Here is a 144179-nt window from a genome sequence, read left to right on the forward strand (position 1 = left end):
ACAACCTTATAATACTAGAAAATGATTTTAAAAGCATAGACCTCTTCTGTTCTGAATACTTAATAGATTTCTTGCAATACCAAGATCCTTAGATGAAGGGTTTCTATATACTGCCTTTTCTTAGATGAGATGCAAATTCTTTGAATACTCCTATATGGGTCCTGGCTTACTCCTATCAAACACTATTTAACATCATCCAGCACCTTGAAGAGAGGGAGGAAGTCTCTGAGTCTGATGACCAGATAACACATGCTGTGGCTGACCCAGAGGACCAACCGACTATGGTATCAGTTGCTCCCATAGTCAAGTTAAAACAATGGAAACGGAAGTCAGCTCATTTAGTAAGGAAAGAAGCTCCTCCTAAGGATGAGGGAGAAGAGGAAAAGGCAGGCAGCTCTAAAGCAGCGTCATCATGGCAACATCAGGGAGAAGAGACTGAAATCATAAATCAATCAGAAACTACTCGATCTCTATCCTTGAGTGAGTTGTGAGAAATACGAAAGGATTATGGTCATCATCCAGGTGAGCACATCCTCACCTGGCTGCTTCGATGCTGGGATGCAGGGGCCAATAGCCAACAATTAGAAGGCAATGAAGCCAAGCAGCTGGGATGCCTCTCTAGAGAAATGGTAATTGACAAAGTAACTGGGAAGGAGGCACAAGTTCTCAGCCTCTGGAGGCGACTCCTGGCAGCTGTGAAAGAAAGATATCCCCATAAGGAAGATATGTATATCAAGTAGGCAAGTGGACCACTATGGATAAAGGTCTCCAGCATCTGCAGGAATTAGCTGTGCTGGAGATGATTTATACTGATTTGGACAATGCCCAGACACCTCAAGACCCCGATGAAGTCCAGTGCACAACATCCATGTGACATAAATTTGTGCGGAGTGCACCATCAGCACGTGCCAGTACGCTGGCAGTAATTAACTGGGAGGAGAGGATGGGACCAACAGTGTATAATCTGTCCTGCCAGCTTCAAAAATATGAAGACAATCTCTCTGCTCCGCTACAGTCCTGTGTCTCAGCTGTGGAGAAACTGTCCGAAAGACTTGACCAACTTGTAGAACGAGCATATCCATCCTCATCTAGACGGAGTGATATTTCAGCCACTAAGAATCAGCATTTTGCTTTCACTTGGAGGGGCATCCAATACACCTGGAATTGACTGCCCCAGGGGTGGAAAAAAAGCCCTACTATTTGCCACGGACTGATCCAGTCTGCACTGGAACAAGGGGGAGCTCCTGAACAACTGCAGTCTGTTGATGACATCTTCGTGTGGGACAACACAGCAGAAGAAGTTTTTGAGAAAGGGAAGAAAATAATCCAAATTCTCCTGAAAGCTAGCTTTGCTATTAAAGAGAATAAGGTCAAGGGACCTGCACAGGAAGTCCAGTTCTTGGGGGTAAAAAGGCAGGATGGACATCGCCATATTCTGATGGATGTGATCAATAAAATAACAGCAATGTCTCCGCCAACTAGAAAAAAGAAACACAAGCTTTCCTAGGCCTCGTGGGATTCTGAAGGCATGTTCCAGGCTATAGTCAGCTTGTGAGTACTCTATATCGAGTGACTCGAAAGAGAAACTATTTTGAGTGGGGCCCCGAGCAACAACAGGCCTTTGAACAAATCAAACAAGAAATAGCTCGTGCAGTAGCCCTTGGGCCTGTCCGGACTGGACCAGCTGTGCAAAACATACTGTACACTGCAGCTGGGGAGCATGGGCTCACCTGGAGCCTCTGGCAGAAAACCCCAGAAGAAACTCGAGGTCTACCCCTGTGGTTCTGGAGCTGGGGCTATCGAGGATCAGAAGCCAATTACACCCCAACTGAAAAGGAAATATTAACAGCATATGATTCAAAGTTGTTTGACCAATGAAAAGTTGTTTTGAAAAGAACTGCTGTGGAGAGAAGGGTATAAGAGGGGAGCCTGCCCTCAAGAAAGGAGAAGAAAAAAAGAAAAAAGGCAACACGATGAAGTTACATCAATAAAGAAGCAGGAAAAAGAAGTGAAGAGGAACAGGCTGGCAGAATGGAGACCAGGACGGGAACAGGCACTTTGATTGCCTCATGAAGATAGGTTCGGCCAGACTTAGCAAACCGCTCAGAGAAGCTCATACAGAAAGTCGCTGGAAATAGGCGCACTGGAGCTGGAGAGAAGCTCGAGCTGAGAGAAGCGGACCTGTGCACACAACTGCCTCTCGCTGGTAAGCAGTTGCGCATTATGGGGAATCATACGTCCTTAGGAACAAAGGCTGTCCTGGTAACCTTACAGCTTATTCTCCTTATTAACAATTGGACAGTTTATGAGCCTGAAATATGGGACCAATCTGAGGTCAAGGTGTGGGACTCTGCAACTAAAAATGGCAGGGTTGCAGTGGGATTGCTCGGCACCTGGCGAGCAGTCTCTGAGGCCTTAAAGAGTCACGTGGTGTTGAGGGATTTCTTGAAACAGCAAAAATCCCATGGCTTGCTGTAGCTGAGCAAACCAAGCTACCAGGGCAACTATGAGAAGTTCCCATGACAGTGTTCCCACATCGCCCAATTGAGGAATTCAGGAAAATATTGTTACCAGTAGCTGGCCTCAAGGACAAGGTCTATGTGACTGCTAATCACAAGGGGGTTGTTTTCTTGCAGGTGGGGTTGTTTTCTTGTAGCTGTTTGTCTGGGTGCTTTTGACCAATAATCTTGTGTGAAACACTGTCCACCCCTCTTAAGTTCTCTATAAAAGTTAGGCTATTCGGGCAATAAAATGGAGCATGATCTGACTCTGCTGGTGTCTGTCGTGCTTTCGGCCATGCTTCCTACAACATATGGCGCCCGAACAGGCTGAGACCCTAACAGGCTGAGGCCGGGACATCGGAGCGGCGCCGGGACATCGGAGCGGCGCCGTGAGGTCCGAGGCACACGGCAAGCCGACCACCGCACAGAGAGAAGCATTGAAACACCCTACTAACCGACGTGGGCAACGGCCTCGGGGTGAGAAACGGGACGCGGAGAGACGCGGAAAAAGGAATCGCGGTGAGACGCGGAATCGCGGAGAGACGCGGAAAAGGGAATCGCGGAGAGACGCGGAATCGTGGGGGGACGCGGAAAAAGGAATCGCGGTGAGACGCGGAAAAGGGAATCGCGGAGAGACGCGGAATCGCGGAGAGACGCGGAAAAGGGAATCACGGAGAGACGCGGAATCACGGAGAGACGCGGAAAAAGGAATCGCGGTGAGACGCGGAATCGCGGGGGGACGCGGAAAAGGGAATCGCGAAGAGACGCGGAATCGCATGAAATTGAAGTAATCGCGGTGCGATACGGGCCATCCGAGATCGAGTTGCTACAGGAGACCAGAGGCGTCAGTGGACAACGGCAGCCGACCCTCACCCTGTGGCGAGTCGGCACAGAGCAGAGGGACGGACATCAGGACCCTGCAGCCTGTCTGACGGAACCATGGAGGCAGCGGCAGCAGGGGCTGTGCTGCTTCTCTCTGGCATTCTTTTTATAAGAAGTTATCTTGCAATGCAAAAAAGACTATTCGTCCCCAGGTGGGTGTTATAACTATGTTTCTGGATAACATTCCGTGGGGTTGCCACATTCTACAGACTATTAATGATGATTTAGCTCTATTGCAGGGCAGGAGTGCAGAGACGCAGATTACACCGCCAAATGACCACCGTCAGTCAGGCTCGTTCACAAACAGCTTCTAGGGTTGCAGCTGGCACTGCCTGCAGCCGTATAGCAGACGTTACACTCTCTTTCCTAACTAGTAATCATGTGTCTCATCCATTTGTGGTGAATGGTCAGTGGCAAAAAAAAGAAAAGGGGGAGAGTAAGGGGCGACAAAGACAGAAACGGTACCAGGAGGATGCCACTGACACTAACAGCATGGGTAATAGGAGCAGTATAAGTGACACAGGTGCAGGGCGGCGGTGGGTGCTGCCGCGCTGCGGGGCACTCTGCCTGCTGCTCGCCCTCGCCAGCCTGTGCACTGCTGCCAATGGTGCTAGAGCAAAATGTGAAGACTGCTTAGATGGCAGTGATGAGAGTGCTTGTGTGAAGAAGACGTGTGCTGAATCTGACTTTGTGTGCAACAGTGGTCAGTGTGTGCCAAATAGATGGCAGTGTGATGGGGATCCGGACTGTGAAGATGGGTCTGATGAGAGTGCTGAGCTGTGTCATACGAGAACATGCCGGGTAAATGAAATCAGCTATGGTCCTCAGTCAACCCAGCGTATCCCAGTGTCCTGGAAATGTGATGGTGAAAAGGACTGTGACAGTGGAGAAGATGAAGAGAATTGTGGCATTGTGACTTGTAGTGCAGCAGAATTCACATGCAGTAGTGGGCCATGTATTTCCAAAAGCTTTGTCTCCAATGTTCAAGATGACTGCAGTGATGGTAGCGATGAGCTGGAGTGTGCACCTCCTACCTGTGGTGTTCATGAGTTTCAGTGCAAGAGTTCTACCTGCATCCCTATCAGCTGGGTGTGTGTTGATGATGCTGACTGCTCCGACCACTCGGATGAATCTTTGGAGCAGTGTGGCCACCAGCCTGCACCTCCAGTGAAGTGTTCTACGAGTGAGGTGCAGTGCGGCTCAGGTGAATGTATCCACAAGAAGTGGCGATGTGATGGAGATCCTGATTGCAAGGATGGAAGTGATGAAATTAACTGCCCTTCCTGGACCTGCAGGCCAGACCAGTTCAGATGTGAAGATGGGAACTGTGTCCATAGGAGTAGGCAGTGCAGTGGTGTGAGAGACTGTCTGGATGGCACTGATGAAGCAAACTGTAACAATGTTATTCAGTGCTCTGGACCTGGCAAATTCAAGTGCAGAAGTGGAGAATGCATAGATATCAATAAAGTGTGTAACCAGCAGAGAGACTGCAAGGACTGGGGTGATGAGCCCCTGAAGGAATGCATCATAAATGAATGTGACTGTCCAGCTGGGTTTGAGTTTATAGACAAGAGAAACTGTGGAGACATTGATGAATGTCAAAACCTTGGTATCTGTAGTCAAATGTGTATCAACCTGAAAGGTGGCTACAAAAGTGAACGTAGCCGTGGATATCAGATGATTCCTGCTACAGGAACCTGGAAAAGGCCATACTGGTACAAAGACACAAATAACACCTGTGATTGCAATGACGCTGCTAAGCAGGGTTTAGGGGTTTATAGCATGGAGACAAGGGGTAACAACTACAGTGTTTGGAACAATTGTACAGCTTTGGCCTTACCTCCTGATGTGCTTCTGATTTGTGGGAATGGGGCCTGGCAAGGTATCCCTGCAAATGCTATCAGATGTCCATGTTACTTAGATAAACTCATTGTATTTGCTCCTAGCTTGTTACAGTTGTGTGAGATCACCAGACATAAATGGACATTGCTTGCATTGGATTGCAATGATAATGTTGAATTGTGTGGGGTTGCAGCTAGAGCGGCATTAGCAATTTCAGTGCCTGGAGTGGCATCTGCGGCCGCACGTAACAACTTAGAAAAATTGGTATGCTGGGCTGAGAGGCAAGCCTATGCCACAACAGAGATACTTGAGGAGATGTTACCAGATCAAAATAGTCTGCGACATCTGCTTTTACAGGATCAAGCTGCTATTGACATCTTGCTTTTGGCTCAAAGGAATGGGTGTGAGGACTTTAAGGGAATGTACTGTTTAAACCTTTCTGATCATAATGAGTCAATTCACAAATCCATTAGTTTCCTGAAAGAGCACATGAGAAAGATTCAATATGGTATCAATTCTTTCAATCAATGGTTCACTGACTTGTTTGAAACAAAGTGTAGATGGTTGCTGGGTTTAATCACAAGGGGATTAAGGATTTGGTTTATGGTGGTGGTAATCATCGTTGTGTGTTGTAAATATAGCTAAAGAGTTACTTGTAAAACTGTTGTGTCGGGCTTGGTTTGCTCAAAAGAAGAAGGGGGAATTGTTGAGGGATTTCTTGAAACAGCAAAAATCCCATGGCTTGCTGTAGCTGAGCAAACCAAGCTACCAGGGCAACTATGAGAAGTTCCCATGACAGTGTTCCCACATCGCCCAATTGAGGAATTCAGGAAAATATTGTTACCAGTAGCTGGCCTCAAGGACAAGGTCTATGTGACTGCTAATCACAAGGGGGTTGTTTTCTTGCAGGTGGGGTTGTTTTCTTGTAGCTGTTTGTCTGGGTGCTTTTGACCAATAATCTTGTGTGAAACACTGTCCACCCCTCTTAAGTTCTCTATAAAAGTTAGGCTATTCGGGCAATAAAATGGAGCATGATCTGACTCTGCTGGTGTCTGTAGTGCTTTCGGCCGTGCTTCCTGCAACAACGTGGAGCCACAGTCACAAACGTGTGGCTTGCCAGATAGTGAGGGAGCTACGGGCTCCTTTACTGATCCGACTGCTACGCCATGGGCCCCTCTGCTGCCACAGCCATCGAAGGCTTTTGCTGTTACACCCCCTGTTGACCTGAACGTGCCTTTTGACCCAGGCCTATTGGCCTTGAAAAGGAGATGGATGTGCTTTTCTTCGATCTGGGAAGAACGGGATACATAAGGCCTGAAGACTGAGTTGCTTGACAACTTAAAGCGAGACATATTGTTCAAAAGGAATGGAAAATGGAGACTTGTATGTAATCAAGAAAAGGAATGGAAAATGGAGACTGTTAAGTCATGGAACTTAAGGGATTGTTTGTTACCTTTTCTGATCGTGAATATGTATAGGCATACTCGATTTTCGTAAGTCATGGAACTTAAAGAATTGTTTGTTACCTTTCCTGATTGTACATATGTATAGGCATACTTGGGTTTAGTATGTAAAGCAATGTTTTGTATATTTAGTATGTTTAATGTTCGTGTGTGCGTGTTGGTGGAGCGTAGACTCCCCGTACACCCAGCGCTGTTTACTTGCCTTTTATACCTTTTATACCTTTTATGCCTTTTATACCTTTTATAGGTATAAATATTACAAAATTCAGATTGAGTTGAGACTTCATTTATAACACAAACAATCCTTTAAGTTCCATGACTTACTAAACTCGAGTACTCCTATACATACATGTATGTACAATCAGAAAAGGTAACAAACAATCCTTCCCAGTTCCATGACTTAACGGTCTCCATTTTCCATTCCTTTTGAACGATATGTCTTGCTTATTGTTGTACCTGTATTTTTTGTACCAGGGTGTCCAGAACTGGACACTGTATTCCAGGTGAGTAGAGGGGGAGGATCACCTCCCTTGACCTGCTGGCTATGCTCCTTTTAATGCATGCCAGGATCCCATTGGCCCTCTTGGCCACAAGGGCACAGTGCTGGCTCATGGTCAACCTGTCGTCCACCAGGAACCCCAGGTCCTTCTCCTCAGAGCTCCTCTCCAGCAGGTCATCCCCCAGCCTGTACTGATACGTGTGGTTGTCCCTTCCCAGGTGCAGGACTCTACACTTGCTCTTATTAAACCTCATTTGGTTTCTTCCTACTCATCTCTCTAGCCTGTCCAGGTCTTGCTGAATGGTAGCACAGCCTTCTGGCGTGTCAGCCACTCCTCCCAGCTTTGTGTCATCAGCGTTCTTGCTGAGGGCAGACTCTATTCCTTCATCAAGGTTGTCGATGAAGATGTTGAACAAGACCGGAACCAGCACCGACCCCTGGGGAACACCGCTAGTCACAGGTCTCCAGCCGGACTCTGCGCCACCAATCACTACCCTCTGAACTTGACCAGTCAGCCAGTTCTCAACCCACCTTACTGTCCATTCATCTATCCCACACTTTCTCAGCTTTGCTATCAGGATGTCATGGGAGACAGTACCAAAAGCCTTGCTAAAGTCAAGGTAGATGACATCCACTGCTCTCCCCCCATCTACCCAGCTGGTGATGCCATCATAGAAGGCAACGAGGTTGGTTGAGCACGATTTCCCCTTGGTGAATCCATGCTGACTACTCCTCATAACCTTCTTCTCTTCCAATTGCTTGCATCCAGAACAAGCTGTTCCAACACCTTTCCAGGGACAGAGGTGAGACTGAATGGCCTGTAGTTTCCCAGATCCTCCTTCTTCCCCTTCTTGAAGACTGGAGTGACATCGGCTATCCTCCAATCTTCAGGCACCTCTCCTGTTCTCCAGGACCTTTCAAAGTTGATAGAGAGCGGTTCGGCAATCACCTCTGCTAACTCCCTTAGCACACGTGGATGCATCCCATTGGGACCCATGGATTTGTGTGCGATTTCTGTAGCCCAAACTCAGGGACACTTGATTCATAATTACATCCATTCAGGGAGTCCTGCCTGGAGCTTTCTCTGGACTCAACAGGGATAATATGTAACTTTTATTTCCATTTCCCTTGTTTGAAAGAAATTTTGCATCCCATTTTTCCAGCAAGTCCCTTCTCAATAAGGGTCTTGGTGAATTGGGCAAGTATAAAAATTGATGTGTTTCAATCATTTTCCCCCAATTTAAATTTCAAGCATTAAAAAACAAACAAACAAACAAAACAAAACAAAAAAAAAAACAAACACCTTTTCTTGTTGGCCAGTTTCTCCTATTACATTTACAGACTCAGCACTTTTCCAGAATCAATTTTTGGATTAACACAGAGAAAGAGACTCCCATAACCAACAAAAAATCCAAAAAAATCTAAGCCTCTCTCTTCGTTCTCTAGCTTTATTTCAACCAGTAGACCTGCTACAGTAGATGACCCAGGTCCCTGTCATTCCTGCTCTGACTGTTGCAAGTTTATCCTGCAACCTAAGGCAATCCTTTTTTTTTTCTTTTTTTTTCTTTTTTCTTTTTTCTTTTTCTTTTCCTCAGTGTCCTTCCTTCTTCTTTCTTTCTGTTCTAGTGCAGACACTGTTTGCCGTGGCTATTTTTCTGCCATTTTGCAAACCCTTAGTGCTTTATATAACATGATTGCTTCTTTAGCTGGAAAAGCTTCTAAAAATGTCACCCCCCTAACAGAATCACACGTTAGAAGGAGGGAAAAATCACAAAATTGCAAGTCTTTTGAAAATTCTGCAATGTGAAGTTTACTGCTCTCTGATATTGCTCTTTCATGAATTTCAGTAGATAATGTCAGAAGAAAAAGTGTGTGTATATATATATTACTCTCTTGAGGATTCCTTTCTGTCTTTTGCAACTTAACATATTCTGGCTTCATTTAAAGTAAAAAATTATAAGTACCTGCCTTTCTACCCTATGTCCAAACTGTATTTCTGCAAAAACATTTGTTTTCTCCAAGGAAAGCATAAATCAGGGTATTTGATGTTTAACAAAAGGGGCCAGAAAGTCGTAGGGGATGCAGTGCTTGGCTGGGGCTGCTGGTAAACCACGCAGAGACGTCTGGCGTACGGCATAGTCCCCATAAGGGAGGAGGGTACCCTACAGGCTGATCGATATAGTGGTCAAGGGGATTTGCTGACCAATAGAGTGGTCGCTAATGATCTTGTGAGCAGATCGAGCAAATCTGAGGTTACCGCTGCATCCCAGTATTGGGAGCCAGGACGAACCTGCTAATGACTGTATAAGAAGCAGGAGAAGGGTAAACTGGCCCCTCACAATTGTGACAAGGTTACTTGGGTAATATTTGCAGCTGCTGGAAGGATATTAACTGGAGTGGTAATAAGTGTATGTCTTATTTTTAAATGTCTGGGTATCTCATGTTGAAAGCATTTGTGTAAGCATCTTTGAGACAAGGTATTGTTGTGAAGTGAGTTACTCCATGAAGAACATGGCCAGAGACAATACAAACAAGTTTGGTTATTGTTTTAAGTGATATACTCTTGTGGTATGAATGAGAAGGTCAAGGCAGCCCCTTTTTTCTGATTGCATGATTGTGCTGTGTGAGTGAGATGCTATGGGAGTGTAGCCATTGGGGTCGACAAGCCCCATTGTTGGTGATAACATTAGACTCTTAAAGATGAGGCCATCAGGAATGTAGAGTTTAGAAGGAACAAAGAAGGGTAATTCAGGAGACGCCTTGCTGTCTTGGACTGCTTGCTCTCCAGCTGTTGAGTCATGGAAGTTGCTGGGTGTTAGCTGTTGCCGAGCAAAGTTGTTGACCAATGAATAGTTCATAGAAAAGTACTGATGTGGGGCAAATGGTATAAGAAGGGAGTCTGTCCTCAATATGGATGAAGTTATGTCCTCAATAAGAGAACGTTGAAGTTATGTCATCAGTAAAGTGGTAGCAGTTACTGATCCTGAAAGAACCCTGGTGTCCGTGTGGTCCTTACGCCACAAATGGCGCCCGAACAGGGACATGAAGAAAAGGAACAGGGACATAAAGAAAATGAACAGGGACTACCTGAAGAGCAGGGACAAGCTAATAGAACAGGGACAAAAACAACAAAAAAAAATGAATAAACAGGGACAGGCTAACAGAACAGGGACCAGGAAAGGAATGGGGACATTGATTGCCTCCTGAAGATAGGTTTGGCTGAACTCAGCAAACTGCTCAAAGAAGCTCGTACAGAAAGTCGCTGGAAAGAACCACACCCAAGTTGGAAAGAAGCTCATACTGAAATTCGCTGAATGGAAGTGCACCGGAGCTGGAAAGAAACTCGTATTGAAAGCCGCTGGAAAGAAGCGCACCCGAGCTGGAAGGAAGCAGAAGCTGAGAGAAGCGGACCCGCGCACACAACTGCCCCTCACTGGCTGAAGGTAAGCACTTGCACACTATGGGGAATCATATGGCCCTAGAAACAAAAAATGTCCTGATAACCTTCCAGCTTAGTCCCTTTATTATGAATCAGACAGTTTATGATCCTGAAACATGGGATCAAACTGAGGTCAAGGTGTGGGACTCTGCTACTAAAAACGACAAGGTTGCGGTGGGATTGCTCAGCACCTGGCAAGCAGTCTCTGAGGCCTTAAAGAGCCATGTGGGACCACAATCAGAAACCTGTGGTTTTCCAGATAGTGAGGGAGCTGCGGGCTCGTCCACCGATCCTTCTGCTATGCCATCGGCCCTGCCGCCGCTACTGCCATTGCAGGCTTTTGCTGTTGCACCCCCTGATGACCTGAACTTTCCTTTTGGTCCAGGCCCTATAGAGCCAGAAAAGGATCCGGATCTGTTTCCCTTCAATCCAGGAGGAATAGGATACATAAGGTCCGAAGGCTGAGTTGCTTAAGAACATAAAGCAAGACATATTGTTTCCACAACTGGCCCTCGAATTCTCCAGTGTTTGTAATAAAGAAAAGGAATGGAAAATGGAGACCATTATCTGAGAAAATTAATGAATTCGTGGAAGATATGGGAGCACTTCAACCAGGATTACCAACTCCAACTATGCTCCTCCGGTCATGGACATTAATACTAACAGACTTAAACAATTGTTTTTTTATGTTTATGTTTCAATTGATACCTTTTCTGATTGTATTTTTGCATCTGTCCATGCAGGAGAAAAGGCAAAGGATGTGTGTAAATCCTTTCACCCAGCTGGTGATGCCATCATAGAAGGCAACGAGGTTGGTCGAGCACGACTTCCCCTTGGTGAATCCATGTTGACTACTCCTCATAACCTTCATCTCTTACAGTTGCTTAGAGATGGCATCCAGAACAAGCTGTTAAGATGGTATTCCTTCCTGTATATTCTTAGCAATATACTTTTTTCCCCCCCTTATTTTTCAGGTAGTAAAAAGTAGACCCATTAAAGAAGAACAGAACAATGCCAATGCCAATTCATTGGACTAGTGCAGTCCACTATAAGCAGAAACCAATTTTTATATTTGTTTGCTTATGTAAAAATTACATTCAGACCTTCTGAAGTCTGAACAGTGTGTATCACTATGCCAGGCAGAGACCTGCTTGCTGAACAGGACACTGAAATAGGTCATTGCTGCAGTGTCCCAGACATTGAATATATTAGTGCAGTGCAGACACCCATTTCAGCTATACAAGTTATATACTACCAAAGGAACTCTTAGATGTGTGGAAACCCTGTGATAACAGCTTAAAATTTAAGCTAATGTAAGCTACCATTCATTTTCACTGAGAGATCTTGAGTAAACAGAATTTGAAAACTTAACCTAGAATGACAATAAGGAAAAACATAAGTCCTTGAGTGGGTGTCAATGCCAGTACTACCACCAAACAGCAGGAAAAATAACACTCACTTTAGCTTAAGATAAATATTTGCAATGTAGATATGACTAAATCTGAGCCTGGTCACTCTGCATTTTCCTATTGGCAATTAAGAGAAATGGGAACTTTGTGGTATCTCATCTGAGCTATCTTAAATGTCTACTTTAGAATGAGATGAGTCCTGCACTAGAAATGCCTATATGTATAAGTTTTAACAATAAGGGGAATCTATAACATCTTCATTTTCATTTTCTGTGATTCTGTGATTTCAGCAATAGAAATCCACAGTACAGACAGGTGTCACTTGTATGTTAATGCTTGTATTTATTTAAAGGAATCAAAGAATCCTCCAGAGTGAGACCATAATGACAGGCAAGTGATGCTTAAGCAAACAGCCCTGGTGATGTCAATCCAACTTCTGTTTTTTATCAGGTAAAGGCTACTGTGGCAATGAATGAGTCACTTCTGTCTTTCTATTAGACCGCTGACTAGTAACAACTTGTTGAGTAGCTTCAACTAAAGTATCTTGTCCTGGCTATCTTCTTAGATCTTATACTTCATACTTCCTGGAGGTTTCTTGATGCATATCATGAGACAGACTTATACACTCTGCCTGCTGTTTCTTTAGGATAAGAAGTCAAAAGGTATCTTCCATGATATATTCCTCCTGTAGGAAAAAAATATTCTGTAGTCTAAAACTTGTCTGTCATGCTAGAATAAGATAAGTAATGTGATGGAGAAAAGAAGCTCTCCTACATGGTTTGTCTCCACTTCTTTATTTATTTACTGCTCTTTTCAGTTTTCTTTTTAATATATTGTGGCCACTATCATTCTGTTGCTTTAATAATAAATTCTCAGAATTGTATTCTGCCTGCAACCAGGTAGTGCTAGATGTACCATACATACATTTACCCTGTACTACCTCTGATATACCCTGGTTTATACTCTAGCTATTTGTGTCTAAAGAATAGGAAAACCTAACTAGATCTAAACTAGATCTAAAAAATCGGAAAATCTAACTATTTTGAATATATTTGATACCAGCTATATTCTTTTGATCTTGTGTATTTTATTATTATTATTGTACTCACACACAGAGACAAAGAAGAAAAATAATACACAGGAAGGCAAGATAGTGATGTGTGCTAGAAATTGTTAGAAGTTCACAAAAAGTATGGGAAATAATATATTGATCCCCTACACTTAGTTTGTAACAATTCTCCGGATCGTGTATGGGTTTCATTCTCTGCAATCATACCCACTCTGAGAACATCCCTAAGCAATATTTGCTTCACAAGAGACAGGCATTTCAGTGCTTTAGGTGAAGAACTCACTGTAGCCTTATGTGCAATAATTAGATCATTAACACAAATTGTATTTTTTTTGTATTTAAAACCTTCTCTTCTGTGTCCTTTATTTTTCCTAACAAATGCAATATTTTTAAGTCTTTTATGTAATATTTCTTTATTAAGCATGAATCTTTGTGGTTTTTATTTTATAAACACAGTACAGGAAATTCATTACAGTTGTACCTTGATATTCTGCATCAAATAAGCGTCCTGACTTATGAAAAGTTAAATATGTTAGAACAGTGAGTTTTAGTTTGTCTCCAAGGTCACAGTGAACCAATTCTAGAACTAGAAAAAGCACATAGGAGGTTTAAGTAGTGCCTCCTTTTCTTAGCAGAATATATGTCAAGATTCCTCAGTCAGATGGAATTTTCTGATGAAATGAGGCTTATGCTGAAGATACTAACTGCTAAAAGAAAAATATGTCTTTTACAAAGCCTTTTGTCAAAGAATGAATGGATTCCTGTACTTCCCTTTTCTGCTGCCTGGTGACCTGTCCAGGAACTCCAACTTCCCATTTTTGTAACTTATCATCACCCTTTCATCCCAAAGGTTTTCAGACGCATAACGGACAATCAACCTTTCAGAAAGATACTTGAATGTGTAGGTAACAGCAGTAAAATATTTGGAAGTTCAGAGAAGTATAGTCTGAAGGCAGTAAACCAGTAAGAAACATTGCAGGAAATAAATATCAGCCAATGAGGAAGCAGCGTATGAAATTTCACATAAGTAAAGATGCATTTGCAAATTGAAAGGAAAAAAAATCTTCCTTATGCCCATTAAGGGCAGGACAAGAAATGAGGAGATGGAAGGGATATAAGTTACAATTTTCTTTCTCTACTTCATTACCTGAATTTAAGGATACTGGAAATTTAGAACACATTACTTAAAAGGCATTGGATCCCCATTACTGAAGGAGTTTTAAAATAAGTTATACAAACACCTGGTTTGAGTCTTGAGAGTGGAGTACTTGGAACAGACTTCCAAAGATCACTTCCAAGCCTGGTAGTTTACAGTCTAATTCTATAAAAATTAATTTATATATATATTAATTTATATCTATAAAAAAATAATTATTTGTAGTTTTGAAAAAAAGAGTCATTACTGTGACCTTCCATATTCTTGGTAGATGCTCGGGCAGCCAAAAGAAACAACCATTCTTTAAGTTTTGTTCCTATACTTGATGTCATTACAAATTTATTTGTTTTGTTGCTGGAATCTCATTGACTACAAAATGTTTAGCCCAATTACCCCAGTATAGAGTCTAATCTTATATTTAATTAGATCCTTGAATCTTATGTTTAATTATCTCCTTGCATGCAGAAATGACTTAGAAAGACAGATGGTCTAAAAACATAACAACCCACATAGAGAAATTACAATTATGTTGTTGTCTACTACTGTATATCAGGCTGCCTATAAATGTAAACATAATGCAAAGCTCACTGCTTATTGTCTGATCTTGACCTACTTTTCTGTCTATTCTTATTTCCAGCAAATATTTGATCTTTCATATGATTAAATGGTGAACATGAGGATGATAATATGTTTATCTGGAGCAAATGAATGGAAGTATACTATATTGCTGTTGGTATATAATCTAAGCTGAAATACAAAAATAAATACCAAAAAGCCATATTTGATGTTGTTTTGATACAGAGGACTCCATTACTGTGCTATCTCCTAAGCACATTAAGTTTTCTTATGCCAAATAAATCAGAACATTGTAATTTAAGAATCTTGTTTTGTAAATTGAAGATTCATGATGCAGTTGTACTCACAGGAGTATAATAATGTTGCAGTCCACGTAAGGTGTTTCTGAATAAGTTTTTACCTCAACTTGAAGTGTTGATATGGATGCCAGAAAACATAAGATTGCTGCTTATAAAATAGATCTTCCTTTATTAATTGATGTTTTAATAATCATTTTCCAATGTTGCCTTTAGGAAAAAAAATAGGAATTATGTTGAAGGAAATTCAACAATTTCCAAACTTAATACAACATAATTCTCTGAAAGAGAAAGGGAGAGTGAACAGGTAGGAAAAAATATCTTCCCCGTCCACTCCACAGACTGGCTCCCTGACAAAAAAAGGCAATAGGTGCAATTGTTAATGGTTTCCGAGATACGGTTTCCAAAGTATAGAGTCGAGTACAAATACCAGGTTAGAGTCATGACCAGAAATTTCATTGTATCATAAGCCGTTGTTACACCACACAGTACCATAATGATCTTAAACCAGGGCCCGGAAAGGATAAACAGCATGACAGGGAGCACATAAAGTAACGTGCTATACAACTCAATTTGGAAAACAGGCACAGCAGACTTGAGATTAAAGCAATCAACATTGTGACTAACCACTATTAAGCAGGTCTAATACTTACACCAATTTTAGTTTAACACACTGTGGTCAGATATGCCGTTATCTCAACCCTTTGAGCCACACGTTGGGCACCAAAAAGGACTGTTGTGGTTTAACCCGGCCGGCAGCTAAACACCACACAGCCATTTGCTCCACCCTCCCTCTCTGGGATGGGGGAGAGAAATGGGAAAGTGAAGCCCGTGAGTTGAGGTAAAGACAGTTTATTAAGACAGGAAAGTAATAATAATAATAGTAGTAATAATGATAATAGTACTACTAATAATAATGTGTACAAACAAGTGATGCACAATGCAATTGCAGCACCCCCCCCCCCCCCCCCCCCGCTAACCACCCCTATATTGTTTAGCATGACGTCAGATGGTATGGAATACCCCTTTGGCCGGTTTGAGTCAGATGTCCTGGGTCTGTCCCATCCCAGCTCCTGCTGCACCCCTAGCCTGCCCGCTGGCAGGACAGAGTGAGAAAGCTGAACAGTCCTTGGCTTGGTGTAAGCACTGCTCTGCAACAATTAAAACATTGGTGTGTTATCAACACTCTTTTCATCCTAATCCAAAACATAGTACCCTACCAGCTACTAGGAGGAAAATTAACTCTATCCCAACTGAAACCAGGACACCAAGATACATATACAAACTTAGCCTAGAAGACCAGTACAGAGACATAAGTATTATACAATGCTGTCTTAATTTATGCAGTTTGTCTTCATGTGTTTTTAGCTTTTCATAAAGTCGTGCAGCATCTTTAATATGCAAATAGCATTTTTCCCCCTTATTTCCCATTCTTTCGAATGGAGTTGTGAACCTTTTTGACATTTAAATTAGAGCATCATAATTATGTTTTTGCTGAGTAAATGGCAGGTGATGAACTGCAAACAGGTGTACATTAGAAGCAGCAGAAGATAAATCTCAACTGTGCTATTATTTTTAGTTGCATACATTGTATAAGTATGTGCAGGAGAGAAGGAATGAACATTATTAAACAAAAACATTGGCCCTTCTTGGTCCAAGTTCTGTAAGTTACTAAACAATCTTTTTTTCCATTAATGTCAATGTGAGGAAAAAGAATGCTTTGCACTTTGTAGGACTTAAAATGTATATAAAAAAAATAGTTTTGAATTTGAAAGTTGTCTTCCCTAATCAAGTTTTGTCTAAATCCCCCAGCTGATTGGATTTCCTACATACTTATTACAAAGCAAGATTAACAGGTCCACAGATGTTCTGGAATCCCCAGATACCCAAAGAATAAGAATTCTTTTTTCCCAGTTCTTATTTGCTTTGTTGTAGTTTGGAGAATTTCAATAGCTTTTTGTTGTTGTTATTTTTGCTAGTTTTAAAGAATAGGCAGAAATTTCAGTAACAATGTAGCAGGTTCATAAATTCCAATGAAAATGTTTTAAAGATTCCACTTCTGACTATGTCTGTAAACTTCTGTCTATATTTTCAAGATTCTGAGGAGTCAGTAGTGCATGCTGACTTCATAAGCCATTTGGGAGTATAGCTTCTTCCACAGAATTTTAATCCAAAGTACCTTTATGGAGTTAAACAATAGAAGACCACATATGTCATAAATCACAGAAAGCAGTAGTGTGTAGACATGAGATGGGGAATAAATTCAGGCATTCAGTTGTAAAGGCAATAATTTATGGAGAGAGAAATTAAGAAACAGTCAATAGGTTTCAAAATGAGATGAGGAATAAAATGAAGTCAATGAGGTAGGATGCTCAATTAAGCCTCTTTTAGGTGATGAGAACTCAGCAAAACGCTCAGAGAAGCTCGTAAAGAAAGAGAAAAAAGAAAAAAAAGGCACAACAATGAAGTTATATCAATAAAGAAGCAGGAAAAAGAAGTGAAGAGGAACAGGCTGGCAGAATGGAGACCAGGACGGGAACAGGCATTCTGATTGCCTCACGAAGACAGGTTCGGCCAAACTCAGCAAACGGCTCAGAGAAGCTCGTACAGAAAGTCACTGGAAATAGGCGCACTGGAGCTGAAGAGAAGCTCGATCTGAGAGAAGCGGACCTGTGCACACAACTGCCTCTCGCTGGTAAGCAGTTGCGCATTATGGGGAATCATACGTCCTTAGGAACAAAGGCTGTCCTGATAACCTTACAGCTTATTCTCCTTATTAATAATTGGACAGTTTATGAGCCTGAAATATGGGACCAATCTGAGGTCAAAGTGTGGGACTCTGCAACTAAAAATGGCAGGGTTGCAGTGGGATTGCTCGGAACCTGGCGAGCAGTCTCTGAGGCCTTAAAGAGCCATGTGGGACCACAGTCAGAAACGTGTGGCTTTCCAGACAGTGAGGGAGCTGCAGGCTCCTTTACTGATCCGACTGCTACGCCATGGGCCCCTCTGCTGCCACAGCCATCAAAGGCTTTTGCTGTTACACCCCCTGGTGACCTGAACGTACCTTTTGACCCAGGCCTATGTGGTGGTTTTACCGTGCTGGGCAGCTAAACCCCACAACCGCTCTCTCACTCCCCCTCCTTTAGATGAGGAGGGGGAGAAGTAAAGCAAAGAACAACTCACGGGTTGAGATAAGGATAATTTAATTAAAGGGAAATAATTACACAGCCTTCCCCATCCACTTTCCTACATGCACTAATGGGGACTTTAGCTCCTTTCACTATGTGTAGGGGTTTTGTTTTGGCAGGACCAGCACGGCTGTCAGACCCCCTATTGTTTACTAGCCAAGTGGCTTCTGGTAGATTTGTGTCCCATTGTTTCCACGTCCCAGCACCTAATGCTCGTAACATAGTCTTTAACAGTCCATTGTACCTCTCAACCTTCCCAGAGGCTTGTGGGTGATAAGGGATGTGGTACACCCACTCAATACCATGCCTCTTGGCCCAGGAGGTAACAAGATTGTTTCAGAAATGACTCCCATTGTCAGACTCAATTCTCTCTGGTGTACCATGACGCCACAATACTTGTCTTTCCAGGCCCAAGATAGTGTTTCGGGCCGTGGCATGGTTTACAGGGTATGTTTCCAGCCACCCAGGAGTTGCTTCTACCATGGTGAGTATGTACCGTTTGCCTTGGCGAGTTTTTGGGAGTGGTCCGATATAGTCAATTTGCCAGGCCTCACCATATTGAAACCCTAGCCATCTCCCCCTGTTCCAGGGAGATTTTACCTTCATGGCTCGTTTGATTGCAGCACAGGTCTCACACTCATGGGTAACCTGTGTGATGGCCTCAATGGTCAAGTCCACCCCTCGATCACGAGCCCATCTGTAAGTGGCATCCCTCCCCAGATGTCCTGATGTTTCATGGGCCCATCGAGCTACAAACAGCTCACCCTTACGTTCCCAGTCTAGGTCCACCTGAGCTACTTCAATTTTCGAAGCTCGATCCACTTCTTTGTTGTTCTGATGTTCTTCAGTAGCGCGACTCTTGGGCATGTGGGCATCTACATGACGTACTTTTACATCCAGGTTTTCTACCCGGGCAGCAATATCTTGCCACAGGGTAGCAGCCCAGATAGGTTTACCTCTGCGCTGCCAGTTGCTCTCTTTCCATTGCTGCAGCCACCCCCACAGAGCATTTGCCACCATCCATGAGTCAGTGTAGAGATACAATACTGGCCAATTTTCTCTTTCGGCGATATCTAGGGCTAATTGTATGGCTTTTACTTCTGCATACTGACTCGACTCACCTTCCCCTTCCATGGCTTCCACAACTCGTCGTATGGGATTCAACACAGCAGCTTTCCATTTCCGATGGCTCCCTATCAGACGGCAGGATCCGTCAGTAAACAACGCATACTGCTTTCTGTCTTCTGGCAACTTATTTTATGGTGGTGCCTCTTCAGCACGGGTTACCTCTTCTGTTGGCACTCCAAAATCTCTGCCTTCCGGCCAGTCCATAACCTCTTCCAGGATTCCTGGGCGATTGGGTTTTCCCATTCAAGCCCGCTGTGTAATTAACGCTATCCACTTACTCCATGTAGCATCAGTTGCATGGTGTGTAGTGGGAATTTTCTCTTTGAACATCCAGTGTAACACAGGTAGCCGCGGTGCCAAGAGGAGCTGTGCCTCTGTACCCACAACTTCTGAAGCAGTTCGAACACCCTCATATGCTGTGAGTATTTCTTTTTCAGTTGGGGTGTAATTGGCTTCTGATCCTCGATAGCCCTGACTCCAGAAGCCCAGAGGTCGACCTCGAGTTTCTTCTGGGGTTTTCTGCCAGAGGCTCCAGGTGAGCCCATGCTCCCCAGCTGCAGTGTACAGTATATTTTGCACAGCTGGTCCAGTCCGGACAGGCCCAAGGGCTACTGCACGAGCTATTTCTTGTTTGATTTGTTCAAAGGCCTGTTGTTGCTCAGGGCCCCACTCAAAATAGTTTCTCTTTTGAGTCACTCGATATAGAGGACTCACAAGCTGACTATAGCCTGGCACATGCATTCTCCAGAATCCCACGAGGCCTAGGAAAGCTTGCGTTTCCTTTTTGCTAGTTGGCGGAGACATTGCTGTTATTTTATTGATCACATCCATCAGAATATGGCGATGTCCATCCTGCCTTTTTACCCCCAAGAACTGGATTTCCTGTGTAGGCCCCTTGACCTTGCTCTTTTTAATGGCAAAACAAGCTTTCAGGAGAATTTGGATTATTTTCTTCCCTTTCTCAAAAACTTCTTCTGCTGTGTTGCCCCACACGAGGATGTCGTCAATGTACTGAAGGTGCTCAGGAGCTCCCCCTTGCTCCAGTGCACACTGGATCAGTCCATGTCAAATGGTAGGGCTGTGTTTCCACCCCTGGGGCAGCCGATTCCAGGTGTATTGGATGCCCCTCCAAGTGAAGGCAAACTGCAGCCTGCATGCTGCTGCCAAAGGGATGGAGAAAAATGCATTAGCAGTATTGATTGTGGCCTACCACTTGGCTGCCTTTGACTCTAGTTCGTACTGAAGTTCTAGCATGTCCGGCACTGCAGCACTCAGTGGTGGCGTGACTTCATTCAGGCCTCGATAGTCCACTGTTAGCCTCCACTCGCCATTAGACTTTCGTACTGGCCATATAGGACTATTAAAGGGTGAGCGAGTCTTGCTGATTACTCCCTGACTCTCCAGTCGGTGAACCAACTCATGGATGGGAATCAGGGAGTCTCGGTTGGTGCGATATTGCCGTCGGTGCACCGTTGTGGTAGCAATTGGTACCTGTTGTTCTTCAACCTTCAGCAATCCTACAACAGAAGGGTCTTCTGAAAGGCCAGGCAGGGTAGACAGCTGCCTAATCTTCTCTGTGCTCAAAGCAGCTATGCCAAAAGCCCACCGGTATCCTTTTGGATCCTTGAAGTACCCTCTCTTGAGATAGTCTATGCCAAGGATACACGGAGCCTCTGGGCCAGTCACAATGGGATGCTTTTGTCACTCATTCCCAGTTAGACTCACTTCAGCTTCCAGTACAGATAGTTGTTGGGATCCCCCTGTCACTCCAGAGATACAGGTGAGTTCTGTCCCTTGGTAGCCTGATGGCATTAAGGTGCATTGTGCCCCAGTGTCCACTAGAGCATTGTATTCTTGTGGTTCTGATGTGCCAGGCCATCGGATCCACACAGTCCAATAAATCCGGTTATCCCTCTCCTCTACCTGGCCAGAGGCAGGGCCCCTCTAGTCCTGGCTGGAGCATCTGCCACTTAATTCTTGCAAATGAGAGGTAGAGGTCCCTTCATCGTGGTCAAGAATAACATCAGCTCTTCTACTGCCTCTGGGGTACTGCCCAATAGAAACTGGAGCAGCATTTCTCTTAGGAGCCCCTCTTCTTGCTGCTGTATTTCCTTTCAGTTCATGTACCCGAGCAGCTAGGTTTGAAGTAGGTACACCATCCCATTTCCTCATATCTTCCCCATGGTCACGCAGATAAAACCACAAGGTGCCACTTGGTGTCCGTCTTGGGTACTCTCTCTCTTGAGCAGGTGAATGCTGATTCTTAGTGGCTCAAGTATCACTCTGTCTAAATGAGGGGGAATATACTTGTTCCATGAGCTTGTCAAGTCCTTTAGACAGTTTCTCCACAGCTGAGACACAGGACTGTAGCGGAGCAGAGAGATTGTCTTCATATTGTTGAAGCTGGCAGGAGACATCATACATTGTTGGTCCCATCCCCTCGTCCCAGTTAATTACTGCCAGCGTACTGGCACGTGCTGATGGTGCACTCCGCACAAATTTACGCCACATGGATGTTGTGCACTGGACTTCATCGGGGTCTTGAGGTGTCTGGGCATTGTCCAAATCACTATAAATCATCTCCTGCACAGCTAATTCCCGCAGATGCTGGAGACCTTTATCCACAGTGGTCCACTTGCCTATGTGATATACAATATCTTCCTTATGGGGATATCTTTCTTTGATAGCTGCCAGGAGTCGTCTCCAGAGGCTGAGGGCCTGTGCTCCTCTCCCGATTACTTTGTCGATTACCCTTTCTCTAGAGAGGGATCCCAGCTGCTTGGCTTCATTGCCTTCTAATTGTAGGCTACTGGCCCCAGCATCCCAGCATCGGAGCAGCCAAGTGAGGATGTGTTCACCTGGGCGTCGACCATAATCCTTTCGTATTTCTCGCATCTCACTCAGGGATAAGGATCGAGTGATTTCTGATTCCTTTATGATTTCCGTCTCGTCTTCCTGCTGTTTTTGTGATGGCTCTGCTTTAGAGGTGCCTGCCAATTCCCCTTCTCCCTCCTTCTTAGGAGAGCCTTCTTCCCTTACTAAACGAGCTGACCTCCATTTCCATTGTTTTGACTTGACTATGGGGGCGACTGATACCATAGTCGGTTGGTCCTCTGGGTCAGCCACAGCGTGTGTTACTTGGTCATCAGATTCAGAGACTTCCTCCCTCTCTTCAAATTGCTGGATGATGTTAAACAGTGTTTGATAGGAATAAGCCAGGACCCAGCACAATGCTGCAAGCTGTTGTTCTCCGGCATTATCAGGGTCAGGACATACAACTCAAACATTCTACCAAGTTTTTAGGATTTAGCACTTGCTCAGGGGTGAAGTTCAAAACTATTGGAGGAGACACTCGTGACAGGTATCTGCTAACATCATCCCACACACCGTGCCACTCACCACAAGACTGTTTCGGGACAGATTCCCAAGTAAGTTTTCTAAACAATCGACTAATCTTAGAGAGAAAATGAAACCTGTTATTCAGAATTAGAAATAGCAATACATGGGTTACAGATGGATCTTCAAAATACTCCCAAACTGTTGTAATTAGCCCACTGTGAAAGAAGGGAAAGGTACCATTCCTGATATTATTAATAAACTGGTGTCCAGATGAGAAAAGGAAGGCAGTGTAGTTCTGAATATTCTCTGAAAGATAGTTTCCATGGGACCCAAATGATAACAGCGCAGAGCCTGAATTCCAGATTAAACTCAAGGTCAGTGCTTGGCAGCACAGCGAATTAAAAAAAGTGAACACAGATTGTAGCACTTTGTCGGATCGGATATATAGGAGAAAGGAGAATATGACACGGATTGCATGACATATGAACAAAGCTATTATTAACAGGACAATGTACATGGTTACTAGCAAGCAAGTGTGTTAGTTGTATGCGTTTAATCAATTCTATTGTTATCTCAACCCTTCGAGCCCCACGTTGGGCGCCAAAAAGGACTGTGGTGGTTTTACCGTGCTGGGCAGCTAAACCCCACAACCGCTCTCTCACTCCCCCTCCTTTAGATGAGGAGGGGGAGAAGTAAAGCAAAGAACAACTCACGGGTTGAGATAAGGATAATTTAATTAAAGGGAAATAATAATAATAATGAAATAAAGACTACCATGAACTAAACAATTTAACTAAGGGGAAATAAAAGGGAAAGGGGAAAAAGGGAGGAAAACAAACAAACAAAATAAATGAAAGCTATATGGAAGTGCAGAGGAAAGAAATTACTCTCTACTTCCCACAAATGAGCGATGATTGACCACGTCCTTGAAGCAAGGCCTCAACGCACACAGCCGGTGTTCGAGAGGAGGACCGACGTCTTCTCAACGAGAGCCCACCCCTCCCCTCTTCTTCCTGTTTCCACCTTTTATTGCTGAGTGTGACACCACATGGTATGGAATATCCCTTTGATTGGTTTAGGTCAGCTGCCCTAGTGATGTTTCTCTCCTCACTTTTTGCCCACCCCCTAGGAGGGTTAGAAAAAGGCCCAATGCTGTGCCACTGCTGCTCAGCAGTAGACACAACACTGGTGTGATAACACTGCTGTTCCAGCTACAAGTGCAGAGTACGGCACTGTATGGGCTGCTGCCGGGAAAGTTAACATTCCAGCCAGACCCAGTACAACCTATTGGCCTTGAAAAGGAGGTGTATATGCTTTTCTTCGATCCGGGAAGAACGGGATACATAAGGCCTGAAGACCGAGTTGCTTGACAACTTAAAGCGAGACATATTGTTCAAAAGGAATGGAAAATGGAGACTTGTTAGTAATCAAGAAAAGGAATGGAAAATGGAGACTGTTGAGTCGTGGAACTTAAAGGATTGTTTGTTAACTTTTCTGATTGTATAGGCATACTCGGGTTTAGTATGTAAAACCAATGTTCTGTATATTTAGAAACTTTGATGTTTGTGTGTGCTTGTTGGTGGAGCGTACACTCCCCATACACCCAGTGCTGTTTACTTGCCTTTTACACCTTTTATACCTTTTATAGCTTTTATTTGTTTTATAACTATAAATATTACAAAATTCAGATTGAGTTGAGACTTCATTTATAACAACACTATCTGTCCTGGTTTCAGTTAGAACAGAATTAAATTTCTTCCTAGTAGCTGGTGGAATGCTGTGTTTTGGCTTAGGATGAGAAGAGTGCTGATAACACCCCGATGTTTTAATTGTTGCAGAGCAGTGCTTATACTAAGCCAAGGACATCTCAGCTTCTCGCTCTGTCCTGCCAACGGGCAGACTGGGGGTGCAGCAAGAGCTGGGAGGGGGTAGACCCAGGACAGGTGACCCAAACTAGCCAAAGGGGTATTCCATACCATCTGACGTCATGCTAAACAATATATAGGGGTGGCTAGCCGGGGGAGGGGGGCAGACTGCTCGGGGTTAGGCTGGGCATCTGTCAGCGGGTGGTGAGCAATTGCATTGTGCATCACTTGTTTGTATATATTATTAGTAGTAGTACTACTATCACCATTGTATTATTATTATTATTATTATTATTATTATTATTTTATTGTTTTATTGTTTTATTGTTTTATTATTTTATTATTTTATTATTATTGTTATTATTATTTTCCTGTCTTATTAAACTGTCTTTATCTCAACTCACGGGCTTCACTTTCCATTTCTCTCCCCCGTCCCAGAGAGGGAGGGGGAGGGTGAGCGAACGGCTGCGTGGTGTTTAGCTGCCGGCCGGGTTAAACCACGACACTATCTTGCAATTAATTTTGATTTTGAGGAGAGAAGGAAAATAGGATTAAATGTAGTATACTGATATGTTGTTTCAGCATCTTAGAGAGAAAAGGAGTGGAATTAATTTGCCCTTGACTGAACCTTTGGTGTTGGCATGAGAAAAGTACAGGCTGGAGAAAGATAAAGGAAGGGTTAAAAGGGTTGTTGAAGGTGTTAAAGGTTGTGTGGCATGTAGTATTTGACAGAGCTGTTTGAAGTTGAATGAGCAGGGAAACATGTTGTAGGAATGTTAATAGTTCTGCCTCAACAGGAGGCTGTGATCTCAAAATCACCGGTGTGAGACCTTTGCTTGGTGTGAGCCCTTTGCTTGCGGCACAGGGACCATGATGTGTCCGAGAGAGTTGTCATGGAAACAGAAAAGCAGCTAACTCTTAAAACAACCTGAGTTTATGAGTGAACTCAGATTGCCAATGGGACCGCTCAGGGAACTGTTGACAATTGCTTTCCCCTGACCGACCCCACACTGAGATTATAGTCACCCCGGAAATAATGAATGGTAAATACCAAAATCTGGTTAAATTGGGAATGGAGAATCTGTTCTAACAAGGTCCAAAAGAAACCCCTATGGAATTTTTGGACCAACTTTGAAATGCAATGCTTTTCCAAAAGTGGTGATGAATATTAGCCTAGGAGCATAAAAACCAGTCGCCTGATGTAGCTGGTGTGTGTATTGGTGGAGCAGAGACTCCCGGCGCACCCAGCGCTGTTTGCTTACCTCTATTCCTTTAATAAATTGTAAACTTGGATTGTAACCCTATTTGGGACTCAGTCATTTATAACATTTGTGTCACTCTCAGATCCCACATACTTTAGCGTATATGTATTCTCATCAGCATTATTCCTTGTCCTTTAACAGGACAAGGATTTAACAGGACAGGATTAATAGGCAGGGATATCTTTTCATTCTATAGGTCTTTCTCAGAAAATGTTCATAAGAACTGTTGACGATTTGGTCTTCATCGGCCAAAATGGTCACTCAGGGCAGGCAAAGTTGGATGTCTGGATGCCAGCACCAGCTTAGCTCAAGTCCTTGCACTTCCCGGTTCCTTGCTGTCCTGGTTTCAGTTAGAACAGAATTAATTTTCTTCTTAGTAGCTGGTGGAATGCTGTGTTTTGGCTTAGGATGAGAAGAGTGCTGATAACACCCCGATGTTTTAATTGTTGCAGAGCAGTGCTTATACCAAGCCAAGGACACCTCAGCCTTTTGCTCTGTCCTGCCAACAGGCAGGCTGGGGGTGCAGTAAGAGCTGGGAGGGGACAGACCCAGAACAGGTGACCCAAACTAGCCAAAGGGGTATTCCATACCATCTGACGTCATGCTAAACAATATATAGGGGTGGCTAGCCGGGGGGAGGGGGCCGGACTGCTCGGGGTTAGGCTGGGCATCGGTCAGCGGGTGGTGAGCAATTGCATTGTGCATCACTTGTTTGTACATATTATTATTATTTTCCTATTATCACCATTGTAACATTATTGTTATTATTGTTATTATTATTTTGTTATTATTATTTTCCTGTCTTATTAAACTGTCTTTATCTCAACTCACGGGCTTCACTTTCCATTTCTCTCCCCCGTCCCAGAGAGGGAGGGGGGAGGGTGAGCGAACGGCTGCGTGGTATTTAGCTGCCAGCCGGATTAAACCACGACAGTCTTTTTGGCGCCCAACGTGGGGCCCGAAAGGTTGAGATAACGGCATATCTGACCACAGTGTGTTAAACTAAAATTTGTGTAAGTATTAGACCTGCTTAATAGTCACTTGTCATAATGCTAATTGCTTTAATCTCAACTCTGCTGCGCCTGTTTTCCAAATTGAGTATTATAGTACATTATTTTCTGTATGTGCTCTCTGTCATGCTGTTTATCCTCTCCGGGCCCTGGTTTCAGATCATTATGGTACTGAGTGTTGTAGCAATGGCTTATGAGACGATGAGATATCTGGTCATGACTCTAACTTGGTATTTATACTCAGTAACATCGTCGACTCTGTATTTTGGAAACTGTATCTTGGAAACTATTAGCAATTATACCTATTGATTTTTTCCATTAGGGAGTCAATCTGTGGAGGGGAAAGGGGAAGATATTTTTTCTTACTTGATTACTCTCCCTTTCTCCTTCACCACCCCTGTATCCTCCTGGATCACTATGCCTTCCTCCTTCACCACCCTCTTACCCTCCGAGCTTGCTACAATAGCTCTCCAAGATATTGAATGTCCTTGGGATACTCAGACCAGCATAGTCTTGTTGTTCTGCCTCCTGAATGCACTTCAGGTTCTGCTTAAAGTTAAACAACTACTTAGGAAGCTCATCCGGAGATCTGCCCGGAGGCAGTATAGTTGTGGGTGGCAGGGAGTATGGGAGGATATGGGCAGGCATCTAGAGCAGTTGGCACCCCCAGTGTTTTGGAAATTCACCCCTGAACAACTGCAAAATCCTCAAAAACTGGCAGAATGCTTGAGAAAAAGGTGTCATGATTCTGGCAGTTCCAAAGTAACACAAATCATTGTAACATGCTGGGGCCTGGCTCATGCCTATCGAGCTGCCATTGATACTGCTATCAACTTAGTGACAGACCCTGCGGCCACGCCAAGCCCTGTGACAGATCCAACGGCCACTGTGACCCCTACGGTGGACTCTGCAGCTACTCCAGTCCCAGCTTCTGCAGATGCTCCAGTCCCAGCTCCTGCAGATGCTCCAGTTCCAGCTCCTGCAGCCGCTCCAGTCCCAGCTCCTGCAGCCGCTCCAGCCCCAGCTCCTGCAGCTGCTCCAGTCCCAGCTCCTGCAGCTGCTCCAGTTCCAGCTCCTGCAGCCGCTCCAGTTCCAGCTCCTGCTGCTACTCCAGTCCCAGCTCCTGCAAGTGCTCCAACTCCAGTTCCTGCAGCCACTCCAGCTCCGGTTCCTGCAGCTGCTCCAGCTCCTGCAGCCGCTCCAGATCCTGTGGCTGGGTCAGAGAAAAGAGCTGTAGCAGTGCAAGTTGACCCTGCAGAGGGTATTCTAACCTCTGTGGCAGACCCTGTAACAAGGTCAGAGAAACGAGCTGTAGCAGTGCAAGTTGACCCTGCAGAGGGTATTCCAACCTCTGTGGCAGACCCTGTAACAAGGTCAGAGAAACGAGCAGTAGCAGTGCAAGTTGACCCTGCGGAGAGTATTCCAACCTCTGTGGCAGACCCTGTAACAAGGTCAGAGAAACGAGCAGTAGCAGTGCAAGCTGCCCCTGTAGAGAAGGTGAAAAAATGGTATAGAGATTCAGGTCGTTTAGAACGCAGAGAGTCTTCTGCCAAATCTAGGTATAGAGACAACGGAGACGACGACGACGCTGGGCCATCAAGGGTTCAGGAGGAGGAAGATGAGGATGCCGAAAAATCAACAGTAACTACCCGAAGCCTAAACGAGCGTGAGTTACGAGATGTGCGAAAAGATTTTGGTCGCTGTATAGGTGAGCAGCTTGTCACCTGGCTGCTCCGATGCTGGGACACTGGAGCCAATTGTGTGGAATTAGACGGCAGGGAAGCCAAGCGACTGGGATCCCTTGCTAGAGACGCAGGCATTGACAAAGCAATTGCAGATGGAGCACAATCTCACAGCCTCTGGAGGCGTCTCCTCTCAGCTGTGAGGGAAAGGTATCCCTTCAAGGAAGAACTTGTATGTCTACCAGGCAAGTGGACCACTATGGAGAAGGGAATCCAGTACCTGAGGGAATTAGCCGTACGGGAAGTGATTTACGAGGATCCAGACCTCAGACAAACATCCAAAGATCCAGATGAAGTCAGGTGTACACGACCCATGTGGCGGAAGTTTGTACGGAGTGCACCATCATCATATGCCAGCTCATTGGCAATAATGGCCTGGAAAGAGGATGAGGAACCCACAGTGGATGAAGTGGCTAAACAACTCCGGCAGTACGAAGAAAGTCTCTCCTCTTCCTTACAGGCCTGCGTCTCAGCTGTGGAGAAACTTTCTGAAGAGTTCCACCAACTTAAAGAGAATCTATCTTCATCCCCACCTGAACCAACCAGTGTCCACCGACCAAAAGAGAACACTGTGGAGAAACTTTCTGAAAAGGTTCACCAACTTGAAGAGAGATTATTCTCCTCCGTACCTGTACAGAGCAGTGTCTCAGCTATCAGGGGTAGGCGTTCATCCACACAAGGAAGACGATATGGTGGGTACTCACCCCGTGCCACCCTGTGGTTTTACTTACGAGACCATGGAGAGGACATGAGAAAATAGGATGGAAAATCTACTGCGACCCTAGAGGCACGGGTACGTGAGTTGCAAAAGAAAACAATCAAGAAAAAGGGATTCTCTGAAAAGTTTGCTGCTCCAACATCCAGCAGACAGTCCTTCAAACATAGAAATGAAGAAGATTCTGACCAGGATTAGGGGAGCCCTGCCTCCAGCCAGGGGGAGGAAAGGGACAATCGAGTTTATTGGACTGTGTGGATTCGATGGCCTGGCACGTCAGACGCACAGAAGTATAAGGCTTTAGTAGACACCGGTGCACAATGTACTATAATGCCATCGAGCTATAAAGGACCAGAGCCCATCTATATTTGTGGAGTGACAGGCGGATCTCAGCAGTTGACTGTATTGGAGGCTGAAGTGAGTCTGACTGGGAATGAGTGGGAAAAGCACCGCATTGTGACTGGCCCGGATGCTCCATGTATCCTTGGCATAGACTATCTTAGAAGAGGATATTGCAAGGACCCAAAAGGGTTCCGGTGGGCTTTTGGTATAGCTGCCTTAGAGACAGAAGGCATTAAACAATTATCTACCTTGCCTGGTCTCTCAGAGGACCCCTCTGTTGTGGGGTTGCTGAGGGTCGAAGAACAGCAAGTGCCAATCGCTACCACAACTGTGCACCGGCGGCAATATCGCACTAACCGAGACTCCCTGATTCCCATCCATAAGCTAATTCGTCAATTGGAGAGCCAAGGAGTGATCAGCAAGACTCATTCACCTTTCAATAGTCCCATATGGCCAGTGCGAAAGTCTAATGGCGAGTGGAGACTAACAGTGGACTATCGTGGCCTGAACGAAGTGACGCCACCACTGAGTGCTGCAGTGCCGGACATGCTGGAACTTCAGTACGAACTTGAATCGAAGGCAGCCAAGTGGTACGCCACAATTGATATCGCTAATGCATTTTTCTCCATCCCTCTAGCAGCAGAGTGCAGGCCACAATTTGCCTTCACTTGGAGGGGAGTCCAATATACTTGGAATCGGCTGCCCCAGGGGTGGAAACACAGCCCTACCATTTGCCATGGGCTGATCCAGTCTGCGCTAGAGCAGGGGGAAGCTCCTGAACACCTGCAGTACATCGATGACATTATTGTGTGGGGTGACACAGCAGAGGAAGTTTTCGAGAAAGGGAAGAAAATAGTCCAAATCCTTCTGAAAGCCAGTTTTGCCATAAAACAAAATAAAGTCAAAGGACCTGCACGAGAGATCCAGTTTTTAGGAATAAAATGGCAAGATGGACGTCGTCAAATCCCAATGGATGTGATCAACAAAATAACAGCTATGTCTCCACCAACTAACAAAAAAGAAACACAGACTTTCCTAGGTGTTGTGGGGTTTTGGAGAATGCACATCCCAAATTACAGTCTGATTGTAAACCCGCTCTACCAAGTAACCCGTAAGAAGAATGAGTTTGAATGGGGCCCTGAGCAACGACAAGCCTTTGAACAAATCAAGCAGGAAATAGTCCATGCAGTAGCCCTTGGGCCAGTTCGAACAGGACCAGATGTAAAGAATGTGCTCTACACTGCAGCCGGGGAGAACGGCCCCACCTGGAGCCTCTGGCAGAAAGAACCTGGGGAAACTCGAGGTCGGCCCCTGGGGTTTTGGAGTCGGGGATACAGAGGATCTGAGGCCCGCTATACTCCAACTGAAAAGGAGATATTGGCAGCATATGAAGGAGTTCGATCTGCTTCGGAGGTGGTCGGTACTGAAGCGCAGCTCCTCCTAGCACCCCGATTGCCAGTACTAGGCTGGATGTTCAAGGAAAGAGTCTCTTCTACGCATCATGCAACTGATGCTACATGGAGCAAGTGGGTTGCACTGATTACTCAACGGGCTCGAATAGGAAACCCCAGTCGCCCAAGAATCTTGGAAGTGATTATGGACTGGCCAGAAGGCAAATACTTTGGGATGTCATCCGAGGAGGAGGTGGGTCGTGCTGAAGAAGCCCCACTGTACAACCAGTTACCAGAGAATGAAAAGAAATATGCCCTGTTCACTGATGGGTCTTGTCGTATTGTGGGGAAGCATCGGAGATGGAAGGCTGCTGTATGGAGCCCTACACGACGAGTTGCAGAAGCTGCTGAGGGAGAAGGTGAATCGAGTCAGTTTGCAGAAGTGAAAGCCATTCAGCTGGCTTTAGACATTGCTGAACGAGAAAAATGGCCAGTTCTCTATCTCTACACCGATTCATGGATGGTAGCAAATGCCCTGTGGGGATGGTTACAGCAATGGAAGCAAAACAACTGGCAGAGTAGGGGCAAACCCATCTGGGCTGCTGTTTTGTGGCAAGTCATTACTGCTCGGGTAGAGAACCTGGCTGTGAAAGTACGTCACGTAGATGCTCATGTGCCCAAGAATCGGGCTACTGAAGAACATCAAAACAACCAGCAGGTGGATCAGGCTGCTAAGATTGAAGTAGCTCAGGTGGACCTGGATTGGCAGCATAAAGGTGAATTATTTATAGCCCGATGGGCCCATGACACCTCAGGCCATCAAGGTAGAGATGCAACATACAGATGGGCTCGTGATCGAGGGGTGGACCTGACCATGGACGCTATAGCACAGGTTATTCATGACTGTGAAACATGCGCTGCAATCAAGCAAGCCAAACGGTCAAAGCCTCTTTGGTATGGAGGACGATGGCTGAAATATAAATATGGAGAGGCCTGGCAGATTGATTACATCACACTCCCTCAAACTCGCAATGGCAAGCGCCATGTACTTACAATGGTGGAAGCAACCACCGGATGGCTGGAAACATATCCTGTGCCTCATGCCACCGCCCGGAACACTATCCTGGGCCTTGAAAAGCAAGTCCTATGGCGACATGGTACCCCAGAAAGAATAGAGTCAGACAATGGAACTCATTTCCGAAACAACCTTATAGACACTTGGGCCAAAGAACATGGTATTGAGTGGGTGTATCACATCCCCTATCATGCACCACCCTCCGGGAAAGTTGAACGATACAACGGACTGTTAAAGACTACATTGAAAGCAATGGGCGCTGGAACATTCAAAAATTGGGATACGCATTTGGCAAAGGCCACCTGGTTAGTCAATACTAGGGGATCTGCCAACCGAGCTGGACCTGCCCAATCAAACCTGTTACGTACTGTAGATGGGGATAAAGTTCTTGTAGTGCATGTAAAAAATATGCTGGGTAAAACAGTCTGGGCTACTCCTGCCTCAGGAAAAGGCAAACCTATTCGTGGAATTGTTTTCGCTCAGGGACCTGGATACACTTGTTGGGTGATGCAAAAGAACGGAGAGGTCCAGTGTGTACCTCAAGGAGATTTAATACTGGGTGAGAATAGCCCATGAACTGAATTGTACCATGTTAATTACTATATAATACTGTATGTTATCTCTACTATGACTACTGTAGGTGACTAATTAGTATGTATGGAAAAGAGCGTAACCTGAGCATGATATAAATGGTATGGAATAAGGGGTGGATAGATGTCCTGGTTTCAGTTAGAACAGAATTAATTTTCTTCTTAGTAGCTGGTGGAATGCTGTGTTTTGGCTTAGGATGAGAAGAGTGCTGATAACACCCCGATGTTTTAATTGTTGCAGAGCAGTGCTTATACCAAGCCAAGGACACCTCAGACTTTTGCTCTGTCCTGCCAACAGGCAGGCTGGGGGTGCAGTAAGAGCTGGGAGGGGACAGACCCAGGACAGGTGACCCAAACTAGCCAAAGGGGTATTCCATACCATCTGACGTCATGCTAAACAATATATAGGGGTGGCTAGCCGGGGGGAGGGGGCCGGACTGCTCGGGGTTAAGCTGGGCATCGGTCAGCGGGTGGTGAGCAATTGCATTGTGCATCACTTGTTTGTACATACTATTATTATTTTCCTATTATCACCATTGTAACCTTATTGTTATTATTGTTATTATTATTTTGTTATTATTATTTTCCTGTCTTATTAAACTGTCTTTATCTCAACTCACGGGCTTCACTTTCCATTTCTCTCCCCCGTCCCAGAGAGGGAGGGGGGAGGGTGAGCGAACGGCTGCGTGGTGTTTAGCTGCCAGCTGGGTTAAACCACGACACTTGCAAAGTTGACCTGTAGTTGATCCTGCAGCATCTTCCTACAACATATAACTTAGATTACAGATTAGTTTTCTCTCAAGGTTAAATCTCTTTGAGGCACGCACCTGATATCCCCATTCTTTTGCATGACCCACCAGGTATACCCTGGTCCTTGGGCGAAGACAATCCCACAAGTGGTTTTGCCTTTTCCCATGGCAGGGGCAACCCACACAGCCTTCCCCATCCACTTTCCTACATGCACTTGTTATAATTGGCTCAGGATTCATATTAGGATTAAATAAAAAAAATAGGATTTATTGAAAGAATATAAAGGAATAGAGGTAAGCAAACAGCGCTGGGTGCACCGGGAGTCTCCGCTCCACCAGGACGCACACCAGTTACATCAAGCAGCTGATTTTTATGCTCCTAGACCAATACATATTCATTACTACTTCTAAAAAAATAGATTATTAAAATTAGCTTCCGGGGTTCAGTCCCTCCTACTGGAGCATGCGCAGTCTCCTCTGGGGTCTCTTCTGGGGGTCTCTAGGGGTCTTTCATGCTGAAGGCTCGCAGTCTTCCTCTCCCCCTTTGTACTTACTGGGCACCATCCCAAGTTTACGGAACATCTTCTTCAAGTCTTGTCTCCCAGCCGCCCTTCAGCTTCTTTCTCCTTCCTCTTTATCTCTCGGCCCCCCCTAACCAGATACCAAAGATCCACATAGTATCCCATAACAGTCACTAGTTGTTATCAGTTGTTCTGAAACTCCCAGACACACGAGTAATTAAAACATTCTTCCCCAGCCATTCACAGACACATCTATAGCAGTGTTAGAAATAGAAGTCCGGAATAACAAAAGCAAACAGGTTCATAAATTTAAGAAGTGATAAATTGACTAGAATGAGGGGGAGACTGGGACACACTGCATCTGTGGTTCAAGAATTAAATTGCCAGTGCAGGGCCCAGAGGCAGACAGGATTCAAACAGAATTGTTCTTTATGGACACGAATTGTTAAAACATTCCTCACACACTAATGGGGACTTTAGCTCCTTTCACTATGTGTAGGGTTTTGTTTCGGCAGGACTAGCACGGCTGTCATGCCCCCTGTTGTTAACTAGCCAAGTGGCTTCTGGTAGATTTATGTCCCAATGTTTCCACGTCCCAGCACCCAATGCTCCTAACATGTTCTTTAATAATCCTTTGCACCTCTCAGACTTCCCAGAGGCTCGTTTATGATAAGGGAGGTGATACACCCACTCAATACCATGCCTCTTGGCCCAGGAGGTAACAAGATTGTTTCAGAAATGACTCCCATTGTCAGACTCAATTCTCTCTGGTGTAGCACGTCACCTTTCCAGCACTTGCCTTTCCAGGCCCAAGATAGTGTTTCGGGCCGTGGCATGGTTTACTGGATATGTTTCCAGCCACCCAGTAGTTGCTTCTACCATGGTGAGTATGTACCGTTTGCCTTGGCGAGTTTTTGGGAGTGGTCCGATATAGTCAATTTGCCAGGCCTCACCATATTGAAACCCTAGCCATCTCCCCCTGTTCCAGGGAGATTTTACCCTCATGGCTCATTTGATTGCAGCACAGGTCTCACACTCATGGGTAACCTGTGTGATGGCCTCAATGGTCAAGTCCACCCCTCGATCACGAGCCCATCTGTAAGTGGCATCCCTCCCCAGATGTCCTGATGTTTCATGGGCCCATCGAGCTACAAACAGCTCACCCTTACGTTCCCAGTCTAGGTCCACCTGAGCCACTTCAATTTTCGAAGCTCGATCCACTTCTTTGTTGTTCTGATGTTCTTCAGTAGCGAGACTCTTGGGCATGTGGGCATCTACATGATGTACTTTAACATCCAGGTTTTCTACCCGGGCAGCAATATCTTGCCACAGGGTAGCAGTCCAGATAGGTTTACCTCTGTGCTGCCAGTTGCTCTGTTTCTATTGCTGCAGACACCCCCACCGAGCATTTGCCACCATCCATGAGTCAGTGTAGAGATACAGTACTGGCCATTTTTCTCTTTAGGCAATCTCTAAGGCTAATTGTATGGCTTTTACTTCTGCATACTGACTCGACTCACCTTCCCCTTCCATGGCCTCCACAGCTTATCGTGTGGGACTCCACACAGCAGCTTTCCATTTCCAATGTCTCCCTACTGCACGGCAGGATCCGTCAGTAAACAATGCATACTGCTTTCTGTCTTCTGGCAACTCATTGTATGGTGGTGCCTCTTCAGCACGGGTTACCTCCTCTGTTGGCACTCCAAAATCTCTTCCTTTCAGCCAGTCCATAACCTCTTCCAGGATTCTTGGGCAATTAGGTTTTCCCATTTGAGCCCGCTGTGTAATTAACGCTATCCACTTACTCCATGTAGCGTCGGTTGCATGATGTGTAGTGGGAATTTTCCTTTTGAACATCCAGTGTAACACAGGTAGCCGCGGTGCCAGGAGGAGCTGTGCCTCTGTACCCAAAACTTCTGAGGCAGCTCAAACACCCTCTTATGCTGTATCTCTTTTTCATTTGGGGTGTAATTGGCTTCTGATCCTTGATAGCCCCAGCTCCAGAACCCCAGGGGTTGACCTCGAGTTTCTTGCTAACACCCAGCAACTTCCATGACTCAACAGCTGGAGAGCAAGCAGTCCAAGACAGCAAGGCGTCTCCTGAATTACCCTTCTTTGTTCCTTCTAAACTCTACATTCCTGATGGCCTCATCTTTAAGAGTCTAATGTTATCACCAACAATGGGGCTTGTCGACCCCAATGGCTACACTCCCATAGCATCTCACTCACACAGCACAATCATGCAATCAGAAAAAAGGGGCTGCCTTGACCTTCTCATTCATACCACAAGAGTATATCACTTAAAACAATAACCAAACTTGTTTGTATTGTCTCTGGCCATGTTCTTCATGGAGTAACTCACTTCACAACAATACCTTGTCTCAAAGATGCTTACACAAATGCTTTCAACATGAGATACCCAGACATTTAAAAATAAGACATACACTTATTACCACTCCAGTTAATATCCTTCCAGCAGCTGCAAATATTACCCAAGTAACCTTGTCACAATTGTGAGGGGCCAGTTTACCCTTCTCCTGCTTCTTATACAGTCATTAGCAGGTTCGTCCTGGCTCCCAATACTGGGATGCAGCGGTAACCTCAGATTTGCTCGATCTGCTCACAAGATCATTAGCGACCACTCTATTGGTCAGCAAATCCCCTTGACCACTATATCGATCAGCCTGTAGGGTACCCTCCTCCCTTATGGGGACTATGCCGTACGCCAGACGTCTCTGCGCGGTTTACCAGCAGCCCCAGCCAAGCACTGCATCCCCTACGACTTTCTGGCCCCTTTTGTTAAACATCAAATACCCTGATTTATGCTTTCCTTGGAGAAAACAAATGTTTTTGCAGAAATACAGTTTGGACATAGGGTAGAAAGGCAGGTACTTATAATTTTTTACTTTAAATGAAGCCAGAATATGTTAAGTTGCAAAAGACAGAAAGGAATCCTCAAGAGAGTAATATATATATACACACACTTTTTCTTCTGACATTATCTACTGAAATTCATGAAAGAGCAATATCAGAGAGCAGTAAACTTCACATTGCAGAATTTTCAAAAGACTTGCAATTTTGTGATTTTTCCCTCCTTCTAACGTGTGATTCTGTTAGGGGGGTGACATTTTTAGAAGCTTTTCCAGCTAAAGAAGCAATCATGTTATATAAAGCACTAAGGGTTTGCAAAATGGCAGAAAAATAGCCACGGCAAACAGTGTCTGCACTAGAACAGAAAGAAAGAAGAAGGAAGGACACTGAGGAAAAGAAAAAGAAAAAAGAAAAAAGAAAAAAAAAGAAAAAAAAAAGGATTGCCTTAGGTTGCAGGATAAACTTGCAACAGTCAGAGCAGGAATGACAGGGACCTGGGTCATCTACTGTAGCAGGTCTACTGGTTGAAATAAAGCTAGAGAACGAAGAGAGAGGCTTAGATTTTTTTGGATTTTTTGTTGGTTATGGGAGTCTCTTTCTCTGTGTTAATCCAAAAATTGATTCTGGAAAAGTGCTGAGTCTGTAAATGTAATAGGAGAAACTGGCCAACAAGAAAAGGTGTTTGTTTTTTTTTTGTTTTGTTTTGTTTGTTTGTTTGTTTTTTAATGCTTGAAATTTAAATTGGGGGAAAATGATTGAAACACATCAATTTTTATACTTGCCCAATTCACCAAGACCCTTATTGAGAAGGGACTTGCTGGAAAAATGGGATGCAAAATTTCTTTCAAACAAGGGAAAATGGAAATAAAAGTTACATATTATCCCTGTTGAGTCCAGAGAAAGCTCCAGGCAGGACTCCCTGAATGGATGTAATTATGAATCAAGTGTCCCTGAGTTTGGGCTACAGAAATCGCACACAAATCCATGGGTCCCAATGGGATGCATCCACGTGTGCTAAGGGAGTTAGCAGAGGTGATTGCCGAACCGCTCTCTATCAACTTTGAAAGGTCCTGGAGAACAGGAGAGGTGCCTGAAGATTGGAGGATAGCCGATGTCACTCCAGTCTTCAAGAAGGGGAAGAAGGAGGATCTGGGAAACTACAGGCCATTCAGTCTCACCTCTGTCCCTGGAAAGGTGTTGGAACAGCTTGTTCTGGATGCAAGCAATTGGAAGAGAAGAAGGTTATGAGGAGTAGTCAGCATGGATTCACCAAGGGGAAATCGTGCTCAACCAACCTCGTTGCCTTCTATGATGGCATCACCAGCTGGGTAGATGGGGGGAGAGCAGTGGATGTCATCTACCTTGACTTTAGCAAGGCTTTTGGTACTGTCTCCCATGACATCCTGATAGCAAAGCTGAGAAAGTGTGGGATAGATGAATGGACAGTAAGGTGGGTTGAGAACTGGCTGACTGGTCAAGTTCAGAGGGTAGTGATTGGTGGCGCAGAGTCCGGCTGGAGACCTGTGACTAGCGGTGTTCCCCAGGGGTCGGTGCTGGTTCCGGTCTTGTTCAACATCTTCATCGACAACCTTGATGAAGGAATAGAGTCTGCCCTCAGCAAGAACGCTGATGACACAAAGCTGGGAGGAGTGGCTGACACGCCAGAAGGCTGTGCTACCATTCAGCAAGACCTGGACAGGCTAGAGAGATGAGTAGGAAGAAACCAAATGAGGTTTAATAAGAGCAAGTGTAGAGTCCTGCACCTGGGAAGGGACAACCACACGTATCAGTACAGGCTGGGGGATGACCTGCTGGAGAGGAGCTCTGAGGAGAAGGACCTGGGGTTCCTGGTGGACGACAGGTTGACCATGAGCCAGCACTGTGCCCTTGTGGCCAAGAGGGCCAATGGGATCCTGGCATGCATTAAAAGGAGCATAGCCAGCAGGTCAAGGGAGGTGATCCTCCCCCTCTACTCACCTGGAATACAGTGTCCAGTTCTGGACACCCTGGTACAAAAAATACAGGTACAACAATAAGCAAGACATATCGTTCAAAAGGAATGGAAAATGGAGACCGTTAAGTCATGGAACTGGGAAGGATTGTTTGTTACCTTTTCTGATTGTACATACATGTATGTATAGGAGTACTCGAGTTTAGTAAGTCATGGAACTTAAAGGATTGTTTGTGTTATAAATGAAGTCTCAACTCAATCTGAATTTTGTAATATTTATACCTATAAAAGGTATAAAAGGCATAAAAGGTATAAAAGGTATAAAAGGCAAGTAAACAGCGCTGGGTGTACGGGGAGTCTACGCTCCACCAACACGCACACACGAACATTAAACATACTAAATATACAAAACATTGCTTTACATACTAAACCCAAGTATGCCTATACATATGTACAATCAGGAAAGGTAACAAACAATTCTTTAAGTTCCATGACTTACGAAAATCGAGTATGCCTATACATATTCACGATCAGAAAAGGTAACAAACAATCCCTTAAGTTCCATGACTTAACAGTCTCCATTTTCCATTCCTTTTCTTGATTACATACAAGTCTCCATTTTCCATTCCTTTTGAACAATATGTCTCGCTTTAAGTTGTCAAGCAACTCAGTCTTCAGGCCTTATGTATCCCGTTCTTCCCAGATCGAAGAAAAGCACATCCATCTCCTTTTCAAGGCCAATAGGCCTGGGTCAAAAGGCACGTTCAGGTCAACAGGGGGTGTAACAGCAAAAGCCTTCGATGGCTGTGGCAGCAGAGGGGCCCATGGCGTAGCAGTCGGATCAGTAAAGGAGCCCGTAGCTCCCTCACTATCTGGCAAGCCACACGTTTGTGACTGTGGCTCCACGTTGTTGCAGGAAGCACGGCCGAAAGCACTACAGACACCAGCAGAGTCAGATCATGCTCCATTTTATTGCCCGAATAGCCTAACTTTTATAGAGAACTTAAGAGGGGTGGACAGTGTTTCACACAAGATTATTGGTCAAAAGCACCCAGACAAACAGCTACAAGAAAACAACCCCACCTGCAAGAAAACAACCCCCTTGTGATTAGCAGTCACATAGACCTTGTCCTTGAGGCCAGCTACTGGTAACAATATTTTCCTGAATTCCTCAATTGGGCGATGTGGGAACACTGTCATGGGAACTTCTCATAGTTGCCCTGGTAGCTTGGTTTGCTCAGCTACAGCAAGCCATGGGATTTTTGCTGTTTCAAGAAATCCCTCAACAATTCCCCCTTCTTCTTTTGAGCAAACCAAGCCCGACACAACAGTTTTACAAGTAACTCTTTAGCTATATTTACAACACACAACGATGATTACCACCACCATAAACCAAATCCTTAATCCCCTTGTGATTAAACCCAGCAACCATCTACACTTTGTTTCAAACAAGTCAGTGAACCATTGATTGAAAGAATTGATACCATATTGAATCTTTCTCATGTGCTCTTTCAGGAAACTAATGGATTTGTGAATTGACTCATTATGATCAGAAAGGTTTAAACAGTACATTCCCTTAAAGTCCTCACACCCATTCCTTTGAGCCAAAAGCAAGATGTCAATAGCAGCTTGATCCTGTAAAAGCAGATGTCGCAGACTATTTTGATCTGGTAACATCTCCTCAAGTATCTCTGTCGTGGCATAGGCTTGCCTCTCGGCCCAGCATACCAATTTTTCTAAGTTGTTACGTGCGGCCGCAGATGCCACTCCAGGCACTGAAATTGCTAATGCCGCTCTAGCTGCAACCCCACACAATTCAACATTATCATTGCAATCCAATGCAAGCAATGTCCATTTATGTCTGGTGATCTCACGCAACTGTAACAAGCTAGGAGCAAATACAATGAGTTTATCTAAGTAACATGGACATCTGATAGCATTTGCAGGGATACCTTGCCAGGCCCCATTCCCACAAATCAGAAGCACATCAGGAGGTAAGGCCAAAGCTGTACAATTGTTCCAAACACTGTAGTTGTTACCCCTTGTCTCCATGCTATAAACCCCTAAACCCTGCTTAGCAGCGTCATTGCAATCACAGGTGTTATTTGTGTCTTTGTACCAGTATGGCCTTTTCCAGGTTCCTGTAGCAGGAATCATCTGATATCCACGGCTACGTTCACTTTTGTAGCCACCTTTCAGGTTGATACACATTTGACTACAGATACCAAGGTTTTGACATTCATCAATGTCTCCACAGTTTCTCTTGTCTATAAACTCAAACCCAGCTGGACAGTCACATTCATTTATGATGCATTCCTCCAGGGGCTCATCACCCCAGTCCTTGCAGTCTCTCTGCTGGTTACACACTTTATTGATATCTATGCATTCTCCACTTCTGCACTTGAATTTGCCAGGTCCAGAGCACTGAATAACATTGTTACAGTTTGCTTCATCAGTGCCATCCAGACAGTCTCTCACACCACTGCACTGCCTACTCCTATGGACACAGTTCCCATCTTCACATCTGAACTGGTCTGGCCTGCAGGTCCAGGAAGGGCAGTTAATTTCATCACTTCCATCCTTGCAATCAGGATCTCCATCACATCGCCACTTCTTGTGGATACATTCACCTGAGCCGCACTGCACCTCACTCGTAGAACACTTCACTGGAGGTGCAGGCTGGTGGCCACACTGCTCCAAAGATTCATCCGAGTGGTCGGAGCAGTCAGCATCATCAACACACACCCAGCTGATAGGGATGCAGGTAGAACTCTTGCACTGAAACTCATGAACACCACAGGTAGGAGGTGCACACTCCAGCTCATCGCTACCATCACTGCAGTCATCTTGAACATTGGAGACAAAGCTTTTGGAAATACATGGCCCACTACTGCATGTGAATTCTGCTGCACTACAAGTCACAATGCCACAATTCTCTTCATCTTCTCCACTGTCACAGTCCTTTTCACCATCACATTTCCAGGACACTGGGATACGCTGGGTTGACTGAGGACCATAGCTGATTTCATTTACCCGGCATGTTCTCGTATGACACAGCTCAGCACTCTCATCAGACCCATCTTCACAGTCCGGATCCCCATCACACTGCCATCTATTTGGCACACACTGACCACTGTTGCACACAAAGTCAGATTCAGCACACGTCTTCTTCACACAAGCACTCTCATCACTGCCATCTAAGCAGTCTTCACATTTTGCTCTAGCACCATTGGCAGCAGTGCACAGGCTGGCGAGGGCGAGCAGCAGGCAGAGTGCCCCGCAGCGCGGCAGCACCCACCGCCGCCCTGCACCTGTGTCACTTATACTGCTCCTATTACCCATGCTGTTAGTGTCAGTGGCATCCTCCTGGTACCGTTTCTGTCTTTGTCGCCCCTTACTCTCCCCCTTTTCTTTTTTTTGCCACTGACCATTCACCACAAATGGATGAGACACATGATTACTAGTTAGGAAAGAGAGTGTAACGTCTGCTATACGGCTGCAGGCAGTGCCAGCTGCAACCCTAGAAGCTGTTTGTGAACGAGCCTGACTGACGGTGGTCATTTGGCGGTGTAATCTGCGTCTCTGCACTCCTGCCCTGCAATAGAGCTAAATCATCATTAATAGTCTGTAGAATGTGGCAACCCCACGGAATGTTATCCAGAAACATAGTTATAACACCCACCTGGGGACGAATAGTCTTTTTTGCATTGCAAGATAACTTCTTATAAAAAGAATGCCAGAGAGAAGCAGCACAGCCCCTGCTGCCGCTGCCTCCATGGTTCCGTCAGACAGGCTGCAGGGTCCTGATGTCCGTCCCTCTGCTCTGTGCCGACTCGCCACAGGGTGAGGGTCGGCTGCCGTTGTCCACTGACGCCTCTGGTCTCCTGTAGCAACTCGATCTCGGATGGCCCGTATCGCACCGCGATTACTTCAATTTCATGCGATTCCGCGTCTCTTCGCGATTCCCTTTTCCGCGTCCCCCCGCGATTCCGCGTCTCACCGCGATTCCTTTTTCCGCGTCTCTCCGTGATTCCGCGTCTCTCCGTGATTCCCTTTTCCGCGTCTCTCCGCGATTCCGCGTCTCTCCGCGATTCCCTTTTCCGCGTCTCACCGCGATTCCTTTTTCCGCGTCCCCCCACGATTCCGCGTCTCTCCGCGATTCCCTTTTCCGCGTCTCTCCGCGATTCCGCGTCTCACCGCGATTCCTTTTTCCGCGTCTCTCCGCGTCCCGTTTCTCACCCCGAGGCCGTTGCCCACGTCGGTTAGTAGGGTGTTTCAATGCTTCTCTCTGTGCGGTGGTCGGCTTGCCGTGTGCCTCGGACCTCACGGCGCCGCTCCGATGTCCCGGCGCCGCTCCGATGTCCCGGCCTCAGCCTGTTAGGGTCTCAGCCTGTTCGGGCGCCATATGTTGTAGGAAGCATGGCCGAAAGCACGACAGACACCAGCAGAGTCAGATCATGCTCCATTTTATTGCCCGAATAGCCTAACTTTTATAGAGAACTTAAGAGGGGTGGACAGTGTTTCACACAAGATTATTGGTCAAAAGCACCCAGACAAACAGCTACAAGAAAACAACCCCACCTGCAAGAAAACAACCCCCTTGTGATTAGCAGTCACATAGACCTTGTCCTTGAGGCCAGCTACTGGTAACAATATTTTCCTGAATTCCTCAATTGGGCGATGTGGGAACACTGTCATGGGAACTTCTCATAGTTGCCCTGGTAGCTTGGTTTGCTCAGCTACAGCAAGCCATGGGATTTTTGCTGTTTCAAGAAATCCCTCAACACCACGTGACTCTTTAAGGCCTCAGAGACTGCTCGCCAGGTGCCGAGCAATCCCACTGCAACCCTGCCATTTTTAGTTGCAGAGTCCCACACCTTGACCTCAGATTGGTCCCATATTTCAGGCTCATAAACTGTCCAATTGTTAATAAGGAGAATAAGCTGTAAGGTTACCAGGACAGCCTTTGTTCCTAAGGACGTATGATTCCCCATAATGCGCAACTGCTTACCAGCGAGAGGCAGTTGTGTGCACAGGTCCGCTTCTCTCAGCTCGAGCTTCTCTCCAGCTCCAGTGCGCCTATTTCCAGCGACTTTCTGTATGAGCTTCTCTGAGCGGTTTGCTAAGTCTGGCCGAACCTATCTTCATGAGGCAATCAAAGTGCCTGTTCCCGTCCTGGTCTCCATTCTGCCAGCCTGTTCCTCTTCACTTCTTTTTCCTGCTTCTTTATTGATGTAACTTCATCGTGTTGCCTTTTTTCTTTTTTTCTTCTCCTTTCTTGAGGGCAGGCTCCCCTCTTATACCCTTCTCTCCACAGCAGTTCTTTTCAAAACAACTTTTCATTGGTCAAACAACTTTGAATCATATGCTGTTAATATTTCCTTTTCAGTTGGGGTGTAATTGGCTTCTGATCCTCGATAGCCCCAGCTCCAGAACCACAGGGGTAGACCTCGAGTTTCTTCTGGGGTTTTCTGCCAGAGGCTCCAGGTGAGCCCATGCTCCCCAGCTGCAGTGTACAGTATGTTTTGCACAGCTGGTCCAGTCCGGACAGGCCCAAGGGCTACTGCACGAGCTATTTCTTGTTTGATTTGTTCAAAGGCCTGTTGTTGCTCGGGGCCCCACTCAAAATAGTTTCTCTTTCGAGTCACTCGATATAGAGTACTCACAAGCTGACTATAGCCTGGAACATGCCTTCAGAATCCCACGAGGCCTAGGAAAGCTTGTGTTTCTTTTTTCTAGTTGGCGGAGACATTGCTGTTATTTTATTGATCACATCCATCAGAATATGGCGATGTCCATCCTGCCTTTTTACCCCCAAGAACTGGACTTCCTGTGCAGGTCCCTTGACCTTATTCTCTTTAATAGCAAAGCTAGCTTTCAGGAGAATTTGGATTATTTTCTTCCCTTTCTCAAAAACTTCTTCTGCTGTGTTGTCCCACACGAAGATGTCATCAACAGACTGCAGTTGTTCAGGAGCTCCCCCTTGTTCCAGTGCAGACTGGATCAGTCCGTGGCAAATAGTAGGGCTTTTTTTCCACCCCTGGGGCAGTCAATTCCAGGTGTATTGGATGCCCCTCCAAGTGAAAGCAAAATGCTGATTCTTAGTGGCTGAAATATCACTCCGTCTAGATGAGGATGGATATGCTCGTTCTACAAGTTGGTCAAGTCTTTCGGACAGTTTCTCCACAGCTGAGACACAGGACTGTAGCGGAGCAGAGAGATTGTCTTCATATTTTTGAAGCTGGCAGGACAGATTATACACTGTTGGTCCCATCCTCTCCTCCCAGTTAATTACTGCCAGCGTACTGGCACGTGCTGATGGTGCACTCCGCACAAATTTATGTCACATGGATGTTGTGCACTGGACTTCATCGGGGTCTTGAGGTGTCTGGGCATTGTCCAAATCAGTATAAATCATCTCCAGCACAGCTAATTCCTGCAGATGCTGGAGACCTTTATCCATAGTGGTCCACTTGCCTACTTGATATACATATCTTCCTTATGGGGATGTCTTTCTTTCACAGCTGCCAGGAGTCGCCTCCAGAGGCTGAGAACTTGTGCCTCCTTCCCAGTTACTTTGTCAATTACCATTTCTCTAGAGAGGCATCCCAGCTGCTTGGCTTCATTGCCTTCTAATTGTTGGCTATTGGCCCCTGCATCCCAGCATCGAAGCAGCCAGGTGAGGATGTGCTCACCTGGATGATGACCATAATCCTTTCGTATTTCTCACAACTCACTCAAGGATAGAGATCGAGTAGTTTCTGATTGATTTATGATTTCAGTCTCTTCTCCCTGATGTTGCCATGATGACGCTGCTTTAGAGCTGCCTGCCTTTTCCTCTTCTCCCTCATCCTTAGGAGGAGCTTCTTTCCTTACTAAATGAGCTGACTTCCGTTTCCATTGTTTTAACTTGACTATGGGAGCAACTGATACCATAGTCGGTTGGTCCTCTGGGTCAGCCACAGCATGTGTTATCTGGTCATCAGACTCAGAGACTTCCTCCCTCTCTTCAAGGTGCTGGATGATGTTAAATAGTGTTTGATAGGAGTAAGCCAGGACCCATATAGGAGTATTCAAAGAATTTGCATCTCATCTAAGAAAAGGCAGTATATAGAAACCCTTCATCTAAGGATCTTGGTATTGCAAGAAATCTATTAAGTATTCAGAACAGAAGAGGTCTATGCTTTTAAAATCATTTTCTAGTATTATAAGGTTGTCTTTCATTTGTAAGATTACTTTAGTGGGCCTGGAAACTGTTTTTTATACATCATTAATGTAGACTGCTTATATTCCTAGAGGCTGTTATAGGTAAAGCAAATATCTTTTAAATTGGATATTAGGAAGAACTTCTTTGCTGAGGGGGTTGTTAGGCATTGGAATGGGCTGCCCAGGGAAGTAGTTGAGTCACCATCTCTGGAGGTCTTTGGTCTTTAAAAGATATTTAGATGTAGAGCTTAGTGATATGATTTAGTGGAGGGCTGGTTAGTGTTAGGTCAGAGGTTGGACTAGGTGATCTTGGAGGTCTCTTCCAACCTAGATGATTCTTTGATTCTGTGATTCTGTGATCTTTTTTTTTGTTGATGTTGTTGATATAGAAAGAGCACAAAAATTCAAAATACACACAGGCCTAAAAAAAGCAGACAAGAACAACACTCCTATTTCTTTCTATGAGGCCATGATTTCATCTCAAATGTATGCAAAGAGCTTCCTTCATTTTATTTTTTTCCTCATGTTTGACGTATTTTGATTAAAAAAAAAACCTTTAATTAATACTGTAGCAAATTGATAAGTAACTAATTGCATTAAAGTGGTATAAGCATTAATTCTGAGTTACATGCAAGCACTGCTATGCTTCTGGTATCAGCTCAGTGATTTTACAATTACTGTTAGCCATGGATGATAAGAAAGAGTACTAGGCATGATTCTTATTTGTTAAAACAGTAAAAGGGCTTGTTTAAAGAGACAAGTAGTTCAGTAAATTTGAGAGACATTCTGAACCTAATTTTGATGCTCTAACCAATCTTTTGTCACTGTTTCAATTTCTTTCACTTACCTGCCAGAAATTCTGGCAATAATTAAAGCCAATAAGTGTAATAAATATGAAAAAAAAAATAATATTTGGTTATATTGATACTTTGGTATTAAGCTTAATACCATAGAGAACATTTAGAAGGTAGCAACTAAAAGTTTGATGGATACAAAGTCACATTCCCCAGTATCACTTACCAGGTATAGCTGTAAAAAGAATACGCAGTTTCCTAAAGACAGAAAGAAAAGTAGTGAAGCATAGATGCTACTCAGCCTCCCTTGCAAAGAAAAAAAGAAAAAAAAATAAAAAAAAAAATAAGAGGAACACTTGGTGACTTGAATTTTATACTTCTGTAAAGCAATTGGTTTGAATAAATTCTTATTTATTAATTATTCATTAAAACATTTGCACTTCTTCAGACATATTAACAAAGTTAATTAATGATTCATGGCTAGAAATGGACCCCTGTAAAAGGGATATATGATGGACATCTGCCCTCATTTTGAAGCTGTTTTTTTTTTGTTGTTGTTAATTTTGTCTGTAACTCCAGCCAGCATGATCAGCTGGTATATGTATTAGTCTTGTGAGGAATGTTTTAACAATTCGTGTCCATAAAGAACAATTCTGTTTGAATCCTGTCTGCCTCTGGGCCCTGCACTGGCAATTTAATTCTTGAACCACAGATGCAGTGTGTCCCAGTCTCCCCCTCATTCTAGTCAATTTATCACGTCTTCAGAAAACACTCCTTAAATTTATGAACCTGTTTGCTTTTGTTATTCCGGACTTCTATTTCTAACAGTTACAGCCTTTTTTTTCCTGTCTTCTTCGAGATTAACTTAACACTGCTATAGATGTGTCTGTGAATGGCTGGGGAAGAATGTTTTAATTACTCATGAAGCGTCAAATAAGAAAGCTGTTTGTGTTTGATGTCTGGGAGTTTCAGAACAACTGATAACAACTAGTGACTGTTATGGGATACTATGTGGATCTTTGGTATCTGGTTAGGGGGGGCAAGAGATTAAGAGGAAGGAAAATGAAGCTGAAGGACGGCTGGGAGACAAGACTTGCAGAGAATGTTCTATAAACTTGGGATGGTGCCCAGTAAGTACAAAGGGGGAGAGGAAGACTGCGAGCCTTCAGCATGAAAGACCCCTAGAGACCCCCAGAAGAGACCCCAGAGGAGACTGCGCATGCTCCAGTAGGAGGGACTGGACCCCGGAAGCTAATTATAATAATCTATTTTTTTAGAAGTAGTAATGAATATGTATTAGTCTAGGAGCATAAAAATCAGCTGCTTGATGTAACTGGTGTGCGTCCTGGTGGAGCGGAGACTCCCGGTGCACCCAGCGCTGTTTGCTTACCTCTATTCCTTTATATTCTTTCAATAAATCCTATTTTTTTATTTAATCCTAATTTGAATCCTGAGCCATTTATAACAATTTGGGGGCTCGTCCGGGATGGCTATAGTTCCTGAATTCTGATTTAATCTAGGAGAGGCGCCCCACCATTTGGTGGCTCCTGTTTGAGTCGGATCGGGACTAATGCCATCCTGAACCTGAATAAAGGTAAGCAAAGAATTTGATTTTTTTTTGAGCTCCCTTGCCGGCTGTTTTTTGCCCGTAATTCTGCGTGCGAAGATCCGGACGAAGACGACAGGGTCGTTTGGATACCGTTCGGTTGGATTCCGGTGTCCGGAATCGAACCGGATGAAGACGACAGTCATTTGTGGATACCGTCTGGTTCGATCCCAGACGAAGACAGCAGAGATGCTTGTGGATACCGTCCAGTTGGACTCTGGATGAAGACGACTGATTCGTAAGATACCGTCCGGTTGGGTAAAGGTGCGGTTGCCAGTGTTTGTGTGTGAGAGTGTAACTGAGACTTGTAAAGTCAGAGTGGAGGTCTTTTTTGTTTTCTCACTGGTTCTAATCTCCTGTCGGGGGGGCTGGGCTGGTGAAGGGAGTGATACGTGGGTGGGTGATAGGTCCTAAACCCCCTGCAAGACACTCTCACTGGGGGCAACCAAGGGCTGTGGGAATTGCCACTAGTAAAATTCCCGGATGGGTCAGATAAAATCAAAGACCAAGGACCAGAAAGGGAGCAAATTACCAGATATATGACCAAAAAGTCCATTATGAATAATGATTAGAAATTGGAACAATAGGGGCCCCAGAAAATTAAAGAGTAAATTAAAAATGATCCAGTATTTTATGACAGAATGACCAAAAGAACCCTTAAGACCCCATGTATTTTGATCCACGGAGGACGGGGTCTGTCAGGCTTTGAACATTAATAGTAGAATACCTGTGGATCCGGAAAAGAGCAAGCTGAAACATTGGAATTAGAAATTAGAGAGCAATTGATTAAGAATGAATATGTGCTACTGTGCTGTGCTGCACTTATACCTCCAGATAACAGGAGCCTCTCGGACCCCGAGAACCAGATCAAAAACAACCTCATGGTTCAGACTTTAATCAAGGGGTCTGAGATAAGGAGGACTGTTCACAAAGGGACAGGTTAGGAATATGTATAGGAATGTTCATGTATATGTAACTCTTTACTAAAGCAATTTGCCACATTAGGCGTGTACGACTTTAGCGGGACTACCCGCCCTGTGCTGCATAGAATTGAGTAAACATACCTACTTTACAATCTTACTGATTGTGGAGTCAGCTTTCTGTGAGTCATTTTGGAGAGCCAGGCAGAAGACACTCTGCTCAGCTGTGGGATCTGCTGCAGCGTGGACACCCCTAGGTGCACCCTGAGTGTTTTGCTCGGAGGGGACTCCACTCTCAGCTGCTCACCGCAGGAGCAAAGATCTCCTGAAACTGCAGACAAACGGTATGTTTTCGGCTGCTGGAGGGATATTAACTGGAGTGTTAATAATTGTATGTGTTTTTATGTATGTATTTTGTGTTGACATTTTGTATATTGTAATATTTGCATATTGTATGTATTTTGTGTTGAAAGTATTTGTGTAAATGTAAGGGTTTGAAACAAAGTGTTACAAGTCACTTCACGAAGAACACAGTCAGAGACAATACTTGTTTGGTTGGTTATCGTTCTAAATTATATTCCTGTGGTATGAATGAGATGTGCTGGAGGCCTCCGTGTGCGATTGTGCTGTGTGAGTGAGACGCAGCGTTGCTGCAAAGCGAGTGCAGAGTTCCGATCCATGGTTCCGTACTCTCCACAAGGGCAGAGACGAACGAAGTGCTTGACAGACTGAAAAGAAGTGCTGTTTTATCCAAGTTTTGAGTGGTGGTGCCTAATATATGGGCCCGGTGTATCTTGTGTATCCTGTGTATCCTATTTTTGCTCTTAAATGTTTTGACTGTGACAAGAAAAAGGCAGGAGCATGATCTGACTCTACTGGTGCTTTCGGCCGTGCTTCCTGCAACATATGAGGCCCGCACAGGCCGAGACCTGGACTCGCTGAGACCTGAACAGGCCGAGAGACCGGAGCGGCGCCGAGAGACTGGAGCGGCGCTGGGAGACCAGAGAAACTACGGAGGGACTACCGCTGGACGGAGAGAGCCCTGAGAGACGCTGCAGAGCCACGGACGGCTCTGAGAGACACAGAATAGACCTGACAGAAGCTGCAAAACGCGGGGAAATTGAAGTAATTTCGGGACATCCGAGATCGAGTTGCTACGGGAGATCAGAGGCGTCAGTGGAGACCGGCAGTCGACTCTCACCGTGAGGCGAGTCGGCACAGAGCAGAGGGGCGGACATCAGGACCCTGCAGCCTGTCTGACGTAACCATGGAGGCAGCGGCAGCAGCGGCTTCACTCTAGCATTCTTTTTATAAAAGGTTTATCTTGCAATGCAAAAAAGACTGTTAGTCCCCAGATTGGTGTTATAACCATTACTAATGACGACTTAGCTCTATTGAAGGGCAGGAGTGCAGAGATGCAGATTACACTGCCAAATGACCACCGGCAGGCTCTTTCACAAACCTAAGGTTGCAGCTGGCACTGCCTGCAGCCGTATAGCAGACGGTAACACTCTCTTTCCTAACTAGTAATCATGTGTCTCATCCAGTTGTGGTGAATGGTCAGTGGCAAAAAGAAAAGGAGGATGCCACTGACACTAACAGCATGGGTAATAGGAGTAGTATAAGTGACACAGGTGACGGTGCGGGGCGCTCTGCCTGCTGCTCGCCTTCGCCTGACTGTGCACTGCTGACGACGGTGCTAGAGCAAAATGTGAAGACTGCTCACATGGCAGTGATGAGAGTGCTTGTGTGAAGAAGATGTGTGCTGAATCTGACTTTGTGTGCAACAGTGGTCAGTGTGTGCCAAACAGATGGCAGTGTGATGGGGATCCGGATTGTGAAGATGGGTCTGACGAAAGTGCTGAGCTGTGTCATATGAGAACAGTGTCATGGAAATGTGATGGTGAAAAAGACTGTGACAGTGGAGAAGATGAAGAGAATTGTGGCAATGTGACAGAGATCCTTATTGTAAGGATGGAAGTGATGAAATTAACTGCCCTTCCTGGACCTGCAGGCCAGACCAGTTCAGATGTGAAGATGGGAACTGTGTCCATAGGAGTAGGCAGTGCAGTGGTGTGAGAGACTGTCTGGATGGCACTGATGAAGCAAACTGTAACAATGTTATTCAGTGCTCTGGACCTGGCAAATTCAACTGCAGAAGTGGAGAATGCATAGATATCAATAAAGTGTGTAATCAGCAGAGAGACTGCAAGGACTGGGGTGATGAGCCCCTGAAGGAATGCAACATAAATGAATGTGACTGTCCAGCTGGGAAACTGCGGAGATAGTGATAAATGCCAAAACCCTGGTATCTGTAGTCAAATGTGTATCAACCTGAAAGGTAGCTACAAATGTGAATGTAGCCATGGCTATCAGATGAATCCTGCTACGGCAAAGCAAATTACATAACCGTTGCTTAACTTGTCAGAAGATAAAAAAGAAAGTGTTTCAACAAGCAGCCATGGGAGGGAAGAATCACTGAATCCCTGATGTGAGGGATTGTACCTTGTTTTACTGACTACTGAAACAGCTGTGAGAACTGCAGAAAGGGACCCATGCATCCAGAATAAAAGGACCATTAACTACTGAAACTTGGAGGGTTGAGTCCGCTCCTGGGAAACTGAAACTCAAGCTAAGGGAGAACTAATATTCTGGCAACGAGGCTCTGCATGAATTAAGGATGCCAAATAAAGGGGACAAGCCTAAAGGGAGAAAAGGGAGAAGGCAAGACCGGGGCAGGACCCTCCACTGCGGTGTGTATGGTCTACCGAGGGAGGCAACCCCTATGGGTATTGACTGCCGAGTGAGAGGGCCTCGACCGGACTTCTCCCACACTAAGATCAGGTTGTCCCGAGAAAATAACATAAAAAACCTCTTTTTTAAACCTATATAAAATTGTGATCATTTTACAGGAGCTGGATCACCCTGACAGGCTGAACGGTAACACAAGCCTGAATTGACCCTGAAAGCGGGCCTAACTCCTTGACTGAAGGCGTTTGCCTATTATGATCCAGCTACGTGGGCAGAAGACAGATCCTGGGACTATAGGACCCCAGTATATATACTTAATAGAATAATTAGGTTATTAGCTGTAATAGAAATAGTTATAAATGATGAGAACTGCTTTGTATCAAAATTGCCTAGCTTTGGATTATTTACTAGCACAAGAAGGAGAATTCTGTGGAAAATTTAGCTTTAGTAATTGCTGTTTAAAGATTGATAAAAAGGGTGTTTCTTCCTAGTAGCTGATAGAATGTTATGTTCTGGTTTAGGATGAGAAGAATGTTAATAATATGATGATGTTTTAATTGTTTTAATTGTTACAGAGCAGTGCTTACACCAAGCCAAGGACCAAACCAAATTCAGCTTCTCACTGTCCTGCCAGCAGGCAGGCTGGGAGGAGGGCCGGACTGCTCGGGGTTAGGTTGGGCATCGGACAGCAGGTGGTGAGCAATTGCATTGTGCATCACTTGTTTCGTACACATTATTACTAGTAGTACTATTATCATCATTATTGTTATTATTGTTATTATCTTCTTGTTTTTATCTCAACTCACAGGCTTCACTTTCCCATTTCTCTCTCCCATCCCAGAGAAGGAGGGGGGGCAGGTGAGCAAGCAAACACAAACCTGGAAGGATATGGAGTGGGATTTATTTTCATGGCTGCCTGCTGGACCATGGGTTAAAAGAGTGTTATTTTTATTGTTATGTGGTGTAATGATGTTATTGTTTATACCTTGTATGATACCTTGTCTTACATTATTAATACACCAGGTGATAAATAGTACATTTGTAATAACTTCATTAAAAAAGGAAGGGGATATGTCAATTATGATGTTTAAGAATTGGACCCTCCAAGAACGGACTGATGAAATCCAGTTATTAACAACAGAAGTGACACGAATTGTTGATATTAAAAAGAAGATAAGGGATTGTGAGGAATGTTTTAACAATTCGTGTCCATAAAGAACAATTCTGTTTGAATCCTGTCTGCCTCTGGGCCCTGCACTGGCAATTTAATTCTTGAACCACAGATGCAGTGTGTCCCAGTCTCCCCCTCATTCTAGTCAATTTATCACGTCTTCAGAAAACACTCCTTAAATTTATGAACCTGTTTGCTTTTGTTATTCCGGACTTCTATTTCTAACAGTTACAGCCTTTTTTTTTCCTGTCTTCTTCGAGATTAACTTAACACTGCTATAGATGTGTCTGTGAATGGCTGGGGAAGAATGTTTTAATTACTCGTGAAGCGTCAAATAAGAAAGCTGTTTGTGTTTGATGTCTGGGAGTTTCAGAACAACTGATAACAACTAGTGACTGTTATGGGATACTATGCGGATCTTTGGTATCTGGTTAGGGGGGGCGAGAGATTAAGAGGAAGGAAAAAGAAGCTGAAGGACGGCTGGGAGACAAGACTTGCAGAGAATGTTCTATAAACTTGGGATGGTGCCCAGTAAGTACAAAGGGGGAGAGGAAGACTACGAGCCTTCAGCATGAAAGACCCCTAGAGACCCCCAGAAGAGACCCCCAGAAGAGACTGCGCATGTTCCAGTAGGAGGGACTGGACCCCGGAAGCTAATTATAATAATCTATTTTTTTAGAAGTAGTAATGAATATGTATTAGTCTAGGAGCATAAAAATCAGCTGCTTGATGTAACTGGTGTGCGTCCTGGTGGAGCGGAGACTCCCGGTGCACCCAGCGCTGTTTGCTTACCTCTATTCCTTTATATTCTTTCAATAAATCCTATTTTTTTATTTAATCCTAATTTGAATCCTGAGCCATTTATAACAGTCTTAAGGACGCTAGTTATTATTTTAACAGAGAGGATTTCTACCGTCAGTCAGTAAAGAAGTTAATCTCATTCAATGTTGTTTGATATCTCAAGTGAGGCCTTTCCAGCGAAAGAGGAAAGGGTTATTTCCTCTGCATAAAGTACTGCTAAGTTCTGCTTCTGTATATCCCTGTTCAGGAAAGACAGGAGCAGAAGGATCAGAGAGAAAAGTCCATCTAGACAAAACAAAATAATGTGGCTTGTTTGGCTAACAAAGAAGCTGAATATGGATAACAAGGGTAAAGCTCAGGTGAGAGCTCAGCTTTGTAACTGAAGATCAGCGTGACTACAAAAGCAAGTAGTTCAGTAGTAAATGAACTTAGGTTGGCAGTGGAAAAATATATTTTTTGATTACTTCAGAAACTTGAAAACAAAATGGACTAAGATATATTAGTTTTTTAATTTTTCTGCTTATAGCTGCAGGAATCTAGACCTGACTCCAGAGAGCCATTCGAGTCTGTGTCATTTGTTTCTCTGTGTTTAGGTTTAGTCCTACTGACAATCACAAATGATCTTGTAAAGGGAGTATTGAATTGAAGCAAATGCATTTTTACATAATTTGGCAGGGTATGTTGACTGTAATACTGCTACAAAGTTACCCTATTTTTCCCCTTTCCAGTAGCTGTTATTGGATCCTGTTGGACGTTTGGCTAGGTATGTATTCAGTCTAACATGTACATCTACCTTCATTTTAATTCTTTTACAGTCTGATGGCAACAAGACTGCTATCAATTTGTGTCACTTTTCATGTCTGTCGTGGTTTAACCCGGCTGGCAGCTAAACACCACACAGCCGTTTGCTCACCCTCCCCCCTCCCTCTCTGGGATGGGGGAGAGAAACGGGAAAGTAAAGCCTGTGAGTTGAGATAAAGACAGTTTATTAAGACAGAAAAACAATAATAACAATAATAATAATAACAACAATGATGATAATACTACTACTAATGTGTACAAACAAGTGATGCACAATGCAATTGCTCACCATCCGCTGGCCGATGCCCAGCCTAACCCTGAGCAGTCCCGGCCCCACTCCCCCGGCTAGCCAATCCCAATATATTGTTTAGCATGATGCCATATCGTTTCTGTGTTTGAAAGACTGTCTGCTGGAAGTTGGAGCAGCAAACTTTTCAGAGAATCCCTTTTTCCCGATTGTTTTCTTTTGCAACTCACATTCCCGTGCCTCTAGGGTCACGGTAGATTTTCCATCCCATTTTCTCACGTCCTGTCCATGGTCTCGTAAATAAAACCACAGGGTGGCACGGGGTGTGTGCCCACCATATCGTCTTCCTTGTGCGGATGAATGCTTACCCCTGATAGCTGAGACGCTGCTTTGTACAGGTGGGGAGGAAAATAATCTCTCTTCAACTTGGTGAACCTTTTCAGAAAGTTTCTCCCAAGTGTTCTCTTTTAGTTGGTGGACACTGGTTGGTTCAGGTGGGGAGGAAGATAGATTCTCTTTAAGTTGGTGGAACTCTTCAGAAAGTTTCTCCACAGCTGAGATGCAGGCCTGTAAGGAAGAGGAGAGACTTTCTTCGTACTGCCGAAGTTGTTTAGCCACTTCATCCACTGTGGGTTCCTCATCCTCTTTCCAGGCCATTATTGCCAATGAGCTGGCATATGATGATGGTGCACTCCGTACAAACTTCCGCCACATGGGTCATGTACACCTGACTTCATCTGGATCTATGGATGTTTGTCTGAGGTCTGGGTCCTCATAAATCACCTCCCGTATGGTAATTCCCTCAGGTACTGGATTCCCTTCTCCATAGCGGTCCACTTGCCTGGTAGACATACAAGTTCTTCCTTGAAGGGATACCTTTCCCTCACAGCTGAGAGGAGACGCCTCCAGAGGCTGTGAGATTGTGCTCCATCTGCAATTGCTTTTTCAATGCCTGCATCTCTAGTAAGGGATCCCAGCTGTCTGGCTTCCCTGCCCTCTAATTCCACACAATTGGCTCCGGTGTCCCAGCAATGGAGGAGCCAGGTGACAATCTGCTCACCTATGCAACAACCAAAATCTTTTCGCACATCTCGTATCTCACACTGGTATAGGTTTCGGGTAGTTACTGTTGATTGTTCAGCATCCTCATCTTCCTCCTGCTGAATCCATGATGGCCCAGCATCGTTGTCTCTATACCTAGACTTGGCAGAAGACTTTGCATTCTGAACGACCTGAATCCCTATACCATTTTTTCATCTTGTCTGTGCAAGTGCGACTTGCACTGCTACAGCTCGTTTCTCTGATCCAGCCACAGGAGCTGGAGTGGCTGCAGGAGCTGGAGCGGCTGCAGGGTCCATCGTAGGGGTCGGAGTTGGATCTGTCATAGGACTTGGAGTGGCCTCAGGGTCTGTCACTAAGTTGATAGTATCAATTGCAGCTTGATAGGCATCAGCCAGGCCCCAGCATCTGTGTCACTCTGGAACTGCCAGAGTCATTACACCTTTTTTTCAAGCATTCTGCCAGTTTTTTAAGATTTTACAGTTGTTCAGGGGTGAATTTCCAAAACACTGGGGGTGCCCACTGCTCTAGATGCCTGCCCATATCCTCCCATACTCCCTGCCACTCACAACTATCCTGCCTCCAGATCTCTGGATGAGATTCCTAAGTAGTTGTTTAACTTTAAGCAAAACCTGAAGTGCATTCAGGAGGCATAACAACAAGACCATGCTGGTCTAAGTATCCCAAGGATATTCAATATCTTGGAGAGCTATTGTAACAAGCTTGGAGGATAAGAGGGTGGTGAAGGAGAAAGGGAGAGTGAACGAGTAAGAAAAAATATCTTCCCCTTTCCCCTCCTCAGATTTGCTCCCTGATGAAAAATGCAACAGGCATAATTGCTAATAGTTTCCGAGATACGGTTTCCAAAGTATAGAATCAACGACGTTATTGAGTACAAATACCAAGTTAGAGTCATGACCAGATATCTCTCCGTCTCATAAGCCACTGTTATAACACACAGTACCATAATGATCTTAAACCAGGGCCCGGAGAGGATAAACAACATGACAGAGAGCACATAAGGAAAATAATGTGCTATAATACTGTCGTGGTTTAACCCGGCTGGCAGCTTAATACCACGCAGCCGTTCGCTCACCCTCCCCCCTCCCTCTCTGGGACGGGGGAGAGAAATGGAAAGTGAAGCCCGTGAGTTGAGATAAAGACAGTTTAATAAGACAGGAAAATAATAATAACAAAATAATAATAACAATAATAACAATAATGTTACAATGGTGATAATAGGAAAATAATAATAATATGTACAAACAAGTGATGCACAATGCAATTATTCACCACCCGCTGACCGATGCCCAGCCTAACCCCGAGCAGTCCCAGCCCCACTCTCCCGGCTAGCCACCCCTATATATTGTTTAGCATGACGTCAGATGGTATGGAATACCCCTTTGGCTAGTTTGGGTCACCTGTCCTGGGTCTACCCCCTCCCAGCTCTTGCTGCACCCCGAGTCTGCCCGTTGGCAGGACAGAGCAAAAGTCTGAGGTGTCCTTGGCTTGGTATAAGCACTGCTCTGCAACAATTAAAACATCGGGGTGTTATCAGCACTCTTCTCATCCTAAGCCAAAACACAGCATTCCACCAGCTACTAGGAAGAAAATTAATTCTGTTCTAACTGAAACCAGGACATCTATCCACCCCTTATTCCATACCATTTATGTCATGCTCAGGTTACGCTCTTTTCCATACATTCTAATTAGTCACCTATAGTAGTCATGGTAGTGGTAACATACAGTATGATATAGTAATTAACATGGTACAATTCAGTTCATGGGCTATTCTCACCCAGTATTAAATCTCCTTGAGGTACACACCGGACCTCTCCGTTCTTTTGCATCACCCACCAAGTGTATCCAGGTCCCTGAGCGAAAACAATTCCACGAATAGGTTTGCCTTTTCCTGAGGCAGGAGTAGCCCAGGCTGTTTTACCCAGCATATTTCTTACATGCACTACAAGAACTTTATCCCCATCTACAGTACGTAACAGGTTTGATTGGGCAGGTCCAGCTCGGTTGGCAGATCCCCTAGTATTGACTAACCAGGTGGCCTTTGCCAAATGCGTATCCCAATTTTTGAATGTTCCAGCGCCCATTGCTTTCAATGTAGTCTTTAACAGTCCGTTGTATCGTTCAACTTTCCCGGAGGCTGGTGCATGATAGGGGATGTGATACACCCACTCAATACCATGTTCTTTGGCCCAAGTGTCTATAAGTTTGTTTCGGAAATGAGTTCCATTGTCTGACTCTATTCTTTCTGGGGTACCATGTCGCCATAGGACTTGCTTTTCAAGGCCCAGGATAGTGTTCCGGGCGGTGGCATGAGGCACAGGATATGTTTCCAGCCATCCGGTGGTTGCTTCCACCATTGTAAATACGTGGCGCTTGCCATTGCGAGTTTGAGGGAGTGTGATGTAATCAATCTGCCAGGCCTCTCCATATTTATATTTCAGCCATCGTCCTCCATACCAAAGAGGCTTTGACCGTTTGGCTTGCTTGATTGCAGCGCATGTTTCACAGTCATGAATAACCTGTGCTATAGCGTCCATGGTCAGGTCCACCCCTCGATCACGAGCCCATCTGTATGTTGCATCTCTACCTTGATGGCCTGAGGTGTCATGGGCCCATCGGGCTATAAATAATTCACCTTTGTGCTGCCAATCCAGGTCCACCTGAGCTACTTCAATCTTAGCAGCCTGATCCACCTGCTGGTTGTTTTGATGTTCTTCAGTAGCCCGATTCTTGGGCACATGAGCATCTACGTGACGTACTTTCACAGCCAGGTTCTCTACCCGAGCAGCAATGTCTTGCCACAAAGCAGCAGCCCAGATGGGTTTGCCCCTGCGCTGCCAGTTGTTTTGCTTCCATTGCTGTAACCATCCCCACAGGGCATTTGCTACCATCCATGAATCTGTGTAGAGATAGAGAACTGGCCATTTTTCTCGTTCAGCAACGTCTAAAGCCAGCTGAATGGCTTTCACTTCTGCAAACTGACTCGATTCACCTTCTTCCTCAGCAGCTTCTGCAACTCGTCGTGTAGGACTCCATACAGCAGCCTTCCATCTCCGATGCTTCCCCACAATACGACAGGACCCATCAGTGAACAGGGCATATTTCTTTTCATTCTCTGGTAACTGGTTGTACAGTGGGGCTTCTTCAGCACGACCCACCTCCTCCTCGGATGACATCCCAAAGTATTTGTCTTCTTGCCAGTCCATAATCACTTCCAAGATTCTTGGGCGACTGGGGTTTCCTATTCGAGCCCGTTGAGTAATCAGTGCAACCCACTTGCTCCACGTAGCATCAGTTGCATGATGCGTAGAAGAGACTCTTTCCTTGAACATCCAGCCTAGTACTGGCAATCGGGGTGCTAGGAGGAGCTGCGCTTCAGTACCGACCACCTCCGAAGCAGATCGAACTCCTTCATATGCTGCCAATATCTCCTTTTCAGTTGGAGTATAGCGGGCCTCAGATCCTCTGTATCCCCGACTCCAAAACCCCAGGGGCCGACCTCGAGTTTCCCCAGGTTCTTTCTGCCAGAGGCTCCAGGTGGGGCCGTTCTCCCCGGCTGCAGTGTAGAGCACATTCTTTACATCTGGTCCTGTTCGAACTGGCCCAAGGGCTACTGCATGGACTATTTCCTGCTTGATTTGTTCAAAGGCTTGTCGTTGCTCAGGGCCCCATTCAAACTCATTCTTCTTACGGGTTACTTGGTAGAGCGGGTTTACAATCAGACTGTAATTTGGGATGTGCATTCTCCAAAACCCCACAACACCTAGGAAAGTCTGTGTTTCTTTTTTGTTAGTTGGTGGAGACATAGCTGTTATTTTGTTGATCACATCCATTGGGATTTGACGACGTCCATCTTGCCATTTTATTCCTAAAAACTGGATCTCTCGTGCAGGTCCTTTGACTTTATTTTGTTTTATGGCAAAACCGGCTTTCAGAAGGATTTGGACTATTTTCTTCCCTTTCTCAAAAACTTCCTCTGCTGTGTCACCCCACACAATAATGTCATCGATGTACTGCAGGTGTTCAGGAGCTTCCCCCTGCTCCAGCGCAGACTGGATCAGCCCATGGCAAATGGTAGGGCTGTGTTTCCACCCCTGGGGCAGTCGATTCCAAGTATATTGGACTCCCCTCCAAGTGAAGGCAAATTGTGGCCTGCACTCTGCTGCTAGAGGGATGGAGAAAAATGCATTAGCGATATCAATTGTGGCGTACCACTTGGCTGCCTTCGATTCAAGTTCGTACTGAAGTTCCAGCATGTCCGGCACTGCAGCACTCAGTGGTGGTGTCACTTCGTTCAGGCCACGATAGTCCACTGTTAGTCTCCACTCGCCATTAGACTTTCGCACTGGCCATATGGGACTATTGAAAGGTGAATGAGTCTTGCTGATCACTCCTTGGCTCTCCAATTGACGAATTAGCTTATGGATGGGAATCAGGGAGTCTCGGTTGGTGCGATATTGCCGCCGGTGCACAGTTGTGGTAGCGATTGGCACTTGCTGTTCTTCGACCCTCAGCAACCCCACAACAGAGGGGTCCTCTGAGAGACCAGGCAAGGTAGATAATTGTTTAATGCCTTCTGTCTCTAAGGCAGCTATACCAAAAGCCCACCGGATCCCTTTTGGGTCCTTGCAATATCCTCTTCTAAGATAGTCTATGCCAAGGATACATGGAGCATCCGGGCCAGTCACAATGCGGTGCTTTTCCCACTCATTCCCAGTCAGACTCACTTCAGCCTCCAATACAGTCAACTGCTGAGATCCGCCTGTCACTCCACAAATATAGATGGGCTCTGGTCCTTTATAGCTCGATGGCATTATAGTACATTGTGCACCGGTGTCTACTAAAGCCTTATACTTCTGTGCGTCTGACGTGCCAGGCCATCGAATCCACACAGTCCAATAAACTCGATTGTCCCTTTCCTCCCCCTGGCTGGAGGCAGGGCTCCCCTAATCCTGGTCAGAATCTTCTTCATTTCTATGTTTGAAGGACTGTCTGCTGGAAGTTGGAGCAGCAAACTTTTCAGAGAATCCCTTTTTCTTGATTGTTTTCTTTTGCAACTCACGTACCCGTGCCTCTAGGGTCGCAGTAGATTTTCCATCCCATTTTCTCATGTCCTCTCCATGGTCTCGTAAGTAAAACCACAGGGTGGCACGGGGTGAGTACCCACCATATCGTCTTCCTTGTGTGGATGAACGACTACCCCTGATAGCTGAGACACTGCTCTGTACAGGTGCGGAGGAGAATAATCTCTCTTCAAGTTGGTGAACCTTTTCAGAAAGTTTCTCCCAAGTGTTCTCTTTTGGTCGGTGGACACTGGTTGGTTCAGGTGGGGATGAAGATAGATTCTCTTTAAGTTGGTGGAACTCTTCAGAAAGTTTCTCCACAGCTGAGACGCAGGCCTGTAAGGAAGAGGAGAGACTTTCTTCGTACTGCCGGAGTTGTTTAGCCACTTCATCCACTGTGGGTTCCTCATCCTCTTTCCAGGCCATTATTGCCAATGAGCTGGCATATGATGATGGTGCACTCCGTACAAACTTCCGCCACATGGGTCGTGTACACCTGACTTCATCTGGATCTTTGGATGTTTGTCTGAGGTCTGGATCCTCATAAATCACTTCCCGTACGGCTAATTCCCTCAGGTACTGGATTCCCTTCTCCATAGTGGTCCACTTGCCTGGTAGACATACAAGTTCTTCCTTGAAGGGATACCTTTCCCTCACAGCTGAGAGGAGACGCCTCCAGAGGCTGTGAGATTGTGCTCCATCTGCAATTGCTTTGTCAATGCCTGCGTCTCTAGCAAGGGATCCCAGTCGCTTGGCTTCCCTGCCGTCTAATTCCACACAATTGGCTCCAGTGTCCCAGCATCGGAGCAGCCAGGTGACAAGCTGCTCACCTATACAGCGACCAAAATCTTTTCGCACATCTCGTAACTCACGCTCGTTTAGGCTTCGGGTAGTTACTGTTGATTTTTCGGCATCCTCATCTTCCTCCTCCTGAACCCTTGATGGCCCAGCGTCGTCGTCGTCTCCGTCGTCTCTATACCTAGATTTGGCAGAAGACTCTCTGCGTTCTAAACGACCTGAATCTCTATACCATTTTTTCACCTTCTCTACAGGGGCAGCTTGCACTGCTACTGCTCGTTTCTCTGACTTTGTTACAGGGTCTGCCACAGAGGTTGGAATACCCTCTGCAGGGTTGACTTGCACTGCTACAGCTCGTTTCTCTGACCTTGTTACAGGGTCTGCCACAGAGGTTGGAATACCCTCTGCAGGGTCGACTTGCACTGCTACAGCTCGTTTCTCTGACCCCGTTACAGGGTCTGCCACAGGGGTTGGAATACCCTCTGCAGGGTCAACTTGCACTGCTACAGCTCTTTTCTCTGACCCAGCCACAGGAGCTGGAGCGGCTGCAGGAGCTGGAGCAGCTGCAGGAACCGGAGCTGGAGCAGCTGCAGGAACCGGAGCTGGAGTGGCTGCAGGAACTGGAGTTGGAGCAGTTGCAGGAGCTGGGGCTGGAGTAGCAGCAGGAGCTGGAACTGGAGCGGCTGCAGGAGCTGGGACTGGAGCGGCTGCAGGAGCTGGGACTGGAGCGGCTGCAGGAGCTGGGACTGGAGTGGCTGCAGGAGCTGGAACAGGAGCATCTGCAGGAACTGGGACTGGAGCATCTGCAGGAGCTGGGACTGGAGTGGCTGCAGGAGCTGGAACTGGATTGGCTGCAGGAGCTGGAACTGGAGTGGCTGCAGGAGCTGGGATTGGAGCGGCTGCAGGAGCTGGGACTGGAGCGGCTGCAGGAGCTGGGACTGGAGCGGCTGCAGGAGCTGGAACTGGAGTGGCTGCAGGAGCTGGGATTGGAGCGGCTGCAGAGTCCACCGTAGGGGTCACAGTGGCCGTTGGATCTGTCACCGGGCTTGGAGTGGCCGCAGGGTCTGTCACTAAGTTGATAGCAGTATCAATGGCAGCTCGATAGGCATGAGCCAGGCCCCAGCATGTTACAATGATTTGTGTTACTTTGGAACTGCCAGAATCATGACACCTTTTTCTCAAGCATTCTGCCAGTTTTTGAGGATTTTGCACTTGTTCAGGGGTGAATTTCCAAAACACTGGGGGTGCCAACTGCTCTAGATGCCTGCCCATATCCTCCCATACTCCCTGCCACCCACAACTATACTGCCTCCGGGCACATCTCCGGATGAGCTTCCTAAGTAGTTGTTTAACTTTAAGCAGAACCTGAAGTGCATTCAGGAGGCAGAACAACAAGACTATGCTGGTCTGAGTATCCCAAGGATATTCAATATCTTGGAGAGCTATTGTAGCAAGCTCGGAGGGTAAGAGGGTGGTGAAGGAGGAAGGCATAGTGATCCAGGAGGATACAGGGGTGGTGAAGGAGAAAGGGAGAGTAATCAAGTAAGAAAAAATATCTTCCCCTTTCCCCTCCACAGATTGACTTCCTAACGGAAAAAATCAATAGGTATAATTGCTAATAGTTTCCAAGATACAGTTTCCAAAATACAGAGTCGACGATGTTACTGAGTACAAATACCAAGTTAGAGTCATGACCAGATATCTCATCGTCTCATAAGCCATTGCTACAACACTCAGTACCATAATGATCTGAAACCAGGGCCCGGAGAGGATAAACAACATGACAGAGAGCAAATACGGAAAATAATGTACTATAATACTCAATTTGGAAAACAGGCGCAGCAGAGTTGAGATTAAAGCAATCAGCATTATGACAAGTGACTATTAAGCAGGTCTAATACTTACACCAATTTTAGTTTAACACACTGTGGTCAGATCTGCCGTTATCTCAACCTTTCGAGCCCCACGTTGGGCGCCAAAAAGACTGTCGTGGTTTAACCCAGCTGGCAGCTAAACACCACGCAGCCGTTCGCTCACCCTCCCCCCTCCCTCTCTGGGACGGGGGAGAGAAATGGAAAGTGAAGCCCGTGAGTTGAGATAAAGACAGTTTAATAAGACAGGAAAATAATAATAACAAAATAATAATAACAATAATAATAATAATGTTACAATGGTGATAATAGGAAAGTAATAATAATATGTACAAACAAGTGATGCACAATGCAATTGCTCACCACCCGCTGACCGATGCCCAGCCTAACCCCGAGCAGTCCGGCCCCCTCCCCCCGGCTAGCCACCCCTATATATTGTTTAGCATGACGTCAGATGGTATGGAATACCCCTTTGGGTAGTTCGGGTCACCTGTCCTGGGTTTGTCCCCTCCCAGCTCTTCCTGCACCCCCAGCCTGCCTGTTGGCAGGACAGAGCAAAAGTCTGAGGTGTCCTTGGCTTGGTGTAAGCACTGCTCTGCAACAATTAAAACATCGGGGTGTTATCAGCACTCTTCTCATCCTAAGCCAAAACACAGCATTCCACCAGCTACTAGGAAGAAAATTAATTCTGTTCTAACTAAAACCAGGACATAGTACTACTACTAATAATGTGTACAAACAAGTGATGCACAATGCAATTGCATACCACCACCCGCTAACCGATGCCCAGCCTAACCCTGAGCAGTCCCAGCCCCACTCTCCCGGCTAGCCACCCCTATATATTGTTTAGCATGACGTCAGATGGTATGGAATACCCCTTTGGCTAGTTTGGGTCACCTGTCCTGGGTCTACCCCCTCCCAGCTCTTCCTGCACCCCCAGCCTGCCCGTTGGCAGGACAGAGCGAGAAGCTGAGATGTCCTTTGCTTGGTATAAGCACTGCTCTGCAACAATTAAAACATCGGGGTGTTATCAGCACTCTTCTCATCCTAAGCCAAAACATAGCATTCTACCAGCTACTAGGAAGAAAATTAACTCTGTCCTAATTGAAACCAGGACACATTGTTTAGAAGGAAGGAATGTGGTATTGAGATATGCTTGCAGTGATAAGAAAGCTTAGCAGGTGACCTTTTAAAATGCAGACAACCGGACTCCTTAGAGCAATTAGGAGAAAATCACGGTGTTAAGTCAAGTCAGATAAGTGAAGAAATATTACCACTTTAAACAGTAAAAGTGTCAAAAGAAACTTGAAATTTAACAGGCTGGCAACTGAAGGCCGTGCATTGTCTGTGAAGCATCAGATAGATTGTGTACCTGGATTACCCACTCAGTGGGGAAACAGGGGAGGGTCCTGTCATCAAAAAGTATATAAACTGTGTTTTGGAACCAGTAGATGCGCTCTTTCCTGCTTGTGGGGCGCCCGCCATTGCAATCGCGAATAAATTACAACTTCCCTGAGATCCTCGCTTGAGCCTAAGTTATTGGCTATGGAGTGTTTCTCACATTTCCCATTCTTGCATAGCTGCCTGGCAAATCATTCCCCTCCTGAACATTCTTCTCCAGTGAGTAACATAATTAAGATTGACATTTCCCCCCCAGGAATACAAATTAGGCCTTAGAAATGGATTTGACTGTTCTGCTAGGCACTCACGTAAAGATTTCCATTTCCTTCTTATAACTCCTAATCTCTCTGCTGGTAAGGGTGGAGTGGCAGCGGCCCCACGTCAGCCTTGCACAGCCCTGAGGCCCTGCCGGGACCCCCCTGCCTCCGTTCTTGCTGCTCCACGCTCCCCTGTGCAACTTCTCCATGGACAGCGTCATTTGCAGTCCCTGTCTCCCCTCCTGGAGCAGCTGCCACTGCCTCCGGTGCAATATTAGGATTATAGGGAACATAACTTGATTCCTCCTCTGAAAACGGAACCTTATTGTTTACATATAAATTTAAAGCCTGAATTTTTGTCAGACCCGTATTTTGGCCAAAATACTGAAGTTCCTTTTATTAGCTTTTTAGGCCAGACAATTACACAATATCAAACCATTTTTTAATCTTTTTTCTTAGTTTTTGAGTTGTTTTTCCAAATCCTTATCATTCTCTCCAAAGGGCTATCTTTAGGCACAATCCCAGGGTCTCCAACCCCACCCTGCTGACTCTTGGAACCCTTAATCCCCAGCTCTTCCTGATGTGCTGCTGTGGACTTTACCACCCACAGGGTACCACACGCCTTCACCTAGGATTAGGACAGAGGCATCTACTTAGCATTTCTCCTTGTTATTACTTGTGGTGGTTTTACTCAGGTGGGCAGCCGAGCTCCACCACAACTGCTCTCTCACTCCCCCTCTCCTCAAAGAGGAAGGGGGAGAAAATACAACACAGAGAACTCGAGGTTTGAGATGAGAAAGGTTTAATTAAAGGGAAAGGGAATGGGGAGAAAAAGAAACAAAAGAAACAATCAGTCCGCGCGGAAGCACAGAGAGAAGGGAAAAAAATATTCTCTACTTCCCATCAACGAGCGATGTTCGGCCACATCCTGGGAAGCAGGGCCTCAAACGCGTAGTGGTTGTTCAGGAGGAACAGCCCCCTCGTGGAACGAGAGCCCCTCTTTTTATTGCTGAGTGTGACATCAGGTGTTATGGAATATCCCTTTGATTGGTTTAGGTCAGCTGCCCTGGCAATGTCCCCTCCCCATCACTTGCCCACCCCCCTCCCCGCTGGTTCCTGGGGGCTTGGAAGGAGTCCTGATGCTGTGCCAGCACTATGCAGCAATAGACACAACACTGGAGTGATATCAGTGCTGTTCCAGCTACGAGTGCAGAGCACAGCACTATGTGGGCTGCTGCAGGGAAAGGTGACTCCAGCCCAGACAGACCCAACACATGACTACACAACTACCTTTTAATATAGAAAATTAGTTCTCTACTGCAAAAACACAACTTACTTTCTCACACAGGAACTACTTGCATTAAGCAGTCTAAGTTTGATATTGTTACCTAGCTCACTGGAGCAAGAATATATCCATTACAGTCACATTTTCTGTTCATTTTGGAGAATAATGTGTGGAGTGGTGAAACCATCCAGTTATTACCAGCAATTGCAATGTGCGTAATTTTCACTGCTCAGTTTACTATGGTCAATGTCTGGAAAACAAGCAACCATCTTCTGCTCTTTGAGGCTTTATTTTATTGTTTGTTTGGTTTTTTGTTTGTCATACAGGTAAAAAAGATATCTTATTGTTGGAGGAAAGAAGAAACCTGATTAATTGTTATTATAATGAAAATGTGTATTCTTGAAGTAGTCCATTTCTTATACTAGAGTAAAAAATATCTCAAAGCAGTAAATCCATCAGTGAAAACATATAAGGAATAGTCCCCATCAGTAAGATCATGACTTAGCCCTAGCATAACTTTTTCCTTTTACTAATTTGTGTTTTGAATTACTTCATAGCACCAGGTATGTCTCAGGTGATTTTTGTACTAAAAAAAAATATTGTTGTACAAGGCAGCCTGCAATACAAAGGTCTCATATACATCCCTGATCTTGAATTATACCTGCAAGCAGTTCCTACCCACATGTGACCTTCTGCTGGTATCTGCATAGGTACAGCAGTCTGTCCAGATAAATTAATCAACAAGATCATGAACAGGAAATGGAAAGTCAAAAGCATAAATGATAAGTGGGAACCATGAGCTGTACTCCCGTTTCCTTCTTTTGTAACACTCCTCGTAGGAGAGACCAGATCCTGATCCTGATCAGCTGACATCTGTTTTATGATGGAAACGCACAAGACATGACTGGGCAAGTGACCTCTGGGGCAAGCAGCCAGTCACTGCATGAATGCCAGAAATGCTAGCTATGGTTGCAGCCTCTCTGAAAATAGAACTCTCACCAAAGAAGCAAAGTGATTTAGACATAATGGAGTCACCTCATGTTGCTACCCATAAGCAGGTTCATGGAACATGGTAAAAACTAATAATTTACGCAAGACCTTTATTAAAGTGAGCAGTGTGATCATGAGCGAAAAAAAAAGAAAAGGCTGTACATAGAAACAAAGACATACCACATTAAGATAATAGGTAAAATGGTATTTCTAAAGTAAACTAAGCACAAATAAACAGAAGCAAGAATGTAATTTATATTTAGAGCTGACCTAAATTTACTTTTAGGAGAAGCAGAAAAGAATGAGACCTTTATCAGTCCTCACTGGGGAACCTCAGATGAGTTTCAGATAGACTCTTTTGTTAGAGGTAATGCACTGGACTATTGAGAAAGGAGTCTGGGTCCTGTTAACGAGATGAGAATTTCAGGACACTGTGAATGATGATCTGCATCTGTAATTTGAAAACATTGAAACTCCTATATGAAAGGTGAAATAACTCATGAAGGGGTCTTTCCCTAAGTTTATTTTATGAGAGAAGCCAGTAAGGAAATTAATCAGACCCATTAAAAATAGGTCCAAATCCTAAAGGAAGCTGAATTGTCCTGGGAAGGGAAGAAAGAAGAGAAACATTTTATGCAGGATTTGTGGAGAGATGCAAGCTATAGGAGCAACATAGCACAAGAATAACAGAAATCCCACCAAAATCACATTTTAGTCTGCAAGTAACAGTACAGGCAGTAAGAAAAGCATGTGGTCCCTAAGAATAATGTGGGGTTATGTGGGGAAACACAACCCTGCTTAGGTATCCCTGCACCACTCTCAGTTACATAGTGTTATATATGGAGTGGTAATTCGTGTCGAGAAAATGGTTGATATTAATAAAGAAGGGGGAGATTTGGGAATGTGGCCATGGGGGTTGGAAAGCCCCATGGTTGAGATAACATTAGACTCTTAACGAAGAGGCCATCAGGAATATAAAAGAGTTTAGAGGGAACAAAGACGGCTGATTCAGGAGACTCCATGCAGTCTCCGGTTTCTTGTTCTCCAGCTGGTTCTCTTGTTCTCCAGCCATTAAGGCATGGATGTTTCTGGGTGTTTGTTGTTGTTGTTACATTCAAAGTTGTCTGACCAATGAAAAGTTGTTTTGAAAAGAACTGCTGTGGAGAGAAAGGTATAAGAGGGGAACCTGCCCTCAAGAAGAAAGAGAAAAAAGAAAAAAAAGGCACAACAATGAAGTTATATCAATAAAGAAGCAGGAAAAAGAAGTGAAGAGGAACAGGCTGGCAGAATGGAGACCAGGACGGGAACAGGCATTCTGATTGCCTCACGAAGACAGGTTCAGCCAAACTCAGCAAACGGCTCAGAGAAGCTCGTACAGAAAGTCGCTGGAAATAGGCGCACTGGAGCTGAAGAGAAGCTCGAGCTGAGAGAAGCGGACCTGTGCACACAACTGTCTCTCGCTGGTAAGCAGTTGCGCATTATGGGGAATCATACGTCCTTAGGAACAAAGGCTGTCCTGGTAACCTTACAGCTTATTCTCCTTATTAATAATTGGACAGTTTATGAGCCTGAAATATGGGACCAATCTGAGGTCAAAGTGTGGGACTCTGCAACTAAAAATGGCAGGGTTGCAGTGGGATTGCTCGGCACCTGGCGAGCAGTCTCTGAGGCCTTAAAGAGTCACGTGGAGCCACAGTCACAAACGTGTGGCTTGCCAGATAGTGAGGGAGCTACGGGCTCCTTTACTGATCCGACTGCTACGCCATGGGCCCCTCTGCTGCCACAGCCATCGAAGGCTTTTGCTGTTACACCCCCTGTTGACCTGAACGTGCCTTTTGACCCAGGCCTATTGGCCTTGAAAAGGAGATGGATGTGCTTTTCTTCGATCTGGGAAGAACGGGATACATAAGGCCTGAAGACTGAGTTGCTTGACAACTTAAAGCGAGACATATTGTTCAAAAGGAATGGAAAACGGAGACTTGTATGTAATCAAGAAAAGGAATGGAAAATGGAGACTGTTAAGTCATGGAACTTAAGGGATTGTTTGTTACCTTTTCTGATCGTGAATATGTATAGACGTACTGAATTTTACTAAGTTACGGAACTTAAAGGATTGTTTGTTACCTTTCCTGATTGTACATATGTGTAGGCATACTTGGGTTTAGTATGTAAAGCAACGTTCTATATATTTAGAATGTTTGATATTTGTGTGTGCATGTTGGTGGAGCGTAGACTCCCCGCACACCCAGCGCTGTTTACTTGAATATATAAATATATAAATATATATAAATACATATAAAAATATATAAATATATATATATAATTTATATATAATGTACATAATATATAATATATATATATTATATATAAATATATAATATATATAATATATGAATATTCTTTTATAAATATTACAAAATTCAGATTGAGTTGAGACTTCATTTATAACAACAGTGTAAGCATTGCCCATGTATTATGGCTATACAATAAATTATTCTGAGCTTAGTAGGCAAATTAGAACTATTGATAAGAAAGTTGTGATGATACACTCTGCTGGGGAGTGAGGAGAGAGAGAAAATGGTATGGGTCCTATCAAGAACTGTAATAGAATAGAATATTTCATATGACATATTTCAAGGACAAGCTGAAGTTCAGAGGAGAACTCCCATGCATAGGCTACTGGACTATATTGTGCCAATTTCTATTACTCCTGATGAGGCCGTGGAAGAAGCAATTAATAAATCCTGCACAGAAGAGAGATCCTTGTATTCACTGCAAATGTCTCTGAAGATATCAGTGGTGAAAAGATGGCAGAAAACTAGTTCAAGAATATAATTTGGTAACTTGCATGAGGTAAAGGCAATGAAGGGAAACAACAGCCCAAACTGTTTGCCCCTTGTTTGGTTTCTGCCTAGGAGGGGATGCTAGAGGAACAGTCCATTCAGATGCACAAAAAAATTTTGGATGCACCTCCTCTGCTCCATACTACACTCCAACTGAAAAGGAGATATTGGCAGCATATGAAGGAGTTCGATCTGCTTCAGAGGTGGTTGGTACTGAAGCGCAGCTCCTCCTGGCACCCCGACTGCCAGTACTAGGCTGGATGTTCAAAGGAAGGGTATCCTCTACACATCATCTACACAGGGTCCTGCACCTGGGGCACAACAACCCCAAGCAGAGCTACAGGCTGGGAGAGGAATGGTTGGAAAGCTGCCTGGAAGAGAAAGACCTGGGAGTGATGGTTGATAGTCGAATGAATATGAGCCAACAGTGTGCTCAGGTTTCCAAGAACGCCAACAGCATCCTGGCTTGTATAAGAAGCAGTGTGGCCAGCAGGGCTAGGGAAGTGATTGTCCCCGTGTACTCGGCTCTGGTGAGGCCGCACCTCGAGTACTGTGTTCAGTTTTGGGACCCTTGCTACAAGAAGGACATGGAGGTGCTCGAGCGAGTCCAGAGAAGGGCGATGAAGCTGGTGAGGGGTCTGGAGAACAAGTCCTACAAGGAGTGGCTGAGGGAGCTGGGCTTGTTCAGCCTGGAGAAAAGGAGGCTCAGGGGCGACCATATCGCTATTTAGAAGTACATTAAGGGAGGCTGTAGCGAGGTGGGGGTTGGTCTGTTCTCCCATGTGCTTGGTGACAGGACAAGGGGGAATGGGATAAAGTTGCTCCAGAGGAGTTTTAGGTTGGATGTTAGGAAGAACTTCTTTACCGAAAGGGTTATTAGGCATTGGAAAGGGCTGCCCAGGGAAGTGGTGGAGTCACCATCCCTGGAGGTCTTTAAAAGACGTTTAGATGTAGAGCTTAGCGATATAGTTTAGTGGAGGACTTGTTAGTGTTAGGTCAGAGGTTGGACTCGATGATCTTCAGGTCTCTTCCAACCTAGAAATTCTGTGATTCTGTGATCATGCAACTGATGCTACATGGAGCAAGTGGGTTGCACTGATTACTCAGAGGGCTCGAATAGGAAACCCCAGTCGCCCAAGAATCTTGGAAGTGATTATGGACTGGCAAGAAGACAAATACTTTGGGATGTCATCAGAGGAGGAGGTGGGTCGTGCTGAAGAAGCCCCACTGTACAAGCAGTTACCAGAGAATGAAAAGAAATATGCCCTGTTCACTGATGGGTCCTGTCGTATTGTGGGGAAGCATCGGAGATGGAAGGCTGCTGTATGGAGTCCTACACAACGAGTTGCAGAAGCTGCTGAGGGAGAAAGTGAATCGAGTCAGTTTGCAGAAGTGAAGGCCATTCAGCAGGCTTTTCATATTGCTGAATGAGAAAAATGGCCATTTCTCTATCTCTACACAGATTCATGGATGTTAGCAAATGCCCTGTGGGGATGGTTACAGCACTGGAAGCAAAACAACTGGCAGCGCAGGGGCAAACCCATCTGGGCTGCTGCATTGTGGCAAGATATTGCTGCTCGGGTAGAGAACCTGGCTGTAAAGGTATGCCACGTAGATGCTCATGTGCCCAAGAATCGGGCTACTGAAGAACATCAAAACAACCAGGATCAGGTTGGTGGATCAGGCTGCTAAGATTGAAGTGGCTCAGGTGGACCTGGATTGGCAGCATAAAGGTGAATTATTTATAGCCCGATGGGCCCATGACACCTCAGGCCATCAAGGCAGAGATGCAACATACAGATGGTCTCGTGATCGAGGGGTGGACATGACCATGGACGCTATAGCACAGGTTATTCATGACTGTGAAAGATGTGATGCAATCAAGCAAGCCAAACGGTCAAAGCCTCTTTGGTATGGAGGACGATGGCTGAAATATAAATATGGAGAGGCCTGGCAGATTGATTACATCACACTCCCTCAAACTCGCAATGGCAAGCGCCATGTACTTACAATGGTGGAAGCAACCACCGGATGGCTGGAAACATATCCTGTGCCTCATACCACCGCCCGGAACACTATCCTGGGCCTTGAAAAGCAAGTCCTGTGGCGACATGGTACCCCAGAAAGAATAGAGTCAGACAATGGAACTCATTTCCGAAACAACCTTATAGACACTTGGGCCAAAGAACATGGTATTGAGTGGGTGTATCACATCCCCTATCATGCACCAGCCTCCGGGAAAGTGGAACTATATAATGGACTGTTAAAGACTACACTGAAAGCAATGGGCGCTGGGACATTCAAAAATTGGGATATGCATTTGGCAAAGGCCACCTGGTTAGTCAATACTAGGGGATCTGCCAACTGAGCTGGACCTGCCCAATCCAACCTGTTACGTACTGTAGATGGGGATAAAGTTCCTGTAGTGCATGTAAGAAATATGCTGGGTAAAACAGTCTGGGCTACTCCTGCCTCAGGAAAAGGCAAACCCATTCGTGGAATTGTTTTCGCTCAGGGACCTGGATACACTTGTTGGGTGATGCAAAAGAACGGAGAGGTCCGGTGTGTACCTCAAGGAGATTTAATACTGGGTGAGAATAGCCCGGGAGTTGAATTGTATCATGTTAATTACTATACAATACTGTATGTCATCACTACCATGATTGCTATATACCCTAGATGAAAATGGTGATTAATTAGAATGTATGGGAAAGAGTGTAACCTGAGCATGACATAAATGGAATGGAATAAGGGGTGGATAGATGTCCTGGTTTCAGTTAGGACAGAGTTAATTTTCTTCCTAGTAGCTGGTAGAGTGCTATGTTTTGGCTTAGGATGAGAAGAGTGCTGATAACACCCCGATGTTTTAATTGTTGCAGAGCAGTGCTTATACCAAGCCAAGGACATCTCAGCTTCTCGCTCTGTCCTGCCAACGGGCAGACTGGGGGTGCAGCAAGAGCTGGGAGGGGGTAGACCCAGGACAGGTGACCCAAACTAGCCAAAGGGGTATTCCATACCATCTGACGTCACGCTAAACTATATTTAGGGGTGGCTAGCCGGGGGGAGTGGGGCTTGGACTGCTCGGGGTTAGGCTGGGCATTGGCCAGCGGGTGGTGAATAATTGCATTGTGCATCACTTGTTTGTACACATTATTATTAGTAGTACTATTATCATAATTGTTGTTATTATTATTATTATTGTTATTATTATTGTTGTTATTAATATTTTTCTGTCTTAATAAACTGTCTTTATCTCAACTCACGTGCTTTACTTTCCCGTTTCTCTCCCCCTTCCCAGAGATGGAGGGGGGAGGGTGAGCGAACGGCTGTGTGGTGTTTAGCTGCCGACTAGGTTAAACCACTACACAATGTAACTCTTCAAAAACAACATTTATATTCCCATAGTTCCCCACTTTTCCTTTTTTTTATAAACTGTTGATTTATGCAAAAAATCTTTTTAAACTTTTTTTTTTTTAAGTGTAATTTGGTAAATATCTTCTTCTTCTTCACTTTCTTTGCTCTCCATTTCCTCTAATATCATCATTGTATTTGCGTAGGGTATTGATCCGTAGTCTTTTGTTTCAATAATGCGGTTTCAATTAACCGCTGGACAAGTCCCCTTACACAGGGGATAATGCAACAGCCAATGGCTGTCAAAACTCCTGCTACTTCGATCAAGGATGTAAATATGGACATTACCATCCCTTTCCGTTTACCGAACCAAGATTCCAACCATCCTGTGATGGAAGTGTCTGCTCCCGAATTTTCTGCCAATTCATTGGCGAGGGTGGTAAGCCCTTGCAATGCTCTTGTTACCATGCCATTTGGGGCAGTATTGTTAGGGATGAAAGTAAAACAATGGTTTCCCAGCATCACGCATACACCACCCTTCTCCGCGAGCATCATATCTAATGCTATCCTGTTTTCCCAAGCCTTTTTGCTGGTGGCATCTAGTTATTCAGCGATTCCTGTTATCGCATCCCAGGTATAATTAATGAATCTCTGCTGATTATAATAGATATAATTAATCCAATCCACATTTTTATTGATTGTTACCCACCAGAACAGTGACTCAAACCCTGCAGCAATTTGATTCCTGGCTTTATGTTCATCCGGAACTCCTCTAGGTACCCCAATAGAATCTATGTATACTCTATCATCAAATGATATTTCTAAGCCTCTTTTACGTCTTCTGGGTATTTGTGATGTTTCTCTTTCAAATGCCAGGGTGAAGGGTATAGCTAATTGAACAAGCGCACAAGTGCCTCCCCAATTAGATGGTAGGGTGGACCGTAAGGTCTTCCCTCCACATTACCACCAGAGATCTGCCCTGGGGATCTCAAGTCTTGAGCAGTTTCCCATCAAGTCCTTGGTAGCACAAGGGAAATTCTCCCAGATGCTGGGTAGCACTCACACCCTGCTGTGAGAGGCAAGCTGTATGGTTACCTATAGCTGTAGAGAATGCAGGGGGAACCCTGATATTGCTATCATGCAAGGAACAGCAAAGAGAGACTTACAGGCCTCATTTCCCCAGGCAGTCTTTTTTTGGTACAATGCAATCATACATCACATCCCCTGGGAATCCTTGGTCCACCCCCATGGGAAGGGCACTATCTGGGCAATCGGTCATCCCGAGGCACAAGCATAGCAGTAGCTATGGTTGAGACTCTGGACGGTATATTTGACCCATTCTATCCAGGCATTCACATCCCCATACCCTGTTTGAATCTCTAATGTTTGAACTGCCACATTTCAGAGGGCCTCCTGTTTTCTCTCCTGTTTTCTCCTTGAGTTTCTCCCTTTCTCTGATGGCAATAGAGGATTGTTTCCATACAGCTATTCTCAATCTGGCTGTTGGGTCTCTCCCAGTTATTTGTTCTCTCTGCTCAGTTGTCCCTGGGCATTTAAATCTCCACAAGCTAACACCTCACAAGCATCAAACGTGACGGATTGTGGTACATAACCCTCTGTCACAGTCACCCATATTTTGACGGGGTATCCCGTCTTACTATTATCTGGTCATGCCTTTTCCAAGTTGCCAATTGACCGAGGCCTTCTCTGAGGCCTAGAATCACTAAAAACAAAATTAGTAATCAATTTTTCCCTGTCATTATTTTTAAACCTTAGGTTTCCAAATAATTATCAATACAAAGAATAAGATGTACACTACTACTATAATAACCCCCCCCCCCCCCTTGGGAGCACTGCAATTCGCTATAGGTCTGTCCTTTCTCTCAATCACAAGTCACACTTGTTAGTTATCTGTTAAAATAAAAGGTTAGTTTACAATTGTAAGCTTTTATCCTGCTCAGAGTCCACTATGAGATTTTTCTCTTCGATTTCAACTTCCAACAAGTCTTCTGTAGGAACAGCTTCCCAGGTACTAGGGTCGACGTATGCCTTCACTCGAGTATAGTGAGTCCAACCTTTTTCCACAGTTCTTACAGCTGTTTCAGTGGTTAGTAATTGTCCTTCCCATTCAGGCCGCGGTTGACTCTTTCCAGGTCTTGATCAGGACCCAATTTCCTGGTTGATGGTGATGAATGGGGAATTCCAAAGGTGACAACCGACAACCCAGAGGTCCTGAGAGATGACAAAGAAGAGGACAACCCCAGAATACAGTTCTTAAGAAAACTCTCTTGTTTTGAATTGTGGTATCTCATCCTTTCTGCCCAGATAGGGCAATCATCTCATATGCAGCATCTCATATGGTGAAATTCCTATATCCTTTCTTGGTGCTGTTTGAACCTGTAGGAGTAAGCATTTTACCCAAGGAAGTTGGGTTTCTAACACTAATGTAGTTAATTGCTTCTTTAATGTCTGGTTCATTCGCTCCTCCACCTTCCCAGAAGAGGAGGGGTGCCAGGGGGTGTAAAAATCCCTCTCAATCTCTAAGGCCTGCTTTAACCCTTGCAGTAAAGCTTTACACCCATCCAGTCATGTGGTCAATTAGGACAAACAAGTAACTCAGTAAAGTCTACCTGTATACTTTGGAAAGGTCAAATCCCTGGCTCCTGTCCCCCTCTAGATGGGTTACAGAAGACCTTTTTATTTACCTTTTGACATATGGTACATCCTCTGCATATGTGCTTTGCTAAAGTGTATATTCCTACACAGACATACTTTCTTAGCACAACATCACACATTGCTTGCACCTCCCAATGACTCTTTTGATGTAAAACAGTTAATATTTGCCTCATTATCACTTTATTCAGCATTTCTCTCCCATCAGGGAATATCCATTTTCCTTCAGACTTCATAGAATCATAGAATATCCTGAGTTGGAAGGGACCCTTAAGGATCATCAAGTCCAACTCTCGACACCGCACAGGTCTACCCAAAAGTTCAGACCATGTGCCTAAGTTCACAGTCCAATCTCTTCTTAAATTCAGACAGGCTCGGTGCAGTGACCACTTCCCTGGGGAGCCTGTTCCAGTGTGCAACCACCCTCTCTGTGAAGAACCCCCTCCTGACGTCCAGCCTAAATTTCCCCTGCCTCAGCTTAACCCCGTTCCCGCGGGTCCTGTCACTAGTGTTAATGGAGAAAAGGTCTCCTGCCTCTTGACAACCCCTTACGAGGAAGTTGTAGACTGCGATGAGGTCTCCCCTCAGCCTCCTCTTCTCCAGGCTGAACAGGCCCAGTGACCTCAGCCGTTCCTCGTACGTCTTCCCCTCAAGGCCTTTCACCATCTTCGTAGCCCTCCTCTGGACACTTTCCAACAGTTTCATGTCCTTTTTATACTGTGGTGCCCAGAACTGCACACAGTACTCGAGGTGAGGCCGCACCAGCGCAGAGTAGAGCGGGACAATCACCTCCCTTGACCTACTAGCGATGCCGTTCTTGATGCACCCCAGGATACGATTGGCCCTCCTGGCTGCCAGGGCACACTGCTGGCTCATATTCAACTTGCTGTCTATCACGACCCCCAGATCCCTCTCTTCTAGGCTGCTCTCCAGCGTCTCATCGCCCAGTCTGTACATGCAGCCAGGGTTTCCCCGTCCCAGGTGCAGGACCCGGCACTTGCTCTTATTGAACTTCATGCGGTTGGTGATCGCCCAGCTCTCCAACCTGTCCAGATCCCTCTGCAAGGCCTTTATGCCCTCATTTGAGTCCACAACTCCTCCAAGTTTGGTGTCATCAGCAAACTTGCTCAAAATACCCTCTATTCCTACATCCAGATCATTTATAAAAATATTGAAAAGTACCGGCCCTAAAATGGAGCCTTGAGGGACCCCACTGGTGACCGCCCGCCAGCCTGACGCAGCTCCATTTACCATAACCCTTTGGGCCCTGCCCGTTAGCCAATTGCTCACCCATCGTATGATGTTTTTATTTTTTCATGGCTCCTGATTCCTTAAAAAATCTTTCTTTTAAAACTTTTTAGTTCTTTCTTAATTTTCAACAATTCCCTGAATCCTCTTTGCATTTATTCTTTGTTTTCCTTCACACATTAGATGCCTTAAATACCTGACTTCTCTTTCTACATATTGTAATTTATTTTTCAATACTCCCAAGCCCTGCTTTCCCAGAAAGTTGGACAGCTTGTTAGTAGCTTCCTTCACAACTGTTTTCTCCTGTCCTGACAATAAAAGATCATCCACATATTTGTAACAGTAACACCTCATCGGGAGGTTGGAATTGCTCCAAAATCTGTTCTAGAACTTGCCCAAATAAATAGGTGGCCCTGTAAACCCCTGAGGTAAAACCGTCCATCTGTATTGTTGCTTCCGCCCCCATTTAAGGGTCTTTCCAGTCAGAGGTGAGTATATCTTTGCTCTCAGGGCCTGAGAGCACTCCATTAATAATTACTCCATTAACTGTTATTCCACCATAACAATTTACTAGTTGAATGCCCGATTTCATCATCAAATCCCTTCCCAACAAGTTAGTCCCTGCCTTGGGTACATGCAATAATTGCCCAGTGATCATTTTATCCCCTAGTCTCAGCTTGGTATCCCCCAAAAGCGGCACTGTTATCCCAGCCCCTTCTACCCCCATCACTTTTTAGGGTTTCATTAGTTAATTTAATCCCTGATACTTTACAAGCCAGTAATGACCTAGCTGCCCCAGTGTATTGGGTTCAACGGCAAGGTTTGCGGGGGGTGGGGGTGGGGAAGAGAATATTCTTCTTCATGAGAAGAATCCAGAAGCCTCCCCGTGGCAGACAAGGGACAATTTCATCTGGCCCCAAAGGGGCCCACCGCTGCCCAGAGCCAAGCCATGAGCAACACAGTCGGTGCCTCTGTGAGAGCACATCCACAAAGACAAACAAACAAATAAACAAACAAAAACCTGCTGCTCAATAGCAGCTGGGAGAGCAAGGAGCAAGAAATCTCCCCGCAGACATCAAAGTCAGCGCAGAAGGAGAGGGAGGAGGCGCTCCAGGCTCTGGAGCCGAAGCCCCCCTGCGGCCTGTGGCTCCTGGTGGAGCAGGCTGTCCCCCCCCCATCCCCCTCTCCGATACTTGGGAAACTGACCAAACACCACAGCAAATATACCAAAACTTCTAGACTGTTACTTAGATAATGCCTACATCCCCTTTCCCCGCTCATTCAACTTCAAACAGCTCTGTCAAATGCTACATACCACACCTTTAACACCTTCAGTAACCTTTTTTTTTTTTTTTTTAAACACTTCTTTCTATTTTTCTTTCTACAGCCTTTACTTTCACCAAAGTCTCAGTCAAGGGCCAACTTAATTCCATACCTTTCTCCCTCCAGGATGCTGAAGCAACATATCAATATACCATATTTCATCCCATTTTCCTTCTTTCCTCCTTCTTCCACTCCGGATATTCCTATTCGAAGTGGCCAGCCTAGCCACACTTAAAACATCTTATCAAAGCCTGTCCCTGCTAGGATTCAGGCCACAACACAGGCAGCCTTCTTTGCCTGCCATTCCTTCATCTCTCTTCCTCTCCTTTCCATCCTGGCCCTGACTCCCCCTGAAGATTTTCTTCCTCTTTCTCCAACCCTCTTCCTCACTATCCACTGCACTGTCAATACCATTAGTTTCGCTCTCTGCTTTTCCTTCTCATCTCCCCTCCGGACACACACCTCCAGGGCCTCCTGCAGGAGGGTCCCCCAGTGACTGTTCACTACATCCACCCACCTTCTGGAGCATTTTCTGCGTATCTTGCCAGGCCTTAATCACACAATGAACTTTCAAGAACCCTTGGGATACCGGGTCCTCGGGACTCATCCCCGAGTACTTTCTCATTCTGACCCCAAGTCTCTCATATGATTTCTGTGTTGCACACTATTATTATTCCAGCCAGGATTGGCAAGTGGGTATTTCTGCCCTGCCGGTATTACCCCTGGTCCTGGAGGATGAGCTCTTTCCCATTCTTGTATAGCAGCTCTCCTCCTGATCATTCCCATTTCTTTCCCTGTAAACAACATACTTATAGACATAATTCCCTCCGCCAAGAGTATAAGTCAGGTCATAGGAACTGGTCTAATTGTTCAGCTAGGCTGTTGGGGTCCTCAAATAAAGACTTCCTCTCCTTCTTAAAAGTCCTAACCTCTCTGCTGGTAAGGAGGGGGGGTAGTTCACCTAAGAGGATACACAGTTAGTATTAGTACTGTTAGTATCAGGGAAGGCAAAGTTCTTCAGGAAGAACTATTGGTAGGCACTCCACACCCGCAGGGATATCTCCCTGTCCCCTGGAACTCATATTTCCCATTTTTCCTAGCCCTCGTCAGTATGTTGCTACACAAATTTCCCTTCTGATGTGTACCACACACTAACGTTCTGATTCTGGAAAATGGGGGTGTACTGCCAAGCACTTCCCCGTGCAAGGATTACCGTACACCAAATTTCCCTCGTGTACTACCCATCACTTTCCTGTGCGAGGGCTTACCATACACCAAATTTCCCAAGACTCTTCCTTTCTTTCCTTTATCTCACACTTCGTCTGTCTCCGGCCGCACCCCTCGTGGAGCTATGGAACCGCAGATCAGGACTCCACACTCGCTTCGTACAGAAGTACGCCTCACTCACACATCACACAGAGTCTCACCCGACCCCCAAGGCAATACTTAATATTTCTTACCTTGGTCTGTGCACAGAGTTACCGGATCAATTCTTAAAAACCCGGGGTTCCTACCTTCTTCCTTTCCCCACTACTTCACGGATCCTGCCTCTTTAACCAGTCTCGGGCCCTCTGTCAGCTTTCCGCAGAACCACCACCGCCGATGCACAGGACCGCTGAAATCAGAGGGGCATGCCTTCCAGCTGCTGCGGCGCTGGGGCTCCCCAGTAGGTGACTGGATCCCAGACGAGTCCCCAAATTGTGATAAACACTCCATAGCCAATAACTTAGGCTCAAGCGAGGATCTCAGTGAAGTAGTTATTTATTCATGATTGCAATGGCGGGCGCCCCACAAGCAGGAAAGAGCGCATCTACTGGTTCCAAAACACAGTTTATATACTTTTTGATGACAGGACCCTCCCCTGTTTCCCCACTGAGTGGGTAATCCAGGTTCACAATCTATCTGATGCTTCACAAACAATGCATGGCCTTCAGTTGCCAGCCTGTTAAATTTCAAATTTCTTTTGACATTTTTACTGCTTGAAGGGGTAATATTTCTTCACTTATCTGACTTAACACCATGATTTTCACCTAATTGTCCTAAGGAGTCTGGTTGTCTGCATTTTACAAGTTCGCCTGCTAAGCTTTCTTATCACTGTAAGCATATCTCAGTACCACATTCCCTCCTTCTAAACAATGTAACTCTGCAAAAACAACATTTATATTCCCACACTGTCAATATGCTGCTATACTTCTGTAGCTGAGGAAAGGTCAGGGAGAGAGAGAGGGTCCTGTACATATATTATGCTTTCAGAAGTAAGTGCCTTGAACTGCAGGGTAGATCAGGGTAGAGAGAGCTAATCCACACCCATTGTTGTGGTTTAACCCAGCCAGCAGCTAAACACCACACAGCCGTTCGCTCATCCTTCCCCCTCCCTCTCTGGGACAGGGAGAGAAACGGGAAAGTGAAGCCTGTGAGTTGAGATAAAGACAGTTTATTAAGACAGAAAAATAATAATAACAATAATAATAATAACAATAATGATGATAATAGTACTACTAATAATAATGTGTACGAAACAAGTGATGCAAAATGCAATTGCTCACCACCCGCTGACTGATGCCCAGCCTAACCCGGTAGTAGTCCGGCCCTCCTCCTTGTGGTAGTGATTGGCATTTGCTGTTCTTTGACCCTCAGCAACCCCACAACAGAAGGGTCCTCTGAGAGACTGGGCAAGGTAGACAATTGTTTAATGTCCTCTGTCTCTAAGGCAGCTATGCCAAAAGCCCACCGGAACCCTTTTGGGTCCTTGAAATATCCTCTTCTAAGAGTACAAATGTATAAAACAAGTGAAACAAGTGATGCACAATACAACTGCTCGCCACCCTCTGACAGATGCCCAGCCTATCCCCGAGCAGCCCCCCCCCCCATCCAGGCACCCCTATATATTGTTTAGCATGACGTCAGATGGTATGGAATACCCCTTTGGCCACTTTGGGTCAGCTGTCCAGGGTCTGTCCCTTCCCAGCTCCTGCTGAACCCCCAGCCTGACCGCTGGCAGGAGAGAGCAAGAAGCTGAAAAGTCCTTGGCTTGGTGTAAGCACTGCTCTACAACAATTAAAACATCAGCATGTTATCAGCACTTTTCTCATCCTCATCCAAAACACAGCACCCTACCAGCTACCAGGAGAAAAATTAACTCTATTCTCACTGCAACCAGGACACCTATGTAGCAGATAAAAACAAGTGTGGGGCAGCTCCGGATTTGTGGTTCTGGTGAGAGGTGCCTTAGGTGCCCTAACTACTGTAATGCTAAGGACCTTCTATCAGCAGTTCTGCAACTTCTTTCAACTTGCAAACTGTCAATCTTTCATCTATACACCCTGAAGTTGCCTTTAGTATGGTATTCCAAATGCCATAATCATCCCTGTCTTGCAGTGAAGCACTGTTATGAAAGTGGCTTCCACTCAGTTGTGTCACCCTTTCCTTCTCATGCTCTGCCTTCTCTGCCTTGTCGCTTTTTACAACACAATATTATGATCTCTTTTCCTTATAGTTTCTAGTTTATAATGTTAGAGCCCATAGCAGATGTCATTTACATTCCCATTAAATATTAATAAATAATATGCACGCCCAAAACTTAATAACCAATCATTACACAACATCCAGACTTGGTTGACTGTACTCCAATTAGTGTTAGTGGCACCATAAACAGGAACTGCTAATGAACAGGTCCTGATGGAAACTACATGAGTATAGTGCGAAAAAAGTTTGGGCTGACCAGCTACCACCCTGGAGAGGACACGTGAGGATGATGCTCACCTGGGAACTCTATCACTCCTCTTCCACATGAGCACTGAGGAAAAGTTTTCCTGTTGCTTTTCCAGTCCTCTCCATGGTAATTTTGAAATCAAGGTGTGCCATCAGCTATGGAGCCCACAGACCTGTCTCAGCTTTCTCTGTGCAACACAACACATTTATTAGAGTGTGCCTGGTAAAGCATAAGGAACAAAATAAATTAATAGCTGGAATAAACCTAGGAAATAATGTTTCTGCACTGTGGCAATAATGTAGCAAAGATCAATGAAACACTATAGGAATGAAATGTGATATTATTTTTAAATTAAACCAATTCCACTTGAGAGAGGGAGTTAGGAGAATCTTATCAAGTAGAGATAGAGCGCTGATGGCATTAAACTAGGATGCTACTTAGTGTCTTAGCTAACTATGGTGCATTGTGCAAATTAACTAAAGCAAGAAGCCTTGGGCCCCTTACCAAGGTCAGTCTTGTAATAAGAGTGTGAGCCTATCTTAAGAAACTGTTAGAAACTGGTCCTGCGGATGGACAAGAGCCAAGGAGCAACTGAGTCTGCGCAAAGACAAGAGGTCAACTAGCGGTGACAAGGAAGAGTCATCAATCTTCATCCCCACAACCCCCGACAACCACCACCAGGAGACACTGCGCAAGTGCAGATGGGGGGAGTTTATGAAAATGACTCCTTGGAACTAATTTTAATATGAAGCGGGGACAGGTTATGAATTTGTATAGGCGTATTGTGAAACTTCATGCATATGTAACTCTTTACTGCATAAAACCAAGGCAAGTTGCCATGTCAGGTGCGCACGACTTTGGTGGGACTACCCCCCATGCTGCCCAGCGCTGAATAAACATACCTACTTTACAATCTTACTGATTGTGAAGTCTGTTTTCCGCAAGTCACACTCTCATATTCTTGTAGATGCATACTTCAAAGCACATACTCCAAAGCACCACATTTCATCTATTCAGGTGTTCTGGTGGTCTGAATTACTCGCAATGACAGAAAACAAACAGACACAGTATATCTCATTACATCTCCTATGTTCTTCTTTGCTTGGCATCCTCCTGCCTGTTTTAGATATCTTTTATACACTTAAGAAGCTGACAGAGAGTGTAACGTTTTGTTACTCCATCTTGTCACACTACTGCAGGTTGTTAGGGTTATCCCACTGTGTTTTATCTCTTTATCTGGATGTCTTCTGGCTCTGTTATTTATCTTCCCACCGTCATTTCTTAAAGACTTAAGTCTTTCTTTAGACTGTGTCATGTTTCAGTCTGGGTGAAGGTAGTCCCTTGCTATTAAACTCTAGTCCCTTTTGTCTCAATGTTTGCCAGTGAGTGAACAGTGTAAATAAGGATTTGAGAATTTGGCCTTAGCAGGAACCTCTCAGTAAAGGGTGTAAGACGATGTAAAGACATGAGCTTATCATGTTCAGGTGAGCACCTGTTGCTCACACTCAAAAAAAAAAAAAAAAAAAAGGTAACATCAGGAAATAGTAAAATTTTCCTCAAAAAAAAAAAATGTGTCTCACAAGGCAGCCATTAACTAGGCATAGCAGTAGTGGAAGGGCAAATGGAGACTATGGCAGAGAAATAGCACACCCAGACATATAGAGACAACACCAAATGGTAAAGACATGGGAAGTGCTTCTGTCATAAGTTGGCATGGCAAAGAAAACTCAGAAGAAGGTGGGTCTTGAGCTGCAAAAAAGATTAGTTAGACGCTGAACAATTTACGTCTTAAAAAATGCATAAATATCAAAACATTTGCTTCACCTCCAAATAGTTATGTTTTTATTTTTGTTTTATAATTATGATGTTTCCATCCCAAATTGTTTCACCTCTTTTTCCTGTACATCTAAAAACTCTTGTCTTTTATCTTGCCTCCCCCCCTCCCCTCCTTCTCCTGCATCCAACAACTCCTTCTCACATTTGGAACTTTTTCTTCTGTAGATTCTCTTATTCATGGTCCCTTGAATCTATTTGGTCCTTCAAGCATTCTCCTCACCACCTCCCTCACCTGGGCTTGAACCATTTCCTTCTCCAATGAAACATTAGTTGGATAGAATCTCATTGATCACAATAAAACAACAAATAAGAATTTTAACTCATATTTTAAACAGAATTCTGACCACATGAATTGTATTTGATGATCCTTGTGTGTCACATCCAACTTAGGATTTTCTATGATTCTGAGATTCAATAAAGTATTTGAAGTATTAGGTATATTTAATTATAAGTATTGTTTAAAGGTCAAAAGACAGATACATTTTTTCTGTATTAGCTATCTTCATTAATCTGCATGGTGCTTGCATTTGGTATCTTAATATTAATAGTGTTATTCTCAGACAGGTTAAAACAGGGAGTGTAGAAGATATACCTTCATAATTGCCATTAAACTTGATGAGGCTGATTCTTGTACATCTCTAAGCACAAACGAGCATATATCCTCCACTCTATACTAATAAGTCATATGAATGACCATTTGTAAGGATTAATGAACTGCATAGCTTCTTTGTTTAAAGCACTGTTGTAGTGGGTTTACATGGCAAGGTTTTGGTAGCAGGAGGACATAGGGGTGTCTTCTGTGAGAAGAATCTAGAAGCTGCCCCATGTTAGATAAGGACCCCGCTGCTGACCAGAGCCAAGCCAATAAGCGAAGTTGTTTGTGCCTCTGTGAGAGCATATTTAAGAAAGGGGGAAAAAGGGAAAAAAAAAAAAAAAAAAAAAAAAAAAAAAAAAAAAAAAAAAAAACTTAGCAGCTGGGAGAGTGAGAGGAGTGAGAAACAACCTTGCAGGTACCAAGGTCAGTGAAGAAGGAGGGGGAGAGGTGCTCCAGGCACCGGAGCAGAAGTCCCCTGAGGCCTGTGGTGAGGACCATGGTGAAGCAGGCTGTCACCCTGCAGCCCATGGTGTACCACGGTGAAGCAGGGTTCCATGCTGCAGCCCGTGGAGGAGACCACGGTGGAGCAGGTGGACCTACACTGATGGAGGCTGTGGCCTGTGGAAGAGACCCGTTGGAGTAGATTCCAGGCCAAACCTGTAGCCCATGGAGAGGAGCCCACACAGGAGCAGGTGACCTGGCAGGAGCTGCTGCCTGTGGGGGACCCAGGTTGGAGCAGTTTGCTCCTGAGGGATGGACCCCATGGTACGGACCCATATCTGGAGCAGTTCTTGAAGAGCTGCTGCCTGTGGGAAGCCCATGCAGGATCAGTTCAGGAAGGACTTTATCCCGTGGGTGGGACCCCACAGCACAGGGGACGAGAGTGACAGTGAAAGAGCAGCGGAGACAAAGCGCTATAGACTGACCACATCCCCCATTGCCCCGTTCCCCTGTGCCGCTCGGGGGGAGGAGGTGGAAGAGGGTGGATGGGGGGGAAGGTGCTTTTGGTTTCTTTCCTTTGTTTCTCACTTCTCTATCTTGTTAGTAATAGGCAATAAATCTTACTGTCTCCCTACTCTGTTTTGCCCGTCACATTAATTGCTGAGCTATCTCCCCATCCTTATCTCAACTCTTGAGCCCTTTGCATTGTATTTTTATCCTCCTTTCCCTTTGAGGAGGGGGAGTGAGAGAGCTGTTGTGGTGGAGCTCGGCCGCCCACCTGAGTAAAACCACCACAACTGCCAAGTTAAAACTATACGCTAGGATCAGAAAAAAAAAAAAAAAAAAAAAAAAAAAAAGTGTCCTTGTTATATTTCTGTGATTTATCTATTCAATTTTTTGTTCTTGAAAAAATAGAACACCCCCCCCAAAAAAAAAAAAAAAAAAAAAAACACACTAATAACAATAAAGACTGAGTTCATATTCCAATGGGGAAAAAATACCACCAATATCACAAAAAAAAAAAAAAAAAAGCTTAGGTAAAAAGTCATTATAAATGTTGCAGTATGCTGTCCCAGAATTTTCTTGGACAACTTTTTTTTTTTTAACCTTATTTTAGTCTTCATGACTGAACATAAATGATGTAATTTAAAGAGTTCAGGTAAGATAGAATTGAATAATTACTGTGATTATGTAGGAAATATATGTTGGCAGAATTTCTGAGTCCTCCTTGACTTGCTTCATCACAGTATTCAAGATTTTCTTCCTCTATCTTGTGTTCATCTTTAGTTCATAATATATAGTTCCATTAACTCTTACTCACTTTGAAATTTTGCTGGTCGATGACAATGAGAAAACCTCTTAACAGACTCCTTCCTAACAGAAGCGATGTGTATTCGTAGGGATAGTCAATGAGCATATTCCCTGTGAGAAAAGCTTCACATTTAACTTTCAGATAGGTGGCATGTAATTTGACAGGTTCATTTGGCAGTTTGGAAAGGATTTTTGATGTTGTCCAAGTTTTACATGATGTTCCCAGAATATATTTTCAGGAAAGCTCTTTTTATGTTAATTCTTCAAATCTTTGTAACATTGTGTTGAATTATTTCTTCATGTTGAAGCACTTAATGCACAACAGCTATTCTACCAAAGTGCTAGATCAATATAGCTGATTAGGTACATCACAGTAATGAAAAATTTGCACTATAAAAAAGACCACTCTTTTGTTGAGGCAACTACTATATGCTGGGTGCAATCTAGGCACTGAAATTTTCTCAACTAATTAAAGAGTGAATAGCTTGAAAGTCCTAAATAAAACTCAGACAGTTTCTGAACTCTGGATTATCTTCTTTGAGATATATGCAGTCTTTGTCCAAAGTGCTTGAACTATACATGTTGGGTTAGGGTTATGGCCCAGACATGACTGAGTCTGGGCCATACCGCATGACACCTGAAGAGACTAACAGATTGCTGGTCTGATCTATGGGTCCAGAAATAATTAAACTCCAAAATCAAGAACCTCTACAAGGCCTGCAGTAGTTTTAAAATATAGTGCAAATTGAAAGAAGGGCATCTGTAGACTGAAACTGTTTGTTCTGGAGACCTGATGCCCAAGCTACACACAGTTCAGGGAATTTTTAGTTTGGAATAATAACTCTGGTCCAGTCCAAGGGACTTAATGTCCATTTGCAGCTGAAATAAATTAGGCAGATATGTTTTGTTTGTTTTTTTTTGTTTGTTTGTTTGTTTTATAGATTATGTTGCTTCTTATCAAATACTCAAACTAAAGGAGTTCAAAATAAATCAAACACCTAATTAATCTCTAAATGCATAGTCTTGTCCCAGAGTCTTTACGCTCACAACTATTCTTTAAAGTCCTTGTACTACTCATCAGGCAGGACACAACCATTTATTTCCTATTCTACTGTCTTATTTTACAGGCACTTTCAAAATCTGCTGTCTTCTCCCACGTCTGATAAGCAACTATAGTGTTTGTAGACCATATGGATGGAGTCCCTCAGTACAGGGGTTGTTTGACTGTTTTTATACATATGAAATGAAAATGCATGCACATGATCATAGTCTTTTACCTGGAAAATCTGCATGCCAAGCCTGAGGAATCTGATCTCATGCATCCGTGTCACACTGTAGACACACCTAACGCATGAAATATCACTGCTACAAGAATCTTATCTTTAAAGTCATCAAAATCTAAACTCTGAGACAAATGAAATGCAGAATGATATCATGTCTCTTGAAACTGTGAGAAAAATCTCAATGATTTTCTTCAGACAGGACCTTCTGTGAAGCTATTTTATTCGTGATTGCAATGGCAGGTGTCCTGCAAGCAGGAGCGCACAGTAAAAGTTTATCATAACCTTATATTTCCTATTTCCCGACACCTGATTTCTCCCTCATTTCCTCATTGGCTGAGTACTACAGATTCACAACCTACTCAACGCACTTCTATACCATATATGTACAATTTTATTTGACAAACTGTTAAGTTCTCCTTTTCCTTTTTTTCCTTTTTTTTTTTTTTTTTTTGAGGTGCAAGCAGGTGGATGACCTGGTCACTAGCCAAAAGGCTAGCCAACTTACAGATTTCCTGGGCTTCCTCCAAGGAGCAATATACCACTTGCTGAGGTGATCGGCTCAGGGGCAGAAGCATTCTGCAGCAGAGCAGGGATCAGGACAGTCAGGGCTTTTTTTTTTGGCATCGACACCATTCGAGGCAGCCAAGGGAGCTGCCAGGGCCCAGCAGCCCTCATGAGGGAGGCTGATGAGGCGTAGGCGGAGCCAGCAGCGCCCCCTCTACCCTGAAGTTCAAAACCAGCCTCTAGGGAGCACGAGCGACCAGGAGCGCAGTGACCAGGATGGGGCGCATCAGTTTGCGTGAGCAGGGAGGGCCCCCCACCCATAAGAACAGATCCTCTAATGGCTGTCTTCCCCTAGCGAGGCCGCAATGGTCTACACCAGGCAGAGAGCTCTCCCTAGGAAGTCTGCATTCACCGAGGCTGACTGCCCGCTCAAAAATGCGGCAGTTCAGGTCTCCAGATGCAGGGAATGCCTGAGCATGTTGCTGCCTTCTGATGGAAGCAGAGACACCGTGTCTCTGGCTGGCAGTGATAATACTGAAGAGAGAAGCCTGAAGGTTATCAAAAGGGACTTTAGGGGACTGGGACGGGTAGTGGATGGAGCGGGAGTACAGGTGGTATTTTTGTCCATCCCTACGGTGGCAGGGAGGGGTACAGAGAGGACACGGAAAGCCCAACTGATAAACACATGGCTCAGAGGCTGGTGCCAACACAGAAATTTTGTTTCTTTTGACCATGGGGCACTTTACTCGGCACCCGGCCTGATGGCCGAAGACGGGTCCCTATCTCTAAGGGGAAAAAGGATCCTGGGCGAGGAGATAGCTTCCTGACACAGCTGGTTAGTGAGCCTACCATGGGACGTGCCCCGCTAGACCTTCTCTTCACAAACAGAGCAGGACTGGTGGGAGATGTGGTGGTCGGAAGCTGTCTTGGGCAGAGTGACCACAAAATGTTAGATTTCTCCAGTCTTGGCGAAGTCAGGAGGGGGATAAGTAAAACCGCAGTATTGGACTTCCGGAGGACAGACTTTGAACTGTTCAGGACACTGGTTGGCAGAGTCCCTTGGGAGGCGGTTCTGAAGGGCAGAGGAGTCCAGGAAGGCTGGGCACTCTTCAAGAAGGAAATCTTAATGGCGCAGGAGCGGTCTATCCTCATGTGCCCAAAGACAAGCCGGTGCGGAAGAAGACCAAGCCGGCTGAACAGAGAATTGTGGCTTGAGCTTAGGAGAAAAAAGAGGGTTTATAATCTTTGGAAAAGAGGGCAGGCCACTCAGGAAGACTATAAGGATGTTGCGAGGCAGAGCAGGGACAAAATTAGAAAGGCCAAAGCTCATCTGGAGCTCAATCTGGCTACTGCCGTTAAAGATAACAAAAAATGTTTTTATAAAGACATCAACACAAAAAAGGAGGACTAAGGAGAATCTCCATCCTTTACTGGATACGGGGGGGAACTTAGTTACAAGAGATGAGGAAAAGGCTGAGGTGTTTAATGCCTTCGTTGCCTCAGTCTTTAGCCGCAAGAGCAGTTGTTCTCTGGATACCCAGCATCCTGAGCTGGTGGAAGGGGATGGGGAGCAGGATGTGGCCCTCACTATCCACGAGGAAATGGTTGGCAACCTGCTACAGCACTTGGATGTACGCAAGTCGATGGGGCCGGATGGGATCCAACCAAGGGTACTGAGAGAACTGGCAGAGGAGCTCGCCAAACCACTTTTTATCATTTATTAACAGTCCTGGCTATCGGGGGAGGTCCCAGTCGACTGGCAGCTAGCAACCGTGACGCATCATCTACAAGAAGGGCCAGAGGGTAGACCCGGGGAACTATAGGCCTGTCAGTTTGACTTCAGTGTCAGGGAAGTTCATGGAGCAGATTATCTTGAGTGTCATCACGTGGCACTTGCAGGGTAACCAGGTGATCGGGCCCACTCAGCATGGATTTATGAAAGGCAGGTCCTGCTTGACGAACCTGATCTCCTTCTATGACAAAGTGACACGCTTGGTGGATGAGGGAAAGGCTGTGGATGTGGTCTACCTTGACTTCAGCAAGGCTTTTGACACCATTTCCCACAGCATTCTCCTCAAGAAACTGGCTGCTCTTGGCTTGGACTGGCACACGCTTCGTTGGGTTAAAAACTGGTTGGATAGCTGGGCCCAAAGAGTCGTGGTGAATGGAGTCAAATCCAGTTGGAGGCCGGTCACTAGTGGCGTCCCCCAGGGCTCAGTACTGGGGCCAGTCCTCTTTAATATCTTTATTGATGATCTGGATGAGGGCATTGAGTGAACCCTCAGTAAGTTTGCAGATGACACCAAGTTAGGTGCATGTGTCGATCTGCTTGAGGGTAGGAAGGCTCTGCAGGAGGATCTGGATAGGCTGCACCAATGGGCTGAGGTCAACTGTATGAAGTTCAACAAGGCCAAGTGCCGGGTCCTGCACCTGGGGTGCAATAACCCCAAGCAGAGCTACAGGCTGGGAGAGGAATGGTTGGAAAGCTGCCTGGCGGAGAAGGACCTGGGAGTATTGGTGGATAGTCGGCTGGATATGAGCCAGCAGTGTGCTCAGGTGGCCAAGAAGGCCAATAGCATCCTGGCTTGTATAAGAAGCAGTGTGGCCAGCAGGGCTAGGGAAGTGATTGTCCCCCTGTACTGGGCTCTGGTGAGGTCGCACCTCGAGTACTGTGTTCAGTTTTGGGCCCCTCACTACAAGAAGGACATGGAGGTGCTCAAGCGAGTCCAGAGAAGGGCGATGAAGCTGGTGAAGTGTCTGGAGAAAAAGTCTCTACAGGTACCTTAAAGGAGGCTGTAGCAAGGTGGGGGTTGGTCTATTCTCCCATGTGCCTGGTGACAGGACGAGGTGGAATGGGCTAAAGTTTCACCAGGGGAGGTTTAGGTTGGATATTAGGAAGAACTTCTTTACTGAGAGGTTTGTTTGGCATTGGAATGGGCTGTTTCAATCTCAAATGTCTGAACGGCTGCATTTCAAAGAGGGCCTCCTGTTTTCTCTCCTGTTTTCTCCTTGAGTTTCTCCCTTTCTCTGATGGCAACAGAGGATCGTTTCCATACAGCCATTCTCAATCTGGCTGTTGGGTCTCTCCCAGTTATTTGTTCTCTCTGCTCAATTGTCGTTGGGTATTTAAATCTCCACAAGCTAACACCTCACAAGCATCAAACGTGACGGATAGTGGTACATAACCCTCTGTCACATTCACCCCAATTCTGATAGGGTATCACGTCTTACTGTTATCTGGTCATGCCTTTTCCAAGTTGCCAATTAACCAAGGCCTTCTCTGAGGCCATAAAATCACTAGAAAGAAAACTGATAGTTGATTTTCCCCATCATTATTTTTAACACTTACGTTTCCAAATAATTGTCGATACAAAGAATAAGATATATGTACACTACTACTAGAACAAAAACCCCTCAGGAGCACTTCGATTCCCTATAGGCTAGTCCTTTCTCTCAATCACAAGTCACACTCATTAGTTACCAGTGAAAATGAAAGGTTAGGTTACAATTTGTTGTGGTTTAACCCGGCAGGCAGCTAAACAACACACAGCTCTTCACTCACCCTCCCCCCTCCCTCTCTGACGTTTAGCATGACGTCAGATGGTATGGAATACCCCTTTGGCCAGTTTAGGATAGCTGCTCTGGGTCTGTCCCCTCCCAGCTCTTGCTGCACCCCAAGCCTGCCCGTTGGCAGGACAGAGTGAGAAGCTGAGATGTCCTTGGCTTGGTATAAGCACTGCTCTGCAACAATTAAAACATCGGGGTGTTATCAGCACTCTTCTCATCCTAAGCCAAAACATAGCACTCTACCAGCTACTAGGAAGAAAATTAACTCTGTCCTAACTGAAACCAGGACATCTATCCACCCCTTATTCCATTCCATTTATGTCATGCTCAGGTTACACTCTTTCCCATACATTCTAATTAATCACCATTTTCATCTAGGGTATATAGTAGTCATGGTAGTGATGACATACAGTATTGTATAGTAATTAACATGATACAATTCAACTCACGGGCTATTCTCACCCAGTATTAAATCCCCTTGAGGTACACACCGGACCTCCCCATTCTTTTGCATTACCCACCAAGTGCATCCAGGTCCCTGAGCAAAAGCAATTCCACCAATGGGTTTGCCTTTTCCTGAGGCAGGAGTAGCCCAGGCTGGTTCACCCAGCATGTTTTTTACGTGCACTACAGGAACTTTATCCCCATCTAAAGTACGCAACAGGTTGGATTGGGCAGGTCCAGCTCGGTTGGCAGATCCCCTAGTATTGACTAACCAGGTGGCCTTTGCCAAATGCGTATCCCAATGCTTGAATGTCCCAGCGCCCATTGCTTTCAGTGTAGTCTTTAACAGTCCATTGTATCGTTCAACTTTCCCGGAGGCTGGTGCATGATAGGGGATGTGATACACCCACTCAATACCATGTTCTTTGGCCCAAGTGTCTATAAGTTTGTTTCGGAAATGAGTTCCATTGTCTGACTCTATTCTTTCTGGGGTGCCATGTCGCCATAGGACTTGCTTTTCAAGGCCCAGGATAGTGTTCCGGGCGGTGGCATGGAGCACAGGATATGTTTCCAGCCATCCGGTGGTTGCTTCCACCATTGTAAGTACATGGCGCTTGCCATTGCGAGTTTGAGGGAGTGTGATGTGATCAATCTGCCAGGCCTCTCCATATTTATATTTCAGCCATCGTCCTCCATACCAAAGAGGCTTTGACCGTTTGGCTTGCTTAATTGCAGCACGTTTCACAGTCATGAATAACCTGTGCTATAGCGCCCATGGTCAGGTCCAGCCCTCGATCACGAGCCCATCTGTATGTTGCATCTCTGCCTTGATGGCCTGAGGTGTCATGGGCCCATCGGGCTATAAATAATTCACCTTTATGCTGCCAATCCAGGTCCACCTGAGCCACTTCAATCTTAGCAGCCTGATCCACCAACCTGATCCTGGTTGTTTTGATGTTCTTCAGTAGCCCGATTCTTGGGCACATGAGCATCTACGTGGCGTACCTTTACAGCCAGGTTCTCCACCCAATCAGCAATATCTTGGCACAGTGCAGCAGCCCAGATGGGTTTGCCCCTGTGCTGCCAGTTGTTTTGCTTCCATTGCTGTAACCATCCCCACAGGGCATTTGCTACCATCTATGAATCAGTGTAGAGATAGAGAACTGGCCACTTTTCTCGTTCAGCAATATCTAAAGCCTGCTGAATGGCCTTCACTTCTGCAAACTGACTCGATTCACCTCCCTCAGCAGCTTCTGCAACTTGTCGTGTAGGACTCCATACAGCAGCCTTCCATCTCCGATGCTTCCCCACAGTATGACAGGACCCATTAGTGAACAGGGCATATTTCTTCTCCTTCTCTGGTAACTGGTTGTACAGTGGGGCTTCTTCAGCACGACCCACCTCCTCCTCTGATGATATCCCAAAGTATTTGCCTTCTGGCCAGTCCATAATCACTTCCAAGATTCTTGGGCGACTGGGGTTTCCTATTCGAGCCCTCTGAGTAATCAGTGCAACCCACTTGCTCCATGTAGCATCAGTTGCATGATGCGTAGAGGGGACCCTTCCTTTGAACATCCAGCCCAGTACTGGCAGTCGGGGTGCCAGGAGGAGCTGCACTTCAGTACCGACCACTTCCGAAGCAGATCGAACTCCTTCATATGCTGCCAATACTTCCTTTTCAGTTGGAGTATAGCGGGCCTCAGATCCTCTGTATCCCCGACTCCAAAACCCCAGGGGTCGACCTCGAGTTTCCCCAGGTCCCTTCTGCCAGAGGCTCCAGGTGGGGTCATTCTCCCCGGCTGCAGTGTAGAGCACATTCTTTACATCTAGTCCTGTTCGGACTGGCCCAAGGGCTACTGCATATTTTTTTTTACCTTTTTTTACCTGCTTAATTTGTTCAAAGGCTTGTCCTTACTCAGGGCCCCATTCAAACTCATTCTTCTTATGGGTTACTTGGTAGAGAGGCTTTACAGTCGGACTGTAATTAGAAATGTGAATTCTCCAAAACCCCACGACAATGTGGAAAGTTTGTGTTTCTTTTTTGCTAGTTGGTGGAGACATAGCTGTTATTTTGTTGATCACATCCATTGGGATTTGACGACGTCCATCTTGCCATTTTATTCCTAAAAACTGGATCTCTCGTGCAGGTCCTTTATTTTGTTTTATGGCAAAACTGCCCTTCAGAAGGATTTGGACTATTTTCTTTCCTTTCTCGAAAACGTCCTCTGCTGTGTCACCCCACACAATAATGTCATCGATGTACTGCAGGTGTTCAGGAGCTTCCCCCTGCTCTAGCGCAGACTGGATCAGCCCATGGCAAATGGCAGGGCTGTGTTTCCACCCCTGGGGCAGCCGATTCCAAGTATATTGGACTCCCCTCCAAGTGAAGGCAAATTGTGGCCTGCACTCTGCTGCTAGAGGGATGGAGAAAAATGCATTAGCGATATCAATTGTGGCATACCACTTGGCTGTCTTCAATTCCAGTTCGTACTGGATTTCTAGCATGTCCGGCACTGCAGCACTCAGTGGTGGCATGACTTCATTCACGCCACAACAGTCCACTGTTAGTCTCCACTCACCATTAGACTTCCGCACTAGCCATATGGGACTACTTAAAGGGGAATGAGTCTTGCTGATCACTCCTTGGCTCTCCAACTGACAAATTAGCTTATGGATGGGAATCAGGGAGTCTCGGCTGGTGCGATATTGCCACCAATGCACAGTTGTGTTAGTGATTGGCACTTGCTGTTCTTCGACCCTCAGCAACCCCACAACAGAAGGGTCCTCTGAGAGACCGGGCAAGGTAGACAATTGTTTAATGTCCTCTGTCTCTAAGGCAGCTATACCAAAAGCCCACTGGAACCCTTTTGGGTCCTTGCAATATCCTCTTCTAAGATAGTCTATGCCAAGATTACACGGAGCATCCGGGCCAGTCACAGTACAGTGCATTTGCCACTCATTCACAGTTAGACTCACTTCAGCCTCCAATACAGTTAACTGCTGGGATCCCCCCGTCGCTCCATATGTTGCAGGAAGCACGGCCGAAAGCACGACAGACACCAGTAGAGTCAGATCATGCTCCATTTTATTGTCCGAATAGCCTAACTTTTATAGAGAACTTAACAGGGGTGGACAGTGTTTCACACAAGATTATTGGTCAAAAGCACTCAGACAAACAGCTACAAGAAAACAACCCCACCTGCAAGAAAACAACCCCCTTGTGATTAGCAGTCACATAGACCTTGTCCTTGAGGCCAGCTACTGGTAACAATATTTTCCTGAATTCCTCAATTGGGCGATGTGGGAACACTGTCATGGGAACTTCTCATAGTTGCCCTGGTAGCTTGGTTTGCTCAGCTACAGCAAGCCATGGGATTTTTGCTGTTTCAAGAAATCCCTCAACAATTCCCCCTTCTTCTTTTGAGCAAACCAAGCTTGACACAGCAGTTTTACAAGTAACTCTTTAGCTATACTTACAACACACAACGATGATTACCACCACCATAAACCAAATCCTTAATCCCCTTGTGATTAAACCCAGCAACCATCTACACTTTGTTTCAAACAAGTCAGTGAACCATTGATTGAAAGAATTGATACCATATTGAATCTTTCTCATGTGCTCTTTCAGGAAAGTAATGGATTTGTGAATTGACTCATTATGATCAGAAAGGTTTAAACGGTACATTCCCTTAAAGTCCTCACACCCATTCCTTTGAGCCAAAAGCAAGATCCTGTAAAAGCAGATGTCGCAGACTATTTTGATCTGGTAACATCTCCTCAAGTATCTCTGTTGTGGCATAGGCTTGCCTCTCGGCCCAGCATACCAATTTTTCTAAGTTGTTACGTGTGGCCGCAGATGCCACTCCAGGCACTGAAATTGCTAATGCCGCTCTAGCTGCAACCCCACACAATTCAACATTATCATTGCAATCCAATGCAAGCAATGTCCATTTATGTCTGGTGATCTCACACAACTGTAACAAGCTAGGAGCAAATACAATGAATTTATCTAAGTAACATGGACATCTGATAGCATTTGCAGGGATACCTTGCCAGGCCCCATCCCCACAAATCAGAAGCACATCAGGAGGTAAGGCCAAAGCTGTACAATTGTTCCAAACACTGTAGTTGTTACCCCTTGTCTCCATGCTATAAACCCCTAAACCCTGCTTAGCAGCGTCATTGCAATCACAGGTGTTATTTGTGTCTTTGTACCAGTATGGCCTTTTCCAGGTTCCTGTAGCAGGAATCATCTGATATCCACGGCTACGTTCACTTTTGTAGCCACCTTTCAGGTTGATACACATTTGACTACAGATACCAAGGTTTTGACATTCATCAATGTCTCCACAGTTTCTCTTGTCTATAAACTCAAACCCAGCTGGACAGTCACATTCATTTATGATGCATTCCTCCAGGGGCTCATCACCCCAGTCCTTGCAGTCTCTCTGCTGGTTACACACTTTATTGATATCTATGCATTCTCCACTTCTGCACTTGAATTTGCCAGGTCCAGAGCACTGAATAACATTGTTACAGTTTGCTTCATCAGTGCCATCCAGACAGTCTCTCACACCACTGCACTGCCTACTCCCATGGACACAGTTCCCATCTTCACATCTGAACTGGTCTGGCCTGCAGGTCCAGGAAGGGCAGTTAATTTCATCACTTCCATCCTTGCAATCAGGATCTCCATCACATCGCCACTTCTTGTGGATACATTCACCTGAGCCGCACTGCACCTCACTCGTAGAACACTTCACTGGAGGTGCAGGCTGGCGGACACACTGCTCCAAAGATTCATCCGAGTGGTCGGAGCAGTCAGCATCATCAACACACACCCAGCTGATAGGGATGCAGGTAGAACTCTTGCACTGAAACTCATGAACACCACAGGTAGGAGGTGCACACTCCAGCTCATCGCTACCATCACTGCAGTCATCTTGAACATTGCAGACAAAGCTTTTGGAAATACATGGCCCACTACTGCATGTGAATTCTGCTGCACTACAAGTCACAATGCCACAATTCTCTTCATCTTCTCCACTGTCGCAGTCCTTTTCACCATCACATTTCCAGGACACTGAGATACACTGGGTTGACTGAGGACCATAGCTGATTTCATTTACCCGGCATGTTCTCGTATGACACAGCTCAGCACTCTCATCAGACTCATTTTCACAGTCCGGATCCCCATCACACTGCCATCTATTTGGCACACACTGACCACTGTTGCACACAAAGTCAGATTCAGCACACGTCTTCTTCACACAAGCACTCTCATCACTGCCATCTAAGCAGTCTTCACATTTTGCTCTAGCACCTTTGGCAGCAGTGCACAGGCTGGCGAGGGCGAGCAGCAGGCAGAGTGCCCCGCAGCGCGGCAGCACCCACCGCCGCCCTGCACCTGTGTCACTTATACTGCTCCTATTACCCATGCTGTTAGTGTCAGTGGCATCCTCCTGGTACCGTTTCTGTCTTTGTCGCCCCTTACTCTCCCCCTTTTCTTTTTTACCACTGACCATTCACCACAAATGGGTGAGACACATGATTACTAGTTAGGAAAGAGAGTGTAACGTCTGCTATACGGCTGCAGGCAGTGCCAGCTGCAACCCTAGAAGCTGTTTCTGAACGAGCCTGACTGACGGTGGTCATTTGGCAGTGTAATCTGCGTCTCTGCTCTCCTGCCCTGCAATAGAGCTAAATCGTCATTAATAGTCTGTAGAATGTGGCAACCCCACGGAATGTTATCCAGAAACATAGTTATAACACCCATCTGGGGACGAATAGTCTTTTTTGCATTGCAAGATAACTTCTTATAAAAAGAATGCCAGAGAGAAGCAGCACAGCCGCTGCTGCCGCTGTCTCCATGGTTACGTCAGACAGGCTGCAGGGTCCTGATCTCCGCCCCTCTGCTCTGTGCCGACTCGCCACACGGTGAGGGTCGGCCGCCATTGTCCACTGACGCCTCTGGTCTCCCATAGCAACTCGATCTTGGATGGCCCGTATCGCACCGCGATTACTTCAATTTCATGCGATTACTTCAAATTTCCCGCGTCCCCCCGCGATTCCGCGTCCCCCCGCGATTCCGCGTCTCACCGCGATTCCTTTTTCTGCGTCTCTCCGCGATTCCGCGTCTCACCGCGATTCCGCGTCTCTCCGCGATTCCGCGTCTCACCGCAATTCCCTTTTCCGCGTCTCTCCGCGATTCCGCGTCTCACCGCGATTCCGCGTCTCTCCGCGATTCCCTTTTCCGCGTCTCTCCGCGATTCCGCATCTCACCGCGATTCCCTTTTCCGCGTCCCCCCGCGATTCCGCGTCTCACCGCGATTCCACGTCTCTCTGCGATTCCTTTTTCCGCGTCCCACCGCGATTCCGTGTCTCTCCGCGATTCCCTTTTCCGCGTCTCACCGCAATTCCTTTTTCCGCGTCCCCCCGCGATTCCGCGTCTCACCGCGATTCCTTTTTCCGCGTCTCTCCGCGTCCCGTTTCTCACCCCGAGGCCGTTGCCCAGGTCGGTTAGTAGGGTGTTTCAATGCTTCTCTCTGTGCGGTGGTCGGCTTGCCGTGTGCCTCGGATCTCACGGCGCCGCTCCGATGTCCCGGTGCTGCTCCGATGTCCCGGCCTCAGCCTGTTCGGGTCTCAGCCTGTTCGGGCGCCATATGTTGCAGGAAGCACGGCCGAAAGCACGACAGACACCAGTAGAGTCAAATCATGCTCCATTTTATTGTCCGAATAGCCTAACTTTTATAGAGAACTTAACAGGGGTGGACAGTGTTTCACACAAGATTATTGGTCAAAAGCACTCAGACAAACAGCTACAAGAAAACAACCCCACCTGCAAGAAAACAACCCCCTTGTGATTAGCAGTCACATAGACCTTGTCCTTGAGGCCAGCTACTGGTAACAATATTTTCCTGAATTCCTCAATCGGGCGATGTGGGAACACTGTCATGGGAACTTCTCATAGTTGCCCTGGTAGCTTGGTTTGCTCAGCTACAGCAAGCCATGGGATTTTTGCTGTTTCAAGAAATCCCTCAACAGCCATAAATACAGATGGTCTCTGGCCCTTTCTTTATAGCTTGATGGCATTAGAGTACATTGTGCACTGGCGTCTACTACAGCCTTATACTTCTGTGCGTCTGACGTGCCAGGCCATCGAATCCACACAGTCCAATAAACTCGATTATCCCTTTCCTCCCCCTGGCTGGAGGCAGGGCCCCCCTAATCCTGGTCAGAATCTTCTTCGTTTCTGTGTTTGAAGGACTGCCTGCTGGAAGTTGGAGCAGCAAACTTTTCAGAGAATCCCTTTTTCTTGATTGTTTTCTTTTGCAACTCACGTACCCGTGCCTCTAGGATCGCGGTAGATTTCCCGTCCCATTTTCTCATGTCCTCTGCATGGTCTCATAGGTAAAACCACAGGGTGTCATGGGGTGTGTACCCACCATATCGTCTTCCTTGTGCGGATGAACGCCTATCCCTGATAGCTTAGACACTGGTTTGTACAGGTGGGGAGGAGGAAAATAATCTCTCTTCGAGTTGGTGGAACTTTTCAGAAAGTTTCTCCATAGAATTCTCTTTTATTTGATGGACACTGGTTTGTTCAGGTGGGGAGGAAGTTAAATTCTCTTCAAGTTGGTGGACCTTGTCATAAAGTTTCTCCACAGCTGAAACACAGGCCTGTAAGGAAGAGGAGAGACTTTCTTCATACTGCCGGAGTTGTTTAGCCACTTCATCCACTGTGGGTTCCTCATCTTCTTTCCAGGCCATTATTGCCAATGAGCTGGCATATGATGATGGTGCACTTTTATCCTGCTTCGAGTCCATTATGAGATTTTTCTTTCTGATTTTAACTTTTAACAACTCCTCTGTAGGAACAACTGCACATGTACTAGGGTCGACGGGTGCTTTCACTCTAGTATAGTGAGTCCAACCTTCTTCTGCAGTTCTTATGGCTGTTTCAGTTGTTAGTATTATTTGGAATGGTATTTCCCATTCAGGGCGGAGATTTGATTCTTTCCAGGTCTTGATCAGGACCCAATTTCCTGGTTGATGGTGATGAATGGGGAATTCCAAAGGTGACAACCGACAACCCAGAGGTCCTGAGAGATGACAAAGAAGAGGACAACCCCAGAATACAGTTCTTAAGAAAACTCTCTTGTTTTGAATTGTGGTATCTCATCCTTTCTGCCCAGATAGGGCAATCATCTCATATGCAGCATCTCATATGGTGAAATTCCTATATCCTTTCTTGGTGCTGTTTGAACCTGTAGGAGTAAGCATTTTACCCAAGGAAGTTGGGTTTCTAACACTAATGTAGTTAATTGCTTCTTTAATGTCTGGTTCATTCGCTCCACCTTCCCAGAAGAGGAGGGGTGCCAGGGTTTGTGAAAATCCCACTCAATCTCTAAGGCCTGCTTTAACCCTTGCAGTAAAGCTTTACACCCATCCAGTCATGTGGTCAATTAGGACAAACAAGTAACTCAGTAAAGTCTACCTGTATACTTTGGAAAGGTCAAATCCCTGGCTCCCGTCTCACTCTAGGTAGGTTACGGATGACCTTTTTATTCACCTTTTGACATACAGCAATATTCTCTGCATATAATCCTCTAATAATCCGCTGCATATTTGTTTCGCTAAAGTGTTTATTCCTACACAGACATACTTTCTTAGCACAATATCACACATTGCTTGCACCTCCCAATGACTCTTGATGTAAAACAATTAATATTTGCCTCATTGGTGCTTTATTCAGCATTTTTCTCCCATTAGGGAGTATCCTTTTTCCCTCAGACTTCATGGCTCCTGATTCTTTAAAAAAATCTTTCTCTTAAAACTTTTTAGTTCTTTCTTAGTTCTTTCAATTTCCTGAATCCTCTCTGGATTTATTCTTCATTTTCCCTCAGACATTAGATGCCTTATATACTTGACTTCTTTTTCTACATATTGTAATTTATTTTTCCATACTCCCAAGCCCTGCTTTCCCAGAAAGTTGAATAGTTTGTTAGTAGCTTCCTTCACAACTCTTTTCTCCTGTCCTGACAATAAAAGATTGTAATAAATGACTGAGTCCCAAATAGGATTGCAATTAAAGTTTGCAATTTATTGAACGAATAGAGGCAAGCAAAAAGCGCTGGGTGCGCCAGGAGTCTCTGCTCCACCAAGACGCACACCTGTTACATCAGGTGACTGGTTTTTATGCTCCTAGGCTAATAAATATGTTTTGCCTGCTTGAATGCTTGCTTTTTAAATTTGGCTCTGATAAAGATTATTCTGAGAGTGGTTTTGGTTCTGACCACTTATTATAACTGGTGCCGTGACTCGGATGCAGGTCATTTTGGTCTGGGATATGAGCTCGGGGGGGGCGCCCCATCTTTGGATGGCCCTTGGGTGACTGACCCCTTGTCCAAATCCTGTACATCCGAACCTTAAATTTGGGCAAGCAGGCAAAAGAATCCCGGGGTACCCCATAATTTTTGTGCACGAAGATCCGAACGAAGACTCAGGATTGAGTGAGTATTGATAAGCGGTGCCGTTCGGTCGGGGTGGGTATCCCAAAGTGCGATTAAATGAGATGCTCCTGGGGAGCGAAGTGAGTACGGACCCTCCTGTAGTGCGGTTCTCATTGCCCGCGAGGGTGTGGGCCATGAACGAGGGGAGCGTGTGTGTGAGTGTACGGAAGGACTTTGGAAGATGGGGCAGAAGAAAAGCAAGCCTTCTGACCCCATGGGTGGCCCTAAGGTAGGGTTGCCCAATATACCGACAGAAAGTCCCTTAGGGTTGATGATTGCCCGCTGGGATGACTGGCCTTTGAGACAAGGCAAGATGAGAGAAAAGATGGTATATTACTGTATGCAGGTGTGGGGAGGGAAACAAATAAGAGGAGATCACCTATACTGGCCTGTTTTTGGGTCCTTTGAGGATTGGGTTTGCCAAGCTCTAAATATATATGTGAATTCCAAGGAACCTTTCAATTCAGAGGAAAGCGAATATGCTGGCTTATGGATAAGATCAGATACCCGGACTTATGTATTTACCCTAAAGGAAAAGGGTCAAGAGAATCCCACAAGGAAGACTAAGAGTCCTGAGGCCCCCCCCATGTCCCCTCCTCCCTATGTCCCTCCCGCTCCTTCACCAGACCCTATCCCTCCTCCTTCCTCCCCCCCGCACCTTCCAAACCCTCCGGACCTCGACCCGGACTCCCTCAGTTCCCTTAGGGAAAATCGAAGAGTAACTAGGAGTCAAAGTAGAAAAAAGGGGTAGTCAGAAGGAGGGCTTTACCCCCTAAGAGAAATAGCTATGGGAGGGCCGCAGCTGGGAATGGGGTTCGTATCTGTTCCCCTGAGTTCAGGAGACGTGAGAGAATTTAAGAAGGAAATGGGGAATCTTTTGGAGGATCCCCTGGGAGTGTCTGAGAGGCTGGACCAGTTCCTGGGTCCTAATGTATACACCTGGGAAGAGTTGCAGGCAATTTTAGGTATACTTTTCACAATGGAAGAGAGGGAAATGATTCGGAGGGCAGGCATGAGAGTTTGGGACCAACAACACCAACATGGTCCTGGCGCAGATATAAAATGGCCATTACAACGACCGAACTGGGACAACCAGAACTGTGAACATAGAACCCATATGGTAGATCTGCGCACTATAATTGTTCAAGGGATTAAGGAATCTGTTCCTAGAGGACAGAACATTAATAAAGCATTTAGCAAACACCAAAGGAAGGATGAAACCCCTACTGAGTGGCTAGAGAGACTGCGGAAGAATCTGCAGCTGTATTTGGGATTAGACCCTGCCACTCCCGTAGGGCAGGCTCTATTGAAAACTCAGTTTGTGGCAAAATTGTGGGTGGATATTAGAAGGAAACTGGAAAAATTGGAGGATTGGCAGGAGAAGGGATTAGATGAATTACTGAGGGAAGCGCAGAAGGTGTACGTGTGGAGAGAGGAGGAGATTCAGAAGAGGCAGGCAAAGATTTTGGTGGCGGCAGTCCGAGAAGGACAAAAGGCAGCTCCAACCCGTAAAGGGGGAGCGGGTATTTCAAAACCCAGGGAAAAGCCCCACAGGAGTCAGAGTGATTTGAGGGACATGAGGCAGGTTAAGTGTTTCTATTGTCAGAAGAAAGGGCACATGAAGAGGGATTGCAGGAAGCGCATGCAGGATGAGCAGATGTTTAAGGAAGATTAGGGGGTTCAGGGGCTCTATTTGCTGGGGACCCATAAGAAAACGGATCCCTTGATAAAATTAAAATTAGGTCCTCAGCACCAAAAAATGGAGTTCCTTGTGGACTCAGGGGCAGAAAGAATTACTGTAAAGGCTGTGCCCCAGGGATGTTCGCTTTCCCCAGAGAAATTGCAAGTAATAGGAGCAAAAGGAGAACCTTTTAAGGTCCCAATAATAAAAGGAGTAAAAATAGAAACCCTATCTCGGTGTATAGTAGGATCCTTTTTACTGGTACCCAAAGCAGAATATAACCTATTAGGAAGGGATCTAATGGTAGAACTGGGAATTACTTTAGAAGTAAGAAATGAGGAAATCGTAGTTAAACTGTGTACCCTCACTATGGAAGATGAGGCAAAAATCAATCCTGAGGTGTGGTACACTCCTGAGTCAGTGGGGAAATTGGACATCACTCCTTTTGAAATTACCATTAGAAATCCTGAAATCCCCATTCGAGTAAAGCAGTATCCGATGTCGCAAGAGGGTAGAAAGGGGTTGCAGCTGGAAATTGAAAGGCTATTGAAGCAAGGGTTATTGGAACCTTACATGTCTCCCCATAACACTCCTATACTACCCATTAAGAAGTTAGATGGCTCTTACCTTTTAGTCCAAGATCTAAGAGAGGTAAATAAGAGAACAGTCACCAGATTCCCAGTGGTAGCCAATCCGTATACCTTGTTGAGCCAGCTTTCCCCAGAACTGAAATGGTACAGTGTTATAGACGAAGGATGCCTTTTGGGCTTGTCCCTTTAAGGAAGAATGCAGAGATTACTTTGCCTTTGAATGGGAGGATCCTGAGACCCATTGGAAACAGCAGTTAAGGTGGACCGTGCTTCCGCAGGGATTTATGGAGTCGTCGAACTTGTTCGGGCAGGCCCTGGAGCAGGTATTAAGCACCTATGAACTAAACCCAGAAGTAACGCTGGTACAATATGTAGATGACCTGTTGTTAGCAGGGGAGAGTCAGGAAGCTGTGAGGAAAGAAAGTATTAGGTTACTGAACTTTTTAAGCTTAAAGGGACTAAAAGTATCCAAATCCAAGTTACAGTTCACTGAAGAAGAGATGAAATACCCGGGACATTAGCTAAGTAAGGGGACTAAGAAATTAGACCCTGAACGGGTGAATGGCATCCTGTCACTACGGGCACCAAAGAGTAAGAGACAAGTAAGGCAATTGCTGGGTTATTATTAAGGCAATTACTTGGTTATTGTAGGCAATGGATAGAAAATTACAGCAGTAAAGTAAAATTCTTATATCAGAAATTGATTGGGGAAGGGCTAATAAAATGGAACCAGACAGACGAACAGTGCTTTGAGGATTTAAAAACAGACTTAGTAAATGCCCCGGTGCTAAGCCTACCTGATACTAGGAGACCCTTCTATCTGTTTGTAAACACAGAAGAGGGAATGGCATTTGGAGTTTTAACACAGAAGTGGGCAGAAAGAAAGAAGCCCATAGGTTACTTTTCAAAATTGTTGGACCCAGTTAGTAGAGGTTGGCCCACCTGCTTACAGGCTATAGTGGCTACAGCCCTCTTAGTTGAGGAAGCCAGAAAAGTCACCCTGGGGGGAGAATTAAAGGTATACACACCTCATAACATAAGAGGGGTGTTACAAAAGAAAACAGATAAGTGGATTACTGATGCCAGACTATTGAAGTATGAAGGTATATTAATACACTCCCCCAAATTAGAACTTGAAACAACTAGTTTACAGAATCCAGCTCAATTTTTATATGGGGAACCAAGTGAAGAATTGACACATGACTGTGTCCGATTAATCGACTCCCAGACCAAAATAAGGGAAGACTTGGAGGAAGAGGAATTACCAAATGGGGAGAAATTATTTGTAAATGGATCATCAAGGGTAATAAATGGGAAACGAAAATCAGGTTATGCCATAATAGACGGGAACACTATGGAGGTAAAAGAATCTGGTCCCTTGGATACGACCTGGTCAGCCCAGGCATGTGAGTTATTTGCAGTATTAAGGGCTTTACAGCTGCTGAAAGGAAAGATGGGATCTGTATTTACTGACTCCATATATGCATATGGAGTGGTGCATACCTTTGGGAAAATCTGGGAAGAGTGGGGGTTAATAAATTCTCAAGGGAAGGGTCTGGTACACGAGGCTCTGATAAGGCAAACTCTGAAGGCCTTGAGAGGACCTAAGCAGATTGTTGTTGTACATGTAAAAGGCCATCAGAGGTGTACCTCTATCCAGATAAAAGGAAACAATTTAGCTGATGAGGAAGCAAAACGGGCTGCACTATTGGTAATGAAAGAAGCAGAACAGGTCAGAGAAACAGCAGGAGGTAGCAAGAGCTTTACTGCCCAAGAGGCAGAAAAACTGCAACAAATGGGAATCGTTGAGAAGGAAGGGAGGTGGGCACTTCCCAATGGGAGGGAGGTTATTCCTAAAATCATGGCGTGGAGAATAATGAAAGAATTCCACAGGCAGACCCACTGGGGAGTACAGGCACTTGTGGACCGCTTTGGAACTAAGTATATGTGTATTGGGATTTACGAAATTGCTAAGAGAATTGTAGGGGAATGTTTAACGTGCCAGAAGGTTAATAAGAAACAGCTTAGAGAAAAAGTGTCGGGAGGGCGGGGGCTAGCTAAGAGACCGTTTGAAAAGATACAGGTCGATTTCACAGAACTTCCCAAGGTTGGGAGGTATAAGTACCTTTTAGTATTGGTAGATCATTTAACCCACTTTGTAGAAGCCTTCCCAGTGGTGCAAGCCACTGCATGGATGGTAGTAAAAATTTTGTTAGAAAACATTGTGCCGAGATTGTGCCTTTTGAAGGCCAAAGCTCATCTGGAGCTCAATCTGGCTACTGCCGTTAAAGATAACAAAAAACGTTTCTATAAATACATCAACACAAAAAGGAGGACTAAGGAGAATCTCCATCCTTTACTGGATGCGGGGGGAAACTTAGTTACAAGAGATGAGGAAAAGGCGGAGGTGCTCAATGCCTTCTTTGCCTCAGTCTTTAGCAGCAATACCGGATGTTCTCTGGATACTCAGTACCCTGAGCTGGTGGAAGGGGATAGGGAGCAGGAAGTGGCCCTCATTATCCATGAAGAACTGTTTGGTGACCTGCTACGGCACTTAGATGTGCACAAGTCGATGGGGCCGGATGGGATCCACCCAAGGGTACTGAGGGAACTGGCAGAGGAGCTGGCCAAGCCACTGTCCATCATTTATCAACAGTCCTGGCTATCAGGGGAGGTCCCAATCGACTGGCGGCTAGCAAACGTGACGCCCATCTACAAGAAGGGCCGGAGGGCAGACCCGGGAAACTACAGGCCTGTCAGTTTGACCTCAGTGCCAGGGAAGCTCATGGAGCAGATCCTCCTGAGAGTCATCATGCAGCACTTGCAGGGGAAGCAGGCGATCAGGCCCAGTCAGCATGGCTTTATGAAAGGCAGGTCATGCCTGACGAACCTGATCTCCTTCTATGACAGAGTGACGCGCTGGGTGGATGAGGGAAAGGCTGTGGATGTGGTCTACCTTGACTTCAGCAAGGCTTTTGACACCATCTCCCACAGCATTCTCCTCAAGAAACTGGCTGCTCTTGGCTTGGACTGGCGCACGCTTCGTTGGGTTAGAAACTGGCTGGATAGCCGGGCCCAAAGAGTCGTGGTGAATGGAGCCAAGTCCAGTTGGAGGCCAGTCACTAGTGGCGTCCCCCAGGGCTCGGTGCTGGGGCCGGTCCTCTTTAATATCTTCATCGATGATCTGGACGAGGGCATCTAGTGCACCCTCAGTAAGTTCGCAGATGACACCAAGTTAGGTGCGTGTGTCGATCTGCTTGAGGGTAGGAAAGCTCTGCAGGAGGATCTGGATAGGCTGCACCGATGGGCTGAGGTCAACTGCATGAAGTTTAACAAGGCCAAGTGCCGGGTCCTGCACCTGGGGCACAATAACCCCAAGCAGAGCTACAGGCTGGGAGAGGAATGGTTGGAAAGCTGCCAGGCAGAGAAGGACCTGGGAGTGATGGTGGATAGTCGGCTGAATATGAGCCAGCAGTGTGCTCAGGTGGCCAAGAAGGCCAACGGCATCCTGGCTCGTATCAGGAACAGCGTAACCAGCAGGGCTAGGGAGGTGATCGTCCCCCTGTACTCAGCTCTGGTGAGGCCGCACCTCGAGTACTGTGTTCAGTTTTGGGCCCCTCGCTACAAGAAGGACATGGAGGTGCTTGAGCGGGTGCAGAGAAGGGCGACAAAGCTGGTGAGGGGCCTGGAGAACAAGTCCTACGAGGAGCGGCTGAGGGAGCTGGGCTTGTTCAGCCTGGAGAAGAGGAGGCTCAGGGGCGACCTTATCGCTCTCTATAGGTACCTCAAGGGAGGCTGTAGCGAGGTGGGGGTTGGCCTGTTCTCCCACGTGCCTGGTGACAGGACAAGGGGGAATGGGCTTAAGTTGAGCCAGGGGAGTTTTAGGTTAGATGTTAGGAAGAACTTCTTTACTGAAAGGGTTGTGAGGCATTGGAACAGGCTGCCCAGGGAAGTGGTGGAGTCACCATCCCTGGAAGTCTTCAAAAGACGCTTAGATGTAGAGCTTAGGGATATGGTTTAGTGGAGGGCTGTTAGCGTTAGGTTGGAGGTTGGACTCGATGACCTTGAGGTCTCTTCCAACCTAGAAAATTCTGTGATTCTGTGATTCTGAGATATGGGAACATAGCAGTAATTGATTCAGACAGAGGGCCACATTTTACTTCTAAAACCATCAAAGAGGCCCTAGGTCCTTTAGGAATCAAATCGGAATATCATACCCCTTGGCATCCACAAAGTGGAAAGAGTAAATGGAGAGATTAAGAAATACTTTACCAAATTGATGATTGAAACCAAAATGAACTGGATAAAGTGCCTACCGATGGCCCTATTAAATCTGAAAACACAACCTCGGACAGATACTGGCATCTCCCCTTTTGAAATGTTGTACGGGATGCCTTATGATTTGGAAATACCAGTTGAGCACCCAAAGGTAGAAGAAAAGGTGCTACAAGAATACATCATTGAGCTAATGAAACAAAGACAGGAGCTAATAAAGAAAGGATTAGTAGTACAGAGGCCACCTTTAGACATGGCAATCCACAAGGTTAAGCCAGGGGATAGGGTGATGATCAAGGCTTGGAAAGAGTCCTCCCTGACCCCTCGTTGGGAAGGACCCTTTCTCGTTTTACTTACTACAGACACCGCGGTCCGGACGGCAGAACGAGGATGGACGCATGCTAGCAGAATAAAAGGACCCGTCCAGGATTCTCATTGGGAGGTGGTTGGAAACCCCGACAATCTGAAGGTCACTTTCCGGAAAAAGATTAATGAGTGATAACACTTCATGTATCTGATATCCTTTGTTTTGTAAAGAAAAGTGGAGGGCTCATTGCTTCTACGGGTATCCCTCCCGAGGTATTTGTGACAGCCTTTGTGTGTGGGGGTGGCAACTGGGACAATATTATTTTTTATTATTATTATTTTTTGTTTATATCACTTCCACATAAGTGAGCCACACCCAGCAGCAAATATTTCAGTGGTCTGTGGAAGGACAGTGGCCAGGATAAAGTGTGGAACTGGGGAAGTGGAGCATACAAATTAAGGTGGGCTAAAGATGAAGGAGGTTCCCCTGAAGGATACGGCTGCTGCCGAGAAGATGGTACACCTCGTTGCTCTAAGCAAAAGAGTAGACGAAGGAGGCAGAGACGTAATGCAGTGGGGATCAAGGTTGGTAAACCACCTCCTGAACCAGCTCACGAGGCCTCTTGGAATAATGGTTCCAAGCCCAGTTACCCCAGTACCTCCCCAACACCTCCCGCCTGCAGCAGGAAGCAACAGGGATAAGAGACCAAGTGCACAAAAGCCCTGGGATACCCGTAGTAAAGGTAGGACCCCTCCATTTTTCTTGGGTTTAACATGGTCTCTGTGTGTAACAGGATTTCTGATAGTCTGCATAGATGTAACTAAGGGAGAAGGAAGCCCCCACCAACCCTATTTGTGGAGTTTAACTAGGTGGGATGACTCTCGGACCCTCAAGGTCAATACTACAGCAGACTCACCCTCCTTTAATATAACTAATTGTGAATTATTTGAAATGATAATAGGATACAGAGGAAACAATAATAGGATACGGAGGAGAAAATACTCCTGGGGAGCTACAAATGTAAAAGCTACCTACTGGTGTCCTAGCTCGAACCTAGGAAAGGGGTACTGTAACTCTCCAGGACACTATTATTGTACATACTGGGGCTGTGAGACCGTAGCCACAGGATGGGACACCCATACCAAGGATAGATATCTCAGAGTTACCTGGATACCAGGAGGTTGCCGCAAGCCTACTTATAGTTATGATGGTGGCGTAAACAATGCTGGAACCTGTAAATCTTTAGAAGTCACAATATTACAGCCTCAAGATCCAGGGTGGATGATGGGAAGAACTTGGGGTGTAAAGTTCTGGGAACCCGGAACAGATAGGGGAATACTCATATTGATAAAAAAGGAAGAAGTAAGATATACCCATGCCGTGGGCCCTAATAGAGTCCTCACAAGACCAAAGAATAGAAAACTACGTAAGAACAAGAGGCCATCTCCCTCGAGTATGATAAACACAGTAACCCCGGCTGAGAATCATACCACAGTTATAACTAGTACCATACCACCCCCTACAGGTGTGGCTGAGGAGAACCCTCTTCGGAAAGTAATGCAAGCTACTTGCGATACCCTGAATAGAACTAGGCCTGAACTGACTGAGAATTGCTGGCTGTGCTACGATATACAACCCCCTTTTTATGAAGTGGTAGGAGTCAACAGTACATATAATTTGAGCACTGAAGATGCACCCTCCCAGTGCTCTTGGGGAGATAGGAGAAAAGAGATAACCATGCAACACATCACTGGGACAGGAGCCTGCATAGGCAACGTACCCAAATCTAAAGGATTGCTTTGCAGCTCTCTCTAACTTACTATCAACCAAACTAGTAAAGCATGGATCATTCCTCAAGAAGGAACCCAATGGATATGTTCTAAAACAGGACTTACCCCGTGTGTAGCTCTTAATGTGTTCAAACCCTCCCAGGAATACTGTATACAAGTCACTATCATTCCGAAGATATTATACCATACAGAAGGAGAGGTTTATGATTATTGGGATACTGGAGCACATCACAGGATAAAGAGGGAACCTATAACTGCGATTACCATAGACACATTACTGGGTATTGGAGCAGTGGCAGCAGGAACTGGAATAACTTCTCTCATAAAACAACAACAAGGGTTTAATTCTCTAAGAGCAGCAGTAGATGAGGATTTAGATCGAATAGAAAAGTCGATCACAGCATTGGAAAAGTCCCTAACTTCATTATCGGAGGTAGCATTACAAAACAGAAGGGGGATGGATATCCTTTTCCTACAGCAAGGTGGGCTCTGTGCGGCATTGGGAGAAGAATGTTGTTTCTATGCTGACCATACAGGGGTAGTATGGGACACCATGGCTAAACTACGGGAAGGGCTCGAGAAGCGTAAAAAGGAGAGAGAAGCTCAACAAGGATGGTATGAATCTTGATTTAGTCATTCTCCCTGGTTAACTACCTTGCTGTCGACAATAGCTGGGCCTTTGGTACTTCTAACACTCATTTTAACCTTTGGACCCTATATACTGAATAAAGCGATCGGGATAGTAAAGAGCAGATTGGAAGCAGCACACCTAATGTTAATAAGAAAACAATATGAACACTTAGAGGGAGACCAGGTTATCAGTAAAGAAACTCCCATCCTCCCACTAGCACGAGAAGCTGTTGCCTGGTTTGATGAACAAAATGGTGAAAACAAAAAGGGGGGATTGTAATAAATATTGTATAATAAGTTTGTTAATCAAACCAGTGGGAAAGCTTGTGGGGGCTGTGACAACCCTGTATAGCTGTAAAGTTTCCAGCTGACCATCCTGATAAGAACATGTATAGTGTTTGCTCAGCAAGATCACAACCCGCAACGCAGAGGAAGACTATGGCCTTCATCCTCACGACCACCGGGAGGTCCGAGACGACCCCCTAGCAACAGTATGCGCAACCGCAGGACATACCAGGATATGCCACGTACACCCAGAACAACCAAGCTATAAAAGGGGGACTCTGGTGGGGGTGAGGTGCGTGCCGTTGGTGGAGCAGAGATTCCCCAGCCGCCCAGCGCTGTTTTGCCTGCTTGAATGCTTGCTTAATAAATTTGACTCTGATAAAGATTATTCTGAGAGTGGTTTTGGTTTTGACCACTTATTACAATGGCTTGGGGTTTTATGTCGGAATGGCTGGTGGGGAGAATCAGGGAGGAGGGACAGGGAGAACACATCAGGAGTTTTCGTGATTCAAATCCAGTAAGTGTATCACATTAGTCATAGGAGAAAACTGCCTTGCAGTTGGAGCCAAGACATCTGGACCATCTGAGCTGGCATCTACTTCACATCATTGTAGCCTGTCCAGCTGATAGATAAATAAGCAGATAAATAGATGTTACCACAGCAAAACAGAAACAGAGTGTTCAATCCCCAGAAAGACCGGGGGGGGGGGGGGGGGGGGGGGGACGGGACGAAGAGATGGAGGGTGTGGTGGTTGGGAGGAGGGGGATGGGACGTGGGAAAGGTGCTGATTTCAGCCCTGTAGCGTCAGGATTGCGTCAATTTGGGTTTCAGCCACGTCTTCAGTCTCGGAGCAGAGCTACACAGAAGAGCCAAAACAGGAAGGAGGTTGCATATCAGTGTGCAAAAGGGGAGGACCAAAGCTTCCCCTCCCCCCGCTCCTCCAGTCCCCTCGCATCCTCTTCCTCCACCTTCCCCACTGCTTTTTTTTTTTCTTTATTTTTTTCTTTTTTTTTCTTTTTTTTACTTTTTTTTTTTTTTTAATTTTTTTATTATTATTATTTTTTTTTAAACCACGTTGGAAAAGCCGGCTGCCTGAGTGGTTTGAGAGACAGGGAGACGGCTTCGGAGCTCCGGGCAGATCTCTGGACACCGGGGGAGAGGCTCCTGTTCCCTGTCAGAAAGCTCCAGCATCGCGGGCCACATCCCCAACACCGTGGACAGCATCCCCAGCACCACGGGCAGCGCACGCCGCCAACATGGCTCAGATCACGGCCAGCCGCCAGCACTTCGGTAAGCGCATCCCCATCCCGGCAGAGGGGCTGGAGGTTGCTGGGGACTGCTCCCTTCCCCAGGAGAAGAGCATGCAGGCAGGCTCTGCTGAGCCACCCTGGCGCCTCCCAGTACGCAGCGTGTTGGACTAGGTGTGTTTTTGGATGACGGCGGTTTGAGGTTGTTTTCTCTGTCTCGGTTAAAGTAGCACGGCTTCAGAGTTAAATGATGTAAATGCATCTTGTGCCACAGAGAAAATCTTTGTCATTCTTGGAATAATTGTCATTCCTTTTTACTTGTCATAGAGGAAGACTTGTCAACCGTTAGTTAAAGTGAAATGTAGTCCTGTAAAGAACATTGCTAGGAGGATGAAAATACAGGATCCCAGTGTTTTTGGCTAAACAGCTCTGTCGTGATTAATCTGTGTTCACTAAGAATAGCAATGATAACAATGAACTTTTCAGTTGTGGCATTTCTACACGTTGAATAACTGTGATACTGCAAGTTTCAGAAAAAGTCATAACGTGCACTTATGAAATAGGTAACTAAATAGCTTTACTCAGAAAAGCTGTGAGTAAAAATGTTTTTGAACTCCGCTTTACAAATATTGACTCTAGCCTGGATGTTATTTGCTTTAGCAGTGGTTTAATTCGAGGATCACTTCACTGACTTAAGTGAGGTAGCTCCAGATTTGCATCACATAACTGAAACAAGAATTTCTCCCAGGATCAATAAGTGATGTTTCCTATTAATACACTGCCTTGAATGCTAACTAACTGATTTACATTATGACAACAGCAAAAAATTCAGGTTGTATTATAATTAGCTGTAGATGTAAAAACATTTTAGTTACCGTTACCTTTCCTGCCTACCCTACCCACTTGATGTTTCTAATAAGCTTGTGAAATCATCCTCATCTAATTGCTTATTTAAGGAAGTTAATTAATATTTTAAATAATAAATTGATTCTACAACTGCTTTCAATATTTGTAGAATAAAAATATTGCATAATTTCCATTACTATCAAAATTTTAATTGTCATCTCATGAAAAAGTATTGAAAATGTGCAAATCTTTCTTAAAAGCTATTTAAAGTATTCTAATTAATTTTCAGTTACTCCTTGCTTTCTACCTTTATACCATGTACATTTACATTTCTGCAGCCCAGAGAATTCTTGAAACTCAGAGCCACGTGCTTAACTTAGAAAAATACTTTGATTATGTATATATATTTTAGTCATCTCATTAAATTCTTATAATTAAGTATGTAGACTGATATGGCTTGTAGGCAAAGGTGAAGTGGCATGAGCATTGTCAGAAGCAATTAATAGCCGGGCCTGATTCCTTCTTTGCTGGAACATTATGTCCTACTTCATTGTGATGGTTATTGTGGTTTTTTTTTGTTTGTTTTTTTTTTTGACTCATCTCACTGAAAAGCAAAGTTATGGTGGTAGCACATCTATTTGTCCAGCTTTTACCTAGATGAACCTGATTTAGTAATTCACAGAGGGAGATAGTTTTGCTTCTCTCATCCAGGAGGATCTGCTAATTATTTGCTAGAGGAACCAGAATTGTTACACAATTGCCTTTATGCATCAACAATATCATTCCATTAATATTCTACTGGTCTCCATTGTTGCAAAGAATAAATATTAAGCTCTTACATTGTGGGAGGTTTAAACTCACTTAGTAGTGTTACTTATGGGCAAAATTGGATTTCTAATTAGTTGTGCTCATTTGCCCTTTCAATGCATGCTTGTGAAGGGCTAATGATACTCTGTATGTAACTAATGTATCCCACGTGACAATTGAGGTTGTAATGCTTGCTCAGTTTTTTCTTCATTAAGTATTTTAGTATAGGATTCATATTAAGCTACAGGAGAATTCTGGTTTAATGTTTTTCTTATATATTCCTAAAAAGTTGTGATCCTTCCTGTAAACTCTCTATGGCTTCAATTCATAGTGTTTTAAATTCAAAGCTTTCTGGTTATCAGTGATACATTTAAGCAATTTTTTTCAGCTTTGGACTCACATGTAACTGCCCAGTGTCTCATCCATCTGTATGTGAGGAATGTTTTAACAATTCGTGTCCATAAAGAACAATTCTGTTTGAATCCTGTCTGCCTCTGGGCCCTGCACTGGCAATTTAATTCTTGAACCACAGCTGCAGTGTGTCCCAGTCTCCCCCTCATTCTAGTCAATTTATCACTTCTTAAATTTATGAACCTGTTTGCTTTTGTTATTCCGGACTTCTATTTCTAACACTGCTATAGATGTGTCTGTGAATGGCTGGGGAAGAATGTTTTAATTACTCGTGTGTCTGGGAGTTTCAGAACAACTGATAACAACTAGTGACTGTTATGGGATACTATGTGGATCTTTGGTATCTGGTTAGGGGGGGCCGAGAGATAAAGAGGAAGGAGAAAGAAGCTGAAGGGCGGCTGGGAGACAAGACTTGAAGAGGATGTTCTATAAACTTGGCATGGTGCCCAGTAAGTACAAAGGGGGAGAGGAAGACTGCGAGCCTTCAGCATGAAAGACCCCTAGAGACCCCCAGAAGAGACCCCAGAGGAGACTGCGCATGCTCCAGTAGGAGGGACTGCACCCCGGAAGCTAATTATAATAATCTATTTTTTTTAGAAGTAGTAATGAATATGTATTAGTCTAGGAGCATAAAAATCAGCTGCTTGATGTAACTGGTGTGCGTCCTGGTGGAGCGGAGACTCCCGGTGCACCCAGCGCTGTTTGCTTACCTCTATTCCTTTATATTCTTTCAATAAATCCTATTTTTTTATTTAATCCTAATTTGAATCCTGAGCCATTTATAACAATTTGGGGGCTCATCCGGGAGGGCTATAGTTCCTGAATTCTGATTTAATCTAGGAGAGGCGCCCCACCATTTGGTGGCTCCTGTTTGAGTCAGATCAGGATTAATGCCATCCTGAACCTGAATAAAGGTAAGCAAAGAATTTGATTTTTTTTTAGCTCCCTTGCCGGCTGTTTTTTGCCCGTAATTCTGCGCGCGAAGATCCGGACGAAGACGACAGGGTCATTTGGATACCGTTTGGTTGGATTACAGTGTCCGGAATCGAACCGGACGAAGACGACAGTCATTTGTGGATACCGTCTGGTTCGATCCCAGACGAAGACGCTTGTGGATACCGTCCGGTTGGACTCTGGACGAAGACGACTGATTCGTAAGATACCGTCCGGTTGGGTAAAGGTACGGTTGCCCGTGTTTGTGTGTGAGAGTGTAACTGAGGCTTCTAAAGTCTGCGTAGAAGTCTTTTTGTTTTCTCACTGGTTCTAATCTCCTGTCGGGGGGGCTGGGCTGGTGAATGGAGTGATACGTGGGTGGGTGATAGGTCCTAAACCCCCTGCAAGACACTCTCACTGGGGGCAACCAAGGGCTGTGGGAATTGCCACTAGTAAAATTCCCAGATGGGTCAGATAAAATCAAAGACCAAGGACCAGAAAGGGAGCAAATTACCAGATATATGACCAAAAAGTCCATTATGAATAATGATTAGAAATTGGAACAATAGGGGCCCCAGAAAATTAAAGAGTAAATTAAAAATGATCCAGTATTATATGATAGAATGACCAAAAGAACCCTTAAGACCCCATGTATTTTGATCCACGGAGGACGGGGTCTGTCAGGCTTTGAACATTAATAGTAGAATACCTGTGGATCCGGAAAAGAGCAAGCTGAAACATTGGAATTAGAAATTAGAGAGCAATTGATTAAGAATGAATATGTGCTACTGTATTGTGCCTGTGCTGCACTTATACCACCAGATAACAGGAGCCTCTCGGACCCCGAGAACCAGATCAAAAACAACCTCACAGTTCGGACTTTAATCAAGGGGTCTGAGATAAGGAGGACTGTTCACAAAGGGACAGGTTATGCATATGTATAGGAATGTTCATGTATATGTAACTCTTTACTAAAGCAATTTGCCACGTTAGGCGTGCACGACTCTGGTGGGACTACCCGCCCCGTGCTGCATGGAACTGAGTAAACATACCTACTTTACAATCTTACTGATTGTGGAGTCAGCTTTCTATGAGTCATTTTGGAGAGCCAGGCAGAAGACACTCTGCTCAGCTGTGGGATCTGCTGCAGCGTGGACACCCCTAGGTGCACCCTGAGTGTTTTGCTCGGAGGGGACTCCACTCTCAGCTGCTCACCACAGGAGCAAAGATCTCCTGAAACTGCAGACAAACGGTATGTTTTCGGCTGCTGGAGGGATACTAACTGGAGTGTTAATAATTGTATGTGTTTTTATGTATGTATTTTGTGTTGACATTTTGTATATTGTAATATTTGCATATTGTATGTATTTTGTGTTGAAAGTATTTGTGTAAATGTAAGGGTTTGAAACAAAGTGTTACAAGTCACTTCACGAAGAACACAGTCAGAGACAATACTTATTTGGTTGGTTATCATTCTAAATTATATTCCTGTGGTATGAATGAGATGTGCTGGAGGCCTCCGTGTGCGATTGTGCTGTGTGAGTGAGACGCAGCGTTGCTGCAAAGCGAGTGCAGAGTTCCGATCCATGGTTCCGTACTCTCTGCAAGGGGAGTGGGCAGAGACGAATGAAGTGCTTGACAGACTGAAAAGAAGTGCTGTTTTATCCAAGTTTTGAGTGGTGGTGCCCGGTGTATCTTGTGTATCTTGTGTATCCTATTTTTTGCTCTTAAATGTTTTGACTGTGACAAGAAAAAGGCAGGAGCATGATATGACATGCTTCCTGCAACATATGAGGCCCGCACAGGCCGAGACCTGGACTCGCTGAGACCTGAACAGGCCGAGAGACCGGAGCGGCGCCGAGAGACTGGAGCGGCGCTGGGAGACCAGAGAAACTACGGAGGGACTACCGCTGGACGGAGAGAGCCCTGAGAGACGCTGCAGAGCCACGGACGGCTCTGAGAGAAAAAGAATAGACCTGACAGAAGCTGCAAAACGCGGGGAAATTGAAGTAATTTCGGAACATCCGAGATCGAGTTGCTACGGGAGATCAGAGGCGTCAGTGGACACCGGCAGTCGACTCTCACCGTGAGGCGAGTCGGCACAGAGCAGAGGGGCGGACATCAGGACCCTGCAGCCTGTCTGACGTAACCATGGAGGCAGCGGCAGCAGCGGCTGTGCTGCTTCACTCTAGCATTCTTTTTATAAAAGGTTTATCTTGCAATGCAAAAAAAAAAAAAAAGACTATTAGTCCCCAGATCGGTGTTATAACTATTACTAATGACGACTTAGCTCTATTGCAGGGCAGGAGTGCAGAGACGCAGATTACACTGCCAAATGACCACCGGCAGGCTCTTTCACAAACCTAAGGTTGCAGCTGGCACTGCCTGCAGCCGTATAGCAGACGTTACACTCTCTTTCCTAACTAGTAATCATGTGTCTCATCCAGTTGTGGTGAATGGTCAGTGGCAAAAAGAAAAGGAGGATGCCACTGACACTAACAGCATGGGTAATAGGAGTAGTATAAGTGACACAGGTGACGGTGCGGGGTGCTCTGCCTGCTGCTCGCCTTCGCCTGACTGTGCACTGCTTCCGATGGTGCTAGAGCAAAATGTGAAGACTGCTCAGATGGCAGTGATGAGAGTGCTTTTGTGAAGAAGATGTGTGCTGAATCTGACTTTGTGTGCAACAGTGGTCAGTGTGTGCCAAACAGATGGCAGTGTGATGGGGACCCGGATTGTGAAGATGGGTCTGACGAAAGTGCTGAGCTGTGTCATATGAGAACAGTGTCATGGAAATATGATGGTGAAAAAGACTGTGACAGTGGAGAAGATGAAGAGAATTGTGGCAATGTGACTTGTAGTGCAGCAGAGTTCACATGCAGTAGTGGGCCATGTATTTCCAAAAGCTTTGTCTGCAATGGTCAAGGTGACTACTCCGACCACTCGGATGAATCTTTGGATCAGTGTGGCCGCCAGCCTGCACCTCCGGTGAAGTGTTCTGTGAGTGAGGTGCAGTGCGGCTCAGGTGAATGTATCTACAAGAAGTGGTGATGTGACAGAGATCCTTATTGTAAGGATGGAAGTGATGAAATTAACTGCCCTTCCTGGACCTGCAGGCCAGACCAGTTCAGATGTGAAGATGGGAACTGTGTCCATAGGAGTAGGCAGTGCAGTGGTGTGAGAGACTGTCTGGATGGCACTGATGAAGCAAACTGTAACAATGTTATTCAGTGCTCTGGACCTGGCAAATTCAACTGCATAAGTGGAGAATGCATAGATATCAGTAAAGTGTGTAACCAGCAGAGAGACTGCAAGGACTGGGGTGATGAGCCCCTGAGGGAATGCAACATAAGTGAATGTGACTGTCCAGCTGGGAAACTGTGGAGGTATTGATGAATGCCAAAACCCTGGTATCTGTAGTCAAATCTGTAACAACCTGAAAGGCTATCAGATGAATCCTGCTACAGGAACCTGGAAAGGGCCATACGGCAAAGCAAATTAGATAACTGTTATTTAACTTGTCAGAAGATAAAAAAGAAAGTGTTTCAACAAGCAGCCATGGGAGGGAAGAATCACTGAACCCCCGATGTGAGGGACTGTACCTTGTTTTACTGACTACTGAAACAGCTGTGAGAACTGCAGAAAGGGACCCATGCATCCAGAATAAAAGGACCAGTAACTACTAAAACTTGGAGGGTTGAGTCCGCTCCTGGGAAACTGAAACTCAAGCTAAGGGAGAACTAATATTCTGGCAATGAGGCTCTGCATGAATTAAGGATGCCAAATAAAGGGGACAAGCCTAAAGGGAGAAAAGGGAGAAGGCAAGACCAGGGCAGGACCCTCCACTGCGGTGTGTATGGTCTACCGAGGGAGGCAACCCCTATGGGTATTGACTGCCGAGTGAGAGGGCCTCGACCGGACTTCTCCCACACTAAGATCAGGTTGTCCCGAGAAAATAACATAAAAAAACCTCTTTTTTTAAAAACCTATATAAAATTGTGATTCGTTTTACAGGAGCTGGATCACCCTGACAGGCTGAACGGTAACACAAGCCTGAATCGACCCTGAAAGTGGGCCTAACTCCTTGACTGAAGGCTTTTGCCTATTATGATCCAGCTACGTGGGCAGAAGATAGATCCTGGGGCTATAGGACCTCAGTATATATACTTAATAGAATAATTAGGTTATTAGCTGCAATAGAAATAGTTATAAATGATGAGAACTGATTTAAATTAGTTTTAAAGATGAGAACTGCTTTGTATCAAAATTGCCTAGCTTTGGATTATTTACTAGCACAAGAAGGAGAAGTCTGTGGAAAATTTAGCTTTAGTAATTGCTGTTTAAAGATTGATAAAAAGGGTGTTTCTTCCTAGTAGCTGATAGAATGTTATGTTCTGGTTTAGGATGAGAAGAATGTTAATAATATGATGATGTTTTAATTGTTTTTAATTGTTACAGAGCAGTGCTTACACCAAGCCAAGGACCAAGTCAAATTCAGCTTCTCACTGTCCTGTCAGCAGGCAGGCTGGGAGGAGGGCCGGACTTCTTGGGGTTAGGTTGGGCATCGGACAGCAGGTGGTGAGCAATTGCATTGTGCATCACTTGTTTCGTACACATTATTACTAGTAGTACTATTATCATCATTATTGTTATTTTTATTGTTATTATTTTCTTGTTTTTATCTCAACTCACAGGCTTCACTTTCCCATTTCTCTCTCCCATCCCAGAGAAGGAGGGGGGAGGTGAGCGAGCAAACACAAACCTGGAAGGATATGGAATGGGATTTATTTTCATGGCTGCCTGGTGGACCATGGGTTAAAAGAGTGTTATTTTTATTGTCATGTGGTGTAATTATGTTATTGTATATACCTTGTATGATACCTTGCCTTACGTTATTAATACACTGGGTGATAAATAGTACATTTGTAATAACTTCATTAAAAAAGGAAGGGGATATGTCAATTATGATGTTTAAGAATTGGACCCTCCAAGAACGGACTGATGAAATCCAGTTATTAACAACAGAAGTGACACGAATTGTTGATATTAAAAAGAAGATAAGGGATTGTGAGGAATGTTTTAACAATTCGTGTCCATAAAGAACAATTCTGTTTGAATCCTGTCTGCCTCTGGGCCCTGCACTGGCAATTTAATTCTTGAACCACAGATGCAGTGTGTCCCAGTCTCCCCCTCATTCTAGTCAATTTATCACTTCTTAAATTTATGAACCTGTTTGCTTTTGTTATTCCGGACTTCTATTTCTAACACTGCTATAGATGTGTCTGTGAATGGCTGGGGAAGAATGTTTTAATTACTCGTGTGTCTGGGAGTTTCAGAACAACTGATAACAACTAGTGACTGTTATGGGATACTATGTGGATCTTTGGTATCTGGTTAGGGGGGGCCGAGAGATTAAGAGGAAGGAGAAAGAAGCTGAAGGGCGGCTGGGAGACAAGACTTGAAGAAGATGTTCTATAAACTTGGCATGGTGCCCAGTAAGTACAAAGGGGGAGAGGAAGACTGCGAGCCTTCAGCATGAAAGACCCCTAGAGACCCCCAGAAGAGACCCCAGAAGAGACTGCGCATGCTCCAGTAGGAGGGACTGCCCCCCGGAAGCTAATTTTAATAATCTATTTTTTTTAGAAGTAGTAATGAATATGTATTAGTCTAGGAGCATAAAAATCAGCTGCTTGATGTAACTGGTGTGCGTCCTGGTGGAGCGGAGACTCCCGGTGCACCCAGCGCTGTTTGCTTACCTCTATTCCTTTATATTCTTTCAATAAATCCTATTTTTTTATTTAATCCTAATTTGAATCCTGAGCCATTTATAACATGTATAATACACTTGGTATATAATCATCCTAAATTTTCTTAGTAGCCTTTTTCCTGCAAAGTATTGAAAATCCCATTGAAACTGAGTGTTTTAACTTTGTGTTAAACTCAGATTTTTTTCAAGAGATACCTCTAGGCAGTTATGGGATCAGACCATAAGAATGAGCTAATTGAGTGTACAAAGTGTTCTAGGAAGTGGTGTGAAAAGCAGATGATGTATCTATAAGTAACACATATTTCAGAATCTGTACTACCTAACCAACAAAGCTGCATAAATTCAAAGCTGAAACCTGAAGTAGTTTTACTCACTGACATAAACACAGAAACTACACCTAGAGGGATGATTATTGCTGTTAGGATGAGAACAGTATTTTCTTTCCAGACACTCAATAAATGGAAAAATACTAACATAGCAATTGTCTTTGTATGGGACTGCACATTCATGCCTGAACGTGGCGAGTGATATGTACAGTGCAAAGCACTTTTAGTCCATTGACACTGCTGTTATTACCATTTTGTACCAGTTTGTTTTGCTAAATTATTACTTTATTAAGTATCACACAGTCGAAGGCATTGCTTCTTATGTGCTTGTTGCTGTTTATTTAATTTGCAGATGAAATTCCTACAGTGGTTGGGCTCTTCAGTGCATTTGGCCTTGTCTTCTCTGTCTCCCTTTTTGCTTGGATCTGCTGCCAGCGCAAATCTTCCAAATCCAACAAGACCCCTCCATATGAGTTTGTCCATATTCTGAAGGGAGTTGATGTTTATCCTGAGAATCTCAATAGTAAGAAGAAGTTTGGAGCAGATGATAAAAGTGAAGCAAAGAACAAATTGGCAATGCCTAAGAATTCTCTCCATCTAGACCTAGAGAAGAGAGATCTAAATGGCAATTTCCCCAAAACAACCTCTGAAATACAGAGCTCTCCAGATCTTGAAAATGTGTCTCCGAAACACTTTTCGGAAAGTAAGAAAAATTCAGTATCCCCTGATAGTTTAAAGTCCATCACATCCCTTTCATCTGAAGAAAAACAAGAAAAGCTAGGAATACTCTTTTTCTCTTTAGAGTACAACTTTGAGAAAAAGGCATTTGTAGTGAACATCAAGGAAGCACGTGGGCTGCCAGCAATGGATGAACAGTCAATGACTTCTGATCCCTATATCAAAATGACAATCCTGCCTAAGAAAAAGCACAAGGTGAAAACCAGAGTGCTGAGAAAAACCTTAGATCCAGCTTTTGATGAGACTTTCACATTCTATGGGATCCCCTACAGCCAAATTCAAGACTTAACACTTCACTTTATGATCTTGAGCTTTGACAGGTTTTCCAGAGATGATGTCATTGGAGAAGTCCTCATCCCCCTTGAAGGAACTGAATTATCAGAAGGAAGGATGCTAATGGACAGAGAGATCATCAAAAGAAATGTTAGGGTAACATATTTCTTATTTAAAATTTAGAAGTGTTGTACTAGTTTTAGCTGATTCTTGTGCAATGCTGCTAGCATATTGGAAAGAGAAGGGTACAAGTTTACCATGTAAGCTATTGAGATGTTTCCATAATGGCAGCATAAGGAGGTAGCTATACAAATGAAATAAAAGAACATTACAGGAAAGAATGCAAAGATTTATACATTATTATTATTATTATTATTATACTCCTCTTTTCTGTTTGAAATCATGTTTTCTCAAAGTGTATTGAAATCAATGCACATCTTTCATTTCATATCCAGAGGTTGATAAGCAGGTTCTTAAACAATACAGGTAGTCTTTACTGAAGGAACTGGAACCTCTTTGAGACTCTACTGGTGGTGCAGTAGCATGTTCTTTCACTTCAGTGCTGTTACTACCTTTTCTCTCTTAACAACCGTGGTAGAGGCTGTAGCACTTCTAAGGACAATAAGATATGAGGGAGATGCCAAAACCTCACTGAAGTCAATGACAAAGCATATTAACTTCACTAGGCTAAAAATATGTAAAATAATTGTCTCATTTCAGAATGTAAAGACCACAATCATAGTTGAACCACAGAAATGCACATGCCTCACACACGTCTTTTAATCTCTGCTAAGGAAGTGGACTGTATATTGGCTTTCAATCTGATTGTTTTCAAAGAGCAAGCATGCTGACAAATCAAATAAATGTCTACCAGACACATACCTTTAACTAATATCATTATTTTGCAATTCTATCACTATGTTACAACTATAACTATGTCACTGATATTTTGTTGATAATTTACTGGGTTTTCTGGTATATAAGGTATTCTTTTTGCTTGCTTCCCTTGACTTCCTCCTTTCTGTGAACTAAATTACTCCTGCAAATTCATATCTAATAATCATAGAGAAAGTCTTTGATCTTATCTTTATTCCATTTATATTATGCTACATTAGAAAGTGTCAGGGATGAGATTTCACTAATTGCTTTTGAATAGCTAATGGCTAAAAAGATTTTATGGAAGATTTTTTGTATATTACCTTTATTCTTTTTTTTTTCAACATAGCTTTCACAGGAGTTTGTTTTTCTTAAGGTGTTTTTCTTTCACTGAGACTTTTTTCTCAGGATGTAGGATTTCATTTCTAATCTGTGAAGCTAATGATGCCATGTCAACCCATATTTTCATTTAGTTATTTATTTACTTATTTACTTTTGTTCAGTCTAATAGCCAACAATAAGAAGAGTTATGTAACTATAGTACAGGAAAATTATATTTGCTAGACAAAGCAGCATAGCTTCATAAGTTATATACTTCTACACTAGTCTGGGATGCACAGTTATGTGACGTTTTAGAAATCTTATTAGCTCTACTTTCAAGCATGGTCAATAGAATTGCTCGTAAATAGTCTTCTTTTCTTTTCTTTTCTTTTCTTTTCTTTTCTTTTCTTTTCTTTTCTTTTCTTTTCTTTTCTTTTCTTTTCTTTTCTTTTCTTTTCTTTTTCTTTTCTTTTCTTTTCTTTTCTTTTCTTTTTCCCTTTCATTTCCTTAGAAATCATCTGGGTGTGGAGAATTACTGATCTCTCTCTGTTATCAGTCTGCAACAAACACGCTAACTGTTGTTATTTTAAAAGCCAGGCATCTACCTAAATCTGATGTGTCAGGATTATCAGGTAATGGTTTTACTAATGAATAAGGCCAAAGAATGTACAATAAACATAGAAGACAGTTGAAATGTGACATTTCAAAGATTAAAAATAGCCCAGAAATGCAGAAGTGGTGTCTGTATTATTTGCAGCCTATTAATTTCATTCATATCTAGGTCAATGCTTTATTTTGCAGAGTATATATTTTAGAAATTTGTTCTTCAAACACATTAGAAAAACTATGACATCTGTTAGCACTGGAAGCCAATGAGTTTTGTCGTTGTCTTGAACAGAACCCATCTGACATAAGTATGGGATGTTGTTTGCAGATACTAAAAGCTTTTATTTATGACAAAAGATCAGTTTATTTATGATGATCAATATTGAGTGAGATCCTCATAGGGTATATTATGGTATATTTCAGTTTAGCATCCAAAAAGGCAACCAGTTGCATTTGTGCTGAATTTGACCCACTGAGCATTAACATTTATTTGGCAAGGTGAAAAGGTGAACTATCCCACTGCTTGGGGGTATACTAAAGCTTTTGCAGTCCCTTCTCCTGGTCTTGTGCCATTTTGCATTCAGTGAAACTTTCTTTGAAGTCAATACTAGAATTGCATTTAAATGCATGTTAATGCTAGATAATATAATAACATAATAAAATTTAAAATGCAATATACTAACCACTTGAGAATAAGACAAACACACAAGAAGAACAGTACACAGCAGAGGACTATACAAATTATAGCACATCTGCTATTGATTCTGTGTAAGACTTAACTCTTTCAACACAGGATTTTCTTGAAGGAAGGAGGAAGTACCCTTTGGAACTACTGAATCATAATTACTACAGCCAATAATACAGTCTTTCTACTTCTAACACCAAGAAATATTGGTGCTGAGGTCTCCTAGTAGTCTTAATAAAATCAAGAGGAACATTTCAGCCTTATCTATTAGCCAGAAATAACAGAAAAGTTCATTTAAAAAGAAATGAACAATGGCATGAAAGCACTGATGGATACTGATTTTGATATTTTTAGTGCTTGTGTAGCATATTCTCATTCCAAAGCTAATGAACATTTTAATTATATAAAGCTATTTTTTAGAATGTTTATTATGATGATAGATTATGAAAGTGAAGATGTATTCTATCATACCTTACTCCTGTCAAACCATTGTCAATCCAAGGAAACAAAAAAATTTTCATTATCTGACCATTTCAGTCTGATAGCTTTGGCATAGAATTTCTAAATATGGGTCAATTTAATTTCACTTAAATAAATTAAAAAAAAAAGAAGTTCAACTGTTCTTGATGTTTATTAGCTGACTGTTTGCATAGACTACTTCACTTAATAGAAATGAATTTGCATTGCATCTCTGCACTGTGAGATTTTGGAAACAGGTACATATTTGCACTGAAATACGTGTAAATATAAATGCAAAATAAATATACTTGAAATGGATGATTTCTAAAGTGTTCTTTAGAATTGCTCTGAAGAAGTATAACTACTGTTGAAGACAATAGCGAAGGAATCTTGCAACAGTTGAAAGATTCCGAGGATTGCAAACACTCAAAATTGTTTAACAGAGCTAAAATATGGATATTTTCTCTTCCCTTTTTCAATAGTACAGTACAGACATAAAGTCAAGTACATATCCTATCAAGAAATGTAGTCTTACATTTAAAGTTTAATGTTAAATTTGTTCAATAAAAATTGGTGGGAGAAATTTAATCAAACTAATTGACTTAGAAAGATCCACAACTGAAATGAATTGCATCCATTCTCTCAGCATGGGATTATTCTCTTGGTTTTGAGGCTTTGCTTTCCATGAGTCTTATTAACACTAATGATTTTCCCCTACTTGTAAAATGTGTGAAAAGCAGATTTCTATTACATGTAAATATATAGTGATATATATTTGTCAGAATTCATTACAATTTTATGTTCTTTCAGACCAGTTTTAGAGGCAGTAGACATGTAAACATGAGTGTTAACAAACTACAGGGCAGAATTTATCTCATAGAGGAGTCACCAGCATTTGGTTAGATGAATTATGCCCTAAACTTTACTGACTGTCTTGATTACATATTTGGTGACCATAAAAGGAGCTTAAAGAGACTAATTCAGAAGCAAATACAAAAAAAAAAAAAAAAAAAAAAAAAAAAAGAATGAGACGAATCATCTTTAGTAACTATCCCTCACTGGGACATAATTCTGTTGGTATATTACAAAGTTTACCATCAACTAGATCAAGGAATTTCTAAATGACAATTCAATAGCTTATCTGTGTTCTTTCTTTTCATTGCAGATCCTTATGTCAAAGTGAACCTGTACCATGCTAAGAAAAGAATTTCTAAAAAGAAAACCCATGTGAAGAAGTGTACCCCCAATGCAGTGTTCAATGAATTGTTTGTCTTTGACATTCCTTGTGAGGGCCTTGATGATATCAGCATTGAATTTTTGGTTTTAGATTCAGATAGAGGGTCAAGAAATGAGGTCATTGGCCAGTTAACCTTGGGATGTTCAGCAGAAGGAACAGGTGGAGAACACTGGAAGGAAATTTGCGAATATCCTAGGAGACAAATTGCCAAATGGCATATGTTGTGTGATGGTTTGCAGCTCAGAGAGGGGTTGGAACTTGAAAAACTATATATAATTTCCATAGGCAAGGAGCAGTTTTCTTTCTTTCTTTGCTATGTATAATTACAGGCTTGTAACTACAAGACTTTTTTTTTTTGTGGGGGTGGGGGAGTAAAAACTGGATTGAATTATCAAAATAGAAGGTAACTAAATTTTCAGAGTAAATAAAGGAATTTCTATTTCATTAGGCTTTAACTTAATTTGATTAAATTTATATTCTTCTGCAGTTTACATAGCCTAAAACTTCTGAAGCAGTATAAACTTCAACAAGGAAGTTTATCTTCTTGATTGTTTCATTAAATGAAAAACAAAGAAAATAGTGAGACAGAATACAAAACCTTTTTCAGCCGTTTAGCTTCCTGAGCTGTGAGTTATATCATTACAGTCAATAAGACTACTCACAACATACGAAGCTTAATGCATTTTTTAACTTTTGCAGGATAGGAAAACAAACTATCATTATAATTTATACAGTATTATGTTAGACAAACTACTTGAAAAGTGCATTTCACTTAGCTGATATGCATTAATGTCCATTACTGATTGTACTGAAAATTGGTGGTGGTAAGAAAATTTTTTCTAATGTCATGTTAGTGTGACATATGTATGCTTAAACTTAAATTGTGCCAGGCTAGGGGAATATAAAGTGTCAAAAACCCAAGTATATAAACAAAGCATCTAGGCCTGTTAAATTTACTCTTGGTCACGCTTCATACATTTTTAGGCTGTCAGAACTATAGCACAACTATAAGATTATTTCCTAAAGTTTGTACACTGATTTCTGATACAGAAGTTGCAAATACTACTCTTATGTCATTTTTACATTATATATAAAGAAGAATATGATGTTAGTTGTTAACTGAATAATGATTTTAAAAGTGGAAAACAATTTTCAGTATTTTTGCATATATAATTTTGTCACATGTAATCCCACTACAGTGAATGAAACTATTTGGGAATTAAGGTATTGCTCAATATGAGTAAAGGTAACAGAATGGGCATACCAGGAAAAAAAAATTTTTTAGATGTTCAGTTACGCTCATTAAACAACGAATGCAGGTCTTATTCAAAACTGTTGGAGATTTGTTGACTTTTCTCTGTTCCCATATGGCCAAATTATGTTTGCAGTAAAGGACACTGAAATATGAAATATGCAAGTAGAGAAATAGTACTGGAAGAATTCTATTGAGGGTCTTTCAGGTTTTGTGTCAGTAATTTCTCCAGTTTTTGAGAATGTTTGATATAACAGTGTTTATAAATTTTGTAAAAATTCATTTTCAAAATAACATAAACAAGCTGTCTATGATAACACTCAATGTAAAAAAATGCGTATTGTATGTATAAAGGAGAGGAATCTTTTTTGCTTATTTCTTTAGAAAGCTGATGAACTGCTCAAGGGCTAGAGTTTGCCAATCCAATTATATCAAGTAGATATAATTCAAGGACACTAAGTCAAAGAAAAGATGCCCACAGGCTTCAGTGGGGTTTGAAGTGGAATCACAGAGCAAAACTCTTCTTGTGAGACAACAGCACAATGGCACCATAGATAGGGGGAGACACTCTTTGATTTAATATTGTCTGAGAGAGTTTAAGGCAGTACCATGCGGCCAGAGTTGTTACTATTTCTAGTAAGGACATAACAAACTTCATAATGAAAGTGAGTGCACCAAATAGAGTGATAGAGTGGTATTGCCTGCAATTTAAAAAAAAAAAAAAAAAAAAAAAGAAAGGAGGTTTTGAATATTGGCCCATAAATAACACATTATATCTAAAAATCAGATGACAAGTGTCATCTGTCTCCAATGGACACAAATTTTGACATCGGGAGAAAAAAATCCACCCTTTAAAGTTAATGATGGGCGATGACCATTGTTCATTTTGCATCTAACAAGTTGTCATCAAAACTGTTTAAAAGATTATATAGCAGCCTGAGGGTTAATATTTTTACCAGCTAAATGGCAGTCGTTGATGGGGGTGGGGGGTAGGAATGGAAAAGGGAAGCAAATAAGTTTTTATTAAATTGAGAAAACTGTAAATAGATATTTTTTTTTTTTCATTTAAAGCAATGTTTAGCTTGGAAAGTTGAGTAAAGAAGACTTGTAACACATCTGTAAGATTTTCTAAGTTATTTGTTCTGGTTCTGTATGTTGTGCTATGTGTGTAAGACAAGAATAAACTGCTGCTTTTATTCATCCCATCCCAAAACAATTATCCCACCAATGTGTCTTTTCCAGAGACTTCTGCTATTATTTCTGCTCACAGTTTACTCTTTCATGCTTCTGTCAAAAAAAAAAAAAAAAAAAAAAAAGACCTAAAAAATCTTCCTCTTCTCACAGAGGTGGATCAGAGTTATTCTGCCAAATATTACCCAGGCTTATCACATATTCTTTATTCTCAGATTCTTGGTGTATTTTTCTTGAATTTTACTATACACTCAGGCTAGAACTTGAGGCATTGCCCATGTTGGAAAATCTGAGTCCTACTAAATGAGGATGAATTCTAGAATATTAGGTGAAAGAAGTAAAATGCAAGTCACATTACTGTTGGAATCCTGATGACATTCCATTTTGTCTTCCAGAAGTAAAAAATATCCCTTGGACAATCATGCTGTAACACTCTTACTTCCTTTATAGTCATGTCAGGCACTTTCTCATCAGATGAGATGGATAGAGAACACATTCCTTCAAATGTTAAGTACAAATGCAAACTTTGTTACTGTCACCTCTAAGATATTAGGGTATTTTACCAACACAAACCTAAATCAAGGGAATGGAAGGAGGTTGCACATGGGATACACATTGCCATTTAGCGACTCCCAGTGTAAACCTACAACTGCTTCCCTGGAATGGATCCCTGATCCTTGTCACATAAATTGATGCGTGAAAACTATGACAGGATATACTGTCAAACAAATGACACAGAACATATTATATGGATGTAAGCTGGCAAAACCTGCCTGCCAAATCTGTCCCCAAGGGAAGGGTATCAAGTCTGAAAGACTGCTCTCTTCTGTTCTGTGCAGCAACTTTTCTTTTTTCTTCCCTGCATTGTGCAGTTCTCCTCAAACAATGGTGATTCATGAGTCATATTTCAGACCTTTTCTTCAGGACACATGGAGAATATCTTTAGCTTTTTTTTGACTATAATGCTGTTGAGCCTCAGGGAAAGTCTCAAGTCTACCGTCCTGATTGCTATTTGTATCTCAAATTATTGCAACAGACAAGTCCTGTAAGGCTTCACAAGAGACCTTACAGATGCCCTCCCCTTTGCAGTAGGTCTGATTCCTAAGGTATAACTCTATTTTGTAAGCCCCTTGCATTTACACAGCATCATGGATAGCAACATGCTGCACACACAGTAGCAATGCATAACCACATGAGCAATACTTCTTTTCCTCAAAAAAAGATTCATATATGTTCTGTGTAAGCTGCTACCTTTCAGCCTCTGCTCTCTGCTTTGTTATGTCTGAAGCTGCTGAACAGGTCAGAGTGCTCTTACAACTGCTATGACTAGTTTTGCTCTGCTGGTAACTCCTGAGCAACAATCTTTATTCAAGAAGCTCTTCTCAGTTCTCATACACTTTTCCTTAGTATCTTTTACCTTCTATCACAGCTGCAACATGACTTCGGGTCCAGAGGCTTTGAAGCAGTGATTATAGGTACAGCATGGCAGCACCTTTTAGTTCAGAAGTAAGAATGGAAGACAAGAAGTTGGAGGAGTTAGTCTCTTCGCTATACTATTGTTATGTTTATATTATTATGTTACTTTGGCTTTTGTGCATTTAAAGCCCTTCATACTTAACCAGAAAATGGCTGGTCATAGAAGCAAAAGCTGTGCTTATACCAACAGTGACACAACCAGGTGTGATTGTGTCCACTGATGAGTCCACTTCTGCTTGAGCCTTCACCCTTAGAGGTGACAGTAACAAAGTTTGCATTTGTACTTACAGCAGCAGGCCTGAGAAGACACCATGTAGGCCCCTTACCTTGAGAGAGGAAGTTAGGGGAATCTTATCAAGTAGAGACAGAGTGATAGACAGCATGAAACTAGGATGTTCAAATTAATTAAAGCAAGAAGCCTTGGGCCCCTTTACCAAGGTCAGTCTCCTAATAAGAGTGTGAGCCTATCTTAAGAGACTGGTCCTGTGGATGGACAAGAGACAAGGAGCAACTGAGTCTGCACAGAGACAAGAGGTCAACTAGCGGTGACAAGGAAGAGTCATCAATCTTCATCCCCATGACCCCCGAAGACCACCACCAGAATACACTGTGCAAGCACAGATGGGAGGAGTTTATGGAAATGACTCCTTGGAACTAATTTTAATATGAAGCGGGGACAGGTTATGAAGCGGGGACAGGTTATGAATATGTATAGGCGTAGTGTGAAACTTCATGCATATGTAACTCTTTACTGCATAAAACCAATGAAAGTTGCTGCATCAGGTGCGCACGGTTTCAGTGGGGCTACCTTCCCCCCCGTGCCGCCCAGCGCTGAATAAACATACCTACTTTACAATCTTACTGACTGTGGAGTCCGTTTTCTGCACGTCAATCTTACCTCTGCCCCCCACTCTCTGCAGTCACCCTGATAATCTCTGGGTTACCCCAGCATACGTGGAAGAACTGTAATAGTTCAAGACCTGGGCAAGCCCTGGCACCATCCTGAATCCTGGCCTTATAGCAAGCACCAAGCCTCCCAGGGCATCAGGGCAGGCCAGCAAATTGGGCCCCTATCCCCAGAAGAAGCTCATCTCAAATAATTACAACACTCCTCTTCTATGCAGACACAAGGTTTGAACAATGCTAGTTTCAATAATCTACAGCTCTCAGTGACAAGAGCACTATATTTGCCCTGAAGTCAAAGGTGGGAGTGTTTGTTTGCTTCCCCTGTTGCCAGGACCCACAGCTTGCAGCTTTTCATTCTGAGAGCTACCCTCCACCAAGTGCCAGACAGGCAGTGGCAGTCCCAGACTCCACACCCAGAGCTCTGTCTGGGTCTCCAACAGGCCAAGGTAAGTAACATGGCTCAGTGTTGTGAAGTCTTTGGCATGCTGACACAACTGCTATGCGCTCTCAGCTGTGGTGTATGCCTCACCCCCCCCCCCTTGCAGCCTTGCAGTGCATGCAGCTGTGGAAGTCCCAGTGGTGGAGATCCTAGATACTACCAAGTAGTTTGAGTTCATAAACCCCCTCTTGTAGAGAGCAGAGAGCTGCCCTGCAGAGCTGGGGGGGGGGGGGGGGTGTTCTTTCTGTAGGCATCAGAATTCACAAAAGAACCATGTTAGACCATTGTCTCTTGAAATTGCTAGAGAAGCAGCATGATTTTAAAAGAGTATTAATAGTATGGCTCTTAAGTGTCTCTTCTTCTAACCAACCAAGGGTACTATATGATGACAGGAGGATTTAATTTAGTCTTGAAGACAGTCACAGAGATAACCATATATTTTCTCTGACAGTTGCTGTAAATAATTTACGTGGTTCTGAGAACATGTCTGGTTTTAAGGAAATAAGTATGAAGTGTCTCACAGTATCAGCAGCAATATTGATTATGTTTCAGTAATACCTTCCAAATGAGTTTGCCTTTAGGATGGTATCAATGAAAGTTTCTAGTTGGTTACTAATGGATGGATGGGGGAGCCTCCATGTCTGTATCTGAGGTGCCTGTGTACATTGATTTGTAGGGCAAATAAACAGTATTCTATCCTCAGTTTTCCTTTCAGTAGCATTAAGATAAAGCTTAACAATATCAATAGTAGCTACTAACTTCTGTTATGAGTTATTTTCCACCTTTCTCCAGGGTAGTAATGCTGCTCTGGGGACTGCACTTTCTTGAGATAAGTCCCTCAAAGCTGTATGCTACAATGGAGATAGATATGGAGTAGAAAATGAATGTGAATTGCAAACAGGCATATAACAATAGAGAATTATCCCGGAATAAAATTAGAAGTGATGGTTAGCAGCAGTAAAATTTAGAGATAAGTAAGTCAGTGTGAGGAAAATGAACATAAGTAAAATGTTGTCAGCAGAGGTAGAAGTGCAATATTATGTCAAATAAAAAAAAAAAAAAAAGAAAAAAAGAAAAAACAGTCTGCATCTGCACATTTCTTTTGGTTGTTTTTCCCCTCAATGCAAACAACACACCTTATTTTAGACTGCTTTGAGTCACATAGGTTAATGGACATTTTTTCCAACATTAATGAAGTTTTACTTTGTGTGATGGGTCCTGAATTTGCTTTGAACAAAAGCCATGAGGGTTAAGTGTACTCTTCTATGTACTGCCTGAAAGACTGCTGAGGCTTTGCTGTTAGCAAGTGACTGGGACAAGGCTGATGCTGTAAGGTCTGGCCTGATGGGAGGACCCTGGTGTGCTCTGTCCTTTTGTCTCAAGTGCTCCCCTGCTATCTAGGGAAAGCAGCTTTTGCTCCTGGGCAAGAGGACTGGGGAAGGGAAGCTTAACCTTGGATATGGTCAGAATTGTTGGGAATTGGCATACAGGGCCTGGACATGAGTCCGTGGAACAATTGTTCGATCTGAGCTTGCCTTAAGCAACCAGGAGTAGGCCTTAGAAAATCTCATGGCCTGCTGTAGCTGAGCAAACCAAGCTACCAGAGTAACTGTGAGAAGCTCCCACGGCAATGACTCCCACATCGCCCAATTAAGGAACTCAGAAAAATATTGTTACCAGCAGCTGGCCTCAAGGACAAGGTCTACGTGACCGCTAATCACAAGGGGGGTTGTTTTCCTGACTGCTAATCACAAGGGGGGTTCTTTTCTTGCAGGTGGGGTTGTTTTCTTGTAGTTGTTTGTCTGAGTGCTTTTGACCAATAATCTTGTGTGAAACACTGTCCGCCCCTGTAAAGTTCACTATAAAAGTTAGGCTATTCGGGCAATAAAATGGAGCAGCATGATCTGACTCTACTGGTGTCTGTCATGCTTTTGGCCGTGCTTCCTAACACAGAATGATTGGTTTGGTTTATTGCTGTGCTCCAGGCTTCCTGAGTAAGTACAGATCTGTCAGGCAACCTGTGTAATGCAACTCGCATACTTACTTTTTCCTGCTTGCCAGCCCTTATGTTTTGCTGCCCTAGTACCTCCTTTTCTTTGCCTTGAGCTTTGTCCAGCTAGCCAATCTACCTCTATTATTCCCCCGCCTCCATCCTCACTTAGAGCCAGTTTTGCTACATCCATACCTAAATTTGGAACTTCTGGTGCAGTTACCTAGGTAATGTCATGCTCACATGCTTTTACTGATACCTTTTCTTGGAAACTCTGGTTCTGCAAAGCTTGGGTCCCACAAAGGTCCCCAGTGCTTCCCTCCAATTGTATGTGAAGTTTAGTAATTTCTGACTCCCCCTTAACCACCTGTGAGATCTAGCCCTCCCTCACTGTTCTATCTGCAACTTTTTATTTATTTATTTATTTATTTATTTATTTTGCTCCTTACAATGTTGGTCACATTCAGAAATTTTTTTGTGTCATGCTTGTTGTGGTTCCACTCGAGTGGGCAGCTGAGCTCCACCACAGCCGCTCTCTCATTCCCCCTCCTCAAAGAGGAATGGGGAGAAAATATGTGAAAAGGGCTCAAGGGTTGAGATAAGGACGAGAAAATCATGCAATAATTATTGTAACGGGCAAAACAGACTCAGCATAAGAAGACAGTAAGATTTATTACCTATTATTAACAAGCGAGAGAAGTGAAAAAACAAAGGAAAAAAAAAAACAAAAGCACCTTCCCCCCCATCCACCCTCTTCCACCTCCTCCCCCTGAGCGGCGCAGGGGAACGGGGGAATGGGGGTTATGGTCAGTCTACAGCGCTTCTTCTCTGCCGCTCCTTCTCGGTCACTCTCGTCCCCTGTGCTGTGGGGTCCCACCCATGGGATGCAGTCCTTGATGAACTGATCCAGCGTGGGCTTCCCACAGGCAGCAGCTCTTCCAGAACTGCTCCAGATATGGGTCCGTACCACGGGGTCCATCCCTCAGGAGAAAACTGCTCCAACCTGGCTCCCCTACGGGCAGCAGCTCCTGCCAGGTCACCTGCTCCTGCGTGGTCTCCTCTCCATGGGCTACAGGTCCGGCCCGGAATCTGTTCCGGCAGGGGTCTTCCACAGGCGGCAACCTCCGTCGGTACAGGGCCACCTGCTCCACTGTGGTCTCCTCCACGGGCTGCAGCATGGAACCCTGCTCCACCGTGGTACTCCATGGGCTGCAGGGGGACATCCTGCTTCACCATGGTCCTCACCACAGGCCACAGGGGACTCCTGCTCCGGCGCCTGGAGCACCTCTCCCCCTCCTTCTACACTGACCTTGGAACCTGCAAGGCTGTTCTCTCACTCCCTTCACTCTCCCGGCTGCTGTCTGGCGCAGCGTTTTTTTCCCTGACTTAAATATGCTCTCACAGAGGCGCAAAACAACATCGCTTATTGGCTTAGCTCTGGAAAACAATGGGGCCCTTCCCAAACATGGGGCAGCTTCTAGATCTTTCTCACAGAAACCACCCCTATGGCTCCCTGCTACCAAAGCCTTGCCACGTAAACCCGCTACAATGCTCAGTAACATTTCTGTTCAGGTATCTGAACCTCAGGCTGAGGCCTGGGTGTTGTCTGGTTGCTTGACTGAAACCTGAACAAAAGCAGAGAAGGAGTCTCTACAGCTTATCTGAGTGAAGAGTAGTAGTAGGTGCCCTTATGAAGCTGCTTCAGGGCAATTACTGCCCTGAGAGGTAAACGGAAAGGCATTTACATAAAACTGTGGTACTTATTAACACCACATTTAAATGGCTATAACTTTCTATGTTAAATCTTTTGAAGACTGCCTTTGTTGAATTCTGTTTATTATGTTATTTCTAATTTAGAGGAACTGTTACCATACAGTTAATGCATAAAACATACAATGAACAAATGCAGTGCTTCAGCGTACTCAGCAGCAAACCTGTGCTTTATCCATGTCTCCCTAAAGCCAACATTGCTAAGCCAGACATGAACGTACAAATGATCCTTTGATACTCAGTGGAAAATCCATGTCCATGAAACTGGAGCAGCTCTGAAATTTCAAAATAAAAGTTCATCCATCTCTGATTAAAACTATAAAAATGCAATTAAGTTAAAAGCAAACTTATGCCAATTTTCAAGGTAAGGTAGCGTGAAGTGCCCAAATTATTGTCTCTTGGGTAATGATATCAAAATATTCCTTATAGAGAGGTAATATGTTACCTACGAGCTTCATTGTGAGTGGAGAGTTTTGACTGGTATTTCTTAATATTCACATTCATTCAGGATAGAAAAATCTTGTTATTAAGTATGTCTGATCACTGGACCTGCCTATCTGTCCCAAGGGGGTGTGTTCACAACCCATGAAGGCAAGCTTGACATGGAATTCTAGTGGAGGTAGTCTTGAGTGGAAAAAGGTGGCTACCAACATTATATGGAGCTCAGAAAATGTGTTATAGGGATGGAAATTCTACTATGATTTTTTTTCCTGGTGTAGAAGCCCAAGAGTTTCAAAAGGGAACAGGTTTCATAGATGTTTTAGATAGCGTTATTTAGATCCAAATTAAAGAAGGAAAGTCTGTTTTTTTGATCTGTATTATATTAATTGAATGGTTAAGGTGTTTGAGATGAAGCATGCTGGCATAAGTTGTTACTCTGACTCTGTTCCAGGTAATTATCTTGTCTTTGAGATCACTGGGTACTTAGAGATGCATTGCCTTCCCACTTGTGGTTTGTTTGATAACCAGCTCTGGAACTATGCACAACTTTCCCAATAATTCCCCAAGGAGGAGCACAAAAGCCCATATCTCTCCTTCAAGCGAAGTGTTGGACTGAGGCCACCTCCAGCTCAGAAAAGTGCTTTTTTCTTACCCCCTTTAAACCTGATAAGAGTTAGAAGAGGCATGAATGCCTTGTTGCAGAAAAAGAATATTCTGAAGATTTGGGCTATAAAAACAGTTCATTTCACACTGAAGTGTAACAAGTTCTTCAAGTACTTAGCTTAGAATGGAATATAAAAATATATATATATATTGATGTTTGTCACCCTGTTCTTTAGCAACCAGAATAACAAAAACATCAATATGATCTTGAGTTTCTATGGTACAAAATGGAGTATGTTATCTTCAGAAGTTAGTGGTAGCATAAAGAGGTTGGTATAAATGTCTAAGTGTAAATTAACAGGAGGTGTCTCCTGGCTCAAGAGGAATATTGATCCCAAATATCCTTTTCTGTTTCTATCGGGGTGTGTACAGAACCTCAGGGCAAAGAGCACAAAGCTGCTGGGGACAGAATCCCAGTGTTCATATGTGTGCTTCTGATTTGTCTTATTCTGACAGCAACTGACTGCTTTTGTAAAGGATGATGGGTCAGTGTAATCTCAGTTGGAAGGTGTAAGAACGATGTACTTCGGAGTGTTCATAAAGCTTAACCAAAAAAAACACAAACCTGTATGTAGATGAGCATGGCTAAGAATTGTTGCGGAAGTGATAAAGCTTGAACTTCTGCTTGCCTGGTGCTTTTTGCCTTCTCTTGGGTGAGACTGTGATGTAGAAATGAAAGTTATGATAACCAGAGCTAAGAAACATTTGCAAAAAGATCATACTCTCAGCCAACATCAATTATTGCAATTAAAACTCGCCAAAAAAAGTCTGTCCTAGAATCCCCTTGCTGATAATGTCTGTTAAATGTAAATGGTGCTGCAAAAATAACATATATCCACAGGCACTTAACTGAATTTGCTCTTTCAGAGAATCATTTAGGTTGGAAAAGACCATTGAGTCCAACCTCTGACCTAACACTAACAAGTCCTCCACTAAACCATATCGCTAAGTTCAACATCTAAACGTCAGGCAGCTGACAGAAGTTGCGAAATCATCTGCGCTTGTTCTCGTGGGGGACTTCAACTTCCCTGACATATCCTGGAAGCACAACACAGCCCAGAGAAAGCAATCTAGGAGGTTTCTGGAGAGCGTGGAAGATAGCTTCCTGACGCAGCTGGTTAGTGAGCCTACCAGGGGTGGCGCCCCGCTAGACCTTCTCTTCACAAACAGAGAAGGACTGGTGGAGGATGTGATTGTCGGGAGCTGTCTTGGGCAGAGTGACCACGAAATGGAAGAGTTCTCTTTTCTTGGTGAGGCCAGGAAGGGGACCAGTAAAACCGCAGTCTTGGACTTCTGGAGGGCCGACTGTTCCAGTTCAGGACAATGGTTGACAGAGTCTCTTGGGAGGCGGTTCTGAAGGGCAGAGGAGTCCAGGAAGGCTGGGCGCTCTTCAAGAAGGAAATCTTAATGGCGCAGGAGCGGTCTGTCCACACGTGCCCAAAGACGAGCTGGTGGGGAAGAAGACCGGCCTGGCTCAACAGAGAATTGCAGCTTGAGCTTAGGAGAAAAAAGAGGGTTTACAATCTTTGGAAAACAGGGCGGGCCACTCAGGAGGACTATAAGGGACAAAATTAGAAAGGCCAAAGCTCATCTGGAGCTCCATCTGGCTACTGCTGTCAAAGACAGCAAAAAATGTTTTTACAAATACAACGCAAAACAGAGGACTAAGGAGAATCTCCAGCCTTTACTGGATGCCGGGGGAAACTTAGTTACAGAAGATGAGGAAAAGGCTGAGGGGCTTAATGCCTTCTTTGCCTCAGTCTTTAGCAGCAATACCAGTTGTTCTCTGGATACCTAGTACCCTGAGCTGGTGGAAGGGGATGGGGAGCAGGATGTGGCCCTCACTATCCACGAAGAAATGGTTGGCGACCTGCTACGGCACTTGGATGTATGCATGTCGATGGGGCCTGATGGGATCCACCCGAGGGTACTGAGTGAACTGGCAGAGGAGCTGGCCAAGCCACTGTCCATCATTTATCAGCAGTCCTGGCGATCGGGGGAGGTCCCAGTTGACTGGCGGCTAGCAAACATGACACCCATCTACAAGAAGGGCCGTAGGGCAGACCCAGGGAACTATAGGCCTGTCAGTTTGACCTCTGCCAGAGAAGCTCATGGAGCAGATCCTCCTGAGAGTCATCACGCAGCACTTGCAGGGCAAGCAGGCAATCAGGCCCAGTCACTAGTGACTGGCCTCTAACTGGATTTGACTCCATTCACCACAACTCTTTGGGCCTGGCTATCCAACCAGTTTTTAACCCAACAAAGCTGTCCTGGTTTCAGTTAGCACAGAATTAATTTTCTTCCTAGTAGCTGGTGGAATGCTGTGTTTTGGCTTAGAATGAGAAGAGTGCTGATAACACCCCGATGCTTTAATTGTTGCAGAGCAGTGCTTATACTAAGCCAAGGACATCTCAGCCTTTGCTCTATCCTGCCAACGGGCAGGCTGGGGGGTGCAGTAAGAGCTGGGAGGGGACAGACCCAGGACAGGTGACCCAAACTAGCCAAAGGGGTATTCCATACCATCTGACGTCATGCTAAACAATATATAGGGGTGGCTAGCCGGGGGGAGGGGGCCGGACTGCTCGGGGTTAGGCTGGGCATCGGTCAGCGGGTGGTGAGCAATTGCATTGTGCATCACTTGTTTGTACATACTATTATTACTTTCGTATTATCACCATTGTATCATCATTATTATTATTGTTATTATTATTTTTGTTATTTTTTTTTCCTGTCTTATTAAACTGTCTTTATCTCAACTCACGGGCTTCACTTTCCATTTCTCTCCCCCGTCCCAGAGAGGGAGGGGGAGGGTGAGCGAACGGCTGCGTGGTGTTTAGCTGCCGGTCGGGTTAAACCACGACAGTCTTTTTGGCGCCCAACGTGGGGCCCGAAAGGTTGAGATAACGGCAGATCTGATCAGAGTGTGTTAAACTAAAATTGGTGTAAGGATTAGACCTGCTTAATAGTCACTTGTCATGATGCTGATTGCTTTAATCACAACTCTGCTGCGCCTGTTTTCCAAATTGAGTATTATAGTACATTATTTTCCGTATTTGCTCTCTGTAGTGTTGTTTCTCCTCTCCGGGCCCTGGTTTCAGACCATTATGGTACTAAGTGTTATAGCAATGGCTTATGAGACGATAAAATATCTGGTCATGACTCTAACTTGGTATTTATACTCAGTAACATCGTGGACTCTGTACTTTGGAAACAGCATCTTGGGAACTATTAGCAATTATACCTATTGTTTTTCTCCATTAGAGAGTCAATCTGTGGAGGGGAAAGGGGAGGATATTTTTCCTTACTTGCTTACTCTCCCTTTCTCCTTCACCACCCCTGTATCCTCCTGGGTCACTCTGCCTTCCTCCTTCACCACCCTCTTATCCCCTGAGCTTGTCACAATAGCTCTCCAAGATATTGAATATTTCTGGAATACTCAGAATACCATAGTCTTGTTGTTCTGCCTCATGAATGCACTTCAGATTCTGCTTAAAGTTAAACAACTACTTATGAAGCTCATCCGGAGATCTGCCCGGAGGCAGTATAGTTGTGGGTGGCAGGGAGTATGGGTGGATATGGGCAGGCATCTAGAGCAGTTGGCACCCCCAGTGTGTTGGAAATTCACCCCTGAACAATGGCAAAATCCTCAAAAACTGGCAGAATGCTTGAAAAAAAGGTGTAATGATTCTGGCAGTTCCAAAGTAACACAAATCATTGTAACGTGCTGGGGCCTGGCTCATGCCTATCGAGCTGCCATTGATACTGCTGTCAACTTAGTGACAGACCCTGCGGCCACTCCAAACCCTGTGACAGATCCAACGGCCACTGTGACCCCTACGGTGGATTCTGCAGCCGCTCCAGCTCCAGCTCCTGCAGCCGCTCCAGCTCCAGCTCCTGCAGCCGCTCCAGCTCCAGCTCCTGCAGCCGCTCCAGTCCCAGCTCCTGCAGCCGCTCCAGTCCCAGCTCCTGCAGCCGCTCCAGTCCCAGCTCCTGCAGCCGCTCCAGTCCCAGCTCCTGCAGCCGCTCCAGTCCCAGCTCCTGCAGCCGCTCCAGTCCCAGTTCCTGCAGTCGCTCCAGTTCCAGCTCCGGCCGCTACTCCAGTCCCAGTTCCTGCAACTGCTCCAGTCCCAGCTCCTGAAGCTGCTCCAGCTCCAGCTCCTGAAGCCGCTCCAGCTCCAGCTCCTGCAGCTGCTCCAGTCCCAGTTCCTGCAGTCGCTCCAGTTCCAGCTCCGGCCGCTACTCCAGTCCCAGTTCCTGCAACTGCTCCAGTCCCAGCTCCTGAAGCCGCTCCAGCTCCAGCTCCTGAAGCCGCTCCAGCTCCAGCTCCTACTGCTGCTCCAGTCCCAGCTCCTGCAACTGCTCCAGCTCCAGCTCCAGCTCCTGTAGCCGCTACAGCTCCGGTTCCTGCAACTGCTCCAGCTCCTGTAGCCGCTCCAGCTCCTGTGGCCGTGTCAGAGAAACGAGCTGTAGCAGTGCAAGTTGACCCTGCAGAAGGCATTCCAACCCCTGTGGCAGACCCTGTAACAAAGTCAGAGAAACGAGCAGTAGCAGTGCAAGCTGCCCCTGTAGAGAAGGTGAAAATATGGTATAGAAATTCAAGTCGTTTAGAACGCAGAGAGTCTTCTGCCAATCCAGGTAAGGCTTCTGCCAAAACTAAGTATAGAGATGACGAAGATGATGACGACGCTGGGCCGTCAAGGATTCAGGAGGAGGAAGATGAGGATGCCGAAAGAGCAACAGTAACTACCCGAAGCCTAAACGAGCGCGAGCTACGAGATGTGCGAAAAGATTTTGGTCGCTGTATAGGTGAGCAGCTTGTCACCTGGCTGCTCCGGTGCTGGGACTCTGGAGCCAATTGTGTGGAATTAGACGGCAGGGAAGCCAAGCGGCTGGGATCCCTTGCTCGAGACGCCGGCATTGACAAAGCAATTGCAGATGGAGCACGACCCACCAGCCTCTGGAGGCGTCTCCTCTCAGCTGTGAGGGAAAGGTATCCCTTCAAGGAAGATATTTTATGTCTACCAGGCAAGTGGACCACTATGGAGAAGGGAATCCAGTACCTGAGGGAATTAGCCGTACGGGAAGTGATTTATGAGGATCCAGACCTCAAACAAACATCCACAGATCCAGATGAAGTCAAGTGTACACGACCCATGTGGCGGAAGTTTGTACGGAGTGCACCATCATCATATGCCAGCTCATTGGCAATAATGGCCTGGAAAGAGGATGAGGAACCCACAGTGGGTGAAGCGGCTAAACAACTCCGGCAGTACGAAGAAAGTCTCTCCTCTTCCTTACAGGCCTGCGTCTCAGCTGTGGAGAAACTTTCTGAAAAGGTTCACCAACTTGAAGAGAATCTATTGTCCCCCCCACCTGAACCAACCAGTGCCCACCGACCAAAGGAGAACACTTGGGAGAAACTTTCTGAAAAGGTTCACCAACTTGAAGAGAGATTATTCTCCTTCGCACCTGTACAAAGCAGTGTCTCAGCTGTCAGGGGTAGGCGTTCACCCACACAAGGAAGACGATATGGTGGGTACTCACCCCGTGCCACCCTATGGTTTTACTTACGAGACCATGGAGAGGACATGAGAAAGTGGGATGGAAAATCTACCGCGACCCTAGAGGCACGGGTACGTGAGTTGCAAAAGAAAACAATCAGGAAAAAGGGATTCTCCGAAAAGTTTGCTGCTCCAACTTCCAGCAGACAGTCCTTCAAACACAGAAACGAGGAAGATTCTGACCAGGATTAGGGGGGCCCTGCCTCCAGCCAGGGGGAGGAAAGGGACAATCGAGTTTATTGGACTGTGTGGATTCGATGGCCTGGCACATCACGCGCACAGAAGTATAAGGCTTTAGTAGACACCGGTGCACAATGTACTATAATGCCATCGAGCTATAAAGGACCAGAGCCCATCTATATTTGTGGAGTGACAGGGGGATCTCAGCAGTTGACTGTATTGGAGGCTGAAGTGAGTCTGACTGGGAATGAGTGGGAAAAGCACCGCATTGTGACTGGTCCGGATGCTCCATGTATCCTTGGCATAGACTATCTTAGAAGAGGATACTGCAAGGACCCAAAAGGGTTCCGGTGGGCTTTTGGTATTGCTGCCTTAGAGACAGAGGGCATTAAACAATTATCTACCTTGCCTGGTCTCTCAGAGGACCCTTCTGTTGTGGGGTTGCTGAGGGTCGAAGAACAGCAAGTGCCAATTGCTACCACAACTGTGCACCGGCGGCAATATCGCACCAACCGAGACTCCCTGATTCCCATCCATAAGCTAATTCGTCAATTGGAGAGCCAAGGAGTGATCAGCAAGACTCATTCACCTTTCAATAGTCCCATATGGCCAGTGCGAAAGTCTAATGGCGAGTGGAGACTAACAGTGGACTATCGCGGC

General features: G+C 44.7%; 4 protein-coding genes across 4 annotated transcripts; 2 read left to right on the forward strand and 2 right to left on the reverse strand.

Annotated features, from left to right (window-relative positions):
• The first annotated feature begins 3859 nt into the window (after positions 1 to 3859).
• On the forward strand, positions 3860 to 11663 carry LOC116501290 (very low-density lipoprotein receptor-like). The gene is made up of 3 exons (XM_032206808.1): positions 3860 to 5148; positions 7163 to 7191; positions 11601 to 11663. The coding sequence occupies exons 1-3, from the start codon at positions 3876 to 3878 to the stop codon at positions 11661 to 11663; spliced, it is 1365 nt and encodes a 454-aa protein (XP_032062699.1). The 5' UTR covers positions 3860 to 3875.
• A 330-nt stretch (positions 11664 to 11993) lies between these two features.
• On the reverse strand, positions 11994 to 42075 carry LOC116501291 (very low-density lipoprotein receptor-like; the record flags this gene model as incomplete). The annotated part of the gene is made up of 3 exons (XM_032206809.1): positions 11994 to 11998; positions 13586 to 13690; positions 40941 to 42075. Coding segments are annotated over 3 exons (1245 nt in total), but the record flags the coding sequence as incomplete, so codon positions are not given.
• A 4962-nt stretch (positions 42076 to 47037) lies between these two features.
• Positions 47038 to 98495, reverse strand: LOC116501292 (very low-density lipoprotein receptor-like). The gene is made up of 4 exons (XM_032206810.1): positions 97213 to 98495; positions 95506 to 95638; positions 48518 to 48708; positions 47038 to 47129 (listed from the first exon to the last, which is right to left on the reverse strand). Exons 1-4 carry the CDS (start codon positions 98483 to 98485, stop codon positions 47038 to 47040), a joined length of 1689 nt encoding a protein of 562 aa, XP_032062701.1. The 5' UTR covers positions 98486 to 98495.
• A 23841-nt stretch (positions 98496 to 122336) lies between these two features.
• On the forward strand, positions 122337 to 131217 carry LOC116501293 (synaptotagmin-4-like). The gene is made up of 4 exons (XM_032206812.1): positions 122337 to 122370; positions 122808 to 123622; positions 125175 to 125295; positions 127579 to 131217. The coding sequence occupies exons 1-4, from the start codon at positions 122337 to 122339 to the stop codon at positions 127971 to 127973; spliced, it is 1365 nt and encodes a 454-aa protein (XP_032062703.1). The 3' UTR covers positions 127974 to 131217.
• The last annotated feature ends 12962 nt before the right edge of the window (positions 131218 to 144179 follow it).

Source organism: Aythya fuligula, chromosome W, assembly GCF_009819795.1.
Source record: "Aythya fuligula isolate bAytFul2 chromosome W, bAytFul2.pri, whole genome shotgun sequence".
Classification (NCBI taxonomy): Eukaryota; Metazoa; Chordata; class Aves; order Anseriformes; family Anatidae; genus Aythya; species Aythya fuligula.

Excerpts from the sequence above, each read along its gene's own strand:
- LOC116501290 (XM_032206808.1), top strand. The coding sequence starts at position 3,876 with ATGGGTAATAGGAGCAGTATAAGTGACACAGGTGCAGGGCGGCGGTGG. Across the intron at positions 5,149-7,162 it reads CAATGACGCTGCTAAGCAGG|GGTGTCCAGAACTGGACACT; the intron begins GTTTAGGGGTTT and ends TTTTTGTACCAG. Across the intron at positions 7,192-11,600 it reads AACTGGACACTGTATTCCAG|GTAGTAAAAAGTAGACCCAT; the intron begins GTGAGTAGAGGG and ends CTTATTTTTCAG.
- LOC116501292 (XM_032206810.1), bottom strand. The coding sequence starts at position 98,485 with ATGGGTAATAGGAGCAGTATAAGTGACACAGGTGCAGGGCGGCGGTGG. Across the intron at positions 48,709-95,505 it reads GAATTGAAGACAGCCAAGTG|TCGTCTTCATCCAGAGTCCA; the intron begins GTATGCCACAAT and ends CTTACGAATCAG. Across the intron at positions 47,130-48,517 it reads CTTCGCACGCAGAATTACGG|GAAACTGCGTATTCTTTTTA; the intron begins GCAAAAAACAGC and ends TTCTGTCTTTAG.
- LOC116501293 (XM_032206812.1), top strand. The coding sequence starts at position 122,337 with ATGGGATCAGACCATAAGAATGAGCTAATTGAGT. Across the intron at positions 122,371-122,807 it reads TAAGAATGAGCTAATTGAGT|ATGAAATTCCTACAGTGGTT; the intron begins GTACAAAGTGTT and ends TTTAATTTGCAG. Across the intron at positions 123,623-125,174 it reads TCATCAAAAGAAATGTTAGG|AAATCATCTGGGTGTGGAGA; the intron begins GTAACATATTTC and ends TCATTTCCTTAG.